This window comes from Gouania willdenowi, chromosome 17 (assembly GCF_900634775.1).
Source record: "Gouania willdenowi chromosome 17, fGouWil2.1, whole genome shotgun sequence".
In the NCBI taxonomy this organism is placed as follows: Eukaryota; Metazoa; Chordata; class Actinopteri; order Blenniiformes; family Gobiesocidae; genus Gouania; species Gouania willdenowi.
In genome coordinates, this window is record NC_041060.1 from 13,250,525 (window position 1) to 13,394,703 (window position 144,179).

The 144,179-nt window shown below is 38.3% G+C and overlaps 5 protein-coding genes across 8 annotated transcripts; 1 reads left to right on the forward strand and 4 right to left on the reverse strand.

The window, feature by feature from the left end:
* Positions 1 to 627: 627 nt before the first annotated feature.
* LOC114479751 (phospholipid phosphatase 3-like) lies at positions 628 to 18,753 on the reverse strand. Of its 2 annotated transcripts, none has more exons than XM_028473594.1 (6): positions 18,415 to 18,753; positions 10,932 to 11,086; positions 4,949 to 5,229; positions 3,879 to 3,936; positions 3,629 to 3,805; positions 628 to 2,635 (listed from the first exon to the last, which is right to left on the reverse strand). In XM_028473594.1, exons 1-6 carry the CDS (start codon positions 18,551 to 18,553, stop codon positions 2,507 to 2,509), a joined length of 939 nt encoding a protein of 312 aa, XP_028329395.1. In that variant the 5' UTR covers positions 18,554 to 18,753; the 3' UTR covers positions 628 to 2,506. The 2 variants fall into 2 exon arrangements, with proteins under 2 accessions (XP_028329395.1, XP_028329394.1); XM_028473593.1 differs by lacking the exon at positions 10,932 to 11,086 and adding an exon at positions 9,259 to 9,416 and having other exon boundaries at positions 18,415 to 18,553.
* Positions 18,754 to 21,089: 2,336 nt separating this feature from the next.
* On the reverse strand, positions 21,090 to 32,968 carry LOC114479485 (uncharacterized). 2 transcript variants are annotated; one of them, XM_028473183.1, is made up of 18 exons: positions 32,872 to 32,968; positions 30,238 to 31,144; positions 29,935 to 30,120; positions 28,358 to 28,865; positions 28,151 to 28,266; positions 28,037 to 28,062; positions 27,855 to 27,895; positions 27,722 to 27,772; positions 27,519 to 27,651; positions 26,161 to 26,320; positions 25,955 to 26,078; positions 25,852 to 25,883; positions 24,693 to 24,756; positions 24,530 to 24,567; positions 24,314 to 24,377; positions 21,905 to 21,994; positions 21,448 to 21,481; positions 21,090 to 21,351 (listed from the first exon to the last, which is right to left on the reverse strand). In XM_028473183.1, the coding sequence occupies exons 1-18, from the start codon at positions 32,878 to 32,880 to the stop codon at positions 21,331 to 21,333; spliced, it is 2,604 nt and encodes an 867-aa protein (XP_028328984.1). In that variant the 5' UTR covers positions 32,881 to 32,968; the 3' UTR covers positions 21,090 to 21,330. The 2 variants fall into 2 exon arrangements, with proteins under 2 accessions (XP_028328984.1, XP_028328983.1); XM_028473182.1 differs by lacking the exon at positions 21,448 to 21,481 and having other exon boundaries at positions 21,173 to 21,351.
* A 1,670-nt stretch (positions 32,969 to 34,638) lies between these two features.
* c8a (complement component 8, alpha polypeptide) lies at positions 34,639 to 40,416 on the forward strand. The gene is made up of 11 exons (XM_028472716.1): positions 34,639 to 34,748; positions 34,884 to 34,992; positions 35,279 to 35,426; positions 35,584 to 35,731; positions 36,692 to 36,881; positions 36,980 to 37,162; positions 38,250 to 38,490; positions 38,565 to 38,696; positions 38,796 to 38,956; positions 39,043 to 39,268; positions 40,265 to 40,416. Exons 1-11 carry the CDS (start codon positions 34,639 to 34,641, stop codon positions 40,414 to 40,416), a joined length of 1,800 nt encoding a protein of 599 aa, XP_028328517.1.
* A 103-nt stretch (positions 40,417 to 40,519) lies between these two features.
* On the reverse strand, positions 40,520 to 48,216 carry c8b (complement component 8, beta polypeptide). The gene is made up of 12 exons (XM_028473376.1): positions 48,161 to 48,216; positions 47,946 to 48,093; positions 47,300 to 47,447; positions 45,813 to 45,954; positions 45,580 to 45,712; positions 43,534 to 43,731; positions 43,203 to 43,443; positions 42,292 to 42,420; positions 42,053 to 42,216; positions 41,709 to 41,862; positions 40,992 to 41,063; positions 40,520 to 40,899 (listed from the first exon to the last, which is right to left on the reverse strand). The coding sequence occupies exons 1-12, from the start codon at positions 48,214 to 48,216 to the stop codon at positions 40,745 to 40,747; spliced, it is 1,740 nt and encodes a 579-aa protein (XP_028329177.1). The 3' UTR covers positions 40,520 to 40,744.
* Positions 48,217 to 53,399: 5,183 nt separating this feature from the next.
* dab1b (DAB adaptor protein 1b) lies at positions 53,400 to 113,720 on the reverse strand. Of its 2 annotated transcripts, XM_028473584.1 has the most exons (15): positions 113,400 to 113,720; positions 87,258 to 87,882; positions 75,589 to 75,728; positions 71,951 to 72,049; positions 68,870 to 69,001; positions 67,630 to 67,749; positions 67,309 to 67,347; positions 65,499 to 65,564; positions 64,128 to 64,187; positions 62,574 to 62,621; positions 61,313 to 61,421; positions 59,441 to 60,073; positions 56,678 to 56,805; positions 54,996 to 55,093; positions 53,400 to 53,727 (listed from the first exon to the last, which is right to left on the reverse strand). In XM_028473584.1, exons 2-14 carry the CDS (start codon positions 87,325 to 87,327, stop codon positions 55,004 to 55,006), a joined length of 1,734 nt encoding a protein of 577 aa, XP_028329385.1. In that variant the 5' UTR covers positions 87,328 to 87,882; positions 113,400 to 113,720; the 3' UTR covers positions 53,400 to 53,727; positions 54,996 to 55,003. The 2 variants fall into 2 exon arrangements, with proteins under 2 accessions (XP_028329385.1, XP_028329386.1); XM_028473585.1 differs by lacking the exons at positions 64,128 to 64,187; positions 65,499 to 65,564.
* Positions 113,721 to 144,179: the final 30,459 nt, after the last annotated feature.

Here is a 144,179-nt window from a genome sequence, read left to right on the forward strand (position 1 = left end):
AACAAGAGCACTCAGAGAACAGAAAACCTTCACCAACAAGCGCCAAATATCCTCTTTGCCAGATACTGGCAGTTATCTAGATCTGTGATCTTAATGATAATTCACACTTTAAAGCAAACAGAAAATAACTCAAAAAACACACGTAATGAAGCAAAATGCACAATGTCAACTAAAGCACACGACTAAAATGATTCATAAAACATACAACCATACATACATACACACACAAATGATCACAAACACACAAAACAACACACAAAATGACTTCATGGAAAGAAAAAAATACCAACAAACGTGCAGAACGACAGAAAAACACACACACACACACACCAATAAAAATAGATGATGACTCCAAAAATGCACAAATCGGCAGCAAATTTTCAGACAGAAAAATAACACACCAAATAACAAAAATACACGTCTCAAAATACACACAAATTGACAGCAAAAATTCCCAAATTGATCAAAAAATACACAAAATGAATCTAAAAACACACAATATGACTAAAAATTCAAAACAAAATACAGCAAATACACAAATCTGTTGGGTTTTTTTTTTTCCTGTATTGATGCTCATATGGGTAATTATTCTAAAAATAACATGAATGTGCATAATGTGGCCCTTAGCTCAGAGAAAAAACATGTTTGTGCCCCCTGCTGTGATCAAAGTTGCCCATCCCTGCTGGAGAGACATTTATGACAATAGGTCCAAATATATGGGAATCCCCTTTTTTCTCCTTTGAAAAATTGCAATAAAATGTGTAATCGGGATCCGATCCTAATGAAACTTGGTGGGAAAATTGAGAAACCAGCCACACAACAGAGTCAAATTGATATGACATATTGAAATATTGTCAATGATGAGCGAAATGGATTTCTCTCTTTTTGAAACTGATCCAGAATCAGAATATTGATCTGCTATAATGTATTGAGTCCATTGAGTAAGGTCTTGTTTTGGTTAAAATTTGTTCCAAATCTTAAATTTTCCTTTACGGAGGTAACCACCCCCCCTCAAAAATAATACATAAATTAAATAAAGAACACTCAACACTGGCTATTTTATTCATTTGTATTTTATTGGAGACATTTACATACAAAACCTTACACTCCTACAAAAATACCAAATTTTTTTTAATATATATATAAAAAAAAACACCTTCCAATTTAACAGTTTTGTTGAAAAATAACATTTATTCCAACTTGCTAAGCTTTGCCTATTGGAGCAGCAATGTTCAATGGTTTACACAGGTCTAAACCCAAAGTCACAGTAAACCTGCACATGGTACAGCTTCACTTAACATAAGGCAACATGTAGATGTTTGACAAGCTTAGCTAATGTGCTTCCACAAGCTAATAACAGCGTGGAATCAGTATATCTGAGTGATTTCAAACTGTGGCGAGTTATTAGTCAGTGGTCTTATTTTATTGTACAGGAAAAAAAAAAGTTTACATTTAAAGCTATAAGTACACAAGTAATCTTTAAGTTGCAGTATTACTACGCAGAGCTTCCAAACAGCCTCGTCGTCTTAGTCGACGCTATTAAGTCTAACATGTATGTGCTTCTGTACTAGCTTTGTGAGGTTTAACTTTACTGTTATGTGGCTGAAGGCTCCGTATGAATGTTTTGGTTGAGTAAAAACAGTGACTGATATAGCTTTGACATTTAGACACACTTAAAGAAAAGATCTCAACCACATGGACACAGATACATGGAAAAACACACCAAACATTTACGAGCACCCGCCTTTTGTACGTATAACAGTCATTTCATTAAATGGCTCAGTGGGGGGCTCGCCCTAGCCAGCAGAAGGAGGCCCACATCCAAAACTTTCACTCGAAACATTCCAACACTGTAAGAGTATGCACACTTTTTTTTTTTTTGGACAAGAACAATACAAAACGCACACAATAAATGCTTAAAGCATCACTTCAGGTCATTCAAGTGGTGAGAAATGATACTGAGTTTGGCTAAAGTAGTGCTGTGAAAAAAAAAAAAAAAGTTAAAATCACACGTTTGTCACCTACGAAATCCTTCCTGTAATCAAGGAATTTGTTTTCTTGTTATGATTTGTTAGTCACACTGTGAGTGGCTGAGGGAGGATTCACAAAAAGCTGTGCACGTCTTGGTTTGACAGCTGCCATTCGTGTTTGATTTCTGTGTATACTGGGCTCATGGAACAAGCCCAGCATTGCAACACAGTCTGCATCAGCCAGGAACTACCGTCCCTTTCAGTGTGGAAAAGCATTAGGATCATCTCCATGTTCCACAATACACTTCAACTGTGACACTGTCAGGAGGAAAAAAAGCCGTCAACATTTCCATGAAGAAAGCTTGACAGTTTTCCACAGCTTCTGCACATCATCCGAGATATTTGTCTGAGTGAATTTTAAGCCACTGTTCACATGTGCCGGTTAGAAAATACTTCAAAAAAAAAAAAAAGAAAAAATGGCACAGGTTAAGGCTTTAATATGTAGGGTACAATCAGGTAGTTTTTGTTTTTTTGCATTATGCCACGATGAGATGGTTGCTTCGCTCTCTGATGTCTGCGACAGGAACAAGATCTTTCTTCACTGGGGTCGGCGACAAAATGGAGCGTCGACCTTTGGTCTTGAACAAATCTGATACAAAATAAACCTGTGAGAAAACAGAAAAGACGAGTTTAACATTTGAACAGTGCAAAATGCCATTTTCCAATACAAAATCTAAGTTAGATTAAGGTACTTTTAAACCAGTGGTTCTCAACCTTTTCAACCTGTGACCCCCAAAATAAAGGGTCCAGAGTCCGAGGACCCCCACTGTATCTGAAGGTGGTTGAACACAGACATGAACATTAAAGAACAGTCATGTGGGTCATCTATAAGGGGGAATAAAGGGGAAAGATTTTTGGGGTCCATCCATAAAATCAAGCAAAATGATGATACATTGTTCTATGAATCTGTGATAACCACATTTATTTATTTATCTATAACATAAACTAATAATAATATAAACCGTTATCCAAGAAGTTTAGTGTTATTTGCGCACTCGTATATAGTCATCTTGAAGATGTAAATCCTTGTTTTAATCAGAAACAAAATGGGTTAAAAGTGACCAAAAATGGTGGAAAAGGTGGTGAAATGGAATTTTAAAAACCACAGAAAATGGTTAAAAGCTGCAAATTAGAGTGGCAGAAAAAGTGATAAAAAACTTTAACAGGTTCAAATTAGTTTAAACTGGCAAATAATGGGCATTACAATTGGTTAAATTGGCAAAAATAAGCATGAAATACGGTGAAAAGAAGTTAAAAGTAACAATATTGGTTCAACATATGCAACATTAGGTGGGAAAAGTGGTGGAAAGGGTTTTTAAATGAGGATGGAGAAGTGGCAGAAATGAAAGTAATGTAGCAAAAATGCATTAAAAAGAGCAAAATATGGCAAGAAAGTGATGAAAATAGGTTAAAATACATGGCAAATTTGGTGTACTTGCAGAAAAAGGGTAAAAATAAGCAAAAATGGGCTCAAATCTTAGTTTCTTGAAGGCGTCTGGCGTCCCCCCCCCCCAGTGTTTCGCGACCCGAAATGGGGTCCTGACCCCCAAGGTTGAAAACCCCTGGTTTAAACAATTGAAACTCCGATAACTGCTTACTATGCAGTAGGCCACCAAGGCTCCCTGTACAAAGCCGGCCACGACATCTGACGGGTGATGCTTGTGGTCAGAAACACGCGACAAGCCGGTGTAGAACGACATCATGACAAGGGTGAACTGGGTCAAAGGTCGCAGGAGGCGAGCGCCATGCCACGTGAAGCGAGACTGTAAGTAAAACTAGAGGGAAAAACACAATGTTTGAGTAAACAATGTAAAGGATTTAAACAAGAATGAATGGAGAAAAACTCACCACTAAATACAACATAGTGTACATGGAGAAGGAAGCATGTCCAGAAAAGAAAGACTTCCTGAGGAACAAAAGTCAATGTTAAAATATCATCAACAATGAGACTATCATCATGTATATTTTTCAGCAATGTATTAGGACTTTGTGTATTGTTTTTCTGTAAATTTTCCCACAATTACGTATATCTTTGTATGATTATTGTTTTGTACATTTTTCAATATCCGTTTGTAGTCATCTACGTGCCTTTGGAGTATTTTTGTCTATTTTTAAGGGGTTCAAATTTTAAAGCTTTTCTTCTTTTATCCCTTTTTCAAATCTTGCAAATGTTCCGTTTTTGCTTTTTTTTTTTTTTTTTTCCAATGTTTTGTGTTGCCTTAAAGCATCTGTACATTTTGTTATTGTGCTTTTGTGTTGAAGGTTTGGGAGTCTTTGTGTGTATTTTGGCCATTTCTGTGTACTTTAGCAGTTTTGTGGCGTGCTTATGGAGCCATTTTATGCATTTAGAGGCCGCACAAAATTAGCCTGAAAAATGTATTTGTCTGATCCGAGGGCCACATTATCAATATCTATATCAGTATTGAGAATGATGACCAATCGGAGCATTGATACAGGACAGAACATAGCGTTTGGTTTATTTTGAAAGTGTCTTTTTGTTGTTGTATATTTTGTACAATTTCATGTTGTTTTTGAGATATAGTTGGTTTCTGTTGTTATTTTGTATATATTTCTCAAATTGTATGTATTTTTGGAGTCATTTTGTGCATTTTTGCTGTCCAAAAAAAACATGAATTGCACTGTTGCACTATGTAGACTTTGCACTGCTGTACTTAACCCTGTATATATATGCTTTTAACCTCATTTTAAGTAGATGTGTGTTAGTAATGTATTTAAGATTTTAGAGTTTTTCTATTTTTTTTTTGTGTTGCAACACCATTCCAAGCTGCTGTAAGTTTTATTGTATGACTTGTTTTTGGAGTCATTTTGCACATTTGCTTTGGGGGCCACTTAAAATTAGACCGAGTACCACAGCTGCCAGTTGCCCATGTCTGGTTTTAGATGCTGGTTTCCAATACCTGGCCTCCTGAACTTTGCTCTCCAACCCCTGACATTGGTAGTTGGTGATATAACCCAGAGAGCAGTTGATTTTGGTGAAGTCAGGCTGGCATACGTCGAGGAAGTGAGGTCGCAGTCGGCCCACCGACACTTTGGCGATGTCCGTGAAGGACAAGCTGATGGCACAGCCGAAGACGAACACGCCCACCTGCTTGTACAGAGCGGAGATGTAGGGGTTCCCCACGAACGACTTGGATCCTTCGCTCAGGAAGTAGATCCTGTAGCTTTCACCAATAATGATCTGAAGGGAGAGTAAAGCAAAAGCCGTATTATTATTATTATTATTATTATTTTATTCACATGTTTAAAGAGCACCGTGGGTAAAACATAATCCTATTCCCATATGGATTTTTATTACCTTAAAGCTGCTGGAGACTGTTTCATTTATTAGATGAAGACATAGTGAAGGTCGTTGATCAATAAATAAATAAATAATTTCCCCAAAAAAAAAAAACTAAAGTAAAATGTTGAAATAGCCACTCTTTGTTTTGATCTTCACCATAAAGCCTTAATTTGTGGAGTCCCTTAGACATACTGTATGTACAGAAGTGTTTTTCTTAATTCTTAGCATAAACTGAGTGACTCCCCAGCACATTTCTGGTGTCTTCACAGACAAGGTCATGGCAAATCAATGGCGGATGTTTATTTTTGGGGTTCACACAAACATCCTAATCAGGTCGAAATTGAATGTCTTGTTTTGTTATCATGGGAAAAACCAGGAACAATTTAGAACAAAAAGGGTCCTCCTTGTCTCCAAGAAATCACGGTAAGAAGTAAAAACACTTCAATACACCAGTCTACGGGACTCGACGTCCCACAATGCAATGTGCAAAACTTTTCCGGACAATGTAAAAAATGCAAGTGCTTACGATAGAGATGAAAATTTCAACCTTTTACATCTTTTTTCAAGCAAATAATCTGTGACTCTTTAGGGGTTCCTGACTTCCTATAGTGTCAAAATGAAATGTTGAGACCAGGATCAAGAAATGTTGATAAAACTGTGTACCTGTACCATTCTTTTCCTGAGAGAAAACAGTGATAAAATGTACTGGTTTTTAGTGAGTGTACCCATTACCCAAAAACTAAAGTTGGACTGCAATGATTGGCAGTTAGGACGCACTGGAGGGGCACACCTATAACTTAAAACAGCTGGGTACCTTCCCAACCCTCTACTCATTTTTCTCTCTGGTTTTCTCCAAGCAGGTAATAAAAACTAAAACAGGAGAGGCCAGGGGGTGAAGAAAGGAGAATAGTTCAGTTACAGGAAGAAAACGGGGACAGAAAAATGTTGGAAATGCACCGAATTAATCAGAACAAAGTTCAACAAAGGAGAGAAGTTAAAATTTTGCAAAGGAATGAAGACGTGAGTGGAAGAAGAATAAGGAGGAGTGGGGGGGGCGTGCAGGGGGGGCACTGCTGGTTCTAATCAGGAGAACCGCTGAGCTAAGCGACATGTCTGATTTTAGTGGCCAGACTCAACCCGGCGCACGTCGGGGGTACGTTTGTTTTTCCCTGCGCCGTCTGTCTCACTCAAACGTCTCCGGTTTCACCGAGGGGGGGACATCTGACTGTGTCCATGTTAGTATCTATCTTTCATCAGACATTCTTTCATGGGGGCTGAGAAACCTGGGGCTGATGGTAGAAGTCACATTTGAGCAGAGGGTCAAACCCCCCCCACAGGAGATTTAATGAGCTGATAGACGACTGCGTTTCCACCATTCGGGCCTTTAGAGCCAGTCATACAACACAGCTGATTCCATGGGAAACAAGCAATATGGAATGAACATGTGGTTCTTTGTGGTGAATGCTTTAACTCTGGGCTTCTCAACCTTGGAGTCAGGACCCTATATGGAGTTACGAGACACAGAAAAGGGGTTGTCAGATGCCTTAAGGAAACTAAGAATATTTTGATCACATTTCTGAAGTCTGCCACTTCGCCATCAAATTTAAATGTCTTTTCTGCAAATAGTTTCCACTTTCAAGACATTTTCAGCACTTATAAACCCATTCCACCACTTTTCCACTTAATGTTGCATATGTTGACCCAAATATTGTTACTTTTAACCTCTTCACCATATTTCATACTTATTTTTGCCAATTTAACCACATTCAACATTTGTCATGCCAAATTATTGCCAGTATAAACCAAATATTCCAATATTGACACAATGAACCCTTTTTAACACATTTTTTGTAGGTTTTGTCCACTAATTTCCAACTTTTAACCAATTTCTGTGGTTTTTAAAATCCCATTTCACCACCTTATCCACCAATTTTTGTCACTTTTAACTTGTTTTATTGTTTAAAACAAGGATTTACATCTTTAAGATTAGTATATATTAGGGCACAAATAATAAACATCCTGTCTAACAGTGGATATTATTCAGATAAATAAATACAGTAAATGTGGTTATCACAGATTCATAGAACAATGAATCATCATTTTGCTGACTCTATGGATGGGCCCCAAAACACTCTCCCCTTTATTCTCCCTTATAGATGGCCCTGTTTCCACATGACTGTTCTTCAATGTTCATACAGTGGGGGTCCCCCAGTCTCTGGCACCTTTATTTTGTCTGTCGTGGGCTTGAGAATCCCTGCTTTAACTTATTGCAGTAATGCTGTAAAGTACTGAAGCCAGTGGGGTTTTTTTTATACTAAATGACATCAATGATGCATTTTCTTTTTCTTCCTACATAAATAAAGATTAATTACATGCAACATAAAGCCTGCTTTTCTCCTCTTTGTCGAGTGGGCAGCGAAGCATTGAATTAGCCAATATTAGAGTCCTCATCCACGAAACACAATGGTATTCCTCAATGCCTCATGGGGAGAAAAGCTTTGGGCAAGTCTTATTGTGGAAAAGGGAAAAAAGGCTGACGTTTGGGTCTTTACCACATTCTTCACCCTGCCAATTGAAGTATTAAACCAAACAACTGTTGCGTCAACCATAATTACAGAGCCAGCAGTTCGTCTCACCATAAAAGCCACCTTAATGGCCCCAAGCCTGGCTGAAGTCTGTTTTGGCTGCTTGGGGGTGAGATAATAAGGTCTAATGTTTGTTTTTTTTTTTCTTTGTGGGGGTCAGCCTGATAGGTGACAACACCGCAGGCAATAGGGTGCTGATCCAAGACTAACGTAGGGGATGGACTTTTAAACGTTGCATGAAACATGTGCAATGATAATGTTCCACGTTTCTGCACACAAATGGAAAATGTACAAGTAAAGCTGCTGGAGATGTAAAAATTCTAATAAGAAATAAACAGTGTAGGCCTCATCGATCAATTAATCAAAGGAAGGTCATTTGCCGAAGAAAAAAAAGATTCTCTCTCTAAAGTTTGTTTTCATCTCCACTGTCAACACTTGGTTTATTGACGTTATTGGAAAAGTTTTGCACATTGCATTGTGGGATGTGAAGTCCCATTGACGGATGCATAGTAGTGTTTTTCCTTCATTCTTACCATGATTTATTGTGTTTGCCTCCAAAATCATTGCCAAAGTGACTTCCCAACACATTTTGGGGATTTTCACAAACTGGAAGTTGTGGCAAAAACAATGGTGGATGATGTTTAATTTGGGGTTGACACAGAAAGATCAGAATCTGGCTGAAGTTGAATGTCTTCACGGAGAATGTCAAACAAACCAGAACAAAAATGCAGCAAAAAAATTAATTAAAAAAATCACGGTCTTCCTTTTTGGGTAAAGAAACGTTTCACATGACAATTTTGTCAAACACGTGGAATTTAAACTTTTGACACCGTGTTCACCAGAAGCTTTTAACATGAATTATTAGCAACAAAACAAGAACCTACACAATCCTCTATGAGGACAGACAAAGAATCCTTTTTTGCTTATGGCTCAGAGTTGAGGCAAACGCGTATCAAAATATGTTGTTTGAGGCCGGCTAGGAGGCAGTTTAACTCACTCAGTGTTTTCTCTCAGGAGTTTCAACAAACTTGGCATATCTTAGTCACATTATTGACTATTGCACAGGGAAAGAAAACCTCACAGCAGCTCACCAGTGCTCATCTGTAGTCTACTCAATGTATTTTGTGACTAGCATTTATACATGAAAAAATAACCAACAGTGTATTCATAGGTTTGTAGAATTCCACAGTAACTTTCATGGGGAAGAAAAAAACAACAGTTATATAGTCACATATAGTAAACACTGCAATCCTCACAACATACAAGTGCTGCTAGTAAGTGTGAAAGCTGCTACAATGAAAGAGGTGATGATGACATTAGTGGTCAGAGTGAGGTGACTTACAGACAGGATGGTGATTAGAATGCCAGCGGTGCTAAGCACACTGTCGCTAATGGTGTCTCCATTTTTGGCCGGGTACTTGATGGCCTCGTCGTCGCAGTAAAACCCTCTACGGTACGGCTGAACAGCGCTGGTCTCAATGACCAGGAAAGGCAGGCCGGCTAGTGAGAGGGTGCGGCGAATGGCGTGGAGAGGATGAAGAGAACAGGGGGTAAGGGGGGGTGGGTGGGTGAGGGGGAGAGAGATGGAGGTGCAGGGTTAATGACACGCAAATAACGGAGGTCAGAGGTCTGGAGCGAGAGGCGATGAGGGAACATCTGGGACCAGCTTCATTCATTCTAAGGTTTTCTTTTGTCCAAAGGCAGTAAAAAAAGGCTCAGCAGGACTTAGGTTTTCTTATTAAAGAATAATAAAGGTAGCTTTCAGCTTGATGAGAGCAGATGATGTCAACTCTACCCTGAAACAGGTCATTTACTATTTCTTTCAGTACTATTCTCTAATGTCACATAGCTTGTATTTTGGCTTTGAAACTTCTCTCATTCTCTTAATAATGACAAATAGCATGAGCTCAAAATTAGCCCTAAAAGCCCTAATTATACATGTTTACAGGAAAAACAATCCCTCAAGCCCAAGGGCAGTTAGACTATAATTAACTAGCAAATTGTTTTGTTTTGACTAAATGGGATGAAATTTAATCCGTGAGTAAAGACGAGAAGATTGTAGTGAAAAATGCTGTGGTTTTACTCACATTTCTAATGGTTACAAATGTATTACAAATACCTACCCTCTTAGGTATAATATGAACGCTTCCAACAGTTTGATCCAGGAGTGTGATAGAAAAAATAAATAAATTTAAAGCTGCTGAACATTAACATTTTTTAATCAGATAAAGACAGTGTAGGCCTCAGAGATCAATAAATCTAATATTAATAAAACGATATTAGAGGCTGAAATTGCCACTCGAAAGTTTGTTCTGACCTCGACTGTAAAAACTCTTATTGACATTGTGGGATGTGGAGTTTTGCAAATGGATGTATAGAAGTGTTTACACTTTATTCTTACTGGGCTTTACACAATCAGGATTTTTGGCTGATCACCCATCAGCGAGTTTAAAAAAACGATCACCGATCTGATCATATGAGGAAGGATGAGTACCGAATTTGGTACTTTTTTTTTTTAAACTACCTGGTACCAATTTCCGTAAAAAAAAAGGGATGTGGAGTCTACGGGACTCCACATCCCACAATGCAACGTGCAAACCTTTTCCGATAATGTCAATAAGAGAGAGTGTTTACAGTGGCGATCAAAACAAACTTTCAAGCGGCAATTTTAACCTTTTACATCTTTTTTTCGAGCAAATGATTTATGATTTATTGATCTATGAGGCCTACACTATGGATTTATCTGATAAAAAGTTATCGTCTCCAGCAGCTTCAAATAATAAAGGCAGAAGCAAATCTAGCGCTGGTTCTTCAGTTTAAATGGAAGTTCTCAACCTTTCAATAAATATTTAAACAGAGTTGACAGTTAGGTCAAATGAATCACCAAGTGAACTGTGCCTGCTGAACCACTTGTGTCTTTTAAGAGGTATTTTGGTGTCTTGTTTAACCACCGATGAATGGAGTGCTCTCACATGTTCTCCTCGTGTTCTCTTGCTCCACCTCACCAGGACTTACTGAGACCACGGGCACAGTGACACCCACAGCTGCCAGTACAGTGGTGGACACTGTGCTGCTCTTATAGGGCAGCCTGATGCTGTCGTCACTGCAGAAGAATCCTCTCCGGTACGGCGGGAATGGAGGTTTGTACAAAAACACAGCCACTAGCACAACTGTGTGGTGGAGCAAATGACATGAGCAAAGGTAAAGATAGAGAGAGACCGTGTCCAGTTGTCCACACATATCTGGAGGTTACTGAACAATTCATATCTTTAAACATCGTCTATTCACATGATTAAAAAAGAAAAAAAATTATTTAGTAAGAAGTGAAATGGTTTGAAAACCCTTTATGGTGTTTATATAAATAAGAAATGTAGATACAATGTTTGATAAAGCATTTAATTAAAAAAAAAAAAACTCAGGCTTTAACATATTTTGTTGTTCCGTTTTATCAGTATTATTTCATTTTTATTTTATCTACTGTAATGTGGCACTTGTATTTATTTAACAGTCTTTCTTAATTATGTAAGTTTTCTTTGTTTAGTGTTTATTCTTTTCATTTGCAATAATTCTCAAGCCTCTGTGACGCAAGTAATTTCCTTCTGGGATAAATAAAGTACATCTGATTCTGATTTCATTTGTGTCTTCGAAGTTGGTTAAACTCTACTCGCCAACACTTTTCATTCGGCTTTATTCAACACTCCTTACTGAGTGACTTATAGTTTACTTACAGCTATTTCTCAGATTTTGCTGCAAGTACAAAAAGAAGCATTCATAAATAATTGAAACCTGCACTCAGAAATACTCAAGTACAGGTAGATAAGATGAATATACAACAGTTTTTAAAAGACATTACAGTGTACATACAAGGACACACTCACCGTTATTATCCTTACATCATCCCACATTAGTTGATGTATTCACATTCACAGTATGTGTCACATTTTGTATCCCAAGCTGGCTTTAACAGAAGAGGTTCTCTAACAACATGTAGAGATTTGAAACCAAATCAGTCACTTTTTGTCAAGATCTCTGATGCTAACAAAATCAAAGCCTCCATCCCTGTTTTGATCTTAAACATCTTGTTTTAAAGGGGATAAAGGGTTTGACTGGTTCAAAGGTAACATTCATTGTGTAGTAGGTTTTGAGCTGCCAACTGACGACTAAAATGCACACACACACACACAGCCGACACGTTCAAGTACACTTTAAATGGCTTTCTGCCCGACTGCTTGGGAGGGGGGATTGGCTCTGATCGATTTGGTGTCTTATGCCACTTGTAGTGGCAGAAAGATCTTATTTATTACCCGACAGCAAGCATAGTGTGACTAGAGCCAGAAAGCAGAGCTCATTTCCTCCCATTTACTAAAAAAGCTTGAGTGTAGTCCTTTGATATTTGAGAGTGGACGTAGTACCCAGGAGAGACCTCAAATCTCTGAAAGATGTTGGAAAACACACTTTCTATTCACTTCAAAGGGGACATTTGGCTTTCATGTCCCGCTTGGAATAATCTTGCAGTGTGTCGACAAAGTAAGCAGACTGAATGGTAGTGGTGTTGTGGAAGGTGGATGATTCCGAGGGTTTTTATTTCTCAAACCAAAGGTCAATACATGTCTGAGTGGATGCTGGGACCCTAAAACTCCCTTATTTCCCTTAAGTCACAGACATGGTTGACATTGGCCTTTGAAGGTCCAGCTGAGTTGAGCTCAGGTTACAGACACGTTTCTTCATTTTACTGGGAACTCCAAACTGCTGGCTTTCATTCCACATTCAGCAGGATTCACATTATTAACTTTCTCACTCTTGCGCTCCTTCTTCAAACAAATATATACGGTTGCAGAGCAAAATAAATGAGCAGGGTGGGTATTAGCACTGTTGCTATAAAAACATACTAGGCTTTACTGAGCGCTCGGTGCTAAATGTCTGATCCTTTTGTCTGGCTCGTAGTCTGGACATGAGCAGCAGAACTGCACATTTGTTCCCACCACAGGGAGTTGTAACCCCAACACTGCTGATGCAAAGAGGTTTGGTCCATGTGAAACAAGATCAAACCCCAAAGCTTTGAGCTGTAAAAGCCCCTCACCACATCCACTGGCCCAAGAACAAGCCAAAAGGCAAGAGGTGATAGGGAAGGGCTGGATGACAGGGAGAATAGTAGGGCTTCTCATTTTACGTGATCACGGAAAACGAACAGAAAATACGGAATTCATGTTTTGAAACAGAAAAAAGAAATCTGACCAATTTCTTACTTTTCTCTCTCTCTATTTAAAATTGGGTACCAACATGACACGGAAATGCCTCACGTGCATGTTTTGGGACAATATTACGCATTTACATGGGTGATTGAATGTTTAGAAAGTGTGACAAATGGACAAATATGTCCAATTCTGCCAATAATCACATTCAAAATATCTCACTATGTGTAACGGTGATTGAAAATGAATGCAGAGCTTCATTTCAAGTGAACTAGTGGTTCACATTATTATGACTGCATTCTAATCTGAAAAGGCACTGGTTGAAGTTGGTGTAGTAGTTGAACTGGTGATAGTTTATGGTTACACATCGTGACAGAAGCATCTCCAATAATGCAAAACATAAGGTAGAGTCACCAGTTGGTGGTAATTTGAGGTTTCACAAATGTTTTGGGACCATATTATACTGCAATTCCATGGTATTTTTACCATTAAAAAGGCTTCTCAGGGTCCAATATTGTACCTAATGTAGCTATATAATCTTGCGTGACAATCTCAATATTGCAACGTACCAGAAACATATAACATTTAAAGTGAATAACAATAGTTGACTATTAACCCTATTAAGCATGTTTGGTACAATTACTGGAAGTTTAATAGCCAGTAAGGTCAACCAAACAAGAAAACATGATGATACGAAAAAATGTGCCACATGACATGGAAATGGGGTTACACTGACACGGAATTTGGGAAATTTTGAAAAAGAAAACCAGAGGCCCTATGATAGTGAAGGGATGGATGGATTGGGAGAATAGGGAGAAAAAATACTGAATATTTTAAGAAACCAAATAGAAAAAGCTGAGCTTGAACCAGACATTTGCAACCTGATCTTGTTTTTCTGACTGAATGACGAGACTTCTCATGTCTGCACACTCAGACCCCCTGCATCTGTATAAACACTGCAGCATCAGCACTGAAATACGGCATGTTGGGATTTTCCCCATTCCATCCTCTTCCTCTCTTCTCACATCTAGCATTCAAGGGGATAAATACGCCTGAAGTCTTTCCTGCCAACGACAACACCAGTCAGCAGGTCTGCGTATGTCGTTTACATCAGCTCATCAACCCATATGAAAGAGAAGCAAACAGTGATAACCAGGAGAGCTTTTTTGTTTTTTAAGTCATCAGCATCATCTTGTAGTTCTCCTCACCTTTTAAAACAAGCAAGCACTGCAAACACAGAATTATCTGCATGATGTCAAAGCACATTCAAGTTATTAAAAATATGGGCGCCCACCCAGCTTCAGCTTATGGAAACTAAAATCCCTCGACATGATTCATGCTGAATTAAATCCAACAAACTTATTCTGAAAGCCTTCCCAACACCTCGGAGTGAGACTCTTAAAACAAACGACACTTTTTCCACCTGCATGGATCGCTGTCTGCCTAAGAAACCTATATGTACAAGTCTGAGGTAGTTGTGGTGTAAACACAGATGCAGTTGTTGTTGGGGTTTTTTTTTTTTTTCACTCACAGGAGCCCTCAGACAACCTGAACACAGTCTGTTTGTCTGTCTGCAAGTCTGTCTCTTTGGCCAGAGGCAAAAGCCCTGGAGTTTTCATCTAGGAACCATATCTGGCAGCTCTGTTGGATCATTTGCATGGAATAGCTGGTGGCTGAAAGTGCTAAAGAAGCATTTTTGCTTGTCTGTCATCCAAGAACCAATGCATATATCTGACTAATCATTTGAACTGTCTATGTACATAGCTCAGAGTCGATAAAATTACAGGGAGCTGAGACATATGCAGTATCATCATATCGTGATAATCGTTATTGCAAGCTTTGTGTCGCATCGTATGGTACCCAGAGATTCCCACCCCTAACCGATATTGCAGCCTTGAGTATCGGCCGATACCAATATGGATCCAATACGATATCAGCACGAATCATACATACTTTCATGACTTATTTTGTAGTGTGGAATGTTAGAAAAGGCTTGATCAAGTGATGTTACTCAAACAGAGAACAATAGTCAGCATCAGTAGGTATGAAAAAAAACTGACCCATTTATTATGAACCAATTGGTTACATACATTTTAATCTTCAACATAATATCTACAGTATTCCACAATTGAATAAAATAAATTAAAAAAAAAAAAAAAAAAAAAAAAAAAAAAAAAAAAACTTAGATCGAGTATGATATCGGAGCTTTTAGATGCAGTCCGATAAAATCCGATATTCGTTTTCTGGCTGATATCGGACCGATATCCAATATCAATATCAGATTGGGACACCCCTATACGGAAGTAGTGCTGACAGCAACTCTCGTCCGAGCACAGCTCTGGTGAATCCAGAAACGTCGCCGAGGCGCAAATAAAGCTAAGCCACTCTCTCAATAATGTAGAGCCGATGAATGGGAGTCAGAAGCAGTGTGTTCAGCAAGGAACTCTAAACTTTATTCTCTACTCAACCACACTTCTCTATAGCCCTCTAACATCACAGTGCACACACTGAGTCACACCAAAATACATCCAACCGGAAACACCGCCTTCTCAACACTATGTTCCCCACCACTTCACAGTCACTGGGTGAATTATGAACGTAACTAATCGCCACAATATAATCCATTGTATGAACACCATCAGCAACAGCGAAGCCCCTCCCCTAAACGCGCTCTCTTCCCAACATGTTTGGACGCTTGTCCAGAGCGTCTTCGACGCTGGTGACAAGTGCACTGATTCAATGAGCACAAGCGTCCAACTAGGGGCGTGAGGCACAATTTTGACGCCCGAAACGAGTTTGGTGTGAACGCAGCATAAGACTTTAACACATATGAACCCCCCGTTTATTAGATTTCTCTCTTTTGTTTTCCCCGCTAAATGGAGCTTAAAAGTAACAAGAATTCTGTCCAAATAAAAAAAGCAAGAATGCATGTGCACGTGCGACCCAGAAGCCATCATCTATTCAGTGCAGTGTAGGCTTATTACCTGATTAGACGATTAACTGAAAAATGTGAAAAATCACCTGTTTCAGCTTAAAGGAAAAACTGAACCTGGTCACCTCAACCAGGGTAAGGGCACAGCTTTGCTAGCAAGATTTAGATCCAGTCTTGACTGACTGATATGATCAATATCTTTACTGGCGCTGGTGGTCAACAGGGAGAAGAGAAAATGAGAGTGCTTGAGAGATCAGAGAGCACAATCAGTGTGTGCGAGGATGAAGAAGTGGCGATTATAGCAACCACTGCAAGCCATTTCCTCCCTGCGGTCATTCCATTTAAACCACATCGTTGGCCAGAAAAACATTACTGGTTTGTTGATAAGCATTTCTGTGGAAAGGTATCTACACGCACAGCCATTCTTGGGGATTTACCCTCCACGGAGACAAACAATGAACCCAGACTAAATATATTTCATCTAGAATGACATTTGAGATTATTTTTATATGTGCTGACAATACATGGAAACATGTGGTCATGTCGGTGATAAAAAACAAGTTTTTTAACGTCAACAGGCTTTCTGGGTTGAAGTACCGTTTAAAAAAACAACAACCAAAAAAAAAAAAAAAAAAAAAAACACGTTTCACCTACAATTACAACATTAACCCAACATCTCCAGCTGTTCCACACCACAGGACCTGATGATGGAGACACTCACTCAGCCCTGACCTTTTCACCAGTTTCCCTTAATTACACCCACTAGTATATATAGCCAGATGTTCACATCAGAGGGATTCCAGCTGTAGAGGAATTTTGCCATTCTGGGAAATATAATGAGTAAGTCAATTCAAGCAGGTGTGGCTGGAGACCAAAGAAATGTCACCTTTCTGGAGCAGTAAATAAATCAGTTTTCCTCTAAAAATCAACATTTAAAGGTGGGATGGAAGGAAAAACATGTCCAACCTATTGAGTTTTAGGAACCTCAAACATCAAAAGTTTCAAAATATCACACGCCAACGGCAGATTGGCTAACGCCTTATTGTCTAACATTACTTGGTTTATTTATTATTCTGAAAACATCAGATTCCCTTAACCCAACATCGCGACAGAAGCATCTCCAATCGTGCAAAACATGCGATAGATTCGCTGGTTGGTGATAATTTGAGGTTTCACAAATGTTTTGGGACCATGTACTGCTTTTCCATAGTATTTTTACCATTAAACAGGCTTCTCAGGGTCCAATATTGTAGCTAATGTAGCTACGTAATCTTGCGTGACAATCCCAATATTGTTTTCCCTTAACCCAACAACAATATATATATATATATATATATATAAAATGTTTCCTTTAATCACAAAGTGAAATTTATGTGTTAGATTCTTGTGTTTGTTTATTGCAACACACATACTAAAAAGGATTTTTGTGGCATGTAAATCTATTAGTGATGGAATAAGATCAAGAAGCATTTTTCTTCTGATTAATCGAATAATCAGTTAAAAAATTTGATGAATTAATGGTTTCTGCAGCCATTAAAAAAAAAAAAGCACAATATGTAAACAAATATATATATATTCCAGCGAGACCTTATTTCTTTGTAGCTAATGACATAATGTTTGACATTTCTGTTTTGCATTTATTGCACTTTTGACACCAAGTGTGCAAGTACGCCACATATGAACTATTTTAAGTCAGAGTAAACAACTTGAGTTATCTACCAGAATCAGAAATACTTTTATAAACTTTTGTTATAGTGGCTCCAGGTAGAAAGAAATTATAACAAGATGGAAAAAACATTAAGACACAAAAAGCATACAGTAAACAATAAACAGAGACCAAGACGGTGATAATATTTACACAAATAAGGATTAAAAATCTACTACTAATTTATATATCACTTATGTCAACCAGTTTTAACACAAGAATGATGAAAAGATACAAATTTAGTTTGAGTCAGTTTTCGAGAAAATTACTCAAAATAACTTAAAATAAAGATGCAGGGGAGAAAAAAAAAAAAAAAAAACATACACTGGGCAAACTTGAAATAAAATATGTATAAAACATAATGGCTGTGTTTGAAAAATTGTATTTCAAAGGCAAAACTAGATACTTTTAAAATGTGTATAGTATATCCATAATATTGTTAAATAATTGCTCTTTTTCTTTGTCACGTGGGTTTTATTTGTTATTATTTACGTATTTATCATAGTTTAAATGTTAATATTTTCCAAATACTGCATTATGTAAAAAGTTACCACATCTCAGCACAACTTTTTCTACCTCTATGGTTAATGTTGTAGTTATCATGAAACGATGGAGCCTCAATGTGTTAGGGCTCCGTAGTGGGAACAGTGGGAACAGTGGGGCTCTTACCTAGAAACAAGCAGAACAGATCCATTCCGACCAGTAACTTTCTCCTGCTGTGGTCTTTGCAGGTATTGTTGTTGAGTGAAGGGCCGCCGTTCCTCGTCTCGGCCGCCATGGTTTTCTCATAGATCAGACAGCGTTGCATTTAAAAACGTCGGGCGCGTTTTGTCGTCGAAATGAAGTTTCTTTTTACTTGTTGTTGAAGTTCAACACGCGTCTTTGTGTTCACGTGAATCCTGAAGTGGAGTAAGTCTAGGGAATGTGTGGAAGTCCAGCTGTACCTCGTCTGTCCATTGAGTATCACAGACCGCTGGGACCACTGACTACTACTGACCGTGTGTGCGGTCACCGTGCCGCTTTGTTTTAGGGACGAACCTCAGGCCCCGCCCCTTCAATCAGAGCACGCGGTCCGCCCTCAGAGGCCAGGATGCTGGAGGCAGCTCAGCATCAGCCACACCGCGGTTCATTCATAGCCAGAGAAACATGGGATTTACAACCGTTTTTGGATCGTGACCCTATTTCGATATCACATATTTCTGGCAACATCCGAACACATTTTTTTTTCTTCTAGAATTACTTTTTGATCATGTTTGTTTCACTGTGTTACAAATACAAAGCACATTATTGACAAGTTGTGCCATCTTTGATATTTTATGCTACATGGGTGCTATGCGATGACAACTGAATTTAATTGAACATTATATTTTAAGTATCTCTCTATAGAAGCAATTCATCTCTGTCTCTCTGTGTGTGTTTTCCTCAAATATCTCTGTAAATCAGGCTTAGATTGACCTGAGACTTTCAACATGGCTGCTGCTGCTTGGTATGAGGGTGGGCAACACCAGATTTGTTTGGGTACCCCACCTCCTGAGTCTACGGACTCAGTGATGATGTCATCAGTCCTAGCGCTTGATGATGTCATCATTCAAGCTCTACATGATGATGTCATCAGTGAGAACATTGCTCCTACCTCTACAGTGATGACATCATTACATTTACAAATTCCGTGTGTATCTTTAAATTGACTGCTGTGGATTAATTACACTAAACAAGTCCGGACCGAGTCTCTTCCGGTCTGAAGGGGTCTGGTGTCACGGTCTAAGTTTACCTCCGTACTGAGATTATGACCCTAACATAATCCATTAAACAAATAAAACACGTGTCCGTTCACTTTGAAAACAACAATAAACAAAAATGAATTAATTTTTTTAAAGCAAAAATTCATTTTTTGGTAGTCCGCATGTGCGCGCATACACAATCTCAGTACGATGTGAACTCAGTACCTGACACCAGATACGCGAGGACAACAAACTGGAATGGGAATAGATGGGGTTCAACTCCATAGTGTCCTTGCTAAAAGCCAAAATATATGAAAACATGTCACTCTACACATTTCACAACAAACCCAAATGTCCCTGACGTCCCATCTTCAAACACAACCTAATTTGGTCATCCATTAAAAAACTACTTAACCTCCCTCTTTTCTATAGCAATACATACTTCCTACGGGCACTGCACTAGTATTTACAGTTAATTAAAATGATTTAAAAAATTAAAATCTAATATATTTTTAAGCAGTCTTTTTTAATAGATTAAAGATTTCAAGGGATCCCATTTAAATTGCAGAAAACCCCAAATAGGGTCATGACCCCAACATTGAAAAACACTGGCATGTTTTTTTCAATGCCATCACACCTGATGTACGCCCTGAACAGAATGTCAATCTGTTACAGAGCCACATAAACAGTCAACCAAATTATTTTTGATTGTAGGTATGTAAACACAGGGAGAATAACAAATTGTTTTATAAAAGACTAACATGTCAAAGCTTCTACTTGAAATAGCCTATACCACACTAGTATAAAAATTCGAAGCACAACAAATGATACATTAACTTTAAAATGTACGTTTAAAAGCAAATCTAGCACGGCATAGTCTCGATAGCCGTTAAGCCTTGGGTTTTTTGTCAAAATCTCAGACTGCGCGGAGCGTCTCACCTTCAAAAAAACACCTTAAAACCCACTTATTCCAGACTGCTTTTAATATATAGCCATATTATCTTGTAGTCTATTGTTTATTACATTATGTTTTTACTCGTCTATGCCTCTGAATTTTTACTTATTGTTTATCCCTGTAAAGCATCTTTGAGCACTGTAAAAGCGCTATACAAATAAAATGTATTAATATTACACCCATTGCCTTTGGTTAGGTTTGGGTCACTATGAGGCAACTATTAATTAATTGAAGATGGTAATGTTAGTATGTCCAGCTGACAGTATAAAATGAGCAGACATCGTGTCAGAGAAAGAATCCTTACATTTACTCATCAAAAGAATTCAGTTAAACATGCAGATGACATAGTTCTATAAATTTATTACCAAGTTTCTTTTTAAATCTCTTTATTTGAGAATCATTTTTTTTCTTACTTATTGTTTTTAATAAATTAAGTCTCTTAACATTCAGCCTGAAAAATTACACACAACTGACTTTAAACTAAACAACTAAAAAATTGATCACTTATAAAACAGAACTTATTTATTCATTTATTATGTAACAAAGGAATGTATGTAGCTAAACATTTTTTTTGACAAAGAATTAGATGGAATATTAAGTAAACAGATGATTGTGACAAATTCAAAAAACAAACACCAACAAGTGCAATTTCTTAAGTGAAAGGGCTTCTTTTTGTGCAGTGATAAGACAAACAACAACTTAATGTGAGAAACATGATTTTGCAACAACATAAAATAAAAGTCTATTTACATCAGATGTCATTATTTTTTAATTTTCTGCAGAATAATATACAAGTTTCAAGGCCAGATGCTTTGATCATCGATGCAAATGTCTCACAGGGTGATGTCAGCTACAGCTGGTCAGGTGGTGTCGGCATACAGCGGGGGTGGAGGAAGGAACTCCAGGTCCTTAAAGTCTACCTCTTGCTCCCTATTGGACAAAAGCTTAGTGAGAAATCACTTCTTGATATTACAAAACATAAAACGGTGTCTAATTCAAAATTAAAATGAAGCACTCAGGACGTACAGATAGGGATGCTCCTCCACAGCACACAGGAAGCCTGGATCAGCACAAGCAATTCAAAGTGTCACTAAAGCTCACTAAAGTGTTAAACATCCTACACCAGCCTGTCTCCAGACATTTTTTTTTTTTTAAAGAAGATAAATGTTCCTCTTAAGAGATTTTCCATTTCACCCAAGTACCCAACCAGTGTTTAAGTGTAGAGTCCTTTAAGTGATGAAAGTAGCAGCACCACTATCAGTGAGTGACTGAAGTGGTGACAACAGTGAAGTGGTGGAAAAAAGAAAGAAAAAAGAAGCAACTCTGTAAACTTACTCTGCGGTTCGTCACTTCAAACAGAACAAGAAGGCGTGAGGTCATAAACGGGCGGATGTTTAATCATCAAAAGGAGCTTTTAAACTACTGGGAAATTTACAAATACTCCAGTTTTATGAGTTTAAGTTAAAAAAAAACAATCACTTACTTGGTAGGAGTTGCTCCATCAGCCTCACTTAATTCATTCTTGTTGTGTTGAAAGAATATGGCAAGTTTCTGTAAGGCGTCATTTCTTGTTCTGAAAAATGAGGAAAAAGTTATAAACAGTCGTGCCCACCTCAACATGTGTTAAAAGGATCCTCCACTGTTTTTACAAATGTGGCCTAAAACCCTTCAAATGTCCTTATTAGAAGAGCCAAGCCAAACAAAATGCATTATTTTGCACTTGCTGGGCCTGATCCAGAACAATGACGACTGGTGTCACGGTCTGAGTTTACCTCCGTACTGAGATTAAAACCCTAACCCTAACATAATCCAATAAACAAATAAAACACGTGACCGTTCACTTTGAAAACAAAAAGGAATGATTTTTTTTTTAGCATAAACAATCTCAGTACGATGTGAACTCAGTACATGACACCGGGCCTGCAGAGAGAATGTGCTGCATGTGGCTGACTGGTGCGGGAGGAACAATCTTCTCCTGAATGTAAAAAAATCAAAATAAATCCTCGTTGACTTCAGTGGGAAGCCCACCCTGCCACTCCCCACTGATCATTACTACAGTAGTGGAGGTGGTAGAAAGCACCAAGTTCCTGGGGTGCACATAAACAATCTATCCTGATCCCAGAACACCAGGTTTATCCCCCTATAAGACTTTTAAACTGCAATAAAACTAACAATAATCTATAACTTATTACAAACCCAGTGCAATAACCCTGTGTCAGCACTTTATCACAGTTTTAAATGTGTATATACTGTTATGTGTTTTTATGCTTTTATTTTTTAAGCCTAATAGTCAAGCCTTGAGTGGAAAATGTCATTCTGTATGCGCCCATGGTGTGTATGTATGAATGGCAAACGATATCTATTTATCAATCTACTATATTTGTTTTATTACTTTAAAATTGGTACTACTTTATGGGTTTAAAACCTGTATTCCGTCATCTTGAAATCATGTGATTAATTATGTCACACCCACATTTGCCTGTAAACATCTCATTGTTTTCTATTGGAATGAAGTATTCAGCCTGCTTTTTAGATCATTAAGCAACTTTTTCAGTGAAAATGTCAACTTGTGCTGCTTTTGGTTGCTCTAAAAAACTAGGAAAAGTTAAAGATGTCGATGTAACTCTCTTTGGTTTACCCAGTAAATCACAGACTGTTGAAGGACTCCCACCCAAAAAGACTTCTATTCTCAGGGGTTGTGTGTTATCAACAGTCCGTAATTACTCACCAACTTCAGCTACTAGAGCATCGGCTGCGCACTGGAGAGCTCTTCTTCTTCGCTTCATTGTCTACTACCAAACCACAGAGTGGGAACTGTCGCCCACTGCGGTCAGATTATTTTTTCGGGTCACAAATATTCTTATCCTCTTTCGGTAAACCAAAGACAGTTACATCAACATATTTAACTTTTCCTGATTTTGACCAAACAATAGCAGCATAAATTGTAATTTTTATCGAAAAAAAACAAGATGTTTACAGGCAAATGGGGGTGTGTGATGTCATCAATCATATTATTTCAAGATGGCAGAATACAGGTTTTAAACCATAAAGTAGTCCCATTTTTAAAAGTTAAAACAAATATGGGACAAAATAATGCATTTTGTTAGGCACAGATCTTTTAAGAACATTTCAACAGGTCAACAGGATGTACAAAAAAAATCTCAGTTAAAGCTGCATTTTATTTACATTTGGTCAACCATTTCCAATTGTGCACTACTAGGGAGTTTAATAAACCTGTCCTGTCATGTTTGCCTTTTCCATTGAATATTGCTCACTTTAAATTACTGTAATGTAACAACATTTAAACACAGACATTGAATTTGGAATCCTTGATCACTATTCCTTTGAATAATTGCTTTGTGATGTAAGCCTGTGTTTTGCAGCTTTGGACTTTAATCATTGCCATGTGATTCAGACAGCCTACATACAACAAGCGAGGGGGTCAAAGCCGTTTCCCGACCGTGACACTGAATTCCCCTCACAGATGTCACACCAGATTATTGGGAAGGGGGGGAAAAAAAAAATAAATCAGTCAAATTGGTTTATGTTAGTTAATTAAAACACATCTGTTTTTAAATCGTAGCCATATTCTGGGCTAATTGACAATTTAGGTAATTAAACAAATGGCTAAAAATTAATTTACAAGCTGAAATATTTGTGAAGGATGTGAGCGTTTCTAGACCGATTAGTGAACATCAGTTAAGAGACAAGTCCAATACATTATTTTTTTCTGTATTTGTGGAGAAGTCTGATAACAATTACTGTAAATATTCTCTCCTTTCCCATATGCTTTCTTTATGACTCAAGATTAGTACATCTAAAAATAAATAAATGAAAAAAAAAGGTAGGCACTCAGGCAGTTGTAACAAGCCAGAGTGTGTTCGAGACCTACTGTGTGTGCATGTCTTCCAGGTTGATATCACTGAGTGTGTGATAGGAACTGACATGAGAGCAGGCTGTCAAAGCAAAAACAAGACGGTGAATGATTAAAGGGAAAGGTACTAACTGTAGGAACAACAAAACAACAGCCTTTCATACAGTCAAATACAGAACATCAGCTGAGTGGATATCCTCTGTTTTCTAATATTTGAATATGAAAGGTACTCACAGGTCTCAGACACTGAGGTAGTCAGCTGAGAAAAGCTACTATAGAGCATAGAAAAAATATACATATTTATGTTAGTCACATGAATCTAATTGTGTTCACAGAAACTAGTTTAATGTACTCAATATGTTGAATAGTGATATTAATCTGGAAACAATCATCCTACTGGCTTTCAATGGATGGTGAGATGGTCTCATCTTCACAAGCCCACTCCTCGCTGTCATCCGTGACTGTGTGAAAACACATAATTATACATAATCTTATTTTAAATTCAAAAAGGAGTTTCAAGTGGTTCTAGTGTATATTAACTTTCACATTCTCCTCAAAACACATTTTACCTTTGGGGTCAATCTGACCCCAAAGATATTCGCCTCCAGAAAATGATTTTGAGAAAATTGACCAAATTTTTGTGTCAGGTACTTTGTTTGTTTGTTTAATACATTGATAAACCCTTGATAATGAAAGCTTGACCTTTTCTCTAGCGCCACCATCAGGACAAACTTTCAGTTTTAGAGTTAAAGTATCTTTTCAAATTTGGGGTGCACATTCATGACCCTCACAGAACCATATTGATTGATGTTGGTGGTGGACCCCCCCACATTGAATGGGTTCAAGGATAATAGGAGGGTTAAACATTTTTACCACATGTCAAACTCAAGGCCCGGGGGCCAAATCTGGCCTTTTAGACCATCCAATTTCGCCCGCAGGAAAAAGTAAAAATATGAATTGTGTAAATTACCAAATAATTCAGTAGTAGATCTCTCAGCCCTTTTAAATACACAAATACAAGTTAAACTTAACAATATTTGGAGGATGGTAATTTTCCCATGTGGTCATTTTAAATCTCAAATTGTTCAATTTGAGATTCAATTTTCCTCAAATTATTTCACATAATTTCCCCAAATTAAATAAAAATTGGTAACACAATCAATGAAATTTAAGAGAAAATCCTGCGGAAACCGAAATATGTCACTTATTGCCTGGATATTTTGGGCACCTTACATAATGTATGTATCATTTATGTATCAAAGTGTAAACTTGGGGACATTAATGTTGAAATAGCTTGTTTTCCTGCCTAAAATGTGCGGCCTACTTAAGATCAAACTACTTCGTATCTGGCCCCTGAACTAAAATGAGTTTGACATCCTTGACTTATACAAACCTAAAATTCCCTTTTAGTTCATGCAATAATAAACACAAGGCTTCTTGAGTTGCTCTGTAATATTTCTACTTGTATTCAATGTGTTTGAATCATAATTCACATCTGCATCCCAACAGCATAATGTCATAATCCCAGTTCACCAAAACATTTAATCTCTACTCACAGCTGCTTGTGAGAACTGGGTGGCTTGAAGATCTGCAAAACAATCCAATGTGTGACGAGCAGAAAGGCTACAAATGTTTTTAATAAACAGACCAAAGATGTACCTGCTCTCTATGCTGATGTTATCTCCCTCAGCGTTGGCTCCTCGTCCTGCAGCTTGAGCTTTTTTACCAAGCTCCAGCATCTCCTGGATATTAAGCTCCACATTCATCACTGAAATATAACCATCTGCAATGGGAGCAAAGGTGGAGACGTCAGAGTGAAGAAAACAAGGGATCCACTTTATTCTCCACGTGAACTATAAACTCACATTTGTGCTCAGTATCTCGGGCCAGCCATTTGCCTTTAGGGCAGTTGGTGGTGCGGATGATGCTGACGGTGTCCCCACTCTTCACAGGCAGGTCGTGCTTGCGAACCTTGCTTGCTACCATGACTTTAGCATGATACATCGGTTCCTCTTCACCAGTCACCTGCAGAGCTCCATTGGGTTAGTCTTTACTCATAAAAGATATACAGTGGACGTGACTAAAGGGTGTTTTAAAAAGATGCCATTGGTCCAGTAGCACTGGTGTACACCTGATCAACATTCATGAGGCACATTCAAAAATGCTTCATCTCTGCAACATGTTTTATTAGCTCAAACCAGGGGTGTCAAACTCATTTTGGTTCAGGGGTCAAATACGGAGAAGTTTGAGCTCAAGTGGGCCACAGATTTTTGGCTGGAAAAAGATCAAATTGAACAATAATATGCCCTGGCTTGTACCTTCACGTATAAATTATATATTAATGATAACGTATGTGAGTATATCAGGCCCTGCAGGATCTTCTCTTAAATTTTCCTGATTTTTAGGAAAATTTTGTGGAATATTTGGAGGTAAATTTGCCAGATTTTGGAATAACAGAGTTCTTTCAACAATATGAGATTAAAAATGACTGCTGTTGTGTGATATAAGAACTGGAATAGTGAGCTCTGCAAATATTGTGGATTTTTGTATTGGGGGGGCTGAGATCTATACAACTGAATTAGTTGGTAATTTACAAATAATTTCAGGTTTTTTTTCTATCATTTGTACTTTCTCGAAGCGGCCAAATTTGATGCTCTAAAGGGCCAGTTATGCCCTTTGGACCTTAAGTTTGACACATGTGGCTCAAACACTAAAGCTGCTGTTACTGCATTTATTCTATGTATACATTGCACAGTGCACTATATTCTGTTTCCTATTTCCTTTTAAAAACATCATTTTCAATATATCATGATGCTAATATTATATTACATATATACAGTATATATATATTTTGTTTAACACAATAACTGTCACCACAATGACACCCCCCCTAATGTACATCTGTCCTACAGTTCTTACAATCCTATGTTGCCATGTATTTAAATTAATTCGGCAATTTTTTTTACTGTATAAAAATGCGTTGCTGCAAGACGTGAATTTCCTCTCTGGGGATCAATAAAGGTATTCTCTTTTTCATTTTGTTTTTGTTACGTGGCCTATGCAAAGACTTGGAAAACCGTTTTCTACTGCTCCTTGTAAGAATTTTTCACAGACAATAAAGCCAAAACATCAAAAATTCTGTCGAGCCTAACTAGAGCAGACCAAATGAAAAACCATCTCTAAATTAAAATATAGGGGGAAAAAGAAAAGAAAATTGCTTTACTTTAAACTTCTTTTTCATTTCATTCTCCTTCTTCTCTCGCTCCTTTTGCTCCTTCCTTTCCTTCCCCAATCGCTGCTTCTCCCTTTTCTTCTGTTCCTTATAGTCAGCAGTATTGGGGCTTTGATGTTCCTTACTAGGAAACAAATTGACATTCAGTCATAAAAACACAAAAGCAAGGGAAATGCCATGTGCACCAGACATACCTGGGGGTGTGATTGTGGCCTGAACTTGCATGTTCTCCTGATACACTGCCCCTGAGATTTGATTACCAACAAATGTGGGAAATTCTTAAATAGATAAATAAAACTGTTTTCATGATGAGTAAAAATGACATACCATGGATTCCGCGGCCGTTTGTAGACACCAGCATCTTGCTTCTAGATTTAAACAGGAGTTTTAAGTGATTACTGATGACTGCTCACACACATTTAGTCATTGCACAGCATGACTGTGAACCGCTCCCTTTTTAAAAAAATGCACCATAATTACACGCTCAATTTGAATGAAAAATGAGTTACCATAGTGTTGTTAACAGCATATGCTTCTGAAAAAACATGAACCAAAAAATTAGAAAGAGCAGATCACACATATGCGTGGTATGGTGACTTAAAGACAAAACGTTAACGTCTTACTCTTCACACTGCCATGGGGTTTACATGTTCTTTGATTGAAGACGCCTTTGTTCACGTTTTCAACATCCTCGTAAACATTATCACATGTTTCAAAGCATCTGTTGTGTGGATAAACACTGGAGGAGTCAAATGAAATGTGACACTGTTACTACAAATAAAAGATGAGGGGGAATACTGTGATTCCAGATATAGAAGCACATAGCTCACCTTGGATGCTTTTGGATCTCATCACTCTGTGTGCTGCAGCTACTCTGCTCTGCCTCGTCAAGGAAAGCCTGGCACGGAGCAGCTGCTGCATGGGTCTCATCGGGGTGAGAGAGACAAGAATTTACAAGTGCCTCTTTAGTAGGTGACCACCTCTCAGGCAGGCCAAGCTCTGGGAAGTCTGACAAGTTTATTGGTTCATGAAAGCTATCTGAATGGAGAGGTAATACTCTAAGATTTGCTTGATTCGGATCTTGGGATTGAGAGATCCCACTGGGCTCTGCAGTAATACACACTGCCATGTTAGACTGTGGACCATCACCACTAGAGGGCCCAGTATCCACTGGAGAAGGAAAGTCAGTGGTGTCAAAGTCTAAGGCGTCAAGTTCTAGTGCAGCGATGTTAACGGCTGACTCCATTTCAAAGTTTGGAAATTCAGGGACATCAGGCACAAAAGGGGGGACAGGAAGGAGTTGAGACTCTTCCCTTGGTGCTTGGCTTGGTGACACCTCTACAAAGAAAGAAAAAGTAACGACTGCAGTTAAAATAGAGCAGTGGTTCCCAATCTTTTGTCCTGTATACCCCCTTGGCATTTTTGTTATATCATGTGTACCCCCTCTTCATATCATAGGTACCTCTCAATCATATGCTTTTTAATTTGTGAAACAGCAGGCTCTCCTAAACCTCCAACTGTGTCTCGAACATTGGTTCCCCAAGGCTTAATTTACAAATTTCAAACAATGAGTGGAATTTTTATATATATATATATATATACATACATACACCATGCAACTTTTATGTGATTACTTAAAGAGTAACTAAACCCCTACTTTCTCCTGACCTGCCACAAGGAGGGAAATTCAGAAAATGGCTTGATTGTTTTGGCGGGGCTCCTGGTGTAGTTAAGACACACCCAGTCTATACTATATCACCTCCAATGAACAATCTATGGTATGTTAACTAGCTACTCATTACACCTTTCTATTCACTACCTATGCACCACAGATTGTAGAGCCCACAGGTGCTAGTATTAATAAAAAGGGCGGGGCTAAGAGTGATTGTTTGTGACGCAAGATGGTCCCAAAACATCACATGATCTTGTTCTCACTGTAATAGCCTGGCTTCAACCCGTAGAGTCGTCACTGACATTTTACAACAAAATGTGCCCAATTGAAATATTTTTGACTACATTTCTGAGAGTTGAACCAGAATCAATCAACAGCACTACTTCATACCCAAATATGCAGATTACTATTTAAATAGTAAGTAAATACAGCCTCCTCTGTAACCCGACATAACAGTCAAATTTCACAAAGATTGGTCAATTACCAACCAAGACATGATTTTTATTACTTTCACCAATAAGATAGAAATGTTTTGATTTATGAAACTGATCCAAAATCCTTATAGTGATCCAGATCCCCTCCAACATGTAATGGAATCTTCCATGGAAAAAGGCCTATTTTTGGTGACAATTGTGTAAAAATGTATTTAGTACTTTTGACATAATGCTGCTGACAGACAAACACCAGTGAAAACATCACCTCCGTGGGGGAAGTCATTAAAACAATAGTACATACCACTCCTGCTTGGGGCTCGGTAACCACTGAGATCTAAAGATGGAGGTCTGGTGGGCTTTGCTGGCTTAGGACCCAAAGCCCTGTGGTCAGGTAACGGTTTCTTTTTAGGAGCTCCAAATGATGTCCATATTTTTACTGCTGGATGCACAGGTTTGTCTTTGGCGAGCAGGTCTTTGACTAATGGTTCTTCGGGTCAAAAGTAAAAAAAAAAAAATTAAAAAAAAAAAGGTAAAATATATTGAAGATTGATTAACACAGGATTTGACTTTAATATTTCAAAACAAATAGATGACTAAAACCTACTGCGTGCAGAGGTGCTGGCCTTAAAGAAGGGTCGGGCTGAAATACACGACAGATGAGGTAGGCTCAAAGGTGGAGACAAAGGTAGATCAGGCCAAACACCGTCACTGGTCTTTGGAGGTGAAGGGAACTCCTTTTCTTTGGAACAATAATCAGGGGAGAGCAAACTCTTGGGTCTCGCACAGATTAACTTTTGTCGCGATGAGAACTTCTTCCTGGCCTTCTCCAAAGTACTCATAATTATATTGTCACATTCAACTACTGCTTCTGCAGGTGGGGTTGTGACTGGGACGTCTGGGCTCGACAGCACACTGTCAGTTGTTTGCGGGTCCAAATTTCCATCTTCTGGGATTGTTTTGTCCTCTGAAGAAATATCACCAAGAGTGGTACAAGTTCTAATGGTCACACCAGAGTGTGACCCCCCCTCCTCCCCCATCTCCCCAGTGACTTTTAAAGCTTTAGTTGACTTAAATGGAAGCAGCAAACCCTTCTTGATTCTAGTTTGTTGCAAAGCATCCTTCACCGTGAGCTCCTCAGTGGCCTGCAAATCCATCCTCTGATCTTTTCTAGGCAGAAAAGGGAGCACCAAAGGCAAGGATCGGTCCTTGAGCAGATTCTTTTTTGTACATTCTCCACTACACAACAGAGAAAAGGGGGTGTGGGACGGCTGGGGTGGGAAAGAAATTGGTCTCTTGCCTCCTGAGGCCTGAAGTCCCTCTCTGTGGAAAACTTGGGGAGCTGTGGATGTAGCAACGTTATTAGTGCTAACCACAGAGCTGTAGAGACTTCCTGCAGCTGGTGGAAGATGTTTGGGCTTTTCTGCAACGGTTGGCCGACAGCATTTGGACTGAGCATGAAGAGCCTCCTCCTGGAATTTGGCTCTCAGTGTTTTGAAATTAATTGATGCCTCCTGGGGGGAAAAACAAACAAATAACACTACACACTATGAAATGATACGTTTTACTCACTGAGATGTTTTATTTCAGGGAGTCAAAGCTATTCTGATTTTGAATATGTATTCTTTTTTATTGCATACTATAGGACTGGGGTGTCAAACTCGTGGTTAAGGGGCCAAATACGAACCAGTTTGATTTCAAGTGGGCCACAGATTACAGGCGGGAAAACAAGGAATTTCAATGTTCAAGGTTTTGTAATTCCTATGAAATAGATTCAGTACAGTAGATAAATTCTGAATTTATTCAGCGACATATCGTAATGTATCGTGAGGAAAATTATTGTGACATATCGATTATTGCCATTGTCGTATCGCAATAATATCGTTATTGTGGGAAAAAAATACACATATCTATAGTGATATATCGTATCGCGAGGTACCTGGCAATACCCAGCCCTAGTACGTAAGGAACCGACAATATCCCAGCACTGACAGATATCAGTCCCAGCAGAATCATCACTTAGATTTACTTAATTTTGGGATTAATTTTTATTTAATTTTGGAAAATCTTGTGGAATAATTTGAGTCTTTGGAATTTTTGTAATATAAACATGATGTGATAATTATGAGAAAACTCAGCACTAGCAAGTATTGTAAAGTTTCAGTGAATTTGTGTATTTTACAGCACTGCAAAATCTACAAACAAAGAAATTAGTTGGTAACGTACACTTTGATTCTTCATATTTTTTTTTCTATCATTTCTACTTTCTCCTGCGGGTTGAATTGGCCCCCAGGCCTCGAGTATGACACGTGCTATAGCAGATGGGGTGAACAGTAGTGAACGGTAAGGTTGAAAAGGGGCGCAACATTTCTCCAGGAACCTAAGCTCAGGCATTGTGGGAATATTCAAAAATCTTAACTTTTCAGGGGAATTATTTATTATAGTTAACTAGAAATTGAATTTAATTTTCAAACAACTGTATCATATCCCAAAAAAAATACTAGCATTCATTTAAAACAATACAAATAAAAACACAACCTTTCAACTGGGGTTGCAAATGTTTTGCTTTTAACAGGGATGTTAAATAAAGTTGGGAAAACATATTTTAGTTATATCTAAAATATAAGCATCAGTTATTGTAAAAATAGATAGTCCAATAATTATTTACATGAAGACTCCCATGCTAAAGTTCATGTAAGACTGAAAATCTCTGCTCTTTTGCAACCCTAATGAAAAGCTATATTTTTCCATGTTTAACTGTTAATGTAAGTCATAGTTTAATGACAGTAATAATGTGAATAGTAATAATACATCACTGCAAAAACTAGTTATTTAACACATCATCGCAGTAATCCATTTTAAAGACACTTAATTGCTCAGCAGACTTTAATTATAAGATGATTCTCGCCTCAAAGCGTTTAACGTCGTGTCATTTCACGCACGCGCACAAACTAAAACATCAGCTGCCGTCCCTTCCATGCGCGCGAGCCTGATTTATGCTTTGCTCGAAGACACTTGGGCACATGGACGTGCATAACCTGGGATTAAAACGCCAAATTTCACGAATAGATATACACAAAGTGTTCCACCACCTGAGCCACATCAGCAATAAACATAGCCCGAAGAAAATACACAGAAGTAACAAAAACGAGTCAAGAGCGACCGATTAAAAGAGCAATGACGCTACGGTTCTGAAATAATCATTCATTAAACATTCAATCATTGATACACGATCGATTACCTCCTCCATTGTAGTCCTTTCAGTACATTAACCGCATTTCCAGAGATAAGTGCACGTCTGGACTCCACGTTGAGGATCACTGTTACCTGTTCCCTCAGGTAACGCCCAGCTAACGGTTTGGCCAATCACAAAGGAGGTAGAGCGGACACACCTGTGCTGCTTACGTAGCCTGCGTGATGACGCGATTTAATTGACCAATCAAAAGTGAGTTAAAAGGAAGGTCGTTAATCCGGATCCTTTTACCTAAATCAAAATATTTCTTTTTTTTTTTTTTTTTAAGTTAATGATATGAAATTATTATTCAATATACAACGTTTAAAATTAATTTGAGCATTAAACTTAAATTATAGTACATAAATAACAAAACAATTATTGGGATATTTTCCCCCCCAGGAACAGACATTTTCATGCTTTGTTCATTCATTATTTGCAACAGTTTAAATTTAACAAAGCATTTTAGTTTTAGTGAATGTGACAGGAAATTAGTCCTGATTTCTATCTTTCCAATTCCTCTCTCTCTCTCTCTCTCTCTCTCTCTCTCTCTCTCTCTCTCTCTCTCTCTCTCTTTTTTTTAAAAAATTGAACAACAAGATACAAAGTCTTGCAGAGGTACTAATAGCAGTAGAACAGCTGTACACAATATATGTTACAAACCAGTAAAAAACAAAATTAACAACAACTTGGACTCTGATTGTACAATAAATGTCATAATATTTGCAATTCAGTTGTCCGGAAGATTCCTTCTACACCACCTTTTTTGTCATCACCATCCACACCACCAGATGCAACAGGAGCTTGACTTTATACATTTATAACAAAAGTAAGGCATCTAAGTCAGATGTAATTTATTTTTTATTTTTTGCCATGGTCAGCTTTCAATAGTTTTAAAGTGGGGGAAAAAAACAACAAATTAAAGTACATTTTTCTTTTTGTAATATGTACAGTTTGTAAACATTGTTAAACTTTGATAAATAACTAGATATGCACAGCCTACAAACAGTAGCCCAGATGTTCCTAACCTTTTTTCGGGCCGTGACCCCAATTTGATATCACAAATGTCCGGCGACCCCAGAGACATTTTTTTTTTTCTCAAATAATTTTTTGATTATGTTTATTAAAGCGTTTTACAAATAGAGTAGCCAGGATTAGTGCACAGAGTGACAAGATGCACCACCTCAGATATTTTTATTTGAGAGTCTGAATACAGGAAACAGTTGTTTGATATTTATTGTGTGTGATGTGTTCATTTGAAGAAGAAGAAGAATTCAAAAAATTTAATTTTAAGTTGTTTTTTTTTTTTTTACTTTTTTTTTTTTTTTTTGGACTAATTACTACTATCAGGTGACCCCACATGGGGTCACGACCCCAAGTTTGAAAAACACTGCAGTAGCCCAAGGGGACCACAACTTCAACATATTAACTTCTTGACAATTTTGTCTTTTTGGCATAAATTAATAGCTTTAAAAGATAGTCTAATTATTTGTTAGGATTCAAACTAACTCTGACTATTACTATCATCATGTTTTTCTTTCTTTTTTTTTACTTACTGCAGCACTATAGAAACATTTGTGCGAATGGGTTTTGCACATTTTGTTAAACAATAATATATATCCAATAAATGGTGATATCGATCATTAAAACAAACATAAACAAAAACTTTCGCCCCCTTTGGAAAGTTTCGTGTTGACTCATTGTCAATCATTCACAGTTCTGTAGAAGAAGTCCAATGTGTTTTTCGATGTCTAGGATCAGCTCCTAATTCTTACAATGCAGACACTTGTTCATTTAATTCTGGCTTTATGCACACTGCATCAGCTTACTGATTTAAACACAAGCGTCAATGCGTCAAGATGGCCTTGGAAAAATAGAGAATACAGGTGCAGTATTTTCCATTTTACTACTTATCACTTATACTTTGGGTAACATCTTGTTGTTAGCTGTGTTATAATGAATCTGGGCGACATTGGACATTTCATGTGAAACGGTGTTGACAAAAATGTTTTTTCTGATAGTGTGGCTTTGAAAAGGAAGATACGAGCTGTAAACAAACCCATTCCCATTAACTGTCGGGTTGGAAGCTGGTCATCATGGACACCATGTACCTCATGTACAGACAAAAAGGTGATATTATATTTTTCCTATAAAGTTGCCATAAGTCTGTCTTAAGTCTGTCTTTTAAAAATGCAATAGATTAGGAACTAACTGTAATGGAATAGTGAAGTTGTGCCATGTCTGTCTATACAGCAATGATGATGGCAGGTTTATGGTAAAATAACCTCCGGTTTCTGTACACAGTTTTACATAACTGCTAATAAATCAGCATTTTTTTTTTTTTTTTAATGACCTCACATTTTAACACATTTTTAGGATAAAAAATAATCTAAATGAATTTCCAAATCTGTCTCAGTATCGGTTTCGATACCTGGAGAAACCCTCCCAGTTTGGTGGTATAATATGTCTTGAGACACTGTGGGAAAAGCAGTCATGCCCAGAAGCCACTTCCCAGTGTCTGGTTGATGATTACTGTGGAAATAGTTTCACCTGCAAAGAAACAGGCAAGTATTCCTTTTTATTAGACGATAAAAATCATTTAAACTGAGAATGACATAAATGTATCATGTATTATGTTTAAAGACATGTCACATTTTAAAAGGTCATTAACAGTATTTGATCAGTGTGTACCGTCCGTCTCATGTCTGTGTGACTTTTCAGGACGCTGCATCCCTCAGTCTCTGCGCTGCAATGGTAATTCAGACTGCGATGATAATTCTGATGAGGACGGATGTGACAGTTTGAATGAGAGGGATGACAAATGTTCCACCCTGATGCCAATCCCTGGTGCTGAACGTGGAACTCAGGGGTAAACCTCCTCAGCAAGTGTCAAACTCAAGGCCCGGGGGCCAAATACAGCCCTTTGGAGCATCCAATTCGGCCCACAGGATAAAATTCAAAATTACAGAAAACATGAATCTTTGTGTAAAAATACCAAGTAAATCAGTTGTAGATATTTCAGCCCTTCCAAATATATAAATTCAATGAATATCCACAATATTTGCAAAGGAATTTTATGAGTTTTTTTGTTGTTTTGTTTGTTTTTATTGTCATTTTGTGTGTTTTTATCAGAATTATGTCAATTTTTTTCTTTTATTATTTTGTTTTTTTACTTTCATATTTTATGTGTTTTTATTTGTGGTTCGTCAATTTAATATATTTTTCTTCATTTTCAATTTTTGATGTCATCACGTTTATGTTTGTTTCTGGGTAAAATTGTACATACTTTTCTCCTTTCTTGTGTATTTTTGTTGTTTTTGGTGTCAAAACTGTCAGTTTTCCCATTCTTTTATCACATGATGGCGGTCATTTTTAATTGCAAATTGTTGAAAAAGAAATCTTTATCTCTTCCAAAATCGTGCAATTTTATTAAAATTATTCCACAAAATGTTCCCAAATTGAAAAAAAAATTGGTCACAAACTCAAGGAAATTGAAACTGAGACGTATATTTATAGTGTTGAATTATATATAATGTTGAATTTGGTTGTTTTCCTGCCTAAAATTTGAGGCCCCCTTGAGATCAAAGTGGTCCGTATCTGGCCTCTAAACTAAAAAAGATTTTGACACCATATATTTACAGATATACAGATAACAGGGAAACAAATTTACAACTGAATACGGTTTGGTTCATCATTAAAAGATAGTATCAATCTTTGTAAAAGTTGTTTTTTATTAGGAACAAAAAATGCTTTATTACTCCAGTACATCCCTTTACAGTTCTTTATTAATATGTATTAATACTAAAAGTAATTATCCACCTTTTTTCAGTTACAACATCTTGACTGGAGACTTTGTCAGTCACGTACTTGATCCAAAATACTTTGGAGGAGAGTGTGAATATGTCTACAACGGTGAATGGAGGAAGTACATTTACGAAGCATTCTGTGAGAGTCTACAATACAATGACGAGGAGAAAAATTACAGGAAACCTTACAACTACCATACGTACCAGTTTGTGGTAATAAATTGTTGGAATGTATTGTTTATTGTTTCTGAACGCCTTCAAAAAAGAAAAAGGGGGCTTGGAATAGAAGTGTAACAATAGATCTGTTACAGGCTCAAGCTCAATCGGAAGGCTCTCATGAGTATTATGAGGACATGGCCAGCATGCTGAATGCAAGAAAAACCATGTCATCTTCTTCTGGGGGATTTACAGTTGGTGTTTATCATGTGGAAGCAGGAATAAGTGCCAGTGAAGAATCCGAATTCTTCACGAACCTAACTCAATACAAAAGCCAGGTACATTTTGTCAGGCATTTTACTTTGTTTGTACTTGATTTCCTCTCTGGGGGAACATGTGCTCAATTATTGTTGAGAGACAAGCATCATTTAGAGACATAATCCATCTGCACCTTAAGGTGTTTAATCTTAAAGCAGAACTAAGTAACTTGCGCTTAGAGCTACACCTAAAGGTCCCCTGTGGTTCTGTCACTGTCATAAAAACTCCACAACCCCGCCGCCTGCCCCAGATAGATAGATAGATAGATAGATAGATAGATAGATAGATAGATAGATAGATAGATAGATAGATAGATAGATAGATAGATATTTGTGTGTGTGCTGCCTGATGGAGCGCTGGGTTGCGAGTGTGTGCACGCCTGTTGCTGCTGAGCTGTCACTGCATGGAGTTGCTTGGATAAAGGTCTCCTCAGCCTTTTTATGCTGGCTCCGCCATGATATAAGTTTGAGAAAAGTGAATTTGTAGACAACCGTGCGATAAACTAGCATTAGTTTGTATTGGGCTTCCGTAAAGCAGTACGTCTTGCCACCGGGTCGGACGCAGGAAAGTTGCAAGTGCTGTTTTCTGGCCAGAGACAGCAATGGGGATGAAATCCCATAAACACTTGTATTACCCTCACAGGGACTATGAGAAGGATTTATTAAGGTGAAAAAATGACTTAGTTCTGCTTTAAATTATTCTTGTGAATTTGCCAGATAGATTAGATCAGCAGTAAAGTTGGGACGATATGTTGTGTGACAAGATATCATGATGTTTAAATGTTACAAGATGTATCGTTAAAGTCAATTATAAGCCTGGTTCTTTTTCCAACTCCAATTTTTTGGTCCTTTTTTCCTTTCCAAAAATATTGTTTTGTACCGTTATTGTGAGTCTATTATCACCAATCAAATCATATTGTGAACCTATTGTATTGTAGGCAATTACCAGCTGAGCCATGGGTTCAATGTACTATAGATGCTGCAGTTTTTTAAACTAATCTTTGAACTTTGGTAAAGATTTTATTTTTTTTTTTAGTTTTAAGATACAATTCATTTACTTTGCTTTTATACTATTAAAATTAAATTATTCCTTCTTTTTTCTCTTTAGGACCTTGGGTTTATTCGGCTCTCGTCAAAAGTGCAAACGGCGCGCTTCAAGCTGAGAAGTAACAACCTGATGCTTCATGAAGATTTTTATATGTCTCTCATGGAGCTTCCAGAACTCTACAACTTTGGGATGTACTCCAAGTTCCTCAACACATTTGGCACCCACTATGTCACAGAAGGAACCATGGGCGGAACCCTTGAATATATTGCAGTTGTCAACAAAACAGCCATGGCAGAATCAAGTAAGCTCTTGTTAATTCAAGAGAGTTTCATGAAATAATGTTTGTTTAATGCTGTTTATTCCTGACTTTTACAGGGGTGGAGTCTGAAAAAATTGGTGGCTGCATTGGGGGATCTATTGGTTTGAGTGTTCCCATTAAAACTACTGGATCAGTAGATTTTAAACTAAAAGCAAACCATTGTGAACTACCAACAACAACTTCAGGAGGTGAGAACCCAATGCATCCTATATCACGTTTAAGACAGATTCACTTGATGCTTGATACAAATGGGTTCTGTTGTTGATTTTATTGTCTCTGAAATGCAGGAAAGGAATCAAGTTCATCTATGATTATGGACAAGTTGATTCTGGTAAAAGGAGGAGTTACGGGTACCAGCAGTACAGCTCTGTTAACCGATGCTGATCTTAACACACACAGAAAATGGGGAGCATCTCTGCAGTACAATCCAGCTCTTATAGAACATGAGGTTGAAGTGCCCTTCAATGCTTTCATGAGCGTTTCCTAAAAAGATCCTTATCTTATATTTTAATTCTTCCTGTTTTCTAAACCTAGATCATGCCAATTTATGAACTCATACGCTTCAGCACGGCTTCTGATCATGTTGGTGTGAGAATAGCCAACTTAGAACGGGCCGTGGATGAATATATGCAGCAGTTTGACTCCTGTCGCTGCGCTCCGTGCCAACACAATGGAATCCCTGTCCTCTCAGGAACCTCCTGTAGCTGCATCTGTAAGTCAGGGTACTGGGGAGAGGCCTGCGAGGAGACGTTCAGGCCAGGTGAGACAAGCCCCATGCATTATATACAAGTCACTCAGAAATGGCTAGAACTGAGACATGAAGCCTCTTAAAGGAATACTCCAAGCTACAAATGCAAGGCAAGGCAAGGCAAGGCAAATTCATTTGTATAGTTCATTTCATACACAGGGCAACTCAATGTGCTTGACATGATCAAAAAGTGCAACAGAAAACATTCAACAGAACATTAACATTAAGAACATTAAAGTCGGCAAAATAAAAAATTCTGTCCCATTTGGCACATCACCCAGACAATTCCACCAAAATACCTTTACCTATACAAATTAAAAATAAATAAATAATATTGCTATTCATGAAAATTGCTTTGACTAACACCTCTATGGCAGAGGTTCTCAACCACGGGGTCGCGAGACATTGGGAGGGGGTCACCAAATGCCTTCAAGAAACTAAGAAACAAACCATTTGAGCCCATTTTTGCTTATTTTTACCCTTTTTCTGCAACTACACCAAACATGTTTTTTTTAACCTATTTTCATCACTTTTTCTTGCCATATTTTTGCTCCTTTTAATGCCTTTTTGTTACATTACTCCCATTTCTGGCACTTCTCTATCTAATTTCAATGCCCTTTCTACACTTTTAAACACTTTCCACCACTTTTCCACCTAATGTTACATATTTTTTACATAATGTTACGTTTTTTTAAAAAAAAAGGCGTACTGTATGGCATTAAAGGGGATAGAAATTTACTCCCAGTCTTTAAAGTGTGAATGATCATGGTGCCATCATCAGGATCACTGATCCAGATAACTGCCAATATCTGGTAAAGAGGATATTTGGTATTTGGCAGAGGTTTGCTCCCTGACTGCTCTTGTTTAACATATTGTTCTTAAACTTTTAAGTAGCTAATTAAACCATATAACCATGGTAACAGTTCAAGATGTTTACAGTTGGATGACTCTAAGTAATGTGTACTTTAGCTGTAGTTGACTAATTCCGTATAAAAATCCCTGTGATAGGTGCTAAGACTGATGGGTCTTGGTCCTGTTGGGCTGCCTGGTCAACCTGCACATCTGGACTGAAGAGAAGGACAAGAGTTTGTAATAATCCTCCACCTGAAGGGGGCGGCTCCACCTGTGTTGGATCATCCTCGCAAACAAGGCGCTGTTAAATGTCACGTGTTTAAGAGTGCTTTGAAAGATTTATCATTATCTGTTCACACATGGTACACACAATATGTATGAGTGCTGTAGTTGTGAGACCTTCTGGGTAAAAGATTGTCTTCCTTCCAAATGTGACATTTGTAGAAGGGCTCTGTAACGTGAGGGTTAAATCTGGTTAAAAGGAGTTGAATTGAGGTCAATGCCTTAGGCAGACTGTGTTAAAGGCTATAGAGAAAAGGAAAATTACACACATGGTTTCACATAAGTGAATAAAAGACAAAGAGACGAAACTGTTCTTTTGCTTTTTTTTGTTTCACTTCTGACATCAGATTTCTCTTAAAAGCAGTCAGTAGATTCTTCATGCAGTCCTCTGCATGTCAGCCCTCCCCTGCTCGGTACGGGGTTGTTACACTGTCGACTTCTTAGTTTTCTATTCCCACTGCAGGGTGACCACGTTCCCCAGCAGCTCCAGCTGCCGTCTATAGCTATTTCTGTTAGGAGGAACCAAAGTGTAGCATATGTCAGTTTGTCATCTGAAATGATAAACATATAAAAGCATTTCCTCATACTAAAAGTTTATGACCTTTTTGCCTTTGAGTGATCTCACAGCCCCGTCCAGTGTAGCCCGATGGACACACACAGTCACACCTTGTACCTATTGGGGAATATAGAAACAATACATACACTACATCAGTGATTCTCAACTGCTGGGTTGGGACACAAAAGTGGGCCATGGACAGCTGGTCAAAAATAAATAAATAAATTCTTAATGTCTCTCATGTTGGACTTGTCTTTTATTTTGAAAGAAACTTCTTTTTTTGACACAGGTCCACTAATGGAGCACCAGCGCTTGTGTATGTGAGTGAGTGAGGGGTGTGGCTTTAGAGGGAGCACGGAGGGGAGGGGGCCGGTAAAAGTGCAGTACTCAAAGGATGCTACTTTCAAAATCAAGCTAGTTTTCGAAAATTACCAACCCTGCCTTTAATTTATCAACCTGCCTAAGCCATGTTTGTTTCGCTTGTGAGGTAGTTTGAGAGGGAGGAGCTCACATTCTTATGTAGGGTTGGAGGAGCGAGGATTATCAGGAGGAGGAGTTTCCGTGTAATGAGTCATAAGGCAAGAAAAATCCAACTCGCTCGTTTGGAACTGACATTTTACAAAATGTGGAATAACAAGGGAGGGAGGAAACAGAGTTTTTTCAACTTTCGTCCTCTGAATGAGGCTAAAGGGATGTACATCACTGCAGCAAAACCATCATTTGTAAATAAGATTTTAAAACAAGACATTATCCTTTTGATACCTCTTAAAACAGCCACGCCATTGTTGTGACAGGGAGCACAGCGACAGGAACTGGCCTCTGCGAGATGCTCGTACAGGGCTCTCTTCATGTTTCTTTTCAGGATAGCACCATAAGTGAAGTCCCTTGAAGTCACCAGTTCATACAGTGGAAGCGTCTGTACAGACAAAAAGGATGTCGTGATCTCTGAGTCTTGAGAATACCTTCTTGCAATATTGCTCCTTTGTGATAATGGGGGTTGAGGGTTGATTAGTTAGATTAAATACCTTTCAGTTGTACATTTGGAGTTATTGTGTTATTGTCACAAGAACAGAGAATATTGTTTGAAATAGTTAAAAGAAACTCGCAGTTTTCCGAAGAAAGTCAGGGTTAGCGTGAATGCCGTCGCCCCATAAACGCATTAGAGTTGGGTCTGGGAGCTTCTTAGACACCAATGCAGTGATGGATTCACTGTTTCCACCTCTCACAACAGCAAAAAAGTCCTCCACCATGTTGCCACGTGCCGTGTCCTCTGCAGAAAGACAGACAGCCATGTTTATTTGAAGGGCCTCAAAAAGCAAGCTGAAAAATGTTAATGGACGCTCACCTCCGATCTCATTCAGAAGGCCATCGCAGGATCCGCCCTGACAACCCAGCGACACGTACACACCTTTTATATTGGCCCCAACTTTAAGGCCTGCTTGTACACATGACTTATAGTCATCCAGAGAATAATCTGCGGAGAAAAAAAAAGAATAACATTTTGTAAGCTATGTAAACAAAAATGGCAAATACAACCCCCAGGTGCCATTCAGCTTACTGAGTACTTTTTGATCTACTTAGAGATGAAACCGTTTAACCCATTGGGGGATTTTTGAAAAGTATTGTGATCTCATTTATCATCATAAAATCGTGGTAGTGAATTAAATATACAATGTTATTTCTTTCATCTTTTTAGGGTACCACAGTAATTTTGGATTGAATCAAAAATAGTTTTCTTTAAAAAGTAAAACATGCTTGCATAAATATCCAAGTTATAAGGAATATTTTCCTTTTGTAAGAAACGTTTTGATCAGTGGGGCTCACAGCTAAATTTTAACTTCACTGAGTTAAATTCACCTTCTTTTTGGGGGCGCTACGGTAGATCTGTTCATGGACACAATTCCACCTGTCTGATAAGATACCGTATTAGTAGTAAATAGAAAATTAATCGTGACATAGATTATGGAATAATTTAGTTAGTAGTATGCTTGTTATTTAAACAAATGTGTCCTATTCTATTGGGTTTAACAGTAAGTTGCAAGTTTAATTCTGTATCAAGGGATATTGCAGAGAAAGGATAGAAGTGGAATTTGGTTTTCTATGTATGGAAGCCATTTTTTCCATACATTTATCACACAGGAAGTTGCACACATGATTAGTAAGTAGCAGACACAGAAAATAAGTAAATGTGCTAGAGTTACTTTTTTCCTGTGCTCAGTAAACAAACATATTCATTTATATGTTGCACACTCATACCGGATTTCTCGAGCTTGTCCTTGTTCAAGATGATGGTATGTTCGTAATCTCCCCCCAGGGTTGCCTCAGTGATGAAGTGAGTGCCATAGTCTCTGTAAATCTGTCTGTACTCTCCATAAACATAAGTCTGTGGCAGAGCGCGCAGGCGCTGCAAAAACTCAGGGTGAAGCATCAAGCCCTCAGACTTCAGCATGTACTGGGCCAACTCCAGCTCTGATTTGGCCCTCACGAAGCTGCTGGTCTGGGATACGAGAGGAGCGGGTTAGAGGGGGTAAACGAGGGCACACAAAAACTGGCTGTACAAAGGAAAACCATTAAAGACACGATTCACCTTGTGAGAGGCTCTGCGAAGCTTCTTAACCGACTTGGAGTATTTGTTGCTGTTGTAGTTAAAGCCAAACTCGGCTACTCCTGGAATGGCAAAACCTAGTGAAATGATGGTTCGTGATGTGCGCTCCCTCATGGTGTAGTACATGTAGTCAGAGTAGGTATCAAAAGTCTGCATAGTGAAGTCATAGGAGCCTTTTGTCTGCGGGGAAGAGAAATGTAGCCTCATCAAATATTACAGAGGCTAATGAAGAAAAAAAGGGTTGTACAGTATGTCACAGGGTTGGGGTCAAAAATGACATTTTCAATTGCCCATGTTCAATAACAATTAAATACATGCTGGTACATGCAGTTACCAGCATTTTTCCCAATTACGGTTAAATTACATATATTTGTTATCCTCAGAAATGCAATTACAGTTGCGTTCTCAATTAGTAAAGTTCAATTACAATTCATCACAATTACTGAGCCTGAAATTAATAACCTAATAAAAGATAACTTTTTTCTGTTATGATAATAGTTCCTAAATCAGCTGTAATTTTTTTTTAATATTTTTTTCAAATGGTAAAATTTAGAAAAGTTTGATATGAAACCCATTTTAATAATTGTTAACTATATATGTGTAGAACTACATAGAACTTTAACGTGGTTCCCCAGTTCACCCCAAAATCAATTATCTGAACTCAATTACAATTTAATCACGATTACAATTAGAATTATGCCATAATTGTAATAAATTATCAATTACATGATTACAATGATTACAAATTTTTCTCTACTGACACTTAAGTAGTAAATACCACGAGATACATTGTGACCAAAAAAAACCAAAACAAATAATAATAATAGTAATAACAATAATAATAAATAAATAAAGCTGCAAGCAGCGATGAACGGGCCCTCGCAACCACACGCATGTCGGGAAGTGGCGCACGTTGAGGTGAAGTGTTGAGACGTAGCTGACCATTTTCAAGGATTATATCACAAACTTTCCTGCATTGTTCTATGCATATATAATGCCTATGATTTCCTTTTATCAATAGGTGGCGCTATGACTATGAATGACGGTTGAGTGAAGCCATACAAAAAAATACTTAGCCTATGGAAATAATTAAGAGTTTTTAGAGCTTTAAATAAGTTCCATAAGCGTAGCACATCATCCAAGTGAACAGGCTACAAAGAGGAATATTTCAATCTATAATCTTTGTCTGTTACCAAGATAACTTGAAAAGACTTGGATAAAATTTTCAGGAAAATTGATAAATGGGACAAGGAACAGGTGATACAATTTTGGTGATGTTCTGGCAACCAAAAGAAAAAAAAAATTTCAACGTTTTTGAACGTGTTTTAGGCTCACTTTTTTTGTAATACTAATACAAATGAGGTGCATTACAATAGGGTCTTACGCACCGTTGTGCTTGGACCCTAATAATAAAGACAATATCTCTTTAAATGCTTGTCTGTGTGTCTGTATGTGTGTGTTCCTCAAATATCTCTGCGGATCAGGATCAGACTGACCTGAGAGTTTCAACATGGCTGCTGCTTGGTTTCAAGGGTGTGCAATGATACCATTAATAAATTGGACCAGACTTGATAGCCCACCTCCACGCCCCATCTCCTGAGTCGAAGGACCCACCGGTGCTTCATGTGACCGCGGCTTTGTACCTGCAGCGGCGCAAGCTGGAGCTGAATGTAGCCGCATCTAAACCGACTGTTGTGAATTAATGACACTAAAAGAGTCCGAAACGAGTCTGTTCCGGTCTGAGGAGATCTGGATCCGCGAGGACAAAAAACTGGAATCGGAATAGATGAGGTTCAACTCCCTACAGTGTCCTTGCTAAAAGCTAAAATATATAAAAACACAATAATTATCACTCTACACATTTCACAACAAACCTAAATGTACCTGTTTTACCTTCAAACACAACCTCATTTGGCCATCCATGAAAAAGCTACTTAACCTCCCACTTTTCTATAGCAATACATACTTGCAACGGGCACTGCACTTGTAAATACAAATAAGCTGAGTATCATTGTGAGGCATTTCCACCTGCAGTGTGTAATGTTGTAAGTTATACGGCTTCCTGAATCTGACATCCTGAATGTAATGAGGCAAACAACTGCCAGCATAATATCTGTTATCCAGCACCACTCCTTCCAGGTCACTGTTCAAGATGTTTATTCTGAAAGAGACCAAACAGGAACCAATGTAAGCATTTAAAATCCTCTATGCTAATTTATTTTAACATTTGGCAGAGGCAGACGAAGGGGAACAAAACTCACCCTTTGGCAAGGTTCTCAATCCCCCAGTACTCCTCAGCTTCCTGAGGGCAAGGCTTGGAACCCGTCTGACAGCCCATTTCGTCTGACATGTCTCCACAGTCATCCTCTCCATTACACTGGAGAGTTCTTGGAATACAGCGGCCTGAAGGACGCAATCATATCACATGACTATAGTAGGAACTGCAAAAAGTTTGATTGGTACAAATCTCCTTTTCAGAAACATCACATACAAAGGTCACTAGCTTGAGCGCAAGTATAGAAGAATTACTAAAAGAGAGACAACAGTGTCAAGGTTTTTCTTTTTTCACAACTCTTCTTAAGTGTTTGAAGATTGTTAGGCCCAACAATGAACCTTTGTTGGGCCTAACGCGTTGCAAAGTAAAGCTGTTACTTCTGGTGCTAGCTAGTAGGCTACACTTGTGGGCATATTTCTTTACTCTGGATGAAGATTGCCTTCACATGGAGATATTCTCACTAATTCTATTTGTGAAGGAGAAAGACAAGAACATTGTCGTTAAATATAAGCTGTGTCTATAGGCTCAAAGCTCCTGTCTACGGCCAGAAATAGTCTTTCCAATCTGTGAAAGTATGACTAAGGTAGAAGATAAAGGAGAGTGATGAACACATCCATCCAAAGTCATTCAAAGGAATTGAAAGGAAAGCTATGATTTATGAAGTCAGTGAAGTCACGCTACACAAGAGGGTAGGATTTTCAAGGTCAGAGCAGAGGACATTGCTCTTTGTTGTTTTTCTCATGTTCCTCAAGTTTGTTGTGTTTGTGTATCATATCAAAAGGTTTGTATTCAACAAGTTTTTATTTGGATTTGTTTTCCCTATGTTTATAGTCATGTCTGTGTGTCACTTCAACCCTCTTATTAACACATTTTACCCTTGGGGTCAATCTGACCCCAGGGATATTTGCCTCTTGAAAATGATTTTCAGAAAATTGTTGACCATGTTTTTTGTGTCAGGCATTTTGTTTATTTGTTGAATACATGAATTACACTTTGATAATGAAACCTTGACCTGTTCTCTAGCGTCACCATCAGGTCAAACATGTAAGTTATCATTAATGTATTTTGAAGTTTTCATTCAAATCTTCTCACATTTACTGACAACAATAATGACCACAAGAGTACGAACCCTATTGGTTGTGGTGACGTTTTAGTTAGTGTATCTTGAAAATATTTCATCCAAATACTTTCTAATTTGGGGTGCACATTCATAACTCTCACAGAATGAACCAGTGTTGGTGTTGGTGACCCCTCTTTCCCCTCATAATCATATTTATTTACTTATTTAGTCAACTATTGTTTTTTGAAGAAACAACATTGAATGGGGTCATAATTACCCCAAGAATAATAGTTCCAGTGAGATTAATTTTGTCTTATTTTTTTAACTGTAAGGAAATATAGAGTTTTAATCTATAAATGAAACATTTGAAAGCAAAATGGGCGGACAGGGTTGTGTGTTTATGCTGTAGATACCTGTCTGGGAGCATAGAAATCCCTCACACAGGGGAACGTTGTCACACTTGTATCGAGCTGGTACATCACAGGCCTCCTCCTCCCTGCCAAAAGATTGACATTGTTCGCCTCCGAAGTGAGAGGGCTGCTCCAGCTTAGCATAGCGGTACTGTGGTATTCAGGGAAACGATGGTACAGATACACATACAGGAAGGCATGCTGTTAGCCAATAAGGATTCTTGGAAACTGCTCCGGGGAGCCGTAACAGCTGAAATGATATTAGTGAGCGCTTTGTCACTTTGTCATGTCAAGGTTATGAATCCCTCCCACTTGTAAAGTGGGTGAGATAAAGCACTGGAATACATCAGCTCAGCCTTCTGCTATAGCACTGGCTTTTTTTTTTTTTTTATCTCACGGAAATTACACTCCCAAGACTCAGATGTCGAATGAACCATGTCGAATGTGTCAGTTTTCTCTCCTGTGGAAAGATTTGTTTATCTCAGTGGCCAGTCCATTTAATTTTTGGCACAGTATCTTCTGCACTGTTTTCTTTTTGTTTTTTTGTAGTTCTCTTATCACATGACACATCCAATGCATTAAAAAAACATGGATGATGGGACATTTCACAGCACCTCTTTTACACCATGTGTGCAATATTTATACTTACTCTCTTTTTCTGGCAGATATCACAGCGTGACCATGAGCTCCACTCTGATAAAGCACAGTCTACTGGGTGAACGACCACCAGATCCCTCACTGACCGATAGCTACGAATACCTGGCTCTTCGCTACTTGTTGCAACCATCAAGTATTTGCTACAAAACAGACAACATTTTTATTTGTTTGGAACAGAAAATTGGTGGTTGACAATAGACTTCCTACCTGTGTAGCAGCAAAGTGAGGAGGAAAGGGCGGCAGAGAAGGCGGAGGGCACTCATCTGTGTAGGCACTGAAAGCATGGTTGTGTGTTGTGACTGATTGTTAGCCGGGAGGGAAGACACTGCTTAACTCCTGTAAACACACATTGATCAATAACGTCCTTGATATGAACTCACTGCTGCTACTGCTGGAGTCTGTATTCAGCTGGGACGGAACACCGTCTTTGTGATTTACTGTGGATTTTTTTTGGTTCACTTCCTTTTTTAATCTTTTATTTTTATTTTTTTTTCAATTTTTTTATCAACTGATCAATTAAATGTATTTAAACCAAATTAAACTAAACAACTAAACCAGACAATAAATGAGAATCTCCTGACTACTTCTTTTGTATAATCAGTATTCTTGCATATGAAAAGGAGGAAAATCCAACCTGTGGAAATGCTCTATTTGTCAAGTCTGACTGATATTTGTGCATTACGTCCTTTGAACTTTGTTCACTTGCACCTATTATTGATTACACTTTCCAGTAAAGTTTACTTATCAAGTTTACTTTAATGAAACTCGTGTATACCGGTAAATGTTCTTTTTTCTGTTTTTTTTCTTCTTTTTCTGAATTATCTCAAAACTCTCTTCAAACAGCCCTAAAAGACCACTAAATATAAACACTAGATTTTTTTAATTAAAATATTTGTAGAATGTTTTTATGAGGGAAGTTTTTCCACTAAATCTGCCCATGGCAGGTTTACTCTCTGTTTAGATGAAAAAGCCTGATTTCAAACACAGACCAACTTTTAAAAAAAGGCTTCTCTGATCCTTTACCCTTGTCAACCTCTGATGTGTAAAAAAAAAAAAAAAAAAAAAAAAGCTTTATGATTGCTATTTAAATTTAGATCTGTTTTTCCATTTTATTCCACGATGACTTGAACCTATAGTGAATTCTAACTGCAAGCTTTATCAAAAGATTGTATATAGTACTATCAGCGTTAAGTTGGGTAATCTTTTAGTTGTGCAGTTTGAGCTGAAAAGAAGATAGAAGCCCGAAAGCTCATCATAATGCATGGAACATTCTGTCCAAGTGATTTGACAGCAAATTTTGATTTAGTTTTAGTCGTTTTTGACTAAAATGCAACTGGACTATTTCACTTATAGTCTTTTTTTTTACTTGTCTGCACATGCTGGGAAGGGAGCAGGGAGGAGAGACTCAAGGTAGGAAATAGAAAGGGTGGGGAAGAATAGATTATTTTACAGTGAGGGTGAGATGTGAAGTTGTAGAACATTGTGCTTATTATGTTGCGTAGTTAAGCCAGTATGGTGACAAGTGTGAAGCTTAGCAATAAAGTTGGTGGTTGTGAACAGGGGGGATGAGTGAGTGGTAGTACCTAAAGCAGGTATTTGGAATTAACGTGTCTAAAGTTAAGCCCAGTATGAGTTTTATCCCACATCCCAAGGTGTGCCAGTGCATCGTAGACCAGTGTATGTGCAAAAACCGCTAACGCAAACCCAGGAACTGCCCCGGGCCCGCAGATGCTGCCAGGCCAGCAGAAAGAGCAGGGGCCAGGGAGCCCCAGGCCACCCCCCGGCCGAGCAGCCCCCAGACGCCCCCAAGATCCCAGGCCGAGAGGCAGCCACCGCCCCCCACACACACATTTCACTTATAGTCTAGTTTTAGTCAACTCAATGAGATTAAGCTTTTAGTCAACTCAATCTATTACAGATATAGTTGACTAAAATATAAAACAAAGTGTTTATGCATTTTATAATGATTCAATTAGCATTGATCAACCTGGTATTGGATGGTATACATTTTTGTAAATACAAATCGATTTGATGAGATCAATGCGTAAAACCATATGATCACGTGTTCTGATTGAATTTTGCCCCATGTGACAAAATTGTAGTTTGGATTTTATAAGTTGACAAAAATATTTGTATATTTTGATACAGTTTTCGTTCACATGTTAGTCATAGTCTTGTTATAGTCACTTAAAAAAATGAGTTTCACTACATCAAGAAGATCACCATAAAGGATGATGAGTGAACAACACCCTCGGGATGTAGAAGCAAATTGATATAACAGAGAAAAGCATGGAGAAACATTCTATATGCATGCATTATATATGTATGGAATATACCATCTGCAGATAGAGGATGTGGTTGACATGAATAACTCCTGCCTATGGCCAAAAAAGCTTAAGCTAAGATAACATCAGGGTGTAAAAGGCTGGTAGTTATTTCGTTATTATTGTGTACAGGAACACCAATGCAGCATACAGGTTGGAGGTAACATTTAATATACCATGTTTAATATGGGGCGCCGACTGTAAAGTTGTGCATGTTAAAATGAACAGCAACTTTTCACAACATTTAGCATTTGTTAGACACATTTGTTGAAAAAAAATCTAAATGCTGAATTCTAATTGTTAAATCTAAATATTAAAAGTTAAATGTAAATCTAAATCTATATGTCAAATGTTAAATCACGTGTAACATTAAATATTTTGCTAATATGCAAATTGACCAGAAGTAGCAAAATAAAATCTATTTAGACCGAGTGATCATGCGCTCCACATTTAGATTCACCATTTAATATTTAGATATAACATTGACATTGCATTTTTATGAGAAAAGTAAATTTCACAAATTTCTCAAACATTGCTGTTTGTTGCTAACCTTTTTTTTTTTAGCATGCGCAACTTTACATTTGGCACCCCATAGTTTAACCTCCAACTAACAAACTGGAAGCCGGACAATCATCATCCAGAAACAGGAAAATAAGGAGCGTCCGGAGACAATGAGGTAAAAGCCAAATATTCTGTAGCTGTGGCTGAAGTGGTGGTGAAGTAGTCGTCTTCTGATCTAGAGGTCCGAGGTTTGATTTCAAGGCTACAGTATGTGTCTAAGCATCAAAGTGTCCTTAGGCAAGACACAGAAATGTTATAGTTATACTCTAATGGTAGAATATTGCCTTGCATACATGGCAGCTCTGTCATCATTGGTGCGTGAATGTGTGTGTTTATGTAGAATGCTTTGGGAGCACTTAGCTGCCAATAAAAGCCCAATATAAACCAAGCCCACTTCCCACTACAAGTTTTGGACAAGTAACTGGAGAAACAATTTCCTCTCAGCTGATTGATATTTTTTGGTCTCTTTGACACAAAAAAGCAACAACAACGTGGGAATCACATATTATTTTATTTGTGATTGAACAGTGGCATGGGTGCAGTGTATGGGAGAGGTAATAGATGTACAAAAGCCTTTTTTTTCTCTTTTTTTTTCTGGACGATTCTTTAATCCATAAATAAAATGTACAAAATATTTTGGACTTTTTGATTTTTCTTACACGAGCAGGGCTATAGTTACCTTTTTCTTACTTTGATCCTAGCAGTTAATAGTGATATCTTTATTATTCATTTCATACAGTATAAAGTTGCCCTTTTTTTTCTGACCATATCGCCTCGATGGAACAGACCTATAGTATCCCTAAGTGCTTCGTTTACAACATAATGACCTGTTTACTGTGTTTACAATGACAAAAAAAAAAGAAAATAAAAAAAGACAATGACGGACCACACGATTCAAATAAACCTGATAAGGCAATAAAAATACACTCTCCTGTCCCTGTGCATCAGGACATATCAGACAGAGCTGATGCTGCTCACTTACTCATCAAACCAAATCGAGACACAGTTGAAGCTGTAAACAACGTGACCTCTGAATGAACGTGACATAAATAAAGAGAAGAGATGCAGCGACGTCTAAAATCACAACACGTTTGCTTTCTTTTCAGTTCATCATCAAGTTGAAATGCATGAGACAGATACAGCAGTTTTTATCTGAATGTAACACAGATTCACAGTTAATTTGTCATCAACCAGGGGTGGACTGGCCATCTGGCATATCGGGCATCGTCCCGGTGTGCCTTCGACCTGAAGTGGGCAGGTCCGGTCCACTACGTGTTTTTTTGGGGGGTTTTTTTTGACGAGTTAGTTGAAGCAGACATGGCAACAGGTGTCCAAAAATGATCCAAAAGTGGCAAAAAAGTGGCAAAAAAAGAGTGAAAAGTGACGAAAATGGGCCAAAAGCAGTCAAGAGTGGTAGAAGAACGGACAGATAAAGAGGAACCAGGCAGCATGTAATGACAAAGAGTAGCTTAGATGGGCAAAATGTGGCAAACAATTGTGAAAAAGGGCAAAAATGTGGAACAAAAACTGGCAACATGTAGGGAAAAAATGAAGTGGTATTTTTTGGGCAAAAGGTAGCTTATTTGGATAAAAAAAAAAAAAAAAGTGGCCAAAAAAAATGAAAGAAAAGACAAAATTTTAATCAAAGGGTCAAAAAGAACTTGCAAAAATTGACAAAGAATAGGAAAAAGGGATATTTATTTGCAAAAGGAAGCTAAAATCAGAATAAAGTGTCCAAAAATGGGACAAAGGAAGTTGCAAAATGACCAAAGGAAAAGGGTAAAAAAGGGTTTAAAAAGTGCCACCCTTTTAAGGTTTTCTGGGGGAAAAATAATGAAAATGAAGACATCAAGAGCCACATGTTGAGCATTACTTAATAACAGCTTCTACGTGGTGTCGCTGATAATGTAGTGGGCTGGTCTGGACAGAAAATGCCAGGACTTAATTTTGATACCAGTCCACCCCTGTCATCAACCCAACATGAGGCATTTTCAGAAATGAAAGTAGAGAGAGAGAGAAATGACTGCAAAAAGTAAAACAAACATCCAAACATTAAAGATGGAGGTGCTGGTGGGGCGTATGAGAAAAAGAACACAAGTAGTTGGCATTCAAGAGGCAGAGAGCTCTCTTATGGCACAGAGGCTCAGGTTTGGGGGGGGGACTGGGAAGATTCTTATTTACAAAATAGATGTTTGGCAAATTTGGATTTGGACGCTGAAAGTCATGACACTGTCTGTAGTGACTCAGCGTCACCGCGTCTACTTTGCACAGCTTATAAAATGAGATAAAAACATTTTCTGATAAAGAACCTGCAGAAAGCAGTTCTTCTTCACACAGATGAGTCCGCTCAATCCACATCATGTCTGATCACGCAGAGCGTGGCCATGAGATTTTATTGGACGAATCCACCTGTGGAGCGAGGTCTTTATGGGTGGTGGGGTTCAGCCTCATACCATATCTTCTTCAAAGATTCATCAAAACTTCTTTGCATCGTGAGTGATGGCGTTGTTTGTTGTTCATACATCGCATGTAAACTGATTAATCGGGTATGGAAAGGATGCTCTCCTTTGAGTGTTTTTTTTTTAATTTTTTTTCTTCAAAAATCAAAGGTCACTTCCTGGTCCGAAGACTGATTGATTGGACGATAAAAGTCTTGTCCACATGCTGGGTGTTAGACAGTCCAGCATTGCACAGCACAGGATGTGGCCTCTGGAGGAAAAGCAGATTCTTGGATAGCCGTAGCTTATTAAAAAAAAAACTGCCCAAAATATCCTTGAGATTTTTGGAATCAGAACAAGTCTGTTATTCAGCGTAAAAAAGATGCAGGTGCACCTCCGTCTTTGTTTTTTACTCATGTGTTTCTGTCTTTGTTTTGACAGTTTCCATCCCCTAGAAGGAAAAACAATGATAAGTCACTTAGCTCAGACACAGGCAACTGGCGGCCCCTGGTGTCATTTTGTGTGTCCCCCAAAACCAAATTGCAATTCACAAAGTTGGAAGTGATATGAAGAACAACAAAATACGCAAAACTCCAAAAACACAGAAAACGACAGCAAAATGATGCACAAAATGTTCAAGAAAGGTACAAAAAGAAACACAAACGTCAACAGAGACACACTTAAAGTGGGCCTCAGATTTTAGGACGGGGAAAAACAACAATTTTAACATCATACCTAGTTTTCAATCTCAGTTCAATTTAAAAAAAAAATCTTGATTTTGTTACCAATTGTTTATATTTTATTAATAGTCAATTTGTGGAATTGTTTGTGAGAAATTGCACAATTGGTGGAAATATTGAGAGTTGTTTCCAGAATGCAAATTAAAAATGCATTCATGTGATATTAACAAAGTAAAAATACAAGCCCCTAAACAAATTGTAGAATTCCATTATAGTGATGAATTTCAGATATCTACAACTGGATAATTTGATAACAATTAATGTTTTCTCTGTCATTTTTATGAATTGGATGCTCTAAAGGGCCTGATGTGGCCCTCGGACCTCGAGTTTGACACGTGACTTAAACACACAAAATGACTACAAAACCAAGAGCATATACAAATTGACTTCAAATACAAACGAAATTACACAAAATGACATAAAAGTGCACACAATGCCTACAAGAACAGAAAAAACAAAACAAAACAAAAACACACATAATAACTTGAAAAACACTCAAAAAGCCAATAAAAAATTGCCATTTTGATGAAAAAAATCTACAAGTCACACAAAATGTGTGTTTTCAAGCTAGTATTAATGCTCAGATTGGTCATTTTTCTAAATACTGACAGGAACGTTGATAATGAGGCCCTTGGATTAGAGAATCACATTGTTGTGGCCCATCTCTGCACTAGATCAATTAGTCGCTTTTGATACAATATAAAATTCACCACCAGGTGGCAACATTGTGCCTCGTTCTTCCCTTGGATGCTACAGTAGAATCATTGATTGACAGTAGTTTTTATTTATTTATTTATTTATTTATTTATTTTTACGTCAAAAGCAAATACATGAGTAAATAAAAATGTAATATACTAGCTATACTGGCTATAAAAGTTGCAAATAAATAAATGTATGTAGATTATTTTTTATGGAAACATCATAAAAAAACAAAGAATAGATGACAGACAAGCGTGGAAAAAGAACGAGGACTACTCACAGCCCAGTCTAGCTGTCTTCCTGTGGACACGTCTGATCCTGGGGTAGATCAGGGGATCCACATGGCAACGGGGACTCTGACTTCACAGTCACACCATTCTACCAACAAACACAAATTAGCACAACATACTCAGCATCAACAGGCAAAGTAAAGTGTCACTTTATCAGAACATCTGCCATTAGTCGGGCACCAAGTGAGCATTTACTCATCAAAGTTGAAGTGTTCGGAGCAGGAAAATTGGCAAGTGTGAGAACTTGAGTGACTTTGACAGGATTTAATTATTATTGGTTAACATGGGAAGTGAATACTCGCCCCCTTGAGGTTTTTCTGCGGCTTAAACTGAGGAAATTAATTGAAGTTTTGATAATGAGACCAACACTGTCAATTGCTGAATATTGAGAATATAGGACATAGTTATAGAGACTACGCTGGGGCTTCTACTAAGGGTTGGGGTAAATTATAATTGTAATCGCGTGATTGGTAATTAATTATGATTAAGACGCAATTATAATCGTAATGGTAATTTTAAAAATATGTTGCTGATGTAATCATAATTTAATTGTAATTTAGCTCAGGTAATTACCTCCGCCAAGCGCAAAGCGGCACGCAGAGATGTAAGGTTACGTTTTACCCTCCATTTGTCCGTCTGTCTGTCTGTTAGCAAGATAACTTGAAAAATTATGAACGGATTTGAGATAAATTTGAAGTGAAATTGATAAATGGGACAAGGTACAGGTGATTACATTTTGGTGATGTTCTGGCAACCAAAAGAAAATATATATATATATATATATATATATATATATAAATCCCATTCATTTTACCAACCACACTGTGGAACTTCTTGTTGATGATGTCATAGGTTCTCTCAGAACACGCTTCGCTGATGATGTCATCAGTGTTCCAATTAGAAAAAGAAGAACAAAAATATAACTGGCCCTCACAGAGCATGATTTGTGACAAGGTTGCAATATTTTAATAACTATCTAGCAATTAATAATATCATTGTTATTTCAAATGCTTGACACTGCAATGCTATAAATACTGCCATTTACAATTTAATTAAAACAGATTGAAGATTATTTTACCATTTAAAAATTAAAAAAATAAACACATCTAGGGGTATATTGGCAGAAAAAAGGCTGATTTAAGACATGGGCCAAAACTGACCTGTTATCCTAAGAGATGCTAACAGAACGCTAACACAAGAGGATGGTTGTTTCAGACTCAGTCATTGTGATGAATTGTAATTGAACTTAAGTAATTGAGAACCTAATTTTAATTGAGTTTCAGGGGAAAAATAATTATTGCAATTTTAATTATAATCGAAAAAAATACCTGACACCCAACCCTAGTTCTAATGTTATGGCTGAACCATGTATTTATACCGGCACTAGCTTAAAACCTTCCAGCAACAACCATAATTACCTTAAAACATAATTTAGCCTTATTACATAGGATCTAATCAAGACACTCAAATCATGTGTGACCTTTTTGTCTTTAATTGACTTGACATTTTTCCTTAAAAAGGGTAAATGTAATCCGGTTTGGCTAATAGTCGTATGACATTCACCTCTGGGGTAATCACATGTAACACAACTGAGTACAAATGATTAATATGAAACAGGAACTACTTGTGACATCGTGTCCATCATATCTAAAAATAAGAAGCACACGCCCACCGACTGGTCCTCCATGGCGTTGCTAACGTTGCCTTCAGGGTCCACGGGAGACTGATCCGCTGGCAGGTCGCTGGCGTGGGAAGGAGGGCAGTCTGACGATGAGCTCTGCTGAGGGGCAGGAGTGGAGGCTGCAAAACAAACGTTCATCCCATGCACTTAGAGGAGATCGCCTATAGAAGGATGTGAACTTTGTAAACAATGCGATTGGTCTAATGATAATCTCGTCTTTGCATTTCGTTAGGTGGCAACTCAAAAAGTCAGGGGTTTTGAAAGTAGATGACCTTTACTTTAATTCACTGACTCGTTTTTGTTTTTTAATATGCTTGACATTCCGCATTGTGTATGCTATTTGGTAAAAATAAAAAAAAAACTCATAAGGTTAGAAAATGTGTTTACACTCAAACAAAAAGTTTTTCGTTTTATATATACAGTATATATACAGAGATACACACACACATATGTATAGGTCGACACTACAAGTAGTGCAATCGTTTTGAGACAGCAATGTATGTTTTGTTATTGCAATAAAATAAATTGATTCATTTTATTGCTTAATTGTGACCATCACCAGCCCTCCCTAAGGAAGGGTAAGAAATCTTTTATCATAGGGAGGATATAAAAAGGGAGAGCAGTGTTACACCTAAGTGGAGGGGGAGGGGGAGGGGAGCAGGGAGGAGAGACTCAAGGTAGGAAATAGAAAGGGTGGGGAAGAATAGATTGTTTTACAGTGAGGGTGAGATGTGAAGTTGTAGAACATTGTGCTTATTATGTTGTGTAATCAACCCAGTATGGTGACAAGTGTGAAGCTTAGCTATAATGGTGGTGGCTGTGGACAGGGGGAAGGAGTGAGTGGTAGTACCTAAAGCAGGTATTTGGGATTAACGTGTCTAAAGTTAAGCCCAGTATGAGTTTTATCCCACATCCCAAGGCGTGCCAGTGCATCGTAGACCAGTGTATGTGCAAAAACCGCTACTGCAAACCCAGGAACTGCCCCGGGCCCGCAGATGCTGCCAGGCCAGCAGAAAGAGCGGGGGCCAAGTAGCCGATATTAAAACGTCACAAGATGTATTGTCAAGGGTACATATGGTATTGCGAGGGTGGCTCAGATTTTAAAAAATCCACGCTATTTACGTTATATCGTTATAGTTTGTTTTTATTTTTTATATTCCCATGGAGTTGAAAAAGTACCGGTAATACCCAAAGTATGTGAAGTGTATCAAAGTATTTAACATCTCGATATTAAAAGGTTTATACTCATTTGAACAAAGGTTAACTGTTTTTAATACATCACAGCAGAGCTTAGATTCCTTCATTTTTGAGTAAATGCACCATTGATATATATTTAAACCTGGGAGGCTTAGACAACAAGCTCCCTATTTCACTCATTGATACTGGAGGTTGTCTTTTTCTTCAACTATTTCTAGAGCAAGGTGATTCCGTATATGGTGATGAGCTAAGGTTAGAGATATGACCCCTGTTGTATGACCTTACCCTTGTCTATATAGGCACAAGCTTGCTGGGAATTTTTTTTTTATTAATGTTCATCAATATGTACTGTCCCTACTTAAATAAAGAAACAAGAAATAATAAGAAATAAGATCTGGCCAGCTGCTCTCAGCAGGTTTTGACACCCTGTTTTTGGACTCTGATTATACAATAGATGTCATAATATTTACGATTCGGTTGTCCCGAAGTTTTCTTCTAAACCACCTTTTTTTGTCATCACCATCCACACCACCAGATGCAACACAAGTCAAGAGTTATTTTTCCTAGTGTATTTCTTTTGTTGTCTTTTTCCTTTCCAAATATATTGTATATGGTTATTGCAAGTCCATCATCGTCTAACGCAGGGGTTCTCCACTTCGGGGTCAGGACCCCATTTGGGATCTCGAGCCAGATGCCTTCAAGAAATTAAGAATTTTTTTTTCCAACAATTTGAACCCATTCTTGGTTATTTTTACCCTTTTTTGCAACTACACCAAACTTGTCATATTTTCATTAGTTAAATAGGTTTTCATCACTTTTTTGTGCCATATTTTTGCTCTTTTTAATGCATTTTTGCTATATTACTCCATCACATTTCAATGCCTTTTCTGCACATATTTTCACTTTCCCCACGTAACGTCACATATGTTGCCCCAATATTGTCACTTTTAACCTCTTTCACCATATTTCATGCTTATTTTTGCCAATTTACTGCATTCTTAATTTCTCATGCCCATTATTTGCTAGTTGAAAATAATTGTTGACACTTTGAACCCTTTTAACCACTTTTTCTGTCCATTTTTGGCCACTCTAACTTGAAACTTTTAACCAACTTGTGGATATTATTAATATGAATAAATAAATAAATAAATAAATAAATAAATAAATAAATAAATAAATAAATAAATAAATGTGGTTATCACAGATTCATAGAACAATGGATCATCATTTTGCTGACTTTATGGATGGGCTCCAAAAAGCTCTCCCCTTTTTCCCCCCTTATAGATGGACCTGTCTCATCCACATGACTCTTCTTCAATGTTCATGTCTGTGTTTAACCACCTTCAGCTACAGTGGGGGTCCCTGGTCTCTGGACCCTTTATTTTGGGGGTCGCAGGCTGAAAAGGTTGAGAACCACCGGTCTAACGTATATTATCATGAACTCAATGTATCGTCCCACACCTAACACACACACACACATATATATACAGTATATATACCATAAATATGAACAAAAAAGAACAATGTTTTGTCAGCATGAAAGAGGAAAACACTTACGAGATTCAGAAGATGGTGATGTAGATGTACCTTGGCTCAAGGTCATCCTAGAGAGATCAAGGTCACTAGGACTTCCTTCTTCCTCCTGGGGCAGAGCAGCTGGAGGTGGTATCAGCTGACAGCAAACTAGCGTGTCGGGTACACTCATAAGGCCTGGAGTACCCGACCTGCTCACAGATGCTGACACTGGACCTGATAGAACTCCAACAGTTCCTGATGAAGAACCTTTACCTGCGTCACAGTCAAGGCCTTCTTTCCCCAGGCTAAGCTGCCTCTGAAGCAGTGTGGGGTCAGCTGTGTGCTGTGGGCTGGTTATGGCTGAGGAGGGGGCCGATAGATCACAGGCTTCGGGGCACATGGTGGTTATGGGTACCAACCCTTGGAGCATGGCAGCTGGGATAGCGTGCCCTCCTACACCAACTGTCTGGGCCGGCATGTAGGCAGCCATAGCTGCCCACTGCTGCTGTGTGGCAGGGAAAATGTTGGCCTGGCTCCAGATGACTGGCTGGCCACCAGGAAGCACCTGAGCCACCTGAAGAGGCCCCTGTACTGGGAAAGCCAGAGTCTGACCCTGAGCAGGAAACGGCTGCTGAGCCCACTGAGCCGCCTGCACTGGACCCATGGTCATGTAACCTGAGAGAGGAGAAACAAAGACCAGGACGTGTTTTAGGAAAAAAGGTAGGCAAAATAAACAAAAAAAATCATTCAGTCTGAGGACATTTAAACAATAAACTAAATTCTTAATATGCAGCACATTTTATGTGTTGTTCTCACAGGAGATTTTCTCTCAGTGTCAGACAATCTCATAACAAACGTCTTACAAGTTTCCAGAACTGGGAAAACCTTATTCCCTCCCTTCTGTTATGTGATTAGCCAATAGTAGCTTTTCAGATCAGCTTTCCTTTTTATCCTATAAGTAATAAGTGTGAATGCCACTTCTTCTTTTCTACAAGAGAGACCACTTCATCTGTACCGTAGTTGTTCATGTCAGAGCTCTGGATTAAATTCCACAAAAGATATTTTGACTTTATTTCATCATACATATTGCGTATGCTTTAAGATTTCCATAACAGACAATACAAGTGACTTTAATGATTTAAAAGTAAGTCTTTACAACTAATTCCTGAATGTATCTTCAGTTATGTGCTTGTATTGAATATATAAAAAATATCTGAGCAAGCGCAACTTGTCCCTAATCCTGGCTACTCTGTATTTGTCACACAGTAAAACAAACATGATCGAAACCTAATTTGAGAAGAAAAACGGGTCTTTGGGGTGTCTTTGGGAACCGCTGGGCTAACACATACAGTCTCTATGACTACCAATTAAGAATGAACCTAAAACCATCCAAAAACAGTGCAACTTTCTTTTCTTTTTAGACAATTTAAAGTGTTTACACACACTTTAAGGTACGTATTCCATAAGATTCAGAAGGATAAGACTTAGTGATGTCATTATAAGGAAGTGTGATAAAGTAATAATGTGATGCAGTCTTGGCTTAAGCAAATAAATCTATTTGGAGTGGCAACTTAGTAAGAGTGGCTATTAGTTCCTAATGCTAATTCATATCTCATGTTGATAATGATGTATATATTGCTACCACGAACTCACAGAGGTCTACTCTAAGGTCGCTGAAGGTCGAATAGCAAAGCCGTGGTTCCACAATGGCCCTGAAAAGAGCTTGGACTCTTAGAAAAGTTCCTCTTTGGCTAAAATGACTTTTAAAACTTTAGTTTCTGTGTGTGACTCATTAATGCAGCATCCTCTCTCATATAGCTTTTACTAAAAGCATCAAAGAAAACCCCTCAACAGCGACTGTTTTTTCATCTTGTTTTGTTCCGATGATCCTGTTGCTAAACGTGTGGCGGGTACCTGATGGGACGGAGGTGGGGCTGAAGGGGGCGTAGAGTTCAGCAGGATTGTGTTGCTGCTGGCGGTTGCTCCGGCTCGGGTCCAGAGTGTTGGCAGGTGATGGAGGCATCTGGGATTTAAAATGTGCACATATGTCATTACTTTCAAAGTCAACTAAAAGTCACTACCGGGCACATTCTCTTTTATCTACATCATACAATATGTCAGACACCTTGTCCACTATCTTAAAATCTGAGTCCTGAAATAGCAGATTCAGGGAATAAAACTATAGGCAGAGTTTGTGGGGGGGCATTGATTTCTCCAATTCAATTGAAAAAATACAATTCTTAATATAATTTACATAATATACAAATATCTTAACTGCTATAAAACACAGTGACTGTACAAAATATATATGAATTCATTTGTTGTTGTTTTTTTGGCGCTCGAATCATGTGACTTTTTCAGTTGTGCAACTCTTTTTCACAATGTAAATGGTAAAGGGACACTGCGCCCAGCAGTTCATGGATGGTACTGCAGCAAAACTGAAGCAGAAAGCGGCCGCCGACCTGATTTTATCATGAATGTGCAACATTAAACATAAAATGAAAATTTTTAAAAACACGGTCAGCCTAACGGAGCTAAAAAAAAAAAAAAGTAAGAAGAAATACGGGCCGAGCTGCTTTCTTCTTGTAAATAGGACGTTACTTTTTTTACTGTTTCTTGGACTAAATGCTGGAATTCAGTGGATTTTTGATTGTTTTGGAAAGATTTTGAGACCTGGCATCGCTTTAAATGTGAGGAGCGCTGGCTTGTTTATGTCGGCATTTTTTTTCCATTTTTGACAAAATAATTGACTGTGTTTGCTGTGATGGTTGTGTCTTAGAATGTTTTTTTCTTTTGGTTAAAAATGGAAGATTCTAAGCTTTCAAACAGTATATGATACTTGTGATGTGCTGCTGTATTTGAGAATCATTTAATCCCTTAAGAGTGTGAATGAGTGAGAACATGCAATTTGACCCATATTTGGTACAGTGGTCGTTAGGAGGTTATGACACGTCGACGCACATTTTTGTAGTCAACATTATCAATTATGATACCAATCATTTTTGCATTATTGTATATGTTGCACACATTGTGGTTGGTGCAAATCTTGAGACGGTCTATAATATATATTTAATTCTATTTTTTCTTCCACCCGTCCCTCCCACCCCGGCAAGAATATCAAACTCCGCCTATGAATAATACTGAAGAAATGTTGCTTTTGTGTGCCTATACTCACCGATGGCGGAGTGGACATGTCGCCGAAAAGATCAAAGTGGTTGATATTCTGTGATGCAAACACCCAGACGAGAGAGAAAGAAAGAGAAAGTCTAGTGATACATCAAGACAATATGATGTGCACATAATCAGAAAGTGACTGAATTCATTTCCAAGAGGGGTATGATGGTTGCATGGGTGGGTAGGGCTGAGAACAACTATTCCCACATTTCATTATCAGAAAATGGATCTACAATGAGTTTCTCCTTGCTTGCCCTAATTGAGTGTGTAAAAAGGCTATTCAGTCCCATAAAACAGACTATTACATATTAGAGTGTCTGCCAATCAAAAGGGTCCTCAGGAGAGCATTGGGCTATTTATTATGCCAATGTTATTTTGTGACACACAAGATATGTATTTTCTTCTTCTTCTTCTTTGATTGAATGAACGAAGAAGCTGCTTAATTCACCTAACCTTGCCCTCTGCACTCCACTAACGCTGACTAAATATAAATGACGTAAGTTGCATGAAATGTCTCCAGGGCCATGCAAAAGCAGACAATGAAGCAGCACTGTAAAAGCACAACAACACAGAGGACACAGGGACGGGGGGTATATCATGCACTAAAGGAACATAACACATTTAAACACAGAAACAAACGTAAAATGTGTTGCTGCAGACAGGGTTGTTTATGTCCACCAAAAAAAAAAAAAAAAAAAATCAGCCCGGCAAATAACGGATTATACAGTTTTGCGCGTAACTTTGAAAACATTCAAAGGGCAAAAAATGAGTCAAAATTTGGAGATAAAAGAAAAAAAACACATTGTGCACAGGGTCTCTCCCTGGAGGCACTGACACACATCAGGGGAGCTCGAGGCTCTCAAAAAGCTCCAACTGAATGAACAGACAAGCAGTAACACTTAAAGATATGGAAGCGCCGCTTCTTATTCTAGCATGGGCTGCTCAGGTGAGATAAAAAAACAAAAAAACAGCTGGGATGGTTTATATATCTCGGATATGCACCAAGCACATCAACAGCAAGGGGTTGGGAAGCTCTTTGAAACATTTCTTAGGAAAGGTTGGACAATAATTGTTTTTGGCTGGAAAGACTTAAATAAATGTTGAGTGCTTTTGAAGGAAATGGTGATGAAAATCAACTCACAGTAGAAAATAACTGTTTTGAATTAAGATACAGATTTTGTAAGGGTTTGTTATTGTGTAGCTTTACCTAGACTCCATGCAGCTAAATGTAACACCCCCTTCACCTACAAACCTCTCATCTTCATCCTTTGAGGAAGACGGAGCAGCCACCCCTTCGTTTGTAGCTTCACAACTCACATTTTCTTATTCCTTGTGTGGGTTATGGATTTAAAGCCTGTGTTGGTTGACCAATTGCCTCTTCTTAACCCAGTTTAGCAGACTTCATATGACTGGGAGATATTTAATTTCCTTTAGTTGGAACACGTGATTTGATACTGGAGAGGTGGCTTAAGGCGCTTCCTACAAAAGAGGTCTTCGGGAGAGGTTTGCAAGTGATTTAATAAAGAAAGAAATCATAATAAATGAAAACACCTACAGTCATGAAATGGCGTTTTGGAACATCATAGATCCCTTCCTTCTGCTGACTGGTTGGGACCTGCGTTGGATTGGAGGTCGATTCAAATGGAAGAAACAAAGCAAGAACTTATTTTAGTTTTTTTTTTTTTATTATTATTATTGGTTGGGCATTTCATTAAAAACAAAAAAACAAAAAAGAAGTTAAACACAGGTCTATTAAATTTAAATACTCTCACTAAATTAATTTTAATCAGGCTATTTTTCCTTTTTTTGGAGGTGATTTTGGCTTTCAAAGCAACAGGATTATGCAAATTTTTCAGTTGTATTCTGAGATCAATATTGACTGCAGTCATTACCTGATAAAGGTGAGAACCAGATCTACAGGTATTATGAAAACGCACTGTGACTGCAAAACTGTCTCTGTTAATTCTTCTGCTTTCCTTCAACATGTCTATCAATCTGTTGCTGCCTTTCTTCCAAATGCTCCCACAGCTGGTTTACTCTTGGTTATGTTTTCCTCTCACCCATTGATCTCGTTTCACCGTGAGATCCAATGGCATGGACACTGATTAATGTCTCTCTCTCTCTCTGCATCTTTCATCTTCAGAGAAACGCAAGATGCAGAGAAGCAAGAAAGGGGACGGGGAGAAGGAGTAAAGAGCAGCAGGGCGGAGGGTGGGATTAAACTCTTCAATGCATCCCTGGAGCCCAAACCTGGTCCATCAAATGCTCTTAAATCAAAGGTCAGCATTGGATTGTTAAAAGGAACACTGGATGTGTACATGCTGTGAGAGTGCCATCGTGAGAAAACCAATGACCTTCACGTCAAAAAATGCACCCTGCTAAAAAATACATTTGCTAACAAATCAAATATGAGATTCAATCGTTTAAAAAATATATATATATTTGGACCAGTGGACCAGTGGAATCATGTTTTTGAGAAAATTATAAATTTAAAATATGTTTCATTTGATTTCATACTATGACATTATCATTCCTGATCCTGCTTTGAAATCCAAGAAAAAATAGCATTCATTTTTTTACTATCTGTAATAACAAGCTTATTTCTTTTTGTTTTAGCATGCAATTCAATTTCATTGTTAATGGTTAAATAGTAAACCGGGAAAAAAGAATACATGCAATTAATCTTTCCTTAGTATTAGGATTCTGACAACTGTGGCATTTACGTTTGAGAATACTCACATTTACTGCAAAAGCTCTCACAAAATGTGACAAAGTCAGCTGAATGCTAGGTTACAAGCTGGACATTATCTGCCCACACAAGCCTGAATTTCTAGAAGGTTATTCAGGATTAGTTAGAAAGAAAGAGAGAGAGAGAGAGAGAGAGAGAGAGAGGGTGGAAAAACGGGGGCATTGCTTGTCTTTGTACCTGATAAACGCTTTCCTCTGACTGGGGGCCACGGAGAGGTTCGTGTCCAGCCTCAAACACTATGTACTACAGAACAAAAGTGGTGGGCAAAGTATAGAGGCAGAAAGACGGATGAGGGGAAAAGAGAGGCAAAGAGGGAGAGAAAGAGAGAGGGAGAGAGAGATAGAAAGATAGGAGAGAGAGAGAGCGAGAGAGAGACATGACAAGAATAAGCAAAGGCACAGAGGAGTGAGGATGGCATCAAGTAGGGAAAAGTGAGAGAGAGAGAGAGAGAGAGAGAGAGAGAGAGAGAGAGAGAGAGAGAGAGAGAGAGATAAAGAGAGAGAGAGGAATTGGAAAGATAAAAAGAGGTGTCGGGTAGTGAGAAAAAAAGAGCACAAGTATAACAGGTCAGGCAATATTTCAAGGCAAAGAAGAAATCTTTATTAAAGATCTTGCCTCAACCTCAGCAAATAGATGCTCACCCTCTAATACCTGGAGGTATGAATACTTGCTTGATCTTCAAAATTGTCGTTATTTTTTTTTTCTTAAGTTGAAGTGAAAAGAGGGATCTTAGCTTACATCACAGAATAGTCTGACACTAAAGGAGAAGAGTTGAGATCCTGTTCTGTTTAAGATAGGATGAGACGATTACTGACATTTCAGCTGGAGACAGCTAGCTGACGGCTAATGCAAAAAAAGCTAAAATAATGAAAACTAGACAAAAAAGGCTTGCAGTTGTTTAGTTTGAAAATATGAAGAGAAACGTGTTAATCTCCAACTCAGAAACTTAATGTTATTTCATATTTCTTAGTTTTAGTTTCTAAGGCAGAAAATGATTTTTTTTTTTTTAAATTATTATAATTTTTCCATTACAGAAATGTTAAAATGATAGAAGCATTATTTTGAAAATAATAAACCAATAAAAAAGCCTGAACCTTAGTCTGGGGTTTTGGTTTTAGTTTGCTATCAATACAGGTACTACATTGTATCGTATCACAGGCTACCTCATACAAAATAAATCACTAGTAAGGTTTTGTTTTCCATTATTTACAAATCTTGAGCTCACCTGTTCTATTATTTGAAAATCTTCATAATGTCACCCTAATTTTCGACCTTTGTGCAAAACCCGATAAGCTAGTTTAGCGCCAGGCTATGCTAATAGGTCTTTGATCCAGATAGAGATTTGAAATACAGTTATAAGAGCTAAATTGATGTTAGATGTTAAACACAAAGTGTCAAACACGTTTTTAACATTCTGGCCTAAGGCCTGGAGTTTTGTCAACCAACATCATCATAAACTGAAGGCTGCAAATGGAATGACTTCATGTGAAAACACACTTCAAGAGCAAAGAACAGAGGTGATCTGGGAGGTGGTCGGACATACCACTGAACATAGATATATTAGGAGCTAACTCATGTTAGGAGTTAGTGTTGTCTGTATTCAGTGTGAGCGGACACAAAGAACCAAAATGATGCTCAGCCAAATAAATACACAGGGCACAAATAGACGGGGGAGACGGGGGTGTAACAACCAGTTGAGGTATTGTGGAGACATGTCTGGGTAAAATCAGAACATCGACACAGATCAACTTAAAGATCATGGTTTTACAACACTGCACTGGCAAATGGGAGTTGAATGGTTGAACAAAACTGTCCACGTGGATGGTCTACACATTAATACCAGAATGACAGTAGTATGACTCTTAACTGAAGCAGGTCAGTGATTTTCTAACTAAGGATTCAGTGTTTGAACCTTTGTTTGTAAAAGCTACCATAGAATCACAATGTGCAGGATGTTTGTTGATGCTCTAAGCTCCAACAGACCTACCTGGTAAACGGGATCATCCACTTCGTCCTCCAGAATGGTCTGTGTTTGTGGAACAGAAATTACATGAGAAATGCAGTTTTTCAGCTTTGTCGTAGATAGCAACTAAAAGTCTTAATGCTTAATGCTTAATGCAAAGACAGTGCTTCAAATGTTCAGACTAATTATCATTTCTTATAGTGCACAACACAACATATGAGCCCCAAACATAAAGATAGATAGTTGTGCACTCTAGCTATAAAATGTGAATTAAAGACTGGCCTGGTTTGAAATGTCTGATCTTGCCAAGACACTATACGGTGAGATTCCAGAGTCCAGTCCTACCTGGTAGACGGCCTGCTCACAGTGTTTGTCCTTCTGGGCTTTTTTCTCAATCTCCTCTCTCTGCTTGATGTCATAAATAAGCGTGAAGAGGTCTCGCAGATCAATGATTAGAGGCTCCGCCTGCATAAGCGTGTCGTAAAGAGAGAAGGAAGATACTGTGACTCTTTCTGAGACCGATAATTGATTCGCTATTAGTATTTGTTTGTCGTGTGGCCTCTAAACACGCAAAGCCTGGGTTTTCAGTTTGCTTAGTCCTTCAAGGTTTCACTGTGTATTTGCTTTGTAACAACTGATTACAGAGGGTGGGTAATAAGGTACTCTACAGAGCTAGATAAAGACAAAGGGCCCTATTTTGAGCAGCACAGAAAAGGAAGATGGCTGTGTTCCTCACTATAGAGTGCATTCGACCCTTTAGCAAGAACAACGGTGTCTGGACTATGCCGGTCCGTTGGGCCTGAGTTGGATTAGAGAGATGTTCGTTGATTGCATTTTCTCGCATTGCTGTCTAACAGTCTCTGTGCTGTGAGGTGAGAGGTGAAGCATTGCTTGGACACGGCAGGCTGACTACACCACACACTGTTACCAGTCCTCAGTCTGGTGAAGACGCCGGTGTTTTGAAACCTGTTCATGCAGGTGAACAATAGCACGGTGTCTGCAATCTGCACCGGATCCTGCCGATGTAAAACACCTTCTGTGATGCAAAGTCCATTTTCTAATCATAGTTCATGGTGCGCCATGTCCTCCAACTGGACTGCGCTGCAAAATCTCTTCACCACGCCTGATTTTTATGGATGCACAGGAAGCAATTCTTTACTCTGAGAAATCAGGCGTTGTGATCAAAATTCAGCGTAAAGCAAAATAGGGGCCAATGTCTTTTTGTGTGCGGTACATTGGAGGTTTGTTTTGGAGCGATGTTTTATGCTTGCAAATGTAATGTATTGTAATATGTATGATTTTGTGAGTGAGTAATGCCATTTTAATCAAATTTTGTATTTGTAAATGGTTTCTGTTGCATGTTTGCTATTTGGACCCCAGGAAGACGAGCTGGTTGCCATGGCACTAGCTAATGGGGATCCCCTAATAAACAAATAAGAAACTACTGAGGCCCAGCTATTAATAATGATGGTCTTTAATTTAACATTCATGATCAGAAATCCCTGAGCAGCTATAAATTGAGGGGCTTTAACAATGAAAGGATTTCCAGTTAGCAGAGACATGTCGATACAAGAAGTGTACTTACAGACTGTGCAGTCTTGATGGCCACAAACCTATGGTGGCCTTCTTTTCCATAAACATATCCAAAGGCTCTGTGGTCTCTGGTGTCCTTGGCAATATAGCTGATCTCATGGACTGAATGGTGATGCAGGAGAACCTTGATTAAAAAAAAGAGGTTGGAAGAATTAATTACCTGCATCTGTGAAGAGATCTATACGGAAATGCCACATCTGTTAAACATCTTCGTTATCTTTCAGACGTTAAAAAATGCAAAGCTGGATTTTGCTTGATTTGAAATTCGGTCTCGTTCTAAATGAGGCACGGAAGTGCACACAGTGTACCGTCAAAGTAGGTCAAACCCACTTTAAACATCTTAGCATATTGTTGAGCCAAATGCAACCAACCAACACAGAGTGAGCCTGAAACCGTCTGACAGAAGGCAGGAAGGCCCATGCAGGTTGAAATCAGTATCCCACCAGACTTTCTCACCACTATAGAAGCTGAAAGATCTTTAGATGCAATACAGACGTTTGTTCAACACAATTTCAGAGGACAGTAATTGGAAGTGATTTAACTGAGTCGTTTTCAGTATATGTTGTTAGACACATGGGGCGGTGCAATTTAGCTTTCACTTCTGCACACCCACCTGCAGTTCCTGAATAAGAAAACATAAGCCTATAGCAAATGTGAAGAGCTTTATTATGACTGAAACAGCCAGAAAGAGAATTGCTAATAGCGGCAAATAAAAATGTAAAATACAAAACTAATATGACTGGTGTACTTGATTCAGCAGAGATTCACGTCAACTTAACATAAAGTATTTCTATCTAAGTGCTTGCTGACACAGCTGGTGTTGGAGAGATCCCCAATTCAGCCCAAATAACTCAAGAGGGATATTATGAGTGGAGTGCAAATATACTGCCAGTAATCAGTAAATAAAATGGAGAGCATTAGGGGGCATGATTTGCAAAACGACAAATGAGCTTGTCAAGAGCCGGATAGCGGGTGGGTCATGGTGGGAGACTTAATGTGCTTTTTCATCTGAGACACACAAAAAAAATAGATGAGAGAATCACCAGCCGTCATTTTGAAAATTAAAGAAGATGAGTGTACTTTTGGTGGGGGGAGGGAATCGACTTTTTGAGGTTGGGTTTGAAAGCAACGGCACAAACGCTGCTGCATAATTATCAGTTTAGCACTAACGACCGACGAGGTGGAGCTGTGGTGTAATTAGCATTAGCAGCAATGATCATTAAGGAGTGGAAGTGAGTGCTAATTATCGGTTAGCACTGATGAGCGAAGTGGGCCCATCTAGTCAACACTGCACCACAGGATGGGGAGGCCCAAGCCCCTTGATCACACTCCGATGGAATTTGAAATATGGCAATGAATGAACCGCTGTTAATGCTCGTAAAGAGTTCGTAGTATGTAGAAAGCTTGTCACCTGAGGAAGCGGCCGCTTATTTAGGGGAACTCACTTTAAGTACAGGTGAACGATTGCGGGACCCATGCAGCGTTCCCGAAAACGAGCGGTCATGCGATGTGCGCTCCTGGCCCGATGTTCAATGGCCAGACATTTATACTGTACATATCTGATAGACAAACCCAGTGTAAATACAAAAAAAACCCTAAAAACATACAAGTCTCTAGGATGCTTATAAGTACTTAATATGAATGAGCAGGTAGGAGGGCTGCTGTACTCCTGTTACCGAAGGTTTCCGTGTATTTCCGCGTACTATGATCAGTTTCAACGGATGAGTTTCCATCTCTACATTAAGTCTTCTCCTCACTGCCTCACGTCTGCATATCAGTCCATTTACAGCTTTTTATTGTCACTTTTTACTGGATCCAGATTGAGATAGCGCTCCGTCCGCTCCCGTGCACCATCGCCTAAGCAGCGATTACGTTGACACGATCGCTTCTGAACAAAACGTAACGTAATGTTTCAGCGCTCTCTCTCTCTCTCTCTCCGTGTGTGCGTGTCAGATACGTCAGCTGTCAGCCTCTGTTTGATAGCACGCAACCATAAGTCTCGCCTATTCTTCTGAAAAGGGTGCCCACCAGCCGATATGTTGTAAATATTTGTGCAATCAACAACGCAACACGATGGCATTGTGTTGTTTTTATACGAAAACAAAAGTGTTTCAATTGCGTGCCGATGCTAGTACAGTGCAGTTCTCTGGTTGTTTTGCACTGAGCCTGCATGCACATGCACCTAATTTAGTATGCATACGTCACACAAAATGGGTCTATATGAAAGGACTGCTAAAAAAAAAACAGAAAACTCCTATTGTTGTCTTGCTTTGGCTTGATTATTGTCAATAGGGGAGTTTTTTCATTTGGGCTTTTGTTTGGGGGGAAGATTTACAGTTTCTATTTACTTAAGCAGTGTAAACACCAAACAATGGCAAACACTAGATTATCATAATGTCTTATAAGATTATCCTGTAATCTGATGTGTGTCAAGAGTGAATTTGTCCTGATAATTAGCTCTGAAATGGGTAAGGCCAATATTATTAAACAAGTTCAATATTTATGACCAAATCCTTGTATGTGGGGAAAGTTGGCATATGTGAAGTGGACCGGAATGTAGCCAAGTTGCAAGCTGACACTCGGAAATCGCAACTCAGAAATCAGCCTTTCCGAGTTTGGAATTTCAATATCTGAGTTCAGTGGTAGCACATTGAAATATATCAAATATGGCTGACCGCTGTAACATTAGACTTTTTTTCGACTTTACGGAGTAGGACGTCCGAATTCAGGGGGTGTTCCAAGAGATTTTTTCAAGTAGAAGGTCGGACGCAGGAAGATCAGTGTTTAGATAAAATCATTGTGTGGTGTGCTGTGTTGACCTTATCGGAGCTCAGCACACACAGTATGATCAAAACTGTTCTATGCCTGATTTCTTATCTCCATATGTGGGGTCTGTAACAGATGAAATATCTGTTCAGATTCAGAAAATGTATGTAGGCTACTCCACTTTGAGGTAACGATAGATTTAAGGTTTTGTAATCTCACACACTCTGGACGTCCTGCATTTCCGAGCAGCAGTTGGATCTCAGTACAAACTGGACATGCTAGGCCACGCTGGTGACTTATTACTCACCCCTGATCTTTCACAGTAGATCTTAATCCCACCGAAGGAGACCGTCAAGAAGACTCTCTGCTTGTGCTCTCCTTTGGAACGGGCCGAAGATGCCATTCCCTGCAGGAGATTAAAGCAAGCAACATGAGGAGACGAAAAGGATTTGAGCTCAAAGTGAGAGGGCGAATCCTCTTCTCTTTCCACTCAGGTGTGTGTGACACTAGGGTTGTTTGAGGCTTGAGTTTGATGAACAAAGTGATCTTGTATCTGTGTTTCCTTAAAAAGTCAATCACTAAGGAATTCACACATCGCTTTGTGCAGCAAGTCTTATTATTCCCGCCATTTTCCCCCCCAAGCATCCTGTTTTCCGTGCTATATCTTGAAGCAGTTCTCCTGCACTTCAGCGTGACATTGTTACACAAGCACTACCTAACAACAATAAGGTGAGATTTGCTGACAGAATGGATGGCGCTGCCGACCGACCAGCCCGTTCTGACGACTTTACAGAGTGCTGACTGAACAACCAGGCCAGCCTTTGAAGTACGTTTTTCCCATGAATGTCAGCAGATCCCCTTTTTTTTCCCTCTTCTACTCTCAGCTCTGATAAAGAAAATACTTCAAAATTCCACTGTCTTTTATTCAATTCAACCTGTGTGCTTGACATTTCTTTCATTGAACAATGCGTAAAAGAAAAAAGAAGGAAGAAGAAGAAAGAAGATAAGAGAAGAAGAAAGACTACCATCTGTGCTGAATCTGTCGAACAAAACTGCAGGGACTCTTTGATAACAAGTGCTGGCCCTCCTCTGTGGATCAGACAACTTACTTTTCCTAATTTTCTTTTGAAAGCGTTTGAGGCAGTGCAAGTGTTTCAAACTCCTGGTCACCACTAAATTCTTTATTATTGAATAAAAGAGAGGATTCCGTGAAGGGAAATCTAAATATACAGTCAGTAGAGGAAAGGCTTGCATGAGAAAAGTATAGAGAAGACACAAAGAGAGATGGATAATAAGCATGGGGATATTGAAAGAGATGAAGTGAGAAAGAGGCGTACAGGCTGCAGAATCAATGTCTGTTGTCAATCAGCCATTGGCTTCTCCATTTGGTGGATTAGTCCTCACGGCTGCGAGAAGCAGCTCAATAGAGACCCGTCCCCTCCTCTATCCCCTGTACAGATAATAACAGGTCTGTATTGACTACTTCATTGACTGTAACTGGCTGGTAGCTGGTGACTAAAGGGGAGTCACTTGGAGGGCACTGCAGAAATGTCAAATCAAGACATTGGAAAAAGTTTTTTTATTGGAAATATCACTTGGCTTGGATATGGGAGATGAGAGGCTTTGTCTACAGGCAATAAAGCAGTTTTCAGTGGAACTGCGCATTGATTTAAACCAAAAAAGTATGCGAGTAGATACTTAAAAATCTGCATATTCATCCCACAGACACCCACTGTAGAGAAAATAGGATAAGGATACATTTCAAAGGGAAGCAAACTGTACAATTTAGTGTTAAAAATGAAATAAACATTTGGTTTTTCTTCATATTTCTACAGTAAAATACTACTTTCTTTGAAAAACTGTTTTCTGATTTCACTCAGCTGACAATGATCACATAGTCTGGCTGTTTGTTATAGAGCAGTGCTTCCCAAACTTTTCACAATCCCGTACCCCATGTACCCCCTACCAATGTACACTTAATAATGTAATGCAGGGTTTTTCCACCTTGGGGTTGTGACCTCATGTGAGGTCTCCTGAAATGTCTTGTAATTTATTATAATAAAAAATACTGATAATTTTTTTTTTTCCTTAACACCACACACACAAAAAAAAAAAATCTAAAACAACTATTCTATATTTTCACATTCTTAAATATAAATCTTGTTCAAATAAAATGCTATGTAAAAATATGTGGGCTGAAGATGCCAATTTTTGATATAAAAATGGGGTCACGACCCAAAAAAAGGTTGGGAACCATTAATGTAATGTCACATACATTCTAGCCCTACAATGAAATGTGTCTCTAAATTTCACTTATCCTGTTGAGGAATACGTATAATAATATATGAATATGTAATATGTGGCAATACATTAAGGCTCCTGACTTCTGGTTGCATTATATTCTAGTTTCCAATTTTTATTTTTCATTCATGTACCCACTACAACAGTTTGCGTAGCGCTGGGGGTACCAGTACCCAACTTTGGAAACCTAGGTTGTAGAGAACCTCACAAAAAGGTGAAATTGACTTCATGTGTGAAAAATCACATCCCTTAAACACATTCATGAAATAAAAGCTTTCGCTCGATAGCAGGCATTGAGATGTTAGAAAGATGAATGAACCTCGATAGGATCCTAAATTGATTCAATTAAAAGGAGTTTGAAAGTAGGATAAGGAGACATCCTCTTATTCCTCAACTCCTCTAAATGCTTTTTGCAGAGCTGAACAACGTTAGGCAGGTTAATGATTCACAAAATGAAAGCCTCAGTTTGAATTACGACAACTTTGAAAGTACTTCATTTAAAGGAATACTGTGGTCAGCCCAGAAAACCACACCAATTACTTTGTCATCCCCAAATTTTGTAATGACATGCATACATCATGTGCGCTGGACGTTAATGGAAAAATGAATAAACCTTGATTTGGATTTTAAGACTTTGAATAAAACACTTGGTGAGTAGGAATAAAGGCCATTCAGGTTCCAATACAAAAGAACATTCTTGCACTGGAAATCATTATTGTGACAAATTAGTCAAACATTGTCAGTCCAACACAGGAACGACACAAAATGAAAGAAAATCTTCCAATTTCAGTTCAAGCACATTCACTCTTACAGTCAACGTAGAGACTTTAATACTCCTTGTTTTTCCCTGAGAGGAAAAACTACTACTAAGTATAATAGTTATGTCCAAGACCTGGATTTAAACAAAGACTTGGTCTTTCTTTGACCCACCAGGCATTAAGCAAAAAACATTTATTTTCCTGAATTATTATTATCATTTTAACGTCTTGGTACACCTAGGTTACACACCAATTCTAAATCATGTGAGGGATGTAATAAAGGTTTTTAAAGCCAGCTAACTGGCTGAGGAAAAGCCATATTCAACACAAATAACGTGAACATAAACCTTGCAACCTCCATTACTATTAATAAGAGTTAATTCCCCACATAGTCTATTTCTGCAGGGCAGAGAATGACCTCATTTTTTGTAACTTTCAGAAAAGAACAGTTGTTAAAATGTGATCTGGGTCATGTTATCACAGTTCACATATGTGCATAAATAAATATTTGTGGAGTTTGCACTGTAGTAAAAATAGCAGGCTATGAGTGACATGAGAAAACATGTAAGAGACATGGTAGGCAACTGGAGGTAAAGGTGGTGCATGGCAATGATGGTAATGGTGCTCATTTCATAGTGGGAGCTGCTGACTATATGAAAAGCTGCTAATGCTTTGCACGAGAAGTGAAACGTAAATGTGCAGCTGGTTTTTCATGACAATGAACTGTGATTTAATAGGGCTGGACTTTCATTTGTTCCATCCTGTCAGTTCATCCAAAGCTTCCATGAGTCAGACAAGCCCTCATGACTCATTCAACAGACAATATAGTCATGTCAATGCACACCTCTCCATATCTGCCTCAGTTCCTACAGGCAGTAGTCCTCACCTTCAGCTTCATCATGGAGTCCTGGCACAGCTTGTCCCCACGCGCAGATGTCACCTCATCAATCCCGATCAGCTTGGCCTTGTAGCGCAGCCCATCTCCGCGGAAACGCTTAATAAGGCCCGCCTCGGTGCGGTCTTGACCTGTGGTCCAAGAGAAAGATGAGAAGAGTGGTAATACAAAGATGGAAATAATGAACAGTAGTGTGATTATAGGTAACAAGGTTGTTGGAACTCAACTGAATCAAGCACCTTTAACGCCCTGCCCAGCTTGAGGTAATGTGTGTGTGTGTGTGTGTGTGTGTGTGTGTGTGTGTGTGTGTGTGTGTGTGTGTGTGTGTGTGTGTGTGTGTGTGTGTGTGTGTGTGTGTGTGTGTGTGTGTGTGTGCGTGTATGTGTGTGTGTGTGTGCGTGTGTGCGTGTGTGTGTGTGTGTGTGTGTGCAATCGGTGCCTTGTTATAAATATTTATGGAATAGCAAATGTAGAGTGAACTAGAAATTAGCAGCAGAGAGTAAACACTAAAGGAAAATTAGACTTGAAAATTAGAAAAGTGGGCGCCTCGAGCAATTGCACCAAATGAGAAAACAACTGGACGTTAAAAATGCTGCATACCTTAATAACCTAACAGTTTGCACTGAGGGGGATTCCAACAGCAATCTGCTACAGAGGGTTTTTTGGGGGTGCGTGTCCCGTCAGCAGTTCCCAGGGGTGCTATTGGTTGGTGAGAAACCAGCTTGAATGACCATTACTATTCAGAGGAATCATCTCGGTCCATCGCTCAGCCACAAACCGCCCAAGTGTACCATGGGTGATGGATGTTGGCTGGTGGCGGGATGGTGGCGTTAGCAGTGGGGGGTAATGAATGGGAGGTCCACAACCACAAGTCTGGATAGCCTCAGGCTTTCTTGTCATCCCCCAACCATCTCCATCACCCCCCTCCTGCTGATTACTCTGGCTGGGCAGCTACCATGACTTCTCCTTGACATTGACACCATTCTCATTCTTGTTCCATACTGTTGCATCATTCTGATTACGTGGCTGACAGCCTCAAACGTTGTAACGTACAACACTGTCCCATCGCCACCCAAGGAGTGTCTGCATAGGAGCCAAACACCGGTTCACCTCACAGCACTTCCACCAACCATGTAGCAGGAATTCAAATCAAGGTCACCAGCACCTTAGAGAATTTACACTTCTCGGGCTTCATCCTCATTCCAATCTAGGTCACGCGACTGTGGAACACATCACAGCTAAACACATTTAAGTAGCTGGTTAAGCTGGATATGAGAAGACTATATTTAACTAAGTGTGTAGGTCCAAGAGAATATTAAGGTTAAATTAGCTTCATATGCTCAGTATTACAACATTTATACGCACATCACATCAATCCAAACATATTTCTTTATCTAGCTCTGCAATTTTCAAGGAAAAAAAAAAAAGAAATATTAGAGAAATTGAAAATGACACATTAAGTCACAAGTGTCAAACTCATGGCCCAGGGGCCAAATCCGGCCGTTTTGAGCATCTAATTCGGCCAGCAGGAATCAGTAAAAACATGAATCAAAACATGAATCATTGTGTAAATGAAACTAAACAATATTTGCAGGGTCTCACAGTTTCCCCAGTGCTTATATTGCACAATTGCAGTCATTTCTAATGTAAAATAAAAACAAAAAATTCTTACATTTTTCTCAAATTATGACATATTTGCCTTACTTGAATAAAAATTGGTCACAAAATCTAGGTCCTGTTGGGACTGATATCTGTCACTAATTTCTTGGATAAGGTCGGTTTCTTACATATTTTGTATTTTATGTATACATAGAAGTGCAAACTGGGCCAAAAATAATGTTGAAATTACTTGTTTTCTTGGTTAAAATCTGTGGCCCACTTGAGATGAATCTGCTCCGTATTTGGCCCCTGAACTAAAATGAATTTGACACCCCTGCATTTGACACCTCCTTGAGGTTCTTTTTTTTTTTTTTTTTAATGCAAATGAACAATGGAGTTATTCGATCCAATGCAACTGCTAGTCTTGACTATGCTAACCCTTTTACTAATTCATGAAAGCACGACTCTCATAAGGGGGTAGGGCTTGACAATGCTTTAAACCTGGGTCGATAATTCCAACTTGTTTCCCCAACAGAGTGAAAACACTCCCTAATACATCAATTAAATGCACAGATATGCAGATGTAAAGTTTGGTGAATGAAAGGTGGTAACCTAAAGCTAGACTTCCACCTTAATAACTTCTCCTTTGGATTCAGCAGGTGCTTTTTTATTCTATCCTGGATTTGACAGATGATTTATCGCGTGATGCAAAATGCATGTTGCTCCAGTTGCATTTCAAAACCCAGTCATTTTATTCAGAGCAACTCTCTCAGAAGAGCTCTAACCAGATGTTCCTATGTCCCATTTTGTTTCTCTACATACAGCACACCATTTTCCCTTATTAACACTTCAAGGGAGATTTAGAGGTTTTAGCAGAGATCCTGAAAAAAGTCAGCCTTGCATACCAAATGAGAGTCTTGACTCAGTGGCATAACTCGTATATGCGACGTGCTTTGGGTTCAGATCAAAAAGAGCAAGTGTGCTGTATTTGAAAACTTAAGTGCTACGGGGCACGTTGTAACACACTATGGGGGGGAAGATGTGAGGAAGAGACGTTGTGTGTGTGTGTTTGTGGAGGGAGGTGACACATATTCCTCTGGCTTTGAGGATTTACAATTGCCCAAGGTTGAATGGTCCTCACAATGTTTCACGCCCACAAGCAGGATGCTCATAATTTTTCTGACATGAGGTTGCCTCAAGTATTGTCTACTGCCTGTTTCTATAAATCCTACATATGGACACAATCATGGAAACAGTATGGCTGCTGTTTGGGTGTCTTGGTGGTCTAAGGTAAGCGTTTGAATATTTGGCGCACTTTAATACTTGTCCAATCTTTTGTCTGATGAGTATTGGTGGAAACCATTCAATTTTCAGTGAGATTCTTCTCTTTTAGGAATTACGTCAAAGTACATCAGACAACCAGGTTTCTGGCCATTCAGAGATGGAAGTCAATGAATTCGCTTTTAAACAATCTCCAGTTTAAAAGACATGGAGTGAAAATTACGATCTCTGTCTTCGAAGCGTTTCAGTCTAAAAATCTCCAAAAACTGACCGGGATTGTATTTACAATAAGGCATTAATGTTTGTGTGATAAAAACTATGATTATTAGGAATATTAGATTTGTATTGGTCCAACAAAGCAAGGCAACATCAAGAAGCAATAAAAATAAATAATAAAAAAGACGCATCAAAATAATTATAACAGATCATTTAAAGTCCAAAGAAAATCAAATAAATACAGCTTTCATTACAGTGTTCCACAACAATCCATATTCTGTAAACGTAGTGAATATTTTTGATAACACCTAATGCATTTCAATCAATATTTTGTGGTTCTGCACGAGTGTCATCATCGTTTGCGTGACGTCGCACAAATGTTTCTAGAAGAAGTCGGGTTAATTTTTTCCCCAGACTTTATTGAGTAGGAGCTCCGACATCAGGGGGCCTTCCAATGCACTTCTTTCAAGTAGGAAGTAGGAAAATCCTAAATTCTTGTCTGGAACACATCATAATATCACCTGCACTTGCCATTTGTTGTGATTCAGTTTAGTATAGAGTGAGTGTGAGGCAGGGAGCAAATATCTTATGTTGACCAGTGAAGTTGCTTCAGTTGTTGAAAGCTGCATAAATGTTTCATCATCCAAATCCAAATCTGCAATGTGTTTTTAACTAAAATGATTAAAATAAAGACCTTCCACCTGCAGTAAAGACTTCAGACTTCCTCTTTCGGCGTGTCAGACAGAGTCTTGCTTTCTCTGCTCAGTGACTAATTTAATCTATTGAATCGTCACTACAAGTAGATCTCACCTTAGATATGCTGCGTCTCTTCCTGACTAACTTGCAAATCACGATAAGGACACTAAATGAGAAGAAACTGGTAAAACAATTAATTGTAAAGGTGGGGTGATATATCATGCAACAAGATACCACAATATTAAATAGTCACAAGATGTACCGGTATCGTCGAGGGTACGAGTGCTATTGCGATGGGGATTGGATCAAAAAAATCCACATGATCTACTACGCACCATGATTGTTATGATTTCTTTTCTGTTTTTTTTTTTAATCCCATTGAGTTGAAAAGGTCATACCAAGTATGTCTTTTTTCCTTTATGTAAATAATGTATCATCTTGTTAATGTGAGCCCATTATCTTTTACTCAGTGTATATCGTCCCACTCATAACTATACATGAGTAACTGTATAATCTCAGGAACTGATCTGATACCTGATAATCATTTTGATCCATTACTGACATCTGGTTGTAAGGAGACAAACACAGTCTAAATGAAAAAAACTTTTTATAACCATTAGACACAGAAGCTGCGACAAGAAAAGCCTTTCCTTGAATCAAATTCAGTTATAATTCTCCCTCTTCCATTATGTGCTTTCCTCTATGCATTTTTTTTAGGAATCTCTTGCTTTAAAGCCAACAGGTCTAGACCTGAAGTTCTCAGTGAGGACAGGTCACTATCTTTAATATATATCCTCTTTCATACTCTTTTCATAGATGTATTCTTGTCAAAATGAAGTTTTTCCAATTCACCAATGCCAGATGTATGAAATTGGTATTTTTCTTCAAACACAGCTTATCCCATTCAATGCCAAAATATGACTGTTGAATTTGGCATTATGAAAAAACCCTAAAAGTGACTTGAAGCTGAGATAGCCAGAATATCAGAAGCCTCCGAATCAGGCTCCATAATCTCCCACCTGACTCACGGGCTGTGTACTAGGGCCACAGAGAGAACAATTACTGTTAGCTCTGTTCCCCACTGTTTTCAGGGCTTGTCTCTGATCACAGTGTTGTATCTATCTTCTTTGCCACATGAGAATGGGGACAGAGAAGCGACAGATGGCAGCAGATGGAGAGTCAGAAGTGGCCCTCCAGGCATGAGGACTTGGCAAGAGCAAACTTTTTGTTGGGGATCTGGGAACGGATGCAAGTTAACCTATGAACCTCGAAGAGTCTCTGTCCGTGTCTGCTCATCTCTTTTCTATGCTCACACTCCAAAAGTTTGCATTCACACATGGGCAACAACACACTCAATTTTTAATTTTAAGTTGTGGCTGGATCTAGTCTTAATCGCTTGAAGAAAAACTTAGATTGAAGATTATATTTTAACCATAACCCAGCTTGAACGAGTCAACTCATTAGTTCATTGTTTTAAACCAGTCCCAAACTCAGCTCTGCTTTACTTTCTTTACTGGGTTTTGGAATCTCACTTATCGGAATTAGTGTCTTTCTATTTTAATTGGACAATACACATATCTTTCTCACATCAATATGAGAAAAATTACCAAGTATTAATGCTAAATAGGGTTAGTAATCCTAACCTAAAGTTTTTTTATCATCTTTTTTTACTTAAAGTGTTTTGAATATAACAGATCCAGAGTAAATGAAAAGTGGTTGAGACAGTAATGGATGAGACAACCAACACCTTGTAATTTTGGAAGTAAATGAAAATTATCTTTTGGTTCAACAGTTAATATTTGGTTTGATGGAGGATTTATTTTGTTATAATAAATAAACGCAACCTTATTTCCGCATTATTTCTGTTTCCTTGTCTTTTATCCCGGTTTTGTTATTGTTCCTTTCCCTTACTCCTCGACACCACCACAAGGAACGTAACAACCTGGATCACAGAGAACCATCAAAAACATCTTACACTACAGTTACACATTTACTCTTATGTAAGTGATTTGAGAAATGTATTTATTTTCAAACAAGAGCACTCAGAGAGCACACACTTCTGCCAAGCACCAAATATCCTCTTGGCCAGATATTGGCAGTTATCTGGATCAGTGATCCTGATCATGGTACCATGATCATTTACAGTCCTGTCACAGCCCGATCTCATCAGATCTGGGAAGCTAAGCAAGACCAGGCCTACTTAGTAGTTGAATGGGAGACCGCTGGGAATTCCATGTGTCACAGTGGGGCGACAGTTGCTCTAGTCATATCTGTCATTGTGTCCTTAGGCAAGAGACACTTCACCCACATGTTGGGTTTACCTTGATGGGGTAAATAGGGTCATGTGTCCTAAAGTTTGATCAATAATGAGATGTGAATTTTTGAAATTTCGCCAATGATGAGAGACAAAGATTTTTTGATTTTTGATTAAAAAAAACTGATCAAAAATTCATATATTGATCCGGAATCTTTCATAGCATAAGGCCTATCTTTGATTAAGATTTTGTCAAAATCCGTTCATTAATTGTGAGGTAATCCTGCTAAAAGACAATCAAACCTATTACTATTACTAAATATTACCTCATTGGTTGAGGAAATAACTATTTGAACATAGAATTTTGATTTTAACTGAAATCTGACCAAACACTTTGTGGATTTTTCAGATGAATTCAACATTGAAATAAAACGCCCAGACACTGAATTCCAAAATCCAAATTTGGGGTTTGTTCCCTTGATGAAGTGCATGGAATAGGTTATTAGCAAAAGCTGTTACGAGTGTATCCAATTGTGTACACAGTAAAAGAGTCTTAACCTAAATCTGTGTCTACTCTGTGTCTCTGTGTCCTTCGATCCTTGTCTGTCTTCATGAAGTGACTTTTATTTTCTTCACAGTTTACAGTAGGAGAGCAATAGTTGCTATGGAAACAGAGATAATTCACGCATGTAATGCATTTCTGTCTTTGGGTTAAGGGGAGATTCGGCCTTGCTATCACAGACTTTGCTGTTGCTGGATTGTATTTCTCCACACCATGAAGATAGTTGCATCCTCCGAAGTCTTAAAAACAATGTTACATATTTATAAAGCAGAATGAAAAAGGTTTGCATTCTGTTTTACAGAAGCAGATTTCCTTTCTCGCCTAGGTCCACCAAAGTGCAAACGTTCATGATTAATCTTTTGCTACCAAAAGTACACTTATTTTATGCCACTTAAGTAATCTACACTGTACAGTAATTCCTTTGTTGATCGTAGCTATCTGAACCAAACAAGCTACAGAGCTTAGCCTTCAAACTCAACAAACGAGTACAAAAAAATTATCATTGATGGTTTTCTATTTGGAAAGTTGGAAAAATGAGACACCATTGCTGGTTTGAAGATGGTCATTTCTGTGCAGAATTTCACAAAAACAAAGATGGTAATTGTTTCTATGTGTGTTTGTGAGTGTTAGTCTTGTATGGACTGGTGGTTTGTAGAACGTGTAGCCGTAAAAAGGTCCCAAAAGCTTGTAACAGGGTGTATTGAGGCTTGTAGTACTGTATAGTAATAATGCAAACAAAAAATTGTTTGTTTAAACTAAGAATGTTATATTGTTCTACTTTTAATGAACTTCAGAAGGTTTTTTTTTTAATGCTCAGTGTTAAATGCAGATACAGACTGAGCTTTAGGTCTGTACTCGCTCAGTTTTCATTTTGTTCTTATTACCCTAACCAAACAGGTCATATTCTCACCAGCATTTAATTGTTTGTACATCAAAAGTATGCAGTTTTTCATAAAATATGGGAGAAAATACAGATTATTTTACTCAGTTATGTTGGGTTAGTTCCTCAATTCCTCCACAAAGCTCCATCCAGATCAGATTCGGATTGCACATTTCGCCGCAACTTTTCAAAAAAGTGGGGGGGGGGGGGGGTCCATACATCTTGACCTACTGTATGGTTATTAATGGGGACAGAAATTTCTTCCAAGCCTTTAAAGTGTGAATGATCATGGTACCATGATCAGGATCACTGATCCAAATAACTGCCAATATCTGGTAAAGAGGATATTTGGTGCTTTCTGAGTGCACTTGTGTCAGCATGTAGTTAAAAAATGTAAAGATGCAGACCAACTGCAGAAGAAAAAATTTCAGGTTGTCCCGTCATCTGCACAAATATAAAACTAGTATATTACGTTTCGTATCTTTGCCAAGAAAAACATTGTTCTATATCTCAAACTGTCAATCTCTCAGGATGTTTTGCATATTACCCATGCAAACGTATGAAACATACCAAAATATGTACGTTCTCGCATTAGTTCATTCTTTTTTAATGTAAAGGACTATGTATTAGTACATGTATGTTTTTGGCCTGCTTTCTCATAAGTCCAGGTATATTCCTATTTGCTTCTAACATGCGATTTTGGTTTTTATTACCCAGGGACATCATAGACCTTGCTTTACCAGCTACTACTGAGTAAATGTTTCAAACAGAAATAAAAAGAAGCAAACATTTTTATATCGCCGTATCCAGTTGGGACACAGTCAGCGAGCTCCGTCAAATGCCACCGTGCAAATAATGCCATGCAATGTTTGGCTTAAAGGAGAGAAATAAATCCCTGTAAATTAATTAAAGACATCAATGGATGTTGTTACAAAGGATTTCATGTATAACATAAATGTCCAGCATTTTACTGTATTTATTCTAAGATATGTGGGGAAAACATCTGTGAGTTCTCTTGTAAGTCTTACACATAGGTGGATTATAACACTCTAAGCTCTTGGGTACTGCTCCATGAAAGAGTTTTCTTGCAAGTCATTTAGATTTACGGTAAACATACAAAAAGTGTTGCCATCAGTCGGACTCTCAGCGGTCTGCTATTAACACAAATGACTAAATCTTTCAAGTATGTTATGAAAAAAAGGTAACAACTATGACTTAAAGCAAAGGATTGGGTTTAGAAACCTAAAGTCCCATGGTTTGGACATGGAATGATTGTGAGAATGACAAGCTGCACAAAGGGAATGGGAGTTTGCACACTCCACAGTAGGTGATGATATGCAACTATTCAAGCCTCTAAAACCCAGCTGTTTATATGGATGCTTTCACCTAATTTATATGGATGAAATCCATGCTTTATCTAAATATCTTTCATCAGTCTGACCCTCAATTGCATCCTTAACCTGGTCCAACTGGCTAAAAAACCACCAGAGGCTATGTCGAATGACAGACTGAACACATTTATGTTGTCCAATTTCCATTTATATGGATCTAAAAAGGCATCTGTGCTGATTGTGACTGTGGTCCCTGCAGCACATGTGATTACCATTGTAATGTCAGGGACTAATAGCTACCTTCTGATGAGCCGCATGGCAATGGGCGTAACTGCTGCTTTGCCCCCCCCCCCTCTTCTTCCACTTAATCTAAATCAATGGGGCCTCCTTGAGCCAGGCCATTTATCTCAGCGAGCCGACAGAGCTAGTGAAACAGCCACACAGGACCTAGCCTCATGGCCTTGTTACAGTGAGCTTGCAGAAAGCAGATTTACTGGGCAAGCTGGTGAATCTTTATTCATGGCTGGAGAAACAAGGCAGAAGAAAGCTAAAATGGACAGAGGATAGGAAAAGAAAAAAAAAATCCTTGTTGTATCATTCCTCTCAGTCTCAGGGAATCTCTTGCTCTTACTGCCCCTGCCTCACTCTTTCTACTCCTAAGGCATTTCAATCCCATTTCAATCTTCCTGTGAATGCTCTAAAAAAGCCTCGTCCGATCACATCACTTATGCTGTTCATCAAAGCGACAGGGTGTGAATTACCCTGTCCATGAAACCCAAATCATGGAGCAACCAAACCCTGGGGCTACACAGAATAGCTGCTGCTACATCTGGGTCCATGGGATGAGACTAAGGGCTTCCTGGTAGACATTAGAACATGAACATTTTCATTACATAGAGCATTTTATGACCCAACGGATGTGTGTACCCCTCTAAAGCGTGGTACACACATAAAGATGATCTGGTAACACTTTACCCTGAAGTTTTATAAATAAGGCTGACATTACACTGTCATTATCTGTCATTAGCATGAATAAGGTGTCATGAAGGCTGTCATTAAGTGTCATTCGCTAAATTATGACACCTTTGGAGCTATGTTGGCCTTTTTGGGTTAGGTGGAGGGATCTAGTGGAGTTAGGTAGGTTTAGGGTTAAGGCCAGGTAAAGGAATGCTTTTTCTCAATGAGACCCCGTAGGGAGTTCTGAGCCCCTCCCCGTTAGATAGGGAATCAAAGGCAGGCATGGGCCAACGTTAAGGTTAAAGGTACCAAATTCTGCTATTTTTCACCCATCTCCATTTGTCCTAAGAACCCCAAAAACATAGTATTTGAGGTTTATTTTCCCAAACTCGCCTGTTTTCCAGAGTTTTAGCCTCTGAAAAGTGACTTTCTGAGCAAAGGGCTCTTTGGTGCCTGCTTATGCATATTCATGAACAGAAGTGTCTGAACACATATCACTGTGCCAATATGCCAAACCACAAGATACACTGGAAACCACATGAGCGGAGTACACCTCCACATGAACTGTAGGGGGCGGCTCAGACTCTCTTGACGTCATAAGAGTTTAAACCGGAGGAACCGCTCGTTTTTCAGAAGAGGACAGAGAAGCAGCTCAGAGAGCAGGTTCAGTGAGGATTGCTCAGAGATGCAGGAAGGAAGCCCAATAATACTTTGGGGGTGTTTTGATAAGGAATTAACATTGTAACATTGTTAAAAGCTCAAAAAAGTTGATTTGCATGATATACTGTATATAAGACCTTTAAAGCTGATACGGATCCGGAGTTTCTGAAAAATCTGTTTTGTATAATGCAAAAAAATACCCAACTAGTGTTTTACTAGACTGGTCATTCATATACTATAATGTATAAGTCATCCATAGACCCTTATACAAATGCAAGAAAGCGCCAACTTCGCCCAGCCAATAGGCTTCGACTTCCTGGAGCGGGCCACTGTCAATCAAAGTGAATGCGCATGCACCGTCACAACAGCAAACAGGTATCACTAAGGAGCTAGCGTCATGGAGGAGCACTTTGAAACTCCAGTTACTCATTCCATGATTGCCAAAGTATAAAGCTTCTACTAAAAAAGAAAGGCTTGACAGTCAAGGACAGCCTTCATGACACCTTATTTATGCTAATGACAGTGTAATGTCATAATAATGATAGTGTAATGTCACCCATTTTTGTCCATATCCACCTTCCCAACCAAGGATGGAAAACTCATGATTTTCTTATGTTTTATGAAATTATCCTATAAGGTTATCCTGTGGTCTGATGTGTGTTAAAAGTGAACTTGTCCTGATAATCAGCTCCAAAACGGGTCAAGCCCGACAGTCGTAAATATTAAACTTGTTGAATATTCACAACCAAAACTCCTTGTGTGTGTGTGGGGAAAGCTGAAAACTCCCGACTCATGATCCCACCATTTGTGACGTAGACCAAAATGTAGCCAATCAAGAAGCGAGCTGACTAAGAAACATGTAATGCTGCGTTCAAGGCAATTTTGAACTCTGCATTTCCCAGTTGAATGATCCGATCACTGAGTTCAATCGAGTTTAGTTGCAGCTCGTTGAAATATTTAAAACATGGCTGACCTCCGGTGGCGTTACATCTCACTTTTTCAAATAGGAGGTTGGAAAGTCCTGAGTTCCGAGTTGCTTGGAACGCCACATTAAGTCATGTTGTTAGATCTCATTTGAGTGATTTCTAGCTTAGAGAGGAAGTGGTGGTGGTGGAACAGAATCATTATGTGTGGTGTGCTATGTTGTTTGTGATTATCAGAGCACACTACACACAGTACGATCCAAACTGTTAAATGCAAATATGAAGAAAGTTTATCACATACTTTTAATCCTCCTGGACTCCCTGCGATGGATGGTTTTTACACCCGCCTGGATCTCGGCCTCTGCTGACATCCTCCACTACTGAATCCCTTGTCCTGCTCACAGCAGATCCACCATGGGTTAGCAGTAGCAGTACGCTAGATAATCCTGCCAGTGTCCAGTTTCGATAACTTTACTTGTTTCTTCTCACAGTCGCGCCTTTGTGAGAAAAATGTCTTTGAAATTCATATTGAGATATTGAGGACTCCTCAATAGATGAAGATCCTGCATTGATGAACCCCCCCTCCTCTGTCACTGCTGGCCCATGGTGTTTGAGTAATGTTGAACAAACATGAAAAGGATGATTGAATTACGAGCCGAAGATCCTCTCGAGAGTATTTTCACATCCGATTTGACATCTTCAGGTGTGAAGTGCAGCTCTATCCCTGAAGGTCAAGAATCACGTGGTCCAATGTTGCTCTTTTTAAAGGGTTCACCTATTGCTCAGGAGTAATTCCCCTCATGCGCGTCGGCAAGATTGATTGAATCAAATATTGTTCCTCAGAGTAGGTCGGGATTTGATGTTGTTCTTTGGTTGAGCCCCTCAGATGGAGTTGGACAGCTCATCACAGTCATTTGCTTTGAGTGCTGCAAGACAAAAACATGGATGACGGTTAATGTGAAGCAGTAGGTAGATAGAAGAAATAACACATTATTCTTCATCACTCAGTGCATTATTAATTCAACATAAAATGACAGGCACTGATTAAAGAAATCAACAAAGATGGTATTATCTCTTCTTTATTATCAATCTTTGATGAGGGAGTGAAAAATGCTCACTGTTCACTGCCTACCCCGGAGAAGACCTGTGGTAAAATACTTAACGCTGATGTTTTATGTACTGTTCATGGGTAAATACAGAACATCAAAGCATGACCAATGTTACTGTGCATGCAAGGGAAAATTATCAAAAGATAGATTGTTGATGCTTCAAGCTCAGCCCAACGGCAACGAGGGAAAGAAAAGAAGCCGGCAGCAATAAATGACACACTGTTTCAAAGCAAGCTGCAGTGGGAAATCTGGCAAGGTTGTTAATTAACTGAAAATCCCCACGCCCCCACACCCCCAACATAGTGGCAATGCCAAACTGGCACCCTTTCTTATTGGCGTGGTGATATACCATTGTTGGAGAAACTCTCTGCATCCATATCCTTGTCTGAAAATGCTCCTATATAACAAACAATAATCTATCATCTTCTCAAATGACATTGTATGACTTTGTCACTCTATGTGAGGATCATTAATAACACTATAAGGCTGCTTAGTGTTTGAATTGTTGATACATATGATGGGAAAAGAGGAGGAGCTCCAAGCATTAGCAGGTTTGGAAAAAAAATGGGGTTATTAAAGGTGGAGTCCACAATTCTGTTCTGAAGCATTTTTTGTTATACTGGGTAAAATGGTCATTTGAACCAGGGGGTTATCAATACAGTATTCAGAAAAAGGAAGGACAAGAATCAGACTTTTACAGCAGCTGACCACTCCCTGCCATTCGGTCAAAATGGAAATAACCAATTAGGTGCCTTCATTTCTCATCCTTCCATGTCCCCTTCTGTCCCTCCCTTCTCCTGCATACACAGTCATCACATGATACCGTTCCTGGAAATAAAGAAATGAAGATCTGAAGAGCATGAAAAGTTATGCAGAGGTTGCTGCCTTTTTGTTGGACAGGTTAGTGTTTGTTTTGCTTCGAGGGAATTTAATGTTTTTATACCAAATGCAAATTCAAGCTTGAGGGGGCGTGACTTTGGACAAAGTCCCAACGGGAGCATACTGCAATGGCAGGAGCGGGTGGTGCACAGAAGAGGTTTTGCTCGCTCAAATCATGCTACCATTCCAACATTATGGACTGCACCTTTAAGTACCTCAAATTTCATCGACAAATCAATTAAAAAAAATAAATAAATACAAAACAATAAAAGGAATAACCAGTTAGAAAGACATAGCCCTATGCTTTTAAAGAGAGTTAATGGTTCTGGAAATGTTCAAAACCCCAAACCTCTAACTTGTCAAGCATTTAGACATGTATAAAGGTCTTTTTCAATGTGGCTTGCGGCTTTAGATTTCTCTGCAATGTGTCACCAGAGTATTTTAGCCAGGTAGAGATGATGTAGCAATGGTGTGGTAGTGTGTCTGTCACACTGATCCCTATCGCAGTGTAATTTTCATTACCAATGAAGAGGATATGTCTCATTGTGTTAGACAAAAAAACAATTCATTGTGATGTATGGCTACCTTTCAAAAAACCAGTGTTATCTAGGTTACCCAGACTCCCCAATCTGCTCTGTGTTTTAACAGCTCTCCTGTCTCTTAGGATTTAAGTAAAAATATAACAAGCATCAGTCATTTTCCTGCTACTTTCAAACTGTTTGGGAATGTCCAAAGCCCATGACCCGAGCCACCATTTATTTATTAATTTGATATCTTATCAGCACCTCTGTTAAGTGCAAAGGAAAAACGTTTCCAGTTTCTTTGTTACATCAACTTGAGGATAACTTTCTCTGTGTTATCCTGAAATTACGAAAAACTGCTCTTGAGCGGTCACCTCATTACAGATTTGGTGGGGAAGCATGGCTTAATATTAAGTTGATTTATGGCAACTTTCCTCCTTTAGCATTTAGAACATCAGTTATTCATGCCATTGATTTTCCAAGAGGGAAAATAAAACTCTGTTCCTTTTATTCCAACACACAGGTTTAAATGTCTCAGGTTATTGAATTTAGACTTTCTGTGGTTATGTAATCAATGCCTGGGATAGAGATGACACCTAATTGTATATAAATAACGCTCATATCTCGAATTACAGTGAGAGAAAGGAAGAAAATTTCTAACAATTACTCAAAGTCTAGTTCTATTGATGGCGTGATAAAAAACGATTCATTAGGTAAGATCAGTTTTCAATCATGTTTACTGTCTTAGGGATATAATGGGCAATCACTGAACATGAGCTGATTTTTAAATCAGATCATTTTCACATTTTCTTCCCAGCGATGTTGCCTCCTGAGAGGAGTGGTTAATAGACTGCGCAATCAACCTCATATTGTGAAACAAGCCTCACTGCATCCTGCCACTGATGAGTAACAAAGGTTGAACAGCCATCTATCACTTGACATGGCCAATTACTCCTCCATTCACTGTGGTCCCCGATGGAAGGTACCGTCTGTGCTCCTTAGCTGAGATGCGATTGCTGCAGAGTGGGTATAGGTAGACCAGAGCCCATAACCTACAATGTGTCTTCCAGGCCAAGGCCAAGGCTGGCATGGCCTGAGGCTGATGAAGTATTTGTTCAACAGACCGGCACTGGCACTTTGCTCAGGTTATCTTTGTTACGAATTGTCCCCCAGCTTATGGCATGGGACGCTGCTGCTACTACTTCACTTGGCAAAGCTGCTCTGCAAACAATCCTGCTGTGTTACATTGTGTCAACTCTGGCAAAGAAAGAGCTGACCTGCAACACTTATATTCACCGTTTCACAATCACAAAGTTTGTCAGACGCTTTTATCCAAAGCGTCTGACAAACTACTTTACAACACAAGCAGTTAGGTTTAAGCAGAGGTGTAAAGAGTACTGATATATCCTACTCAAGTAGAAGTACTGCTACTTGATTGAAATTGCACTCAAGTACAAGAACAAGTATAGGTAATACATAAAATACTCAAGTACAAGTAAAAAGTAGCTCAATTAATTAGTACACAAAGTAAAAGTTACTAGTTACTTTTACCCACAACGTTTATTTTTGGTAATATATCTTGCCACAGTTACTGTACCTTGCATACAGTAAACATCTCATGTTTAAACTAAAAAAGGAAGAGACCAAATCTTGCACAATTTTAACTTTTAAACTTTTAAATAAGAGTAAAATAAAAAATAAAAAAAACAGTAAAAAAAGAGACCAAATCTTGCACTATTGTAGCTAATTTATTTTCCACAAAGTCATCTTTATAAAATAAAAGGTGTGTCAAAATGTACAATTCTTTATTAATAAAATGGTTTTCAAAAATGATCAAGCTCTAAGTATAGCTACATTTATCAACTCAAAAATAACCCGCATTCAATTCTGTTGGGCGTCGTGCATTATGTTTAATCTGATTGGTCGGCTATGATGTGAAGCATTTGATTGTTGTCTGGTTCTTTTGTTTTTTGGAGTTTCACAATCTCTGTTGATCATTTTAAAACAAAAAATATATAATTTACGCAGTAATGATTGGGTGTAGAAATGCAATGAATGACTTTACCTCTTTTTTCTTGTACTTAAGTACGAGTAAAATTACTGATTCAAAAATATACTCAAAGTACCCCCGTCACTTTTACCTCTGGGGTTAAGGAACTTGCTCACATCCCACAGCAATGGCACAGGTTGAATTGGAACTCGTGACCCTTTGATTACAAGCCTGTTTGAGGGTGGGGTAATTACACAATTAAATAGATCTGTTGCCCCTGGTTGTGGGTGGATAGGGGACGGTAGGAAACATGGATGATAAATTAGAATCCTCAGTAAACCTTAGACAGTCTTTGAAACCAATGCAAGCTCAATATGAACATGCAAACCATGAACAGAAAGACTTAACAGGTCCAATCTTTGCAACAATTGGAACTAGGACTAAATCTTTTTAGCTCCTGTTCTGCATGAATGGCAAACCTGAAATATTGCAGCTGAAATACAAAAGGACCTCTCCTTCCTCTTTCTCCTTTCCCAAGCCTTCCTGGTCTTCCATGGGGAACTGATAGCCTCTGAGCCCAGCCTGTTCAGGCACGGCCCATTAGTTCACCTCATTCTGACAAGATGGAGGGCTTCTGACGATGGAACAGTGAAGTGTGTGAGCATGGAAGGCAGGAGGGGGTGGGTGAAAAATACATACACTAGAATCTCAGCAAGGGCATTTGCAGCAATCTCGTTTACCTTCTCTGGAAAGGGTAGAGTGGGCTCAATGGGTTGAGAGGCCACAGCTATTGGTAAACCACACAAATATTTGCTGTGCACATTTAAGTCACAATGAGTGTAGTCACATAGGTGTGGCTCCAGCAAAGCAAGAGGAAATGGAGCTGATACCCTCTGATTGCTCAGGTCCAACCCAGTCTCACTGGGGTCCTGAAACTGTGACACAAATTAATCTATTGTTTGTGTGCCACATAACAAACTATCTCTAAAAAAACTCTTTCTTTTCTCCTGAAAACAAATTTCCTGCTACAATTCTAATTGGGCAGGAAATAGTCAAACTCTTGACATTTTAGTCAATTTGGAGTATTTTGTTGTAAAAATGTAAGAGTGACTGCCCTCTATAGGTTGAAACACAGCTATTACAATGCAATTTTAGCTATTGGCTGATAATGTTTGTTTGTGACCTCTTGGTGAATTCTCAATCATGAACGACCACTGTTAGCCCCGCCCCTGATATATTAAAAAATAAATAAAAATAGCACTATGTTCAATCTGTGGCCAATAGATTTGATTGAGAGGATTTTGAATAGAGATATATAGTGAGTATTGAGTCAGTAGTTACCATACTATAGATTGTTGTTTGGAGATTTTATAGTATAGACTGGTTATGTCTTAACTGCTCCGGGAACCAGGTAAATATAGCTAAACGGGACTATAAAAGCCAGGCGTTAAAACCTAACTGGACTTGAAAACAGTTTGGAAAACATTCCATGCAGCACAAAAAATAATGAGAAAACCTTTTTGGCACAAACAAAACAATAGATTATTTTAAATGACAGTTTCCCAATCCCCGTGAGATCGTGTTGTCTGGTAATATGCTGGACCAAGGATATGTGGGAGATTGTTGAGTGTGTGTTTCAGTATAAGTTTACTCTAAAGGTTGGTACTGCCTGCATGACAATTATATACAGTCTATGGAGATACCATGAGTTCCCAATGTTGGCTATAGGTCGTAACATGAAAGCAATGTTTAAAAGACACATTTCTTATTATCTTTCCTTCATGATTTATTGCATCTAATGGATCTGGAAGCCTCTGTGACTCCTGAACCTGTTTCAGAACAGCTAATTGGTGAGTCTGGCTTTCCAAACACCTCCTCCGATGTTACTGGCTTCCCGGAGGAGTCTTTAATTTACTGTTGATTTGGTTTGTGCTTGTGCTGTGCCTCAGTGTCTGAACAGTGCGTTAAAACAGGCTATTTACCACATTCGGAGAGAAAGAGAACTGGGTGGCCTCCAAAAGGCCTGAATAAACACCCTTTTACCTCACAGTCAACCGTGCCTTTTCCTTATTTTGGACTCATTTTACATTTCTATATATTGATCAAGCCTTAATCTCTGCAGCATATTTTGTTCCAGCTTCATTTGACACAATTCTCTCTTCTCTCTCTGCCTCTTCTCATTTGCCCTCATTTTCTTTGTATGGTAGGAAAATGCCTGCCTGTGTAAAGAGGTTGCAGCATTTGTTTTTGCACCACATTGCTCCTTTAGTGTTACAAAGGACACCTTGGTTGGGTAATTATTTCATGATGTACGTAATTAACGAGACAATTTTTTTCCGAGTTATCTTTGAAAAAAAAAAAATGCCAGGATGCTAATAAAAAAAAAAAAAAACAATATCATGAGTCTGTTAATAAACCTTGAATATGACTTTCTGTTCAGTTTGGATTTTCATACCATAATATTTATCCCATAAAGCCATGTAGACAGTCAATAGGATTATCACAGGCACAACTGAGATTCAGTGTTGTTAAGATAAAAGTTGAGATGATCAAAAGTGCAGAGACCAAAGACTATAATGTTCCTTCCCTCTATGAAGTAGAGGGAAGGAACAAAGCATTCCTTTCAAAACAGCAGGATTTGATGCTCACTCCGTTGCTTCACACAGTGTCAGGGAGAAGGTATACGTAATGAGTGTGTGTAGTAGCACATATGGTTTTGTTCGGACACAGGTCTTAAGGAATATCTTATACACGTTTAATCAGAAGTTCTTACTGCGGCTGAAAATATCAACATTGGATTTATTATTGTGTGATTTATGGGATTTTGTGTTTATGATACCCAATCTTGTCAGACCCTACACCAGATTTAAAAAAATATATATTCAAGTGACCAAATAGCAAAGAAATGTATTCTACTGTGATAGATGTTTTTTCAACACGAAATTGCTTCGGTAAATAATGTATATATTATGTCTTGTTGTTGTCTTAAATGCACGAGAACTACGGATGGAAAGTAGCTCATGGCTAAATCAGGCACATTTACACAAAGTAATGTATTGGTGTTCATTAATGTGCATTGTCCACTCCAAATAAACAAATTAAGTAAAGTAAACGTAAAAGCATGTGTCTATCCTCATTAATTAAAATACATTTTAATTGTTTTTTGGGGTTTTTTTTATGGCGATAAAATGCGCAATCTGGATCAGATCTGGATGAAACTTGGAGTATTTGAGGAACCAACAGGAAATAACTGAGATGAATTACATAAACATCGGTCCATTACAAACCAATACATGAATTTTTGAACAATCACAAATTACGAGATCGATATTTTCCGATTATTAGAACTGTATTAAGAACATGGTAACACTTTACTTAAAGTTTTATATATAAAGCTTGACATTACAATGTCATTATCATGACATGACACCGGTCATTAGCATGAATAAGGTGTCATGAAGGCTGTTATTAAGTGTTGTTTGTTACCCTAACCCTTGCCACCCTAACCTCGAACCCTAACCAAAATCCTAGCCCTACCTAACCCAGCTAGATCCCTCCACCTAACCCAAAAAATGCCAACATAGCTCCAAAGGTGTCATAATTTTAGCAAACGACACTTAATTACAGCCTTCATGACACCTTATTCCTGCTAATGACATCGTAATGTCAGCCTTATGTAGAAAACCTAAAGTAAAGTGCTACAGAAATTTCTATCCCTATTAATAACAATACAGTAGGTCCAAATGTATTGGCTTTGGGCACCCCCATTTTGTATAAAAGAGCAATAAAATGTGCAATCTAAGGCTGAACCAGATAACACTGGTGAGGTAGTTGAGGAGGCAACCCGACATAATTGAGTCAAATTTCACAAAGATCAGTGAATTACAAATTGAGATATTGATTTTTTGGAATTTTGCCAATTTGGATCCAGAATCCATGTATTGATCCCAATCCTACAGATTGGATTTGAACCGGTGACCCTCGATTACAAGCCTGCTTCCTTAACTGCTTCCCAGCACCACCCCCAAAACCTCCACTCCAATCTTTAATGGTATCTTCCATGGCGTTAGCCGTTAGGTCTATCTTTGGTTACAGTTTGTTTAGTAGTTTTGACGTAATCCTTCAAATAGACAAACAAACACATACATGAACGCTGTTGAAAATATTACCTGCTTTAGGACATCAAATGTCACACGATTATATTGCAGTTCTTTAGAAGTGACCTTTTAAAGGTTTGGAACCATACATGGTTTAATGCATGGTTTATACGTTTCAATCAACAAACATCATGAGCCCACATGTGCACATGCCACAAAGAATTACATCTCTTGGTGTGAGCTTGCTTCCCTTGTTGCCTTTGGGGTTGCTTTCTACTGCTCATTAATTTCTGCATGTGGAAGAGTTTGATTGACCTTATTCATGCTAATGACAGCGTAATGTCAGCCTTATGTATAAAACTGACACACACAACGCTCCTCCCCTATAAACATACAGATGTGTTGCTGACTGTGTGCTCACTCACTGACAGCTCTGTCTCTCCCTCAGTCACTCGGGTTTGAGGGTCTTTTCCGTTAACATTTTGGGTTTCTTCAGCTTCCGGTTTGTTTTTACTTTGGTTTGTACTTGCTTATTAACCAGTAGAGTTCTGGTAAACGTGGGTTTGTTCAGATGTGGTGCTTGGTAGAATGTGACTTGCGTTGCGTCTATGCCCGTCGGAGATTTTTTTCTTTTTTTAATTTTAACTATCAGCTGGCTCACACACACCTAATGTTTTTTTTTTTTTTTTTTCTTAAAGAACTAAAAAAAAAAAATTAATTCAAAAATGTACAATCACACTGATCATAAAAAAATACATTTTTAACTTATGATAAGTATGAAGTATGAAAACTCTTGTTCATTACATTTTACTTCACAATTGCAACCGCATGTGTCGTATTTATTGCTGCAAAACTTCTGTTCTGTTAGTTTATCTATCATGATCAAAACCATTGATCTGAAGCTCAATGCTGATGCTGTCCTGTAAATAGTTTTCTAATCAGAAATAATTATATCAATTTCTGATCAACCCATATCAATTGCATGCTTAAAATAACATACCCGTTAAAGCCATTTCAAGACAACCCAACCCACTCCCGGGTTAAATTCTGCCCACTTTCGGGTTACGCACCGCCCACTTTCAGTACAGATACAGATACAGATAACTCATATGGTTAACAGACATAGACACCGATACAGATAATGCTGTACTCGCTCATCTCTAACATTTATGTCTGTATCCATTATTTTATTTCCTTTTTGTGGCCTACAGTGTCCCAGATTATCTTCTCCCATGGTGGAGTAACAGGTACAGTATCTTGTAAAACGACACGATAACTGTGAAACCTCCGTATAGTATAGTGTGTGGGTAGAATTTGTCTATCTCCAACCATGACTTTAGGTCTCTCATTAATCTCACACGAGTGATTACGCTGCAGCGATGTATGGAACCACGGGAGGTGTGAAACTGTGTGTGAAACTGTTGTCATCTCATATGTTATCGCACTCTGGAGACTGCGAGGATTAAACCACGCCTGGCACAGCCCATTGGCAGCTAATCATGCTGCTAATGATAAGTGAAATATTTGACTGCAGCTCATTACAATGGCAATGCAAGGTCAAGAAAACACACAATTGTGAGAAGCTGTGTTTTCTGTTATCATGTTGTAAATGGAGTATAGATTTAAAAAGAAAAGCCTCAGCGCAGCCTTTTGTATTATGACACTTGCAGGCTGATTAGAGCGAGGCGTCGGGGGTGGTCTCCAACTGCGACGCTCTGATGAGAAGTGATCTAAAGGGTCTCGTCAGAAGACGTCATGCTGACCACTGTTGCTCTTGCCAGATGCTTGCTGCTCAGTGCAACTCGTCATCAAAAACATAGAGGCTGATCCCTGCAGGCGATGCAACAAGACAGATCTACGTTGAATTAAAAGGCTGCACAGTTCTGATTAAAACAAGGGTAGACATTAAGAAAATCAAATAGCAGCTACTCTTGGCCAAACACTCGTTCCTCATTGATTCTTCCCTCTGTAAGTGGGATATCACATGGAGTTTCTTTTGATTGGTTGAATGAACGTCATCCAATTGTTTTTTATCATGTTTAGTGATTGAAATGGACTAATATCTATCTAGATGTCTGTTTCCATGAAAGTATAGTGAGTAGTAACTAACTGGTATTTCAAGTCAACATGTGAGCCCATTGATTCTGACCAGTGAGTGAACAAAGCCACAACACATTGTGCATTAATTACACACAGTACACATGTCAAAGTGATAAACACAAGAGGAAAAAATTTAGCCTTTTTCTTCTATTTTGACAACTTTTCCATAACTTTTAGTTGGTTTTTTTTACCAATTGCTCACGTCAAACCTTCTCGTCTTTGAAGAAACACGTGATTGGAGCCAAATGTCTCGCAAGCAGGTTTGGGGTGAATTATAAATGTAATCGCGTAATTGATAATTACAATTATGGCGTAATTATAGGTGGAATTGTAATTTTAAAAACATGTTGCTAATTAATAAGTAATTACATTTTAGATGAGTTCAGATAATTGACTTTTTAATTGTAATTGCCATGACATTTCTATACAAATTGTCAATTATAATTTAATGATTATTAAAATGTGTTTCATATCAAGCTTTCCCTTGTTTTACCATTTAAACATTTTTTAATCTAGGGGTATACTGACACAAAAATGGCTGAGATGCCCACACCATGAATATTAAAACCTATGTTTTTATTGATTAGGAAGCCTAACAAGGTAACCAATAGATCGGAAAGAAATTGGATGATAGATATTTGTTTTTAGTGTATTTTACAGCTGATTTAGGACCCGTTATTATAAAAGATGCTAACAGAAAGCTAACACAAGACGAAGGTTAACTTTTATTAGGTTATTTATTTCAGGCTCAGTAATTGTAATTACATTTAATTTAACTTTAGTACTTGAGAATGTAATTGTAACTGACTTTCTGAGGATATAAAACAAGTGTAATTTATTAGTAATTGGAGAGAAAAAAAATTTAATTGTAACTGAAATATGTAATTGACCCCAACTCTGCTTGCAAGTGAACATTACTTTAGTTTCAACATTTACATTTAAGAATTTCCTGAAGGTGTAAAATATAAATCGTCATTTATATTGATGCAGACACTATTCATTTAAATCAACACTCTTACTTAACTCCATATTTACTCCCATGTGAAGGGCTACAGTCTCGGTACCCTAACGCCGTCATTATTGTGACATGACACTTGTCATTAGCATAAATAAGGTGTCATTAAGTGTCGTTCGTTAGCCTAACCCCTAACGCTAAGTCTACCTAACCCTACTAGATCTCTCTACCTTACCCAAAAATGCCAACATAGCTCCAAAGGTGTCATAATTTTAGCGAACAACACTTAATGACAGCCTTCATGACACCTTATTCATGCTAATGACAAATAATGACAGTCTTATATATGAAACTTCAAGTAAAGTGTTACCAAAAAAAAAAAAAATCTACATTTTTTATTGAATTATGGACTATTTTTCAAAACGCATAAAAAAAAACAAAAAATATGCAATGACATATTTTTTTTAAAAAAAAGTCATAATAAAGTTATTTAAAACAACATTATTTTCTATTTTTCATGCTCAATGTTCAAGCGGTCCCTCGCCTCCACTAGGGGACTCGCCCCCCAGTTTGGGATCCAATGGTTTACAGCATTGAACGCTTTTATCACCATTTTGTCCTTTTTTGGGTCAATGGGATACGTGAGCCTCAACCAGTTTGTATCAAAAGCCTGGATATTACAGGTGTTTTACACACAGTGACTGATCATTTGGTATTGTAGGATGAAAATACATTTATGTGAGACAGCAGTGCTCCCCTCCACCCAACAATAAACTAAAGACCATTTTTCGTTTTTCCTTTTTAAATTCAGCAAAAACAAACATAAATAATGGACTAACTTCACATGCAAAATATATTAAAAAACCCTATTATCACTGTTTAACTTAATCGGTCTTTACAGTTTTCATGCTTGCACCTCACCAAACTGCTACTGTGCAACAACATAAGCAACACATTTTCTAAAAGAACTGGCTGAATGAGATACAGTCAGTGATCATTATTCTCTCTCTGTAAAGTAGTGAGCATATGTTCATAATGAGGCTCTCGTGGTATATTTGGAGTTTTGTGTGTCGGTGGATATTCATCTATCACACTAAAGTGGATCATAACAAAATATTGTGCTTGAAACATATTGTACTTAGGCAAACTAATTAGCCAGTCATTTGGCAAAGCTTATTCTATGGTGAGGAGATTTTAGAGTAGAGTTTTGAGTTTTGTAGTTCCTGTTCTCTCTCTCTGGGGGGTTTGCATGTTCTCCCTTATTGAGCGTGTTTGTATGTTGGTTACTCCCCTTTTATTCCAATCCGTTTTGTTTTCTGTGCCCACTGGGATTGGATTCATCACCATTTTTTTTTCACTTTGTATGAATGTTAGCATCAGTAAATATTATTTTGCACTAAAAAAAAAAAAAGATCAAACGTGACTATTTTACTTCATAATTTTCCCAAGTCATTGTAGCAACAACAAATTGAAATGAAACACCAGAAAATCTCTCACATGGCATAATGTTGAAAAACAAAGTGAATATAGAAGATAAATAACTGATAATTCAAACACATTTTTGATCTGATTTGAGCTGTGATGCTTAATATTGTTGTGTTATCACAATATTTCCAAATATGTCTACAATACTAATCGCTTTTACTCTGTTAAACTCATGCTACTTTTCTTTTCCTTTAAGTGGGAGATGATTTAACCCCAGTATGAATATACACATTGCATATTCCTTATTTATATCAGCAGAGTTGAACAAATTGGAGAAGCTGATTAAAAAAAAAAAAGCAACCATCTTAAATTGTTGATAAACCACTGACATAAATGATTAAAACAAGGGATGGATGTGCATCACACACAGTGATAACAAGCATGAATTAGAGGAAATATGAAATCGCATGGGGATTGAGGATGATTACTCCTCCAGGCTGAACTCAGATTCCAATTACGTCCCGGGGGCTGGAGAAGAACTCCAGCAGTAAGACGATATGCATGGCAAAAACAATATTTAGATTGACTGTCAGAGGATGAAACATTAAGCTCATATTTGGCTAAATATTTCAACACAAATGCGTTGCATATCAGCTACTGTAGACGTTGCGACTGCTGCCCTGCTATCATCATCATCATCATCATCATCAGCCACATATGGAGCTGCTGTCCCGCCTGTGGGGAATGGGGTTGCAATACAGGCCAATGGGATGAAAACTGAAGAAAGTGACTACTCAGAGGTGATGAATGCTCTGCTGCTCCTGTAGTGCATCTGTGGGAGCAGATGAATGAGGAGGAGAGGCTGATAAATTGGGTCACACGATCGTGGCTTTTTCTGGGTAATGCAGTGAATGAAAACGCTGGAGGAGTGCAGTTAGGTGGCTGCACGTGCCTACAACTGGGGCACGGGCACAGCCACAGCGGCTCGAAACTCCAGCTCATTTCCTTTTTATTTCTCCAGCTCCTGTCGTGCTGCTGCTGCTGCTGCTGCTGCTGCTGCTGCTGCTGCTGCTGGCATTATTGAAAAGTTATGCATTTATTTGCAGAACACACTTCGCTGTATTCCATGTCCTGAATTATTCAACTTGAAATCACTCTTTCTTTTTAAAGCTGACATTTAGAGAAACAGTGTTTTTATTCATGACTAGCAGGGTTTGGATCAATTACATTTTTCAATTACAATTACATCTTCAATTATCCATGTTCAGTGACAACTCAGTTATGATTACGGTGACCAGCATTATTTCCAATTACAATTAAAACTAGAGCACTCGGAGAGCGCAGACCTCCGCCAAGTCCAGCACAAGTACCAGGCAGGACATACTGTCCACACAATGCACTTCCCTACCACTACTACTACAGGTGAAAGTAGAACATCATGCAAAAGTTCATTTATTTCAGTAATTCAACTTAAAAAGTGACGCTAATATATTAAGTAGAGTAGTAGAGTACATATGCATGACTATATTTTTCAGAGGGCTGATATTTTTGTATTTAAAATCCTTTTTTTTTATTGATTTCATAAAAAAATTTTAATTTGGGGTTTTCATAAGCTCTAAGCCATAATCATCAAAATTATGACAAATAAAAGCTTTAAATATCTCACTTTGCATGTAATGAGTGTATAATATATTAGTTTCACCTTTAAGTTTAATTTTCTGAAATGAATGAACTTTTGCACGATATTCTAATTTTCACCTGTATATTACCCATAAGCCACCGCGCTTAAAGGAGCAGGCCCAGGCACAGGTCCTATTGTCTCATTTTTGGTCAGCCAGAACATCACCTGTTCCTTGTCCCATTATCAGCATTTCCTTAAAATGTCATCCAAATCCTTTGATAACTTTTTAAGTTATCTTGCTAACAGACAGACAGACAGACAGACAGACAGACAGACGCAGAGTAAAACATAACCTTCCGCTTTGCGTTTGGCGGAGGTTGATTACAATTATTATATTCCCCCTGAAAGTCAATTACACTTATGTTCTCAATTACTAAAGTTCAATTACATTTTAACACAATTACTGATCCTTTAATGAATAAAATGTGACCTTCATCTTGTGTTAGCTTTCTGTTAGCATTTCTTATGACAGAAATGGGCAACTTCCATCACAGCGGGGGCCACAAAAATGTGATTCTCTGATCCGAGGGCCACATTATCAACATTCATCTCAGCATTTAGAAGAATGACCAATATGAGCATAAATACAAGCTTAAAAGATTTTAAATTCATTTTGTAGATTTTCTTATTAATATGGCAAATTTTTGTTATCTTTTTGTGCGTTTTTGTTATATTTCTTCTGTTCTTTTTGTCATTTTGTGCATTTTTCTGTCATTTTGTGTAATTTCACTTGTCTTTGAAGTCACTTTGCATGTGTCGTTGTTTTTGTAGTCATTTTGTCTGTTTAAGTGGTTGTTTAGTGTGTATTTGTTGTCATTTTGTGTGTTTTATGAATATTATTTGTATTGCTCAATGAATATTTTTTGTATTGTTTGTTTTTTATAATCTTTTTGTGTTTTTGTTGTTACTTTTTGTACTTTTCTTGTCATTATCTGTCTTATCATTTTCTGTGTTTCTGGACCTTTGTTCTTCATATAACTTCCAACTTCGTGAATTACAATTTGTTTTGGGGGCCACACAAAATTAGGTCAGTTGCCTAAGATGTCTGTCTTATGATAATGGGTCAGTTTGACCCATGTCTTAAATCAGCTGTAAAATACACCAAATATATTATTTATCATCTAATTTGTTTTACATCTCCTTACCTTGCTGGGCTTCCTAATCAATGAAAATATTGGCATTAATATTTTTGATTGTCTGAGCCTTTTTTCTGCCAGTATACCCCTATATTTCATTTTTTTTTTATGATAAAATGATCCTGAAGAGAAGTGACAGGTAGTCGGAAAAATTGATCACACACATAATTTAATAATTATTAACTACGTACAGTATGTGTAAGCCATAGAACTGTAACTTAGTTCACCAGGTTTGTGTTTAATTACATTGTAATCGACAGTTTTTATAGAATTTCCACGCCAATTACCATTAAAAAAATGAATTATCTGAACTCAGTTACAATGAAGTTGTGATTATAACAGCAACAGATTTTTTAAATTACATTTACAATATAATTACATCATAATTGTAATTAATTATCATTTACGCAATTACATTTGTAATTGACCCCAACCCTAATGACTAGAAATGGTCCACCAAATCCTTTTTCTCTTTATGTTTCAGAGCTGATGGAACTTACTCGTTTTTTTAAATGACACAAAGTATTGTCCACCCTGGAGATATTGTCAGTCAATCACAATGTTAACACACAGAGACTGACAAGCAACAGACAGGCTCACATTACTCCTAAAGCCAGTTTAGGTATAGGTACTTAGTTACTTTACAACAAATGGAACAATTAAACTATGGATTGGGTTGAAGTTGCTGAACAAAGCACTACGTTTGAACGATCACGAACAAGTCCATCGCATTAGTGCATGAATACGTTATCCCATGGAAGCACAGGGAGAACATGCAAACTCCCAACAAAAGGTTCCTTCAGGTGCATCCCAAGGTTTTCTTATGAGGCAGAAGATTCAACCAGTATATCACCCCTGCTGCAACGCTTATTAACCTTAAACATGTTTTATTGATGGGCTGAGTTAGAGAATGAGTTACCATACAGATGCTGAGAGCTGAACCGCAGACTGCTCGCTTAAAGTCAGCAAACTTTCTCTGCATAACACCCTTTATTTACAGACTTTTCTTTTCAAGGGTCAGGAAATTAAGCTGTTTCCAAAAATACACGTATACATTATAGCCAGGTTTGTATTGGCTTTTAAAAAAGATTAAAAAGAAATAAAAAGAAACCAACGTTTGGCAATTACGATGTAATTTCAATTTATCTAAATAACAGTAACCGAAAGAGTTTGTTCCTCATAAATGCATAAATGCTTTTCTACGTGCCAAATGTTTGGCACGTAGAAAAGCATTTACGCATGAAGAGGAACAAACTCTTTTTAGGTCGGTTGTTTCATGGAATCCCTTCCTGTTGCTTCAACATTCTGTTGAGATTGTGACGTGCTGTGAGCAGCTTTGCAATAATGTTATAAGATTTAAGATCACATAGTTAGAGGTGTAGCTGAGATCTAATATATTAACAGTTATTTCTTTATTTGTCAATAAAGAAACCTGAATAAAAGTATTTAAACAAGAGTTATGACAGAGTGCAAACTTCCGCCAAGAACCAAATATCCTCTTTGCCAGATATTGGCAAAGAGGATATTTGATATAATACTCGGACATGATATAATACTCGGACTCGGCAAAAGTGCTTTATCTGTACCGGATACTCGTTTCAGCGAGTTCAACTCTAATAAATGTTTTTAGGAACACTTTACTTCAAATTTTATAAATAAAGCTGACATTATCTGTCATTAGCATGAATAAGGTGTGATGAAGGCTGTCATTAAGTGTTGCTTCTTACCCTAACACAAACCCTTTGCTACCCAAACCCCTAACCCCACTGGATTCCTCCACCTAACCAAAAAAAATACCAACATAGCTCCAAAGGTGTCATAATTTTAGCGAACAACACTTAATGACAGCCTTCATGACATCTTATTCCTGCTAATGACATCGTAATGTCAGCCTTATGTAGAAAACCTCAAGTAAAGTGCTACCGAAATTTCTATCCCTATTAATAACAATACAGTAGGTTCAAATGTATTGGCTTTGGGCACCCCCATTTTGTATAAAGGGGCAATAAAATGTGCAATCTAAGGCTGAACCAGATAACACTGGTGAGGTAGTTGAGGAGGCAACCCGACATAACTGAGTCAAATTTCACAAAGATCAGTGAATTACAAATTTGAGATATTGATTTTTTTGAATTTTGCCAATTTTGATCCAGAATCCATGTATTGATCCCAATCCTACAGATTGGATTTGAACCGGTGACCCTCGATTACAAGCCTGCTTCCTTAACTGCTTCCCAGCACCACCCCCAAAACCTCCACTCCAATCTTTAATGGTATCTTCCATGGCGTTAGCCGTTAGGTCTATCTTTGGTTACAGTTTTGTTTAGTAGTTTTGACGTAATCCTTCAAATAGACAAACAAACACATACATGAACGCTGTTGAAAATATTACCTGCTTTAGGACATCAAATGTCACACGATTATATTGCAGTTCTTTAGAAGTGACCTTTTAAAGGTTTGGAACCATACATGGTTTAATGCATGGTTTATACGTTTCAATCAACAAACATTATGAGCCCACATGTGCACATGCCACAAAGAATCACATCTCTTGGTGTGAGCTTGCTTCCCTTGTTGCCTTTGGGGTTGCTTTCTACTGCTCATTAATTTCTGCATGTGGAAGAGTTTGATTAGGCAGCGGGGGCACCGAGGGCGATGTGCGGGTGGGGGGTGACGGGACTTCTATACCTTGGCACAGATAAGATGGCAAACTAGATTTGAGAGTGGATAGATCTTGTCTCCAACACAAGCCGCCTCTTGGCAAGAGAAGAGAAGTCGATACCGAGGGGGGCCTTTCTTACCTCCTAAGCTTTACAGTATATAGAGCGACACAGTTTTGTACTTCATGAGAGGGTGGAGTATTTCATAATGTGCCAACTGGCACAACATGAGATGAGCTGAAGGTCATAGCGACTCTGAAACAGAAAGTAATGTCTAATTCTAATGATTAAGACTCGTTAGTGTCTGTTGTGTAGTTGGTACAGTCCATAGCTAAAGTAACACTGTACAACAGAGATGAGCAACTATCACAGCTAGGGCCACAAAAATGCTATTGTATCTGATCCGAGGGGTCACATTATCACCATTTATGTCAGCATTATAATAATAATTGATCTGAGCATTAATATCAATTATTAAAAACACACAAAATTAGTAATTTTGTGTGTTTTTGTTATTTTTTGTGTTTTAGGTGTAATTTTGTGTATTTTTCTCAATTTTTGCTGTCGATTTGTGCGTTTTTGGGGTCCCTTTCTATATTTTTGTTGACGTTTTCTGTATTCTCCTGTCATTCTGTTCATAATTTTGCTGACAGTTTGCGTGTCTTTGGAGCCATTTTGTAATGTGTTTTCTGTGTTTTCGTAATCAATTTGTTTGATTAAGTGGTTGTTGTGTATGTCTTTGTTGTCATTTTGTGTATTTTTGGAATTTGCTGTGTGTTTTCGTGTACTTTGTGCAGATTGCTGTCGATTTGTGTGCTTTGGGAGTTATTTTATGTATTATGTTGTTTTTTATATTTCTTCCAACTTCTTTGAAATTAAATTTTTGGGGATTTGTTTTGGGGGCTTCACAAAATTTGACCACCAGCTGTCCATGTCTGCTGTACAGTGTCAAAGACAGTATAAAGTACAGTTGTAGCGAGTGGATACAGATTTCCATTAGACTTTGAGGCATATGGCAGGGCACCCCATGCCATGCCTTCCAGCTAATAGAGTGCTAATGAATCATTGGTTTGGCGTGCTACATGTCCCTGGTGATGACTGGTGTCATTGATGCATTGAAGAAGCCCAATCCTCTGGAAGTGAAACGAGATGTGATGGAAGCTCTGCGTGAATGTGGGAGGCAGGGCTGGCACTGCTGACTATGGCTTCACGCTGTACACTTCTCTCACTCACCAGATGTTTCAAACCAAGGCTTAAGGATTACTAACAGACCAGTTCAACACAACTGAAGTAATTGTGTGATGGGCTGGCCATTCACTGCTCCATTTGACTCAAGCAGGATTCTCTGGGTCCCTCATTGTTCACTTGACAGGGTCAGTCTGATAGAGACGTGGCTGTGGGAAAGTCAGTGTAGATTACACATGTATGATCCACTATTGACATACTTCTATAACTTGAAACCAATGCGACCTCCTACCGAAAAAAATCAAAGATCTAGATTAGCTTGAATACGCTGATACGAGATAAAAAGGGCGGCAGTGGCTCAGTCTGTTGGGACATAGGTTGGGACTCGAAAGGGTTGCCTATTCAAGTCCCGGTAGACCAAAAAAAAATGGCAGTTGTTCTGGTAGCTACAGGGCCAGAGCACTGCTGATGTGCCCTTGAGCAAGGCACCAAACCATCACACTGCACTCTTCATTGTAAAGTGACTTTGAGCCCGAAAAGCGTGATGTAAAATTGATGTAGAACAACAATAATAATAATAATAATAATAATAATACACATTTGTGTCTTATATACTGTAGTTACAGGAATGAACCAAATGCACATATTGCATTAAAAAAAGAAGAGCAACCAGGTTGCAAGTTACAAGCGTTGTGCATGATACTACTGCGGTTTGTATGTAAATGTGTGACATTTGATGTCCACATTTTTCTAAAAATGGTCATTTCTCATGAAATCAGCTTTTACTAAGTTTTCTTTTTATTGTGTTTCCTTTTTTGATCTTAATAATCATTTTTCTATATTAAAGTGACATTAGAGAAACTTTAATTGTTGCTGCATTTAAAGGGAAAACAAATAGTCTTTATTTATAGTTGTATATTTGTACATTTGTATAATATTTGCATGTGTATTTACACTCATATATAATCCTTATTGTTAGTATTCAATGCTTATTTAATATGTCAGCCTTACTCTTATTCTTTGTTTGTATATAATCATTCTCTGTTATTTTTCATTCATGTATGTGTCTTTTGTTAGTGTTTCTTTTCACCTTGTTTATAATTTCTAATCAGAGCCATTGTAACTAAAGTAAATTCCCCTAAGGATATTTTTTTTTCTCTGATTCAGATTGTTTTAGTTCAGCTCATCATGGCGACTTGAAGCACTAAGATTTGGTAAAACACATAAAAGCATTATTGAAAGTGTGTCTGGGCATAGTTTGCATGTTCTCCCTGAGCATATATTGGTTTAATCCTGGTACTTTGAATTATTAAGTAAAGTTATGTCATATTGGAGAATTCCTGTAAGAAAGTGTCTTAGCCGTGTTTCCATTACACTTTTTTGCAAAATAAAAGCAATATTTCAAAAAGTTGGAAGAAGTGTAATTGCACTTTGAATGTGTTTCCACTGAAGGTCATTTTGGGAACTCCCGTGAAATCTCATTCTGTGAGACTTCGCTGTAGGAAGATGGACGCTCGAACAATTCGTATAACATTCCGCATTCCTTTGTTGATTGCTGCCTTTTGTAGCAAAAATATTTTTTTAGTATAACGCTCCTCTTGTCCACATGTACCACGCAACGTTTTCTCGGAGTGGTCATGTGACCAGGTAAGTAGCCTTGTGTGACTGTTTCCATAGCGCTTTTGCAATACATTTCAACTCAACTCAGGTGTTTCCATTACTTCCATTATTGTGCTATTTAGATTTTGCACATTTCCAAGGGTAATGGAAACACAGCTGTTGGTGTGAGCGTATACAGCTTGAAGGTGAGTTTCACAAAACATCATTTCTGGATTATTTTGACTATAAGAAGCAATCCAATTAGACTACTTTAAGTATGTCACATCCTGTGATGTGTAATTGTGTAAAAAGTGTTTCCATGGCGCTTTTGTGATATATTTCAATATCGAAACATCTGAAAAGCATTATTGTAACTTAGCGTAAAAACTTTCTAGCAATATTCAAGTGGATTTTTTTGGGGGGGGGTTTGTTAATTAAGGCATTTTCATTACCAGTTTTTATTGCACTATTTAGATTATGCACATTTCCAAAAGTAATGGAAACACAGTTTTTGTGTGAAGCATACAACAATATCTAATTCAAGCATGAACCTGTGTGACGCTCTCGATGAATCTACTTTAACAGCCTACCTGTTAAGGACAGTGTCATTTTTTTTTTACTTCCCAAGCTTTTTATTTGGATTTCCTTTTTTGACACATTGTGTTGCTAAAGCCCACTCTTCTCCCAACTTTAAAAGCACCTGTCATGTTGATTACACACCGGCTTGTGCGTGTGCATCACTCAGCTCTCGACAATGCCTCGCTATCTGAGCAATCTTCCCCTTTTGTTCAACCGAAGCAATCCAGATCGCCTGTGACTGGTGTCTGCCAGAGGCCACATTTTCATTTTCATTAATGAATAGACTAAATGTAATAAGGCCACCAGCAAAATAAGAACTCAGACTCAATCTTTCAAGCTCATTAAGACCGGGTGTGTAATAAAAGATTTAGGGCACTCCAGAAACTGTGTGGAATACTACATTGATATCAGTATAGACTTTGTCTGTGAAATGCATCATCTTTGAGCACTTTTTTTTAATCTTAAGGAAGTTCAATTTGAGGTTACAGCACTTGGATATGAGGAGAAAGCAAATGTGAGACTACAGGATTGTAAAGGTGAGAAACATTTGAATTTCTGCAACCCCTCCTTTCCGTGATACTGGGTACAAAGTAAAAGATTTATCCAAACAAACCCTTTTCTCTACTTTGAAATAATTGCAATAGTGGAAACTGCATTATGGTCTTAATCGGATAATATGTCGCTTCCATAACTACATGCTAGGCTTACCGTCAGGAGCTAAATTAAGTGTCTTGATTCCACTGGGAAAGCCAACAAAGAACTCTTTACTGGGGGATGTTAAAGCTCTCTGGTGATTTGTTTGGTTCCATCTCAAGCTCTGCGCAGAACTACCTTGGGATGACAAGTGGAAATTGTTTTGCATTTTTGCTTGTGTGTGTGTGTGTGTGTGTGTGTGTGTGTGTGTGTGTGTGTGTGTGTGTGTGTGTGTGTGTGTGTGTGTGTGTGTGTGTGTGTGTGTGTGTGTGTGCACGCTGATGAGCCACAGCATAGGATCTGTTGCAGAACATCCTCTGTAAGGAGATTATACAAAAGGCAGTTTGGCCGATCGGCAGAAGTTGCCAATGAACTTTGGCACTAATGTCAAAATGCTAACACTGACCTTTTCTTACATCCCACTGAGCCACAACGCAAACACAATGTGTGGTCATTTGGAACATTGAACAGGAGGTTAACAGCATTGTTTCAACACAAGTGCTGATGCACCAATAACCATTTCCTACACATCAGGGGTGTCAAACTTATCTGACCTCAGGGGCCAAATAGTGAAATCTGACCTTTAGCTGTAGCCTAAAATAATAATCTATTACTTAACAGAACTTCCTCTAACACACAAAATTAACAAAATAACGAATTTAATATATATTTGACCTCTGTTATTTTTCACATGCACATTACAACTGACGCATCACAGAGGATTTTTGCTACATTTATTTAACTAGGCCAGAGAGAACAACAGAATTTTGCTCACAACAAAAACATTGTGTTGTGTCCAAACTCTCACTTAAACTGTTTCATATTTATTGTTAAATATGAAACATGTGTTGCAAAACAACCTTTTTTTTGTATCTGCTATACCGGTTCTCAAAGTTTTTCTGTTGCGTGGCACCTCTTGTTGAAGAAATAAACATTTTCTGAGCCCCCTTTCATGACATCATGTGGTGCCCCATATTTAGGAATCACTGTGCTACTCTTACATGCATGCATCCCCTATAGTTGAATGAAGACATTGCAGGTAATTGTATTATTCTCTAATCTCTGGCCAATTCAATTTAGCGGGCCTGAAAGGACTCCCTGGTGGCCGGTTGAGGCCCGCGAGCTGCATGTTTGACACCACTGTGCTACATCTGAGGCACACACTCAGAAGGGCTCTCAAGCAGAAAACACAAGCCATCGTGACTGATATGGTCCTGAAAATGAACTACATTTGAACTGGTAATCTTTGGCTCATATTCACTAAATGCTGCATTTAATTGGGGTCAAGACTTCTGAGAGGAGACAAACAGAGAAAATAGAATAGTAATCTATTTTAAAGATGATTGATGAAATTATACTTGGCAAAGGAATATGGGATAGATTTGCCCTAGAAACCCCTCTACTCAAGGGGTTAGGGCAGGGGTTCCCAGCCTTTTTTGGATCGTGACCTCATTTTGATATCACACAAATTCCTGGAGACCACACATTACTTTTTTTTTTTTCTAGAATTAGGTTTTGAAACATGTTTGTTATACTGTGTTACAAAAAATAGAGTAGCTATAGGATGAGTGCACAAAGTGACAAGATGCACCAGCTTTTATATGAGCTATATTTATATTTACATGTTTCAGGAAATGAAATAGAAAAGGTGTTTAAGATTGTGTGTTGTGGGGCTCCCTGGCCCCCACTCTTTCTGCTGGCCTGGCTGAATCTCGGGCCCGGGGCAGTGCTTGGATTCGCTGAAGCAGTTCTTGCACAAACATTGGTCGTGGATGCCCTGGCATGGTTTTGGGCTGTGGGATAAACTCCAGTTTTAGTTACAACACCTCACTCCTTCACTCTGTTCACAGCCACCACCATGATACCTAAGCTCCACACTTATCACCAGACTGGCTGAACTGATTACACAATATGCACAACTATAACATCACATCTCACGATAAAGCAGTTAACTCTTCCCTACCCTTTCCATTTCCTACCCTGACTCCCTCTTCCCTGTTCACTTCCCCCCACCTAGATCTAACACTGACCATTTTCCTACCCTGAATCCCTCTTCCCTGTTCCCTTTCCCCTCAACTAGGTGTAACACTGCCCTCTCTTTTTATATCCTGTAATAAAGTGTTTCTTACCCTTCCTAGGGAGGCCTGGTAATGGTCACAATTATGCAATAAAATTAATTGATTTGCCGTCAAAATTGGTCCAAAGTTAGCCCCAATATAGTCATTGAAATTTAGTTCTTTGGATTGTCCAACTTGGACCAGATTTAGCATTGGTCCAAGTGAGGCTGAAAAAAATAGTCATTTAAAATATGACTTCTCGTTTGGGGTAAAGATTGGAGATGAAAATTATAACCTTTTTAATCTAATCCAATTTGGACCAAATTAGCCAAAAAAAATAATAATAATAGAAAATGTATTATAACAATTTCAAACATAACAGTCCATAAACATAAACCAAAAACACAAATCTGATCCTTTAAGTTGACTACAAAGGTTCCCACAATTACATTTTGGGAAGGTAAAATGTAACACTTTTAATCAATCAATCAATCAATCAATCAATCAATCAATCAAATAATTAATGAATTAACACAATTATAAGAAAATAATTCTAAGTACATAGTACTACGACCAGAAAACCACAGCTTTTCACATTTCTACCAAATTTTGATTTAGACTCATCATATTTTGTTAGGTGCAAAGAAATCTTTTTTTAGGAGTCATTTTAATCAATTACTAGACATTTCAGGTGACCTGGTCACGACCCCAAGGTTGAAGGAAAAAAAAAAAACTGCGTTAGGGTTAAACTGGCCCATTATTTTTGCTTTAAGATCGACATTGTACCATCAATATTTTAGGCATATGGTACATTTCCAATTTAAATCTTTCTTCACAGGATAAAGTGTACAACATTTACCAAAAAATAAAAAAAATGAAAAAAATACGCAGTGGAGACGGACACAAGAAGAACCCCAACGATCCATTGATGAGTGGTTCCTTCACCCTGCGCTGACCTGTGGAATCCACCACTGACCATTGTGACCATTGGACTCATCCAGCAGGCCCCTGACCGCCTGTTTGCGGAGGTTCTGCGGTGCTGGTCACTCCTCTTGCGCCGTGCGCTCCCATTCACTCATCCATCCATCCATCCATCCACAGGTCCTCCTCACTCCTCTTCCTCATCCATCCAACGTTTCCTCATGCGCTCCCGCATCGAAATCAATGCATTTATGAACAAAATGCGCCACCATTCACTAATTCACCAAGCATCAAAGCAGACGCAGTCATTTGTAGATGACTTACTGCTGTTGCAGCAGAACATTTCATTTGAATATTTGAGGAGGGAGGGTGGATGGATGGATGGGGGCGCATGCAGACGGGTACGTGGAAAAAGCTTTGAGCCTTTCCTTATATATATATATATATATATACACATTTAAATCCTAAAATGACATCTTGGGCATGATTGACTGCTGGGATTTTAGAAAACATTAAAGCACATTTCATCCACCTTGTGAAGGGAAAGCAGGTCGTTTGACAGGCAACCGGCGTTTGCGCTTCAGGAGGAGCTCAGTCATCTTATTCTAAATGTACCAAAGCACCATGGATGGTCAGGGCCACATAATCTCACATGGAGGTTCACTTTTCCAAAGGATTATTTGGCTGTCTTTCACTCTCAGTCATTAACACTCAACTGCTCCTTTTTTTTTTTTTTTTTTTCCTCTTTAAATTCAGTGTCCGACGCATCCCATAAATCCTGACGCGCTGCGTTTTCCTCCTCAAACAGTTTAAAAGACGCCCTTCCATCAGAGAAGAATCAGATATTATTACTCACCTGTTCTCTGCGGATCTGCTCTTTCATCAGTGTCCCATTTATGCGTTTTAATCCACATCTGTATCCCCTTCAATTGAGCGCACTATTTCCCCCAATGAGAGCGAGCGCGAGAGAGAGAGAGAGAGAGAGAGAGAGAGAGAGAGAGAGAGAGAGAGAGAGAAGGGGGGGGGGGGGGGGGGGGGGGGGGGGGGTGGAGAGAGAGTGAGCGAGAATGTTTAAGAAAATCTAGGTGTTAAATCCATTAGACTGGAATCTAAAGGTGAGGTGACTTCTTTTTTTTAATGGATTGTACTAAAATCTACAAATCTTCTTTCAAATCTTCCTCCGTCCAGGTCAGAAGTTGCCTGGTTACCTCCATTTCTCATTCAAAAGGAGGCTGAAGCCCCTGCATGCATTGGCCAATCACAGCAGCAGCCCCAGAGATTAACTATTTCTTGGCTTCACTATTCTAGTTCCAGGCTGAAATGAGGAGAGTAGGCGGGGAAAGTGGGCCCCCGGTGACGGGGAAAGAAACATTAAAATGCACAGAGAATAATGTAGAGAGAGAGGGGGGGGGATCCATGAAGGGAGGCTGTGCAGAGGGGGAGGGGACCAAAAGGATTAAACATTTTCGAAAAATAAAGGATTCTGAGGAGGAGGAGGAACCATTTGGCACTTCTGACAACAATAAAGATGTAAGAAGTGAAAAATATTCCAGTGTTAGACTGTTATAGTTTAAGTACCCCCCCCCCCCCCCCCCCCCCCAGAGGTGAAAGTAACGGATTACAACTACTCACGTTACTGTAGTTGAGTTGCTTTTATGGGCACTTGTACTTTTGAGTATATTTCTAAATCAGTCATTTTACTTTTACTTTTCAAAATAAGTAATTTGTTACATTTCTGCGGCAAACCGTTAATGAGTAAATTATTATTTTAAATGATTTGTGAAACAACAACAAAAATGACATGACCATTCCACAATCAAATGCATCACATCAACGTCACACGATAAAAATAATCACCTCAATCATCTCCTCATGACGCAGCCCACCTATGTTAACATCGCCTACATCCTCAGTTGATCAGATCATGTGATTTTACCACCTTTAAGATAATGGCCTATGTCAAGTGTGTTACACTTTTGGTGAAGTTAGGCCATTATTTTAACAGGGTGACATCGTGTTTCCATTACTCTTGGAAAAGTGCAAAATCTAAATAGTGCAATGAAAACTGGTAATGGAAACACCTGAATTCCGAAAAAAAAACAAACATTGAAATATTGCAAAAAAAATTTTGCGCTTTCATGAGGAGGAATTTCTGACATTTTGATATTTAAATGTGTCACCAAAACTCTATGGAAACACTTTTCCCACAAACATACATCACAGGACATGACGTACTTGGTCACATAACCAGGTACGTCATGTCACCACTTCTCTCCAAGAAACCATGGCGCGGTACGTGTAGACAAAAAGAGGAGACCGAGACATTTCTTAGCATTATACTTAAAATTATTGGTGCCACATAAGACGTGAAACAACAAAGAAATACAGAGTTCCATTAGGAGGTTTGGAGCGTCCATCTTTCTGCAGCGAAGTCTCATGGGATGAGATTTCACCGGAGATGCCAGAGTCCTGCCCAAAACAACCTTCAATGGAAAGTCGTTCAAAGCGCAAATATACTTTTTCAACATTTAGAAATATCGCTTTTATTTAGTGGAAATCTGTAATGGACACCCTGCAGCTATAGCTGACCAATTAGATTAAACACAATGAACCGCGCCAAAACAGCATTGAATGCCGGTTATTTTCTCAGTTTTAGAGTTCATAAATGTAGCTATACTTAGAGCATGAGAATCTTTTTTGTTTTTTTTATTTAATTTATTGGTGTTACATTATTTAATAAAGAAGTGTACATTTTGACAAACCTTTTATTTTATGCAGATGCCTTTGTGAAAAATAAATTAAGTTCAAATTGTGCAAGATTTGGTCCCTCTTATATATGAGATGTTTACTGTATGCAAGGGAACCGTGGAAAGATTTGTTACCAAAAAATAAACGCGGGTGGTGAAAGTAACTAGTAGCTTTTACTTTGAGTACAATTTAATAAAGCTCCTTTTTACTTGTACTTGAGTATTTTATGTATGACTTACTTGTACTTGTGTAAAATTTCAAGTAACAGTATACTTGTACTTGAGTAGGATATAATAGTACTCTTTACACTCTTTGGACAGTTTGTCCTTAAAAGAGCAAAGATCTGACTCATTTCTGAAATGCTCAAAATGCAATCCATCAGAGTAATTGATCATTGCCTCTTTAACCAATCATCCATCAAGCCTTGGCTCTCCCTTCCCCCTCCCCTCACTCACCCCTGTCCCACTCCAGCAGTCCCATCATAGGCTGTATTGATTTCAATTTTCTCCCTCAAACAGGGTAAAAGGTGTATAGGGGAGTGTGCCAGCTTTAATCACTGCTACTGACCACCTTCATGGTCTGTCTGCACTTCATGGGGAGCTACATCCAGGTCACGCCCGCCTCACTCAAAAGGGGCTCAGCCCTTGGGAGCGAGACACCACTTTGGGTTTTTAGACACCAACAGTGGGGCGCCATGCAGGTCACAGTCAGGGGTCCTTATGGACGAACAAACAGCCTTTCAAAGGTTACATGAGACCTGCTTTTTTTTCTTTTTGGTTTTTTTCACTGATGTTTCTAAAAAGCAAAATACACATGATTAACCCTCAAGTTGTGTTCATTTCTTGTAAAACCTTGTGTTCCCGATCGAAAATCACCAGTCCATTAAAACTCCTCATTTAAACTGATATAAAACATTCATTTTATTACTTTTAGTGTTAGATTGAACCTTTATTTATTTATTTATTTATTTCCGACATGGTTACATTCACTTTTTTTAAATTTTTTTTTTGTACATGCCGAAAAAGGAGACGAGAGAAGCAGTTTGCTTATCTAGGTCCCGTCCCCTGTTATTTAGAACTCTACACCTCATTAATGTGACCATATACAGCTTGAAATCGAGTTTGACAAATCATCATTTCTGGATTATTTTTTATTATTTTATTTATTTATTCATTTTCAAAACTTTTTTCTACACGTTTTTGGCACTCAACTAACAAAGATTTCCACATTTGGTGAATTAATTACCTGCATTAAAAAAAATTAAAAGTAAATAATAACAGTAGCAATGATAGTAATAGTGGAAATAATAGCAACAATAGTGTTTAACAAATAGTCAAGCAGAGCAATAGAAAAAAGAAAAAAAGGGTCAAAATTAGAATGTACGCATATATATATATATATATATATATATGTATACAAATATAGATTTCTGGATTATTTTGACTATAAGAAGCATACTATCTATTGTAGACTACTTTGGGTCAAAAGTACCAAATGCATTTGTTTTAAAACCATTAGTAACATTTTACTTGAAGTTTTATACATAATGCTGACATTACACTGTCATGAGCATGAATAAGGTGTCAAGAAAGCCGTCATTAAACTCTCATTAAGTGTTGTTTGCTATATTATGACACCTTTGCAGCTATGTTGGCATTTTTGGGGTTAAGTGGAGGGATCTAGTGGGGTTGGGTAGGGTTAGGAGTTAGGGTAAGGAAGGGTTAGGGTAACGAACGACACTTAATGACAACCTTCAAGACACCTTATTCACGCTAATGATATGACAGGCGTCATAGGCTCGTTCGAGATGAGCCGGCCGGACGCAGTAGTTTTTACAGCTGATTGCAAGACGCACGGTGCATGCTGGTTAGATTTCTGTCCTTCTCTACGAAGTAAGCAAACGTGTCTTTAGCCATTGTGCTGTAGACAGAGTTGTCCGACTTGGCAGATTTGTAGCCCCGCCCCCTTTGCGCCCGTCTACTCTCGCAGATCATCCAGGCGTGCCGCAGCCACATCTCGAACGAGCGTAATGACAGTCTAGTGTCAGCCTTTATGTATAAGACTTCAAGTAAATTGTTATCAAACCATTTACATTTTTTACACAATCACAAAAAGTAAAACCTTTTAATACATTTTAGTCTTCCCCGTTTATTTTTAAGGACTGGTAGTTTTTTTGACCAGGAATGCAAAGAGTGTGCAAAAGTTATGGAATCTTAAGTCAGTCAGATACTTTTTTTTTTTTTTTTTTAATCGGCCAAATTTGACTGACTCTGGGCACACAGAGATCACGCTTGTGGCTTCTTCTGTGTCAGCATGTCCTGTTTGCTCAATATATTACAGTAGCTGAGACATATTGCTCATTAAAAATTCATGTTCATGCAAAACGAGTCCAAACTTTTTCTTTCCATCAGTTGTTGCCCAGCAGCCAAAGCATGTGAGTGACGTATGCCAGCACTCCCCCATCCCGCAGATTACCAGTGAAAACAACAGCATCAGGGGGTCCAAACTGTAAAGTACAGTGTGTATGTAAATGCGCAGTAGTGTGTGTGTGTGTGTGTGTGTTTGCGTCACACACACACATTGGCAGAGAAATAGGCACAAACACTTAGAGGCTGATTGACATGTAGCTCTTGGCTTGAGCACAGCTTAATCCCGCTGCTTTCACAGATGGACTCGGTCTTACTCTTTCTGTCTGGTGTCACCAGCGGTGGCATGTTATACATTCACACACACACACACACACACACACACACACACACACACACACACACACACACACACACACACACACACACACACACACACACACACACACACACACACACACACACACACACACACACACACACACACACACACACACACACACACACACACACACACACACACACACACACACACACACACACACACGTACTTTTGTTTACTTGGGAGGGAGGCTGCTGCTGCTGTGTGGGTTCTAATCCCCCTATAACCCGCCCTCTATTTAGTGGCCACCCTTGCTGCTGTACACACACACACACACACACACACACGTACACACAAACACCTCCCCACACAAGTGCACATAGGCATCTACTGTTTTGTCATTGTAGAAACAAAGGAGGTCAGTGTCAGCTGTGGAATCAGGCAGCTGGGTCCTGTGAGGCGGGAGTTAATCCTTATTTTCAAGGCCCACAGACAAAAAAAAAAAGAAACCTAGCAGATAAAATGTTTCACAAGTCACCCATACAAATGTTGCTTTTAACCCTCTTATTATCCTATGGGGTCAATTTGACCCCATTCAAAAAATAATAGTTGACTTTTTTTATTGCTTCATTTTTCATGACGTTTCCTAATTTCATGGGTACAATTAAGCATTAAATTGTCATAATATTTTTCAATGTGCTCAACACATATTACACACATTTGTGCTCCTCTGGGGTCAATTTGACCCCCAGCTGTTTTAGCTGTGTAAAACTTGTTTGTCTAAGTGTGACCCATGTGTGACCCTTACATCCCCATTGACCTTATGGTGGCACTGTAGGAACCCATAGTGTTCATACTCTTGTGGTCAGGGGTGGAGTAGCAATTTCAAAAGTGAAGGTGTTCTAATGGTAGGGCAACCATTGACGTCCAATTTGGTTTATTAAATTAATTTACTAAAACTAAAAGCTGTGATGTAGTCAGTGATACTCAACATGTGGCTCTTTGTCTTAATTTGAATCATTATTTCCCCAGAAAACCTTAAAAGGGGGCAACTTTTTAACCCATTTTTACCTTTTTCTTTGGCCATTTTGCAACTTCCTTTGTCCCAGTTAGTTTTTTCAGATTTTTGATTAATTTTGCCAATAAAGATCCCTTTTTCCTAATGTTTGTCCATTTTTGCAAGTTCATTTTGACAATTTGTGTCGATTCTTTAAACATTTTGTCACTTTTCATCCAAAAAGGCAACCTTTTGCCCAATAAAACCACTTGTTTCATTTTCCCTCTAGATTTAGCCTCTTTTTGTTGCACATTTTTGCCCTTTTTCACTATTGTTTGCCACATTTTGCTCATTTAAGTTACCTTTTGCCATTACATACCAACTTTCCTCTTTTTTTGTCAATTTTTTGCCACTCTGGACTGCTTTTGGCCTATTTTAGTCACATTTCACTCTTTTCTTTCCACTTTTGGACCACGTGTTACTCCTTTTTGGACACTTACTCATTGCTGTTAACTCTTTGTTTACCTTCTTGGAACTGCGACTTCGTCAAATGGCCAGCTCTGATTGGCGTGATCACCATTCAATCAATCTAACTGGACCAATACGTTTTTAACAATGAATCCCTCTGTAAAAAGTGAGGGGGACAATTATTTTGTTTTTGCGTAAGTGCTTGTGTTGCATCCCCCACGGGTGAGACGCGCCTGCTTGTGGTCAATATTGTCAGTAAATTTGAAAAGATTTGGATGGAAATTATTCAAGATAAATTAATTCTAGTTTAAAAGTTTGACCTGATGGTGACGCTAGAGAACAGGTCAAGGTTTCATTATCAAGGGGTTATTTATGTGTTCAACAAATAAACAAAGTGCCTGACACAAAAACTTGGTCAACAATTTTCTGAAAATCTATCCCTGGGGTCAGACTGACCCCGAAGGTAAAATGTGTTAGTAATAATTGAGGATAATAGGAGGGTTAATTCACCATCTTGTTCATCCATCATCCACCTTTTACGTCATTGGAAAGGGTTTGTTGTTGTTGTTGTTATCCTGGCTCTCAGGGTATGCAATGTATTATTAGCATGACCCCAAAAGAAGCAAAGATTTGAGTTTTCGCTCCGTCACTAATTGTATTCCACTTCTGCGAAAAAGCTTTGACTTTCATGTAGATGGAGCAGTGGTGATAAGAAAAGCGAGCCAGCCCAGGAAATGAAGCAGAGTGATAAGATAAGACCAGCAGATCCTGGTCCAGACAAACAAGACAAAGAGGAGAGTCATCACCCTCACATGTCGGTTAATCTCTGTTCAATCCATAGATTAGTGAAGTCAAAATTCTCATCCCTGCCGCCCTGGAAAATGATTAGTCATATTCCTTGGGGAACATGTCCATCCCGATTGCCTGGAAAATTATGCTGACCAATAACTAATAACTCTGATACTCCAACTTTCAGGTCACGGCCGGACTTGTATAAGCAAACGACACATGTGGTGCATTTGCCTAGATGAAGTTATTATGCAATCAGTCAATCGTGTTTCTGACCCAAGCAAACAGTCAGTGACCATGTGCTTCAAAAGAAAGGTCTGTTGCCTTTGTGCTGCACTTTAGCAACTCTGCATTTTATGCTAATGCACTGTTTTAATCAAGTCTAACCGCATTGTCCAAACAGATTTTGAGTGATTAGCATTCAAATGGCTTGGCAGGGGAAAGCCTGACATCGATAAATGACATGTAACCCTTGACCTGGGCTAAAGCGTTGTCTCTTTTTATCAGTTGCACCCCAACCCTGTTAATTTCCTGTAGCGTGGCTCAACATCATGTACTTAGACATCTGTAGGTCTACACGGTTTAATATTCAACAAAGAACAGCAGCAGGTTTTATGACATAAATTGGTAGCTGCCAAGAGAGACAATGTTAGCTGAGAGAGTCATTTTGACTGGGGGGTAATTTGGGTTATTTGGAGGAATAACAATATCTTTCAGTTACAAAGGTGGGTCTAGTTGACTTGTTAATACTGGTATTTGATAGGCAGAGTCTTGGTGTAGCAATCTCTGAATATTAAAATGCAATGGAAATTAATCATTTCAGTTTTCAGGATCCCAACACCAAGAATCTTACAGTGGATCAAAGGTTTATCTCTGAGTAACTATCAACATTTTCTTTAGGCGTTTACATTAACAAACACGTTGCAAGTAATGTATTACAAATGCATTAGAAAGGAATTTGTGTCCAATATTGCTCCATCCAAGCCCTAAACGCTTAAAACAAAAAAAAGAATAATCCCTAAATGTTTTACTATGAAAATTTGGCAAACTATGTAGGTTAAATTTCCACATTTCTGAAGAAATACATTGATAACACTTTACACAATGGTTTATTAGCTACCTGTATCCACATGTACTTAATGCATACAAAAAAAAAACAAAAATCAACTCCAGATATTTATACATTTGGGGGAAAAAATCTGTTAAGCAAGTAACGTGCAGAAACATTGTAATTAAAGTTTTCAAACATGGTATATCGCCCCCTAGTATTACCCCTAGAATAATCAAAATGCTGACTCTAGTAAAAGTTATTAGTTTAGGGAACACCTATTAACAATTAATTTGTTGCTTTTTAGCATGCAAATTAGTAACATATTGACTCTTAATTAGTCATTATTAAGTACTTATTAATGCCTTATTCTGCATGGCCTTATTATACAACCACTAAGCTATTAACTAAGAGTTTTCCCTCAATAACCTCTGAATTATTACTTAGTAGTAGTAAGTAATGAAGTTAATGTATATGAATTATGATCTCAACAGGCTAGGGTTAGGGTTAACGTTAACGCTAACCTTGTTTAGACTGTGAGACTTCCATTAAGTGTATAATAAGGCATTAATAAGTACTTAATGATGACTAATTAAGAGCCATAATGTTGCTAATGCTAATAAGTGATTAATTAATGGTTAACAGGTGTAAAACTAAACAAAATTTAATCAGTCTGATATTTTATTTAGTGTCGTTGTATAATCTACTAAAGATTATTAATACGGAAATCACAGAAATACAGTATGTCACAATTTGGTAACATGAAACGAGCAAATAACCATGTCACCATGACAGCATTAAACCAGTTTCCAAATGCCAATGAAAGTCACTTATGTCCGATTTAATCCAGAAAATACATTTCATGATGTAAAAATCAAAGATAAATCAGAAAATGAAAACCAAGACTGAATGATAATCTGCTGTCAAAATAAACTCTGTTCTGTGCATGGAGGTGCCCGGGTAACTTGTTGTTACTAACCGTGCTCTGTAATTGTTTAGTCATGTCTGGATCTGTGAAACACAGAAGCTTGTAAATTCATGTAGCTCCACAGCTGTTCTGTCAAGTTTGCAGAGGTGTGGGGATAAATAGTGCTCATAAATCTTCAGTAATTAGACTCACAAAATCCAGATGCATGCATTCATTAATTAAAAAGAAAACTTCTTATACACGTATCATAACTGCCACTCTTCCTTTGTATTTATTTTCGCTTTACAACAAATTTCTATTATTCTTCAAAGTCAATTAGTGCCATTATTGAACTAATTCATTGCAATGTGTTTATATAAATGTGTGAGTGTGTATATTTATGAACCATTGGAAACCTGTAATTGTTTGCCAATAGTCACAGGCTGTGTGGGTGTTGGTGGAAACCCAGGTGAAAGACTAATGAACAGAACTGATGACTGGTTTGCAGTCTTTAATTAAATCATATAAACCAAACTATGTCTGGTTCTTTAATAAAACAACAGAATTATCTTAAAAAGGATCTGGTGGCAAACATTATCTTAATCCCTCCCCAGGGCTCTGGCTCACGTACTGTAGATATTGAGACTTGAATTTTTTTATTCTATTTTATAATCAGTTTCATTTTATGAAATCCAGTAAACAGTTAACTATTGGAAACAACATCGGTGGTGAATTGGGATCAAATGTGCATATTTAGTATTTTTTTTACATATATTTACATTCATCTGTAAATGCATTACCAGCACAATACATAAAGATAATCAGAGGATGCTAAAGCCTTATGCTAATATAATGTTTATCATGTGCTCTAGCACACGTTTATAAAAGCTGCACTACCTGAATCGTGAACCATGACAGAGGGGCATGGCTGAATTCGAACCGTAAATCCCGCCCCCCACTCTGATAATCCCTCCCAGTCGCCTCCTCTGGAAGTGCACGACGTCGCACACAAGCGCTGAACGTGCACACGCATAGGTTGACAGTCTGAAGATGCATCCAAGCATCTCTTTCTTTTCTTCCTCTGATTTTCTGTTTTTTGGGGTTTTTAGCAGTATATGCAGTAACAGAGCGCAGGTATAGAGATCTTTCCTGGTGGGTGTTCGGCAGCCATGCTTTACTGAAAACAAGTTTGCACCGTGTGCACACGCTTCACTATATATTGCAACAGCCAATATAGGGCTTTTACAATGTACTATGAATACTAATAAGAATCTTTTTTTTTTTTTTTTTTTTAATCAAAGAAAATATTTCGAGTACCTCGGCTTTAAAGGTCCCATATTATGCTATTTTTCACCCATCTCCATTTGTTCTAAGAACCCCAAAAACAGAGTATTTGAGGTTTATTTTCCCAAACTCACTTTCTGAGAAACTCTATACAAACAGGCTGATTTGTGGCCTACTTATGCATATTCATGAGTGGGCGTGTCTATAGACGGGACACCGTCTTCTTCCTCCCCGCACGGTGACGTAGGGCCAGAGGACGGTCCGCCCTCCTCCCACCCACTCCGTAGCCGAGCACATGCTGCTTAATAAACACGAGACAGAGCGTGGGGGCGGGGAGGATACACTGTAGAAAATACATGCATAGCACTGTGCGAAGGACGCTGAAATGCTCACCTTCATGGGCGTGTCTGTTTACATGTCAATCACGGCAGAGAGCTTCCTGGAGGCGTGGCTTCTCCAGCCCAGGGCCACGTCAAATTCGTCATCAAAGTGGGAACGCGTCTTCATATTGGAGCGAGGTGTTTGGGCTCACCCTGTAGTAAGAGAAAAAAATAATTATTCTGTGTTATTTTGTTGAGTCACAACTTGTTTCTCTGTTTTACCAATAAACTGTGGTATTATTTGGTCACTGAGTTTGGCAGTCAAAGGCCCTAAACATCATCGCAGATGTAACAATTTTGTTTCAGAATCAAATAAATAAAACCAGCATAACTGGAAACCTCAATAGAATACTGGGAATAAAATTCAAAGTCTTCATCTCAACCAGTACAAGCTGTCGGGTAAATTTCTCTGTATACCAGCCCCAGCAGTGCCAAAGTGTTTTTTATCCAAAACTGGCCAAATATTTTCCTAACAAACCCAAACTGCCTGAAGCCAAACATTGTGGAGATGTTTTTTTTCTAAATACAAATGAATAAATTGTGTCTCCTACTTACCATGTGCCTTTAGTCACATTATCACATTCATATGCCTAACCCTCCCACAATATTCAAACTCGACTTCTGTTTAGAAATAAAACGCTGAAACTGTGTATTCGCTTTGTCTATTGGCATTTATCATCTAGAAGTTGGAACCACATTCAAACAGAGCTCTAGTTTTTACACATGGCAAAGAAGAGAGAAATGCAGCTCAGCTCTGTTTCTTCTCTCTCCTGTTGCACAGGTGTCCCACCTACCTTGATTACCTGCACCCCTACCACAAATAAAGGAAACAGTTTCCCACACATTCCCCCACAATACACAATAATCTAAACACTTCTTCAATAACTCATATTGTCACCATTAATAAAAAAATTTTTAAAAACTCCAAATTAAAAATGTTGATCTTGGTAAACATACCTTTAACAAAACGTTGACCCCTATCATTTTCTAACAACTTGGTATTGTCCAAATTAGATGATTGGTATCAGCTGCTTCCAGTTTGTCTCAAGCGTCTCCCATTCTGCAATGAATAAGGTTCCTATTGCTAAGGCTATGTTCAAATAGCTAGTCTTAACGTGCAATTTGTATTTTTTAAAAATTATAATAATAATAAATCAGATTTGCTCGTTCATGTTACGCATTAAATATGACTTATAGCAGCTTAGAGCAGGGGTCACCAACCTTTCTGAAAATGTGAGCTACTTCATAAGTACTGTATAGTCTGCGGAGATACGAGTGAGAAAAGCACTTCTTAAATACTTAAATACTTAAATTGTATTCCCCACCACTCCGAGGATGCAGAATTGTGATGTTTGATGCAGTACAACGATTGTGCAAAGGTTGGATATTTATTTTATCATTGAAATTTGTTTCAATACAAACTATAAGACAAACTCTGACAACAAAATAAAACAAAATACAGACTAGTATCAGCTTGAGCAAATATAAAAACAAAACAAAAGGGAATTTCAACCTCAAAAGTATAAGTAACAACAGTAAGGACATGAAAACATTCAAACTGTGAATGATAAATAAGTCAGAACTTCTTAAATTAAATTAAGCTACAAAGCAAATCTTGTAAAATTTTGGGCTTTTAATTATGTGTTTAGGTCAGATAAATGTGATTTGGTCTCACATTGCAAAATATAAGTTATGTATCACCATGTGAAAGTGGACTGGGTCAAATTAAAAAAAAAAGAAAACATCTGAATTGTGCTGTTCAAACTGTTTGGGTAACAGAATGGGTACAAATCACAAAAGGGCAAAACGTTTTTTAAAAAAAGTCAGATTTAAGCCGCATTTGCTTGCAGTCTGAACGTAGCCTAAACTTCTTGTTCGATGTGACATAGATGACAATCTTCTAACCTCGATGAAAGTTTACATCATGAAAATATTTAATCTCCTCTAAGAACATAGCAGCTATTTTAGATATCTATATATCTCTAGGAAGCTCTTTCTTTTAGTTAGCAAACTGTGTAAGAAGAAACTCTTTATAGACATACAAACACATGCAACGATGCAAACACACATACACCCAGACATTGTCCTCCCACATATCAAATATCAACGGATGCCGACAGACAGTCAATAGATATTGTGACAGAATGTGATTTATTGTGTCAAGAAAGAGGGTAATTGAGGGATAAGTATAGGAAACTAACTTGCAGGTGTCAGCATAACTTTGTCTGCAATCTCAAGAAGACTGAGAACTCATCCGTGGATGGGTCACCCTGCAAAGTCAAGGACAGAAGTGTATAATTACCAAAAAGTGATTAAAATTCTTCAGCTATTTAATTAGAATATGCAAATATATGAAATATGTGAAAGACTTGTTTGGGAGAACAAAGTTTCCTGCGGGAACTTTACTCACATCTTCAGTTTTAGCTACCAAAAATAGAAGCATGGAAAACACAGGCGCACACACACATGCACGCACACACACACACATGCTATATCTGTCGTCATTGCACATTTGCGCCAGTGCGCATCACTGATTTACTGAGCGCATTTGGGTCCAACAGTGGTGACTCAAGCAAGCTGACTTCTTCAAAGCAGAAGAGGAAGTTGAAGGACCATTACAAATATAATTGGATTTCAACTCAAGCATGCAAAAAGAAAAAAAAAACTTGTGACCACCCTAGAGAAAAATCACCCGAAATATGAGCATTGTACTTACTTACTGCACAGCTTTGAGTGGGTGTGTTTATAGTTGGTAATGGATCTGTGATTGCCCTCATGACACTCACCCTGTGTGCCTTTTAAAGTGTCTTTCTCATGCTTAAAATGTGATAGTATATTTTTCTACACACTTAGAAGACGGGGGATGAGAGAAAAGGGGTTTCCCCCTAAGCAATGCACCACACCGAAGGGAAGCATAACATTGGTCATTTCACCGTCTGCTGTTGTGAAACAGTGATCACTGCACAAATACAACATTAGCCTTAACACAGCCTCAATTCTGCAATTCTGTGTGTCTGTCATCTTTGATTCATTTTAAGTCCCCACAACAAGGCAAGATGTACCTTTAATCTGAATACAGTATGTAGTCTATCTGTACCCTGTACCCTATCTTTCTACCTGATTATAAAGCAGAACTAATGTACATGTGATTTTTTAAGCATCATTTTGTTATCTTTTATTGTTTATTCATTTTTCTTTTTAAATATTACTTGGACTGTTAAATTCCTTCAGTGCTTTTTTTGTGTCCATACACTCTTTTTGTACATAATTTTTTATCCACCATACTTTTTACATATCTTGTACCAGGTTTACTGTATACTGTTAAAATATTTGTTTTTCCAATATTTTGTACATTGTTAAATTGGTCTTGTCTATTTCTTTCTGCATAGGGTAAAGTGTGTATTCCCTTATTTTATCAATTGTTTCATCTCTTCGCTGCCCTAACAAGGGAATTTCTCATGAGATTGATAAAGTATAATCTAATCTAATCTAGATTTAATTGTATTAATTTTTGGAATACATGATGAAGTGCAACATAAATCCATTTAAAAAGGCTTTAAAAGGACTTAAGCATAGTCACAGTTGAGGACTGTCTCACGTCCTCACGGAGGCTGTTCCACACCTTTGCTGCATGAAACTGATACGCAGTCTCACCGTGTTTAGTCGTGACTCTAGGAACCACCAGAAGACCCCTCCCTGAGGTTCTCAAGGTCTGAGGTGGTTCAAATGCTATATACTTTGGCACCAGACCACAAAATGAGACTTTTGTGGTCTGGTCAGAGCCATTTTAAAGTCTATTTTCTGAGTGACAGGAAACCAGTGCAGACACCGGATCACTGGGATAATATAGTCATATTTACTGGTTCTGGTTAGGACTCGAGCCGCAGCATTTTGGAGGTACTGCAGCTGTTTAACAGCTCGTTTGGATAGGCCAGTGAGAAGGTTGTTACAATAGTCTAGCCGGCTGGAGACAAAGGCATGAAGTAATCTCTCCAAGTCCGGTTTAGACAATGTTTTTTTTTATTTTAGCAATATTTTTTAGATGGTATTAGGCCGCTGATGTAATGGACTTAATATGACTTGAAATTCAAGTGTGAGTCTATGATCACCCCTAGATTTATGACTTGATTTTTTGGTTCTAATGAAAGAGCCTCAAGATGACCAATGACAATCTCTCTTTGTCTTTGTGGGCCAAAAACAATGATCTCCATTTTATCTGTATTTAACTGGAGGAAATTGTTTTGCATCCACACACTAATCTGTTTGATACAATGACACAGTGTATCTACAGGCCCATGTTCACCCACCATCAGTGACACGTAGATCTGAGTATTGTCTGCGTAATTGTGATAGGACACGTTGTTGCTGCATATAAGTTGACCTAATGGAAGCATGTAGAAATTGAACAAGAGGGGCCCCAGAATCGACCCCTGCGGAACCCCACAGGTCAATGCTATTTGGTCAGAGACACAGTTTCCCATCGCAACATAGTAAGTTCGGTCCTCAAGGTAGGATCTGAAACATTCCAGAGCCTTTCCAGAGATTCCCAGCTAGGTTTTAAATCTCTCGTAAGTCCTATGGTCCCATGGTCCACTGTGTCAAATGCAGCGCTAAGGTCCAGCAGAACTAAAACCGTGACCTTGCCTGCATCTGTATTTAGCCTGATGTCATTTGTCACCTTGACCAAGGTCGTCTCAGTGCTGTGGCAGTGTCTAAAGCTCGACTGGAACCCATCAAAAACATAGACCACTTTCTCTAAGACTTTTCCTATAAAGGGCAAATTTCATATAGGCCGATAATTGTTCATTTTTATGGCATCAAGACTACCCCTCTTTAGCAGAGGCTTAATAACAGCTGTTTTTAGGGCCTTGGGGAAAGCTCCAGTCTGGAGTGAGGTGTTAACTGGATGCATAAGTTGTTGTGACAAACTGCTCAGCACAGACCTTAAAAATGTAGTTGGTAGTTCATCCAGGCAGCATGTACCTGAGCTCAGGCCAGAAATAACATCTTCTACTATTTTATTAGTGACCGGTGTAAAATGTGTAAGCTTGAGGTGTCCTGCTGGTTGCAATGTTGCCATTTTTATTGAAGAACTGATAGTGTTTTTAGTGGCTTGGAACATGTCACGAAAACATTTTGCAAACTCATTGCATTTAGATGTTGAAATTAATTCGTGGGGCATTGAAACTGGAAGGTTTGTGAGTCTGCTGACTGTGGCAAACAGAACCTGAGAGTTACCATGGCAATTTGCAATTATTTCCGAGAAATACTTCTCCCTTGCTCTACTCAACGTCTGGTTGAACACATGTAACTTTTCTTTGTAAATTTCATAATGAACCTAGAGTTTTGACTTGAGCTATGTTCGTTCGGCCCTCCGGCACTCCCTTTTATGTTCCCTGACAGAATCTTCATTTCTCCATGGTGCCTTCTGCTTATTTTTAACCATTTTAACCTTAACAGGGGCTTTGATGTCCAAGACATTTAAACACCTGACGTTAAAAGCTCAACAAATTATCGACATTTGAAAAGGGGTATCTTCAAATCTAATCATTTTCATAAACTGTGACCTTGTTTTATCATTTATGAGTCTTTTCCGAAACACTGCAGACCCAACTGCTGGCTTGGGTACAACTGAGAGTTCAAAGAAAACACAAAAATGATCAGATAATGCAACATCAACAACATTCACATTAGAAATGGTACCACCTTTTTTCATATGGATGTCCAATGTGTGTTCTTTGATTTGGGTGGGCTCAGACACATGCTGAGTTAAGCCAAATGTTTCAAGGACAACTATAAGTTATTTTGTGTGCCTCATTGCCTACACCCACATGCACATTCAGATATCCAGTAATAATCAATAAGTCAAATTATGTGGCCACGATTGAACGTAATCCAATAAAACCATCAATAAAATAATATTTTTGGGGTGGTTTATAAATACCAATACAGAGTATGGCAGATTGTTCATTTTAAATGACATACTCAAACAATGAAAACCCCCCAAATGACAGTTTGTGGTAAAATGGGTTCTCCCTAAATATGGAACAACCACCCCCAACCCTCTGATTTTGTCTTCCATCCATCCATCCATCTTCAAACCCGCTAATTCCCGTTTATCAGGGTCGCGGGGGTCTGCCGGTGCCAATTTCCGGCTCTCATTGGGCGCTGGGCGGGGGTACACCCTGGACAGGGCGCCAGTCCATTGCAGGGCTGATATTGTCTTATTAAACAGAAAGTTTAAATAAGGTGGAGAGAGTACACTCAATCAGAGCAGCATTCTCTGTGTTTTTATCTAGCCACGTCTCAATTAAAAACATAAAATCACAGTTATAAAAGGAAATAAGATCATTAATTAAAAGCAATTTGTTATTTAATGATCTGACATTCAGTGCAGCATGTTTCAACGTAATCGGGCTTGATGCCACATTCTGACAAGGGATATGCACCAGATTTCTCTGAACCGAGCGCCTAACTGTCCCACTCCCATCCAGCTTTCTGTACTTGGTGTTGGTTCCATTACACTTTGTAATGTCTTGAGTAAATTTGGGTTGGTCAGCCTAATTCCACATGTGGAGTTAGTTGGAGGGAGACATGGAAGATGCAGGTCACAATGGTGGGTTATATTTCTTACTGGTCATAGTGTGCACATAGCCAGGCAGATGTGTAGAAAAATGAAGGTAAGATGTTCACTTCTGAAAGAAAGCATTCAAATTTGTACGTTGAATCCATGTTTAATGGGAGTCACACTGGCAAACCAACGGTTCCCGCTCAAAATCGAAAAATCCAAGATGGCCACCATCCGTATTGCTAATTTGGATATTTTGTAATAACCTTTGTTCTATTTGACATTGAAGCATGATCTCAGTGGCGAATTATAGGTTTACAGGGTCAAGGAATTCAATATTATATCTTAAACTTGACATTGAAGGAATTTGGATGCCGATGTGGAGGAACATATCTGAAGTATCAAAGGGGTGCAGAGAATTCATCAAGTGTACCTGCAAGAAACGCTGCACTGGACTATGCCAATGCTCCAAAGCAGTTTCCTATACACACAGCTTTGCTTTTGTGGCGGACAGTGTGTACAACAAGAGACATTGAATGAATCCTACCAAAAAGCTTGATTTTGGTTTCTTCTATTGTAGTATCATGTCAGCAAAACAGTTTGTTTGTTTCTCGCAGTTATTTTTGATATGTGCTGATGACTGAGAAATAAATCAATGTTGATTTTTTTTTTTTTTATCAACTTGATGCTTCACAATTTCATTCCTTTCATTTTTATTCTGAATTCTGAGTGGGAACAATAATGAAGTTATAGAGGGTTGCCGAATTCTGTTTAACAGATGGTGGCCATATTGGATCTTGCTCTATATGCAATATATAGTATTTTAAGCCATTTCGTTGCAATCCTTGTCCTCAAAAACCTATATTTTGCCACCAAGAAGTTATGATAAGATTTGCATTAAATTTGAAATAAGGATGGCAGCCATCTTGGATCTTGCTTCGAGCACAATTTACGGTTTTTGAAGATATATTATTAGATTCTTTGACCCTGAAAACCATTTGCCACTGAAATCATGCTTCTTTGTCAAATAGAACGAAAGCTATGACCAAAAATATCCAAATTGGCAATATGGATGGCGACCATCTTGGATTTCTCGATTTAGAGTGGGCACTATTGGTTTGCCTCATACTGTCAGCATACTACTTTATTCCAGAAGTGAACATCTTTTTGACATATCTGATCGGCTAAAACACCCGTAACAGCCTGTAACAAAAACTCTTTTTGCATTTCTAATGCAAGTTTTTATTCATTTTTCTACATACACGTAATCTGATAATCTCACTTCCAACAACAACATTAGTTCATTGTGCATCTTGGCCAGATGGAGCCTGACTTTCAATGGAGCTCTGTTAATCAATTCGAGATGAAGGAGGAAGGAAGTTGGGAGCATTTGATATGCCATCAGGAGCAGAATGATGCTCCTGATGGCAAATCAAACGCTCCCAACTTCGAATGAATTAGACCTTCTTTTTCTCAGCATGGAAAGAAACGCCTAAAAACACATATTTGCATCATCACACTCCTGTGCACACACAGCCAGATGGGTGCAGCTACTACTCACCCTTACACGACAAACAAACACACACACACACACACACAAGCATCCAAGATGCAACATTGGCACACTGACATAAAGCATGCAGGGTTTCTCGACCAGAGATTTAAGGGTTGAGTTGGTGCTAAAAACCAAGATTTGACGGCTTTGTTTGCCACCAACATGTTGATTATAACGTATTTAACATCTCGAGCTGCTTTAGATTAATTAACCGGGTCTGTTTCTCACAACTGGCATTTCAATACCACTCTCCTCCCAGTTCTGTTCTCATCTTTCATCTAAATATGTCAACCTATTGTTCAGATATCAGGCAAGTTATGAGCAATGGAAATACACAGAAATTATAATAAGGCTGCTCATTTGATATTTTGAAGCTCTGACCCAGTTTTGATATGTTTTGTGGTTATTATTGCTGCAATGCCTCAGAACACAAATCCAGATCTTAACAAACTATGAATTGCCGTATAATTGCTGCAGAAACTTTCCCAGGGTAAAGCAGTTGGATGATTTACATTGGAGTTTTATTTGAGTTGGTCAACCATGATAAAATAAAACATTGGACCTACTTTCATAATAAGGCATCTGTAGAAGAAAGCGACATGTAGGGACGTTAAAAATGAAGAGATATGTTTCACACAGAGCACCTGTGTCAAAGTCAAGGCCCGGGGGCCAAATCCGGCCCTTTGGAGCATCCAATTTGGCCCACATGATAAAGTCGAAATTACAGAAAACATGAATCATTATGTTAAAGTACCAAGTAATTCAGTTGTAGATAAGTCAGCCCTTTCAAATACATAAATTCAATGAATATCCACAATATTTGTTAGGGGGTTTTTTTGTGGTTTTTTTTGTTGTTTTATTAATGTGTTTTTGATGTTTTGTGTGTTTTTGTCGGAGTTATGAAATTTTTTTTCTTTTATGTTTTTTGTTGTTGTTTTAAGTGTTTTTACGGTGATATTTGGTGTTTTTCTCTCATTCTATGTGTTTTTATTTGTAGTTTTGTGTGTTTTTGTTAATTTAGTATATTTTTCTTTATTTTTTGTGTTTTTAATGTCGTTGTCTGTTTCTTGCTTCATTTTTTGTTTTTGTTTTTGTTGTTTTATGTGTTTTTATTGTCATTTTATGTTTTTCTCATTATTTGTGTTTTTGACGTTTTGTGTGTTTTTGTCGGAGTTGTGTAATTTTTTACAGTGATATTTTGTGTTTTTCCTCTCATTCTATGTGTTTTTATTTGTAGTTTTGTGTGTTTTTCTTATTTTATTGTATATTTTTCTTCTGTTTTTAATGTCATCGTCTGTTTGTTTTTGGGTAAACATTTTTTTTTTTTAATTCTCTTTTTTATGTGATTTTTTTAATGTTATTTAGCATATTTTTCTAAGATTTTGTGTATTTTTGTTCTCAGCTGTCAGCGCACAGTTTTGCCATGCTTTTATCCAATGATGGCAGTCATTTTTAATCGCAAATCCTGCAATTTTATTAAAATTATTTCCCAAATTTAATGAAAAAATTGGTCACAAACTCAAAGAAATGTAAATATTGGATATTGTCTGTAACTTCCATTACCTAATGTATTCTTATAGGGCAGAATAATGTTGAAATTGCTTGTTTTCCCGCCTAAAAGTTGTGGCCCACATGAGATCAAACTGCTCCGTATTCCTAAAATTTGTTTGACACCCCTGACAAAGAGAAAGAGACAGAAGACAATAAAAATGAAATGAAAATTGCCAAAAGGAGCCGAATGGAGGTTGAAACATTGAGCTAACTTTCATTTATCCTCACATGATGTAGCGCAACCCCAAGATTGTTGCCCTGACCCACACCATGACGGATGTGGCATCTGTACAACCATAAGGGAAGAGCTCAAATGTCAGGCGGTTAGAGCAGAATGTTATATTAATCACAGTCTGGGGACTTCTTAAGAATCCAACATCCTTGGGGAGGAGTGTCATAAAAAATAATGGCGTTACAAGGATAGTTGAACAATGCAACACGAACAATGTCCTTCAATTGGCCTGAAACTCAACCCAAGAATCCAAGGTAAAGAGGAATGTTGACCCTCTTTTGCTCCTCTTGTCTCTACCCTACGAATCCGTTCATTGGCTAAGAAAAAAAGGAGAAAATACAGAAAGGGAGACACTTGCTTTCGCACATTATCAAAGCCTGCTTACATCCATCAGGTCGTGTGTGCACATGACTTCAGTCATTATCCTTAAATAGACATGTGAATTCATACACGCTTGCTCAAACAATGACTATCTTTCTTTTTCGAAATCAAACAGCAAATGCAGGCTTTTTTTTTCTCCCTCCCCCCCCCCCCCCCCCCCCCCCTGCAATTGGTTAATCTGTTAATTCTACATTCTATGGGTGAGGCAGGGGGAAAAAAAGGGAATATAGGCTTTAACGCTAAAACCCCTGGCTATCGGATCCACATGGTGAGAATGCCTATTGTCACACGGCGTGCTCATTTGAATAGAATGTGTAAACAACGATCACAACATGCTACTGTCCTAGATAGAGAGACATGTTTATTCATGATTGAGTACACTCGTATTCATACTTTACAGTCAAAGGGTTGGGGACAGCGCTGGCGTAAAAAACACGCATGAACTCACCTTTTGGTGAATTAAAAATCAGGAGTACAGCCGTCCAGGCCCCCTTTTTATTGTTGTCGTTACACTCATCCTGAACTTTTATTTTGAACAGGAACAATAAAGCCCTTCACATTTTCAGTTATTGTAGAGCCGAGGGAGGGGAACAAACCTCTCTGAAAGTACTCAAATTTAATTCATATGATCTCATTTATCCAGATAGTATAATTTTGTTGGACAACCACAACCTTTTTAATGGTACAAATACAGATTTTTTGTTTTTCAGTCCAATTTTTGGCTTTTGATGGGTTTTTTTCACCTAATGCCACTGATTGTAAAGTCAGGGAATTAGTTTAAGGAAGCAATGCTGACACACACCTCCTTCATTTGCTTTCATAATCTGTTTGCAACAGTCTTCTGTAATGTTGACATTTTGCAGGAATAATCAAGAGGAAAATTGAGAAACTAGCTCCAAACGAATGATGGGTGTGAAGTTGTTCATCTCAATTCTTGTGAAAGAGCTGAAGAAATCTCTCTATCCTGACAAAACCAGAGCATAAATTAAGATACCGCAATGAATTCATCATTAATTTCTGCGGTGCAAAAAGTTATGAATCCTCAAAAACGAAGTGTGATATATTGGAATCTAATATAGATTTTCAGTTAAACTCTAAAGCTGTGTTTGAAATCGCATACTGATTTACTACTCATACTAAGTCTGGCGTCAAAATGAGTATGTAGTACATTCACATTAAATTGTATGGAAAGATTGAGTATGCAAGAAATACCCAGATGTATGCTGATACTTAACCATCCCATGATGCATTGCGAGCGGAATGTAAAAGTGTCCTGGGACCGGCTTAAAGCTAAAAGTCAAACATTCCCGTTTCAAAACAAAAGCATCTCTTCTTGTTTTCCATTAGTTTTTTTTTTAGCCCTTTGGTAAACAGGGCTCTTGTTTTGAAGTTACCTGGAAGTTTTGTAAGTAGCCCAATGCCAGGTCTCAGAAAATCTCCAAAATGTCAGCATGAAATGTGTTTCCGCAAGTTTTATGGAATAAATGATCACATGTTGATATTCCACTTGGTCACTAACTCACTTTAAATGTTTTCAGAAAATGTGTGAGATATTTAGTATATGTATGCTTCTTCTTCTTCTTCTTCTTCTTCTTCTTCTTCTTCTTCTTCTTCTTCTTCTTTCAAGAACACGCATGAGCATTATTTCACTTCATGCCACAGGATTACGCGGTAAATTCAGCGCCAGAATTGCAGAACAAAATGCATCACAGTCTGTTCAAGGCAATAGGGAGGTATGTGTGTGCGTTCATTCTTTTTGGTTTTTAACGCTTCGTCACCCATTAGCTTTAAAAGACTCAAAATTTATGTTTTTTTTTTTTTTTTTCACAAATTCTGCCCCATGCTCCTTTAAGTTATAGGTGCAAGTATTAACATTGCAGATTGTGAGAAAATGATGCTGTTATTGCTGCTGGAATAAATCAAGTTTGTCCTTTCCTGACATTTGACGTCCAAGAAAAGAGTTACTCGTCATCCACATCAATGCAAGCAGGTCGAACCACACTCGTCCATGCTCTGCTCAGATGCAGATGTGCTCTGCTCTGATGCAGATGTGCTCTCTTCCTTGTTAACCTCGACCAATGGGAGCTGCCTGTTCGCAGCTGTGTCGCTGACATGCTGCTCTGCCTCACCAGACTGCAGCGCTGGCACGAGGAACCATACTGGCACCAAGTCAACATATACTCACACGCTTGGACACATGCACTCCTCGTATACACACACCCATGAGCACACACACATGCACACAAACACTCGAGCACTTGTCTGTACGGTGACGCCAGTGCACTTAGACATGACTGTGTTTTTAAACAGCATCACTGCATGGCGAGATGGAACATCTTACATGCAGTCACCTTGTTCAAGGCCATGAATAAATAGGTAATTTATTGACAGGAGTGGCTGCATTCAATTACACTTTGCGTGAGGCTTGTACAAATTTATATCTATCGCTACTATGCAGCTCTGCATTCTGCTGGGCTGCTGCTGCTGCAACAACCACCACTGCCACCTTTACAGTAACCATAGCAACTCTTTGGGAGTACCATGGGCTATAGGGGAGGGAGGTCAGAGGTTGAGTTCTGTTCAGTGGAGAAATCAAATCTGCTCTTTGCTAAGACAGCAGCTCTGGAGATTGATATGATCCAGAGGAGAGAAATCTGTGTGTGCAACTCGCTCTGAAGCGTTTATGCCACTCTGACCCGCCCTAAAACATGCTGCCACTGCCCAATGTGAGTGGAATCCCCCCAGTGATTGATCCAGGGACACTGGCTGGTGTCTGCTGAATCAAGATGTTTTTATCTCCTGTCCTGAGTAACTCTCAAACATTAGAGCAGTGGTTCTCAAACTTTTTGGGCTCCAGTACCGTACCGTACCCCCCCGCCCCCTCATTTCTGAATCCAAGTACCCCCTTTGTCCGACTGTAACATTTTGCATAGAATAAATATAGAGCATAATGATGGAACAACCGAGTGATAACACACATTTTAAAGAATCTCATTTTGTAAATAAAATAAACAGTATTTAGTGCAGTGGATCCCAATATTTTTTTGGAACGTAACCCCTATTTTGATATCAAGAATTGCTGGCGACACCAAAGATATTTTTTTCTAGAATTGGTTTTTGATCATATATATATATATATTATTATTTTTAATTGCATTTTAGTTGAACTAGTTTTATATTTCACAAATAGAAAGTATAGAAATACAGTTGTTTAAGATTGTGTTGTTTTAATTTAAAATAAATAAATAAATATTTAATTAATTTTAATTATTAATTTTTCAGAAATTTTAGGTGACCTCATTTAAACTCCAGCTGACCCCATATGGGGTTCCCAACCTCAAGGTTGAAAAACACTGATTTAGTAGCTCCTGAATAAATTTATTTCGATAGTTTGTACCATCTCCGGTCATCTCACACCTCGGGTGGGACTTAGACTGACACTTTATTTGTCAATTTTCCACTCTCTCACTCAAGTACCGCCTCTAGTGCCATCGCGTCCCCTTAGGGGTACACATACCCTCAATTGAGAAACACTACATTAGAGGAGCTGAAATGTTGGATTTATTCCAGTGCGCTCTCGGTCAATCACGGTGCAGTCTGGTGGCTTGTCTCATTTTTTTCTTCCCCTTTTACATCAGAGGAGAGCCCACAGGTGGTCGCTTACTTTATCGTAGTCATAGCAACTGCCCACGGAAATCTTGGAGTGTTTGGCAGGGCGGAAAAATAGACCTTTCACTTACCTTTGTAGGGCAGCTCCTTGAGTGAGTGTGGGTGGTTTTCTGTTCACAGAGTGGGATTTAAGTCTTAATGGATCTCTGACTGATAATTCATTTTCTTTAAATGCACATGGTTCTGATATGCTTCCAGTCGGCCCAGTTGGGCCACTTTTATTTCCATTTAAGGCCTGTCCACAGATGGGTTGGGTCAAAGGGGGTAGGGGGTGGCTGAATGACGGAGATAAGGGAGGAAATGGGCACTGGCCTGGCACAGAGGAGCTCAGCCATCTGCCTGTCACTAGTGCTTCATTTCAGACCCCTGATCTGGCTCTAATGTTCCAATCACAGATGGACAGAACTTCACAAAGGTGTTAGTCATGCCTGGGCTGCAAATAGTGACACTGTGAGTGCCCTCTAGTCGAACAATCATATAAAGCTGTTATAACTCTGAACATTTTCTGTTAGATAAAACCATAGTGTAGGCCTAATAAATGAATGAATAGAACATTATTTACTGCAAAAAGAAAGGAAAAAGGTTCAAATTGCAGCTTGAAAAATTGCTTTAATTTCCACCCTCAACACTCCGTTTGTTGATATTTTCGCGCATTGCATTGTGGGATGTGGGGTCCTGAAATTGGAAACATAGAAGTGTTTTTATTTCATTCTTACCGAGATTTTTTAGAAAAATATAATTTTTTTCTGCATACAATTTTATCCAAAGCAAAGCAAAACAAGAGCAGTTAGGTGTTAAGGGACTTTCTTAACATCCAACAGTGATGGCTCTGGTTGGACTCAAACCAGTGACTCTCCAATTACTTAACCATTATGACACCGTTTTTGCCAGACAAGGAGGATGTCAGTGCACAATCCTTTCACAGGCCTGATCCTTTCAGACCCTTTCAATGCATGCGAATAACGCGTCTACATCCGGCGGCCTATTTTAAGGCAGTTCATGTACTATTTAAGTGGTTGAAACCCTGCTATTTAAAAATAATTTGTTTGTGCTTTCTAAACCTGCGGCCAAGATTTCCCAAATTATTAGAAGTCTATGTTTGCAATACAATAAATTCATTTATTCAATTGCAATAACAAAACAGGCCTTGCTGTCTATAAAAGATTGCACTTCTTGCAGTGTTAACCTTCGACAACATGTGCAGACAAAGGACTAAAAAAAAAAAGAAAAGGAAAGAAGTCTATGTTTTGAGTGAATTCGATTTATTTTGGTTTTTATTTTATTTTCTACTTGGTTTTTGATTGTCAATGTTGTGTATTGTGTTTTGATTTGTTTTTGTTCCATTGTCTTGTGGTTGTTTTTCCAAAAACACCACAAAGACAGTCACATATTTACGTGTTTACTATTAAAATATTTAACAAACGCCATGTGGTCGATTTACATTAAAATATCACATCCCAGGAGGTCTGTCGTAAGGATTGCGAGTGAAGGAAGTGACGTAGTCTACGCGCATGCGTTGAAAGGATCTGAAAGAATCAGGCACTGACAGAGGACAGTGATTCTTCTGATATCAGAATGAAGTAAAAACACATCAACACACCGTCTCCGCAACTCCACATCCCATAATGCAATGCATGGAAATGTCAAGTCTTTCGACTTTTTTACCTTTTTGGAGTAAATGATGTTCAATGAATTGATCTATGAGGTATATACGCTCTGATTTTATGGAATAAAAAAAACATTGGGGGTAGCAGCTTTGAGGAAAGAGGGAATGGCGGTTAAACAGTGACTGCTTGCTTGGTGCATTGTTTGTAAAGGGTTCAGGTGTAAGAAAAAGACGACAAACAAAGACTCAGGGGGACGTTTGGATTCACGCAATTTCGATTTCTCAATCGCGTTCCCTCGGTGTTCTGTTTGTTTTAAGCTGTCCTTGAAGGTGTCATTTTCTCAGTCCTTTTTTTCTTAATCTTCACCTTTCTCCCGTCACACCATTCCCACTCTCCCCCTCCTCTTTTAGTGGTCGGCCTCCCCAGTAATCCGCTGGGATGCAGTGCAGTACTGGAAGTGGATTTGTAACAGAAACATCAGTAAGCCTCTCTCCCCTCATGTCTTAATAGCAACTTAGAGCCTCGCTCCGGCATTAAGTCGACAAATACACAAAGTCATGGTGGAGCAGGTACACGGATAAGGAGGAGACTCGACACTCGTCAGAAAAAATGGGAGCATGATGCAGAGGTGGAGAGGAAGGAGGGGGAAGGGATCATCATAAACTAAACATAAGCTGCTTAATGTACCACCTGCTAATTAGATTTTTATACAGAAGAAAGAGCAAGCGTGATAAAATAACACACACACGTCTACCATTACCCATCAAACAGAGCTCTCTCTACAGAGCTTGACCCTTTTCAGGGCAATGGGTTTTTTATTGTTGCTTGTTTTTGAAGTGAATGTCAGAAACCTGTACAATAAATATGCTGCATGGGTGCACTCACCTGCCCTACAGAACCAGGGGACCTCAATCGTGATGCAAAAAGTGTAACAGCACGAGAAACAAGCCTAACAGATTTGCCAGTTTGTGTTCAAATTCTTATAGCTCTGCTTTACATCATCGAACTAGCATTGGGTCCAATGGATACAGAAATAAGCTTTGAGGCTTCTATTTTTTGGCTCTGTCCTGGTTTCACATCAGTGCAAATGTCTAAATTTGGATTGTGCATGTCATGTGCCAAGAAGAGGTTTAATGCGTAAATTATTAAAGCCCAAATCTTTTCCGAGAGGGGAACAGCAAGTGTTGCCAGATTATGTTTATTATTTCAAGCCCTGAATCTGTTCAAATGAGTTTTGATCAAATCAGTTTAACATCTGTTGATATGCTAAGAACAAGCTATCAAAAATAAGTTTAAAACCAATCTATCAGAGACACACACACATGTGTCTGATTTTAAAAGGTAAAATAAAGTAAGGTTTTACCAGTTAATATTTGCTAACGGATCAGATTCAAAACAGTCTAAATATAAATGTCAAAATAAAAGAGAGCGCAAACCTCTGCAAGCACCAATCTCCTCTTTGACAGATATTGGCACGTATCTGGACCAGTGATCCTGATCATGGTTCCATGCTTTAACACTTTAAAAGCTTGGAAGAAATATCTATTCTCATTAATAATGATGCAAGAATGTATAAATGTATGGGCACCCTCATTTAAAAATAAATAAATAAATAAAAAATACAGATGAAATGTGCAATCCAGATCCAATCCAGATGAAACTCGGTGGTAATTGAGGAATCAACCTGACATAACTGAGTTAAAAAAATAAAGAAAAAAAATGATGCTTTATTCATTACCGTAATTACATTATTCTCTGCACAGAAATATGTTTTTTTTCTTTTTTTTTCTATTTTTCAAAATGATCTTGAATCATTATATCTAGGGATGTAACGATTCACTCAACTCCCGATACGATTCGATTCACGACACTGGGTTCACGATATGATTCTCTCACGATTTTTTCATTTACAAAATGGGACTGTAGACAAATTTGTTTTTTGGGAAAAAAACTAGAAAAAACTGTATTATTTTCCTTATATTTTTCATTGTCAAAAGAATCCCTTGATAAACTATTCAAAACAATGCAATTTAACTAAAAATAAATCTTGAATTAAATAAATAAAGGAATAATACAAATGAAAATGAAGCTTATTAATTTAAATTCTGGTTCTATAATAAACAATGCAAAACTGCATACTAGTTCTTTTTCTTTTAAAAGTGCAACTGAAAATGTATTTTGTGCCTTAGCAATTGGAAGAAAAAAAAACCGTCATTGCACTATTTTACGTCATATTTGTTTGGGCCAGCAGAGGGCGCTGGTAACACAGTGGTCGGTTGGCATGCAGATATCTTGCAGTGAAGAAGATAAGCTATGCTAGCAGACAGAGCTAATAGAAAAACGTGACTTTTACAGATATTCAAGTAATATTACAGATATTCTTTCGGTGCTAAAGGGGTAATGAATCATTTATTAACATATTTAAGAGTAGAAGGCAGCCAGAAAGAAAGTATTAGCAGACTCCGCCCGCCGCCAACACTTCAGGATAGCTGGGTTAGAAAAAGTACTGCGATTCAATTGTCAGAAAATCGATATCAACCGTGATACCTATGAATCGATTTTTAACTGCCTTGCGATTAATCGTTACATCCCTAATTATATCCAATCCAATCCAAATGGCTTTTACCAGACACATTTCTACAAGTCATATGAGATCTATACTCTGACCTGAGCTTTAGTGTCTGGTGACACTAGACCAGGGGTGTCAAACCCATTTCAGTTCAGGGACAAATAATGACCAGTTTGATCTCAAGTGGGCCGCAGATTTTAGGTGGGAGGGAAAAGAAAACATTTTAATCAATGTGCCCTAGTTTTCAATATCAGTTCAATTCACTTAAAAAAATCTTGATTTTGTTACCAAATATTTGTGTAATTTGGAGGAAATTTGTGAATGTCTTTGTGAGAAATTGCAAGGTTTGTGGAAAATTGAGAGTTCTTTTTATACTTTGCAATTAAAAAGGACTGCATTCATGTGATATAAACAAAGGAAAAATGCAAGCCCCTAAAAATATTGTGGTTTCATTAAATTGGTAAATTTGAGATATCTACAAATGGATTATTTGGTAATTTACACAATAATTAATGTTTTCTCTGTCATTTTTACGATCTCCTGTGTGCCAAATTGGATGCTCTAAAGCACCGGATTTGGCCCCCGGGCCTTGAGTTTGACACATCTGCACTAGACTATTAAGAGATGATTCTCACAACCACATTTCAGGCCCGATTCGACAAATTTGCTGAACCCAAATTGTTTTCCTTTATTGCCTGCATGTGCTCTAGTACATACCAACAGAACCATGCGACCCATGGGATGAAGTATGTTTCAAACAAAACAAGTTAAATCAAATCCACATTATAATTGTATGTTTTTTAGTCCATGTTATGCCCCTAATTATCCAAAAAGTACATATTCCATCCCCCAATTTGTGGAAATAATTTTTGTGGGTTTTGTTTACAATCTCATGGCGCTAGAGAGGCTAACACATGCTTTCATACTATACTGTAATCTATCATTAATTTGTGTGTGCGCCTTCTTCTTCAGTGGTCTTAAGGTTTTCCAGGTCCTTACACTGAGGAGCAGCTGTCAACATGATGAAAACAGCCACGTTCATGTGCTGATGCTGCAGACGATCAGCCAGCTGAACGCTGCCGGCTTGTCCCTTTTCTGACCCCTGGATGACATGGTCCGAGGGACGAACCTAACCTCCCGTGCCAGGTGAGGTGCAGGCTGATGACCGTAAACAGGACAGAGGGCTTGTTACTGGGTCAACGCTACCAACCGACACTGCAGCACAAACATCTGACCTACATTACACTCCACACTGCCTGGATGAGCTGCACACAGAGGAGTCTCTCTATGGAGTTTTAAAGAGCCCAGATAATAAGCTTCTGATGTGCAGTACAGCACAGCATCTTAAAGATCCAGCTACTGTACGTCATTGACATAGAACAAAATAACCATTATCCATCATATAGGTTTAGGTTTCCTACTTCTATTTATGTCACTTTAGTAAGTCTAGTATAAATATAAAAACTTTATGGTAACTTTTAAAAATGTATATCTTAAACTCTTAATTTTACCCCAAAGCTGGGTTATAGTCAAGGAGTCAATTACTTTACAAGTCAAAGAGATATATGTTTTGCTTCTTTTTTTCCCAGATAAAGACAACAGAATTAAAAGATTGAAACAAGTAAACATCTTTCAGATTATATTTTTTAATATTTAAAGGCATACTCATGGGTCATGGCAGGTGGCTCATATTTGGCCTTCTTTATAAGGCAAGGCAAGGCAAATGTATTTGTATAGCGCTTTTCATACACAAGGCAACTCAATGTGCTTTACATGATCAAAAAGTGCAACGGAAAACAATCAACAACTTAGAATCAATAAGAACATTAAAATCGCCCCCCCCCCCCAAAAAAAAAAAAATTAAATTCATCAGTAAAAACATTTAAAATCATCCACAAACACATTACATCAACAACATGACAAAAAATCTCCCCATCAATCATATGCAGTAGAGAGAAATAGTGCCTTTAACTTTGAATTAAAAATGTTCACATTGGATGCTGACTTCAGCTCTGCTGCAGTTTGTTCCACTTCTTTGCAGCATAACAACTAAAAGCAGCATCACCATGTTTACTGTGAACTCTGAGTTCCACTATCTGACCTGTGTCCATAGATCTGAGAGACCTGCTGGGTTCATACCTGACTAACATCTCACTGATGTATTCTGGACCAAACCCATTCACACATTTATACAC

Bases quoted from the DNA above. Each gene is read 5' to 3' on its own strand.
- LOC114479751 (XM_028473593.1), bottom strand. From the start codon at position 18,553: ATGCAACGCTGTCTGATCTATGAGAAAACCATGGCGGCCGAGACGAGG. The intron at 9,417-18,414 runs GTAAGAGCCCCA...CCCTCTCACTAG, and splicing joins TCTGTTCTGCTTGTTTCTAG to CCGGCCTGCCTTTCCTGGTC. The intron at 2,636-3,628 runs GTAAGCAGTTAT...GTTTTCTCACAG, and splicing joins CCTTGGTGGCCTACTGCATA to GTTTATTTTGTATCAGATTT.
- LOC114479485 (XM_028473182.1), bottom strand. The intron at 24,568-24,692 runs GTAGGATGATTG...TATGCTCTATAG, and splicing joins TCACCATCCATTGAAAGCCA to TAGCTTTTCTCAGCTGACTA. The intron at 21,995-24,313 runs GTAGGTCTCGAA...CTCATTTTTCAG, and splicing joins CTGGAAGACATGCACACACA to AACAAGAAATGACGCCTTAC.
- c8a (XM_028472716.1), top strand. From the start codon at position 34,639: ATGCAGACACTTGTTCATTTAATTCTGGCTTTATGCACACTGCATCAG. The intron at 35,732-36,691 runs GTAAACCTCCTC...ACCTTTTTTCAG, and splicing joins GCTGAACGTGGAACTCAGGG to TTACAACATCTTGACTGGAG. The intron at 38,491-38,564 runs GTAAGCTCTTGT...TGACTTTTACAG, and splicing joins AACAGCCATGGCAGAATCAA to GGGTGGAGTCTGAAAAAATT.
- c8b (XM_028473376.1), bottom strand. From the start codon at position 48,216: ATGAGTGCCCTCCGCCTTCTCTGCCGCCCTTTCCTCCTCACTTTGCTG. The intron at 43,732-45,579 runs GTGGAAATGCCT...TCTTCCCCGCAG, and splicing joins TACAACATTACACACTGCAG to ACAAAAGGCTCCTATGACTT. The intron at 41,863-42,052 runs GCGAGTTTCTTT...TTGTCTGTACAG, and splicing joins CTGACTTTCTTCGGAAAACT to ACGCTTCCACTGTATGAACT.
- dab1b (XM_028473584.1), bottom strand. From the start codon at position 87,327: ATGTCAGCAGAGGCCGAGATCCAGGCGGGTGTAAAAACCATCCATCGC. The intron at 65,565-67,308 runs GTAGGTCTGTTG...TTTGTTCTGTAG, and splicing joins TGGATGATCCCGTTTACCAG to TACATAGTGTTTGAGGCTGG. The intron at 55,094-56,677 runs GTGGGCGTGTGC...GTTTGTTGGTAG, and splicing joins ACGCCATGGAGGACCAGTCG to AATGGTGTGACTGTGAAGTC.